Here is a 141,706-nt window from a genome sequence, read left to right on the forward strand (position 1 = left end):
TATTATCATTTCCATATTATTTTTATATCAACAAAATAAAGATCTCTCTTAACTCTGAAACTCTGCTGGCAGGAAGAAAAACATTTCAAGACTGCATATCAAAGGTCTTTGAGATCAAATAGTAACTTATCTATAGCCCACTGTGTTCGATATGCAGTCTGTGAGCAGGAAAATGCTTTCATTTTTCATTCTTCTGTAGACAGAATGTTGTCACCCAAATTAGCTTTGTTGGCTCCAAATTACTGTGCTTAGTCAGAATTAAGCCTCTTTTTTATATTTTCAGATTTTCCCCCTAAAATAATCAAACAGGTAATGGAGTATTCCTCTTTCAAATGTACAGTAACCGAGATTTTGATATTGCCATGAGGCTGAGCTATCAGAAGTCAAAGTGAAATTTTTCTTTTTCAATTGCATTTTTTAAGTTATTTATTTTGAAAAAAATACATGAAGCTTGACCCCAGCAAAATTTTTGCCCCACATTTAAACTGTAGATAAATCTTGGAAAATACACTGTAGCTAAATTTTGGAAGACAACACTTTTTAATCTGCTCTCACAATCAAGGGACCTACGTTAATGAAAATGGAGAGTGTTAGGACAGATTTTTCTAGCTTCTCTAGCAATCAGCTGATTTTCTTCTATATTTACATATTTTTTAGAAACAAAGTTCCAAGTGTTTTGCTCCAGAGTTATGTTTGTGATTACTCTGTCGCATATTATCTCACTTGTGACAGTCCATCAGAGCAATTAAAAAACTTCTACATGGTAAACTACAGTAATTCTTACGGCATTTATTGCTGTTTTCACTGATCCCAGTGAAAGCATTTTCCCGTTTGTTCCAGAGAGCAAAAGATCTCCTCTTCAGGAGTGTTTCTTGACTGATTGAGGGAATATCAGGTATCTTTCTTTGTCATTTGCAGCTGACGGTCACTGTGGCTGCATTTTCCACTCTGCTGGCAGTAGTTTCTGTGTAGGATCTAAAGGAATTTCTCCCTGCACACCCGTTTTTGGGAAGAGCCTTCCATCTTAAATAGCCTCCTCTCGACCTGTCCGCAGACCTCATCTCACATTCAAGGAGATCCTGGTCCCCTTCCCGGTCCCACCATGCTGCTCCCTAACTCTCCTGCTGCTGCCTTCCTTGCGGTTCGGCACTCCCCTGCAGAACGGCATTGCAAAACCTCCTCAGGGATGAAGACCTCCTCTATTTATAGAGCGCTGAGGCTAGATGAAAGTTTCCAGAGAGCTTTCTGGAAGGGCTCCCATCTAGCTGCTCTGAAGGCTTACAAAGGAAAATGAGCTCGCTACCTTGCTTCATAGCTTTGCCCTGCATATAGCATTCACCAAACCTTTGCAGTAAAATATATAGTGCACCAGGCAAGCATTTGGGGTTATACATTGGCATTTATGAACCTCTGAAGTTTTCTTCCTGACATGTCTCGTCCATATCTGGATTACAAATGCAGAATCGGAGGTGTGGGGCAGATTCTCTGACATGAACCCACATTCTCAATTGATTTTTATCCTGGGTCTGTCATTCAGTGCTATCTTAAGATAACAGAGAGGGAGAACTGTGTTTAGCTTCGCGCTGTAGTTTTTTCTGAAAAGATTCAGTCTCTAAGCCGATATTTTTAAATCAAAAATACGGTTCCATTAACAAATGCACTGCTGAGTGTTGCTCCACAAAGATATGATTCAGCATTTCTTTTCCTCATGTCACAAATGAAACATGGAATATTTCTTAAAATAGGGGAGAAATGGTCACCTTAGCTAAAATAAGGCAGGAGCCAGGCTGGGTATGCAGAGTAGGCATATCCACAAACACACGAGCCTTTGTGTGTATATGAGCTATTTGGCCTCTCACATTGATAAGTTGCTGTTTATTTAAAAAAAAAAAAGCAGCAAGCCCTTAACTACTTTTGCCCACAGCACATGGCTTTTATTGGAGGATATGTTTGCACATGGGAGGAGCGTTGCCTCCCACCCAACTTTCAACAACATTTGGTAAATAGGTGAGGATTGAGTCTTTATCTATTCTCTGCCTATACCCTCCAGTTCAGACTCTATCTATATCACACAGTGAGGAAACTGTAATCTGAGGAACCCTTTTAGGAATCTGTTTTATAATGAAAACTCCTGGACATGGTCCTAGCATTAGACACAGTCTGAGGTTAACCTCCCCCCAAAACCAACCAATCAACAACAAAAAAACCCCAACTGACAACAACGAAAAAAAGAGAGAATATTGCCAGGGAGAAAACGTAAGCCTAATGAAACAGTAAGGAAAAAAAAGTGAAATCCGTCTCCTGACAAGATAAGCATTATCATCTTCCACTGCACTGTGGGTGGATGAAGAATGTGTAAATTGCTTGCTGACCTGTTTTTTGCTTCTGCATAAAAATGAAAGGCCATTTCTTCTAGTACCAATAAATGCCACCTTATCTCTAGGTCACTAATTAGCTAGCTGGGTGAGCAAGGAACAGGTTCAGGGGTAGCAATTCTAACAGTGACAAACTGACGCAGCACGATAGCAAGACTCAGATACAACCCAGCCCTAATTACAGCTCTGTAGCATGTACTATCACTCCAAGAACAAACCAAAGATGTTAATAATTCATATTCAGCTGTGTGCTTGCACAAACTCCTCGTAAGTTTAATTTTCCAGGACCTAATATTTAGGTAGTGCTTTGTAAAAGCTCTCCAGCATACAATTCCGGCATTATGTTTTACTGGATCCATTAACAGCATTGTGCCATCTGAATGTCCATTGAAAGAAATAAAATGAATGGTGTCAATTTAGATCATGCAGGGGGAAGAAAACAATTCTTCATATTAATATAGGAATTTAAATTACTATATATCCACTACTAGCATTCCTGGTTTAGTAAATATCTGTCATTGGTATAAGTTGCTTGGGAAGAGCTTTAAAATATGCTGAAATACCTTACTCCGGTATTAGACTAAGAGTATTTGCACAAGGGTTGTTCTTCTTAGCATAGGAAACAAGAAGACACAGAACATCAGAATGAGTGTGCATCGATATCACAATTTTTAAGACCACATTTGTTCAGTTCTAAAATCTCAAGAAGTATTTTAATCAACAGACAGAACCTTTCAACTACTAAAACCTGAAAAGAAAAAAAAAATCAAACCCTTACAAAACGTGAGTCCCTGGCATGCTGTTCACAGCATCAATAGCCTACACCTCTCCCTGCATCCTCAGATAGCCGAACCAGCTGATGCTAGCCATTATCCTGTCTTGGTATAGAATATCCCGCATTTTGGATCTGCTGATTCTCTCAATTCAAAAGTTTCAAAAGGAAAAGCTTCTCTCTCAGTCTCAGAGAAAGTAGAAATGGGTCAAGTTATATAATATGAAGTAAATAAGGGTGAAGTTACATGACGTGACTGAGTCAGCTTACCGTTCTGACTTGGGTGGTCCTGCTTTTCTCTCCCTGACTCCTGGCCCTGCTGGTCCACACCCTCTCTTGCACCACATCAAACCACTCGGTAAGCCAATCCAACTCGTTAATCCAACAGAAAACTATTCTCTTGAACTGACTCACCAAAGGGCTTGACAAGCGTGGTGCTAAGGAGCATGCTGCTGGAGGGAGCAGAACCACCCCTTTTGGTGGGCAGCAACTCAACACCGTGACTTAAATGTACCACAGCCGAAGAAAGCGTTGCAGAAGGGCACAAGAAGAGCGCTGATGGCAAACAGAAGGGCACAGAGTAAAAGCCTGTGGGAAGGATTGAAATGCAAGAAAAGGCATCACCAAGCCCTGGGGATGGGGCAGACACTGAGGGGGGCAATGGCAGGAGAGCAACGGGACATTGCATCTTGACACGCATCAGCGGGCTGCACGGGAACACACCAGCGCTGTCCTGGCAGAAGGGGGAACGGGGAGTGCAGGAGAACACGGCGCTGAGCTGTACTGAGTCCATCTGGAACACGACAGCTCTTCAGGGTTCAGGCTCAGAATGCCTGTGTGCGTGTCTGCAGCCAGCCCTGGCAAAGGTGAGCTCTTCAGGACACATGTGCTATCTTGATAGTTTAACAAAACATGAGCTATAATATTGTATCCCCATTGTTCAAGAAAAGGGGGAGGACACCATTGTTCACTTGGCAAACAAACAAAAATGAAGCCTGTCCCCATTCTTCTCGAGAAATTGCTTTGTCAAAAAAAAAAATCAACCCCTTAAGTCTTATTGAGGAATAACACCTAGTCGGTCTTATCAGCTCAAAAATTCCCTATTATCTTTTCCTTCCTCTCTTAAATTACTGCGACAGGTTTCTTCTTTCATTGCAGCAAACGTTTTAAGCTTGCTGTTGTCTTAGAATCTCTCTTACTGGTACAACTACCTCAATAAGAAACAGAATTTAGAGATACCAGAAATTGTGCTAGCCAGCTGGAGAAAGGGAAAAGAAACTGCATCTTCACCCAAACATAAAATGTCCAGTCTTTTAACAAATACATCTTTATGGCATCAGGAACAGTTCGAGTTCCTCCCTTGAGTTCTGGGTAATAGTTACTAGGGAATCAGGAAAAAAAAAGCAGAGACTGTAACTCATTAAATAGCAGGATATATTGTAATGCATGAGCTGAGGCGCTCTCAAGCTTCCCAAACCAAGGGGCACAGAGCAAACTGTCCTTCTTGCCCACACCCCAGGGCATCCCTGTTCTCTTTTCCAAATACGAGGCCAGGCACTGGCAGAAGAGACAACTACGTGCCTGGCAGCTGAAAGACGAGGGAAGAGAAAATATGATGTGCAATAAATCAGGTACGTGCAAAATAATCATGGCAGGCCACATCATCCTAACACTGCTCGGCATTGTTTCCACCTTGATGATCTTTCAGCATGTCACGATGCTGAATCATGATGACACAGGGGCAGGAAGCACATATCAGATGCAAAGTGAAAAGGTCATGTTTTGCTTGTGGCCCTACGAAGCACTGGAGAGACTTTCTTTACGTTGGAGTCCCTTGTTCTCACGCTGGGAAGACTTGTCTCCACCAAAATAGAGAAAAGCTTCCGGAGCAGTCCAGATAAATTTGACCTACATACAGATAAAACAGGAATCTTTTCTTTTTTCTCCCCCCCCCCCAAACTTCTTATCGCTGTATCAGTGCATGGATTTCAAATAGTGTTTAAAAAATGTTCTTTAAAAGTAACTTTCTGTCCATAACTGGACTTTAAGCACCCTGAGGGCCTCCTGGCTTGCTTAAGTTGAGGCCAAAAATGTACATAATTGTCAATCTTTAGCAAGACAGGGAGTTTTTTTCTAACCAAAGCCAGAAATACTCCCTCTGGAGAAACCTCACAAACAATGTGGAACAAGCTTTTGAACTTTCCATGGTACAAAGTTTAAAATGAGGACAAAACTGGAATGAGTCAGTCTTGAGTATTTTCTAAGCTCAGCTGCATTTCCATAGCTTTACAGATACAGACATCTGGTAGCAGCATTTTCATTTAAAAAAAATAAAAAGGACATTGTCTTGTTCTTCACTAGTGTAATTAATCTTTCTTTAAATATGAAAAAAATTAATAAAGTAGTCAAATATTTTAAAACGTATAAATCTCTCTGGATCAACCCTAACCATATTTTTGGTGTAATAAAAATAGGCTATATTCCCAGAGAAGCAAATGCATATCATTTCAGACAGATTCAGGGACAGCAAAAACAATTTTAGTTGAAGAGCCCGGAGGAATCCCGCAATATTACACACAATATTAAACACAAGTTTACACAAAGTAATTGAGAATACTTCTCCTTATAATTTAGCCCAACCCTTATAATCTCAGATTATAATGCAAGGTTTTTCCTTTAAACATTACACCATTATGCTATTCAGTGATAAACAACCAAATTATTCTGTTACTTTAATTTCAGCAGAAACTTTTAGGGAAACTCTACAATGGCATCAACAAGCACTAAGCAGGATGGGAGGTGGTCCAGGGTTTATTTTCAGGGCTCTGAGCCCGACCCTCCGTTGTCCCAAGGGCTGTGTGCCACTTCATACTGTGACAGGAGAATATCAAACTCTTGGTCTACCAGAGAGCTGAAGCCTGGATCCTGAAAACTGCTGAGACCCCTTAGCTTGTGCTGGCCACGGAGTGACTTGATGGGACCCTGCAGTCAGTCGTGTGCTTCTCTGTAATGGTCCGGCGCTAGCACAGCCAGTCAATAACCCCACACCTTCCTGATCACCTCTAATGGGTGACCCTTTCCTCGCTTTGCAGAAACAGGGGGGCAGGGGAGGTATCGGGGAGATTAATAAACCACGCCAAGAGCATGCATTCGACAAAGGAGTACTTCCACAGCCTTGTGGATGTACTTTGTACAGTTTGTCCTGTTTAGAAAGGAAGTGAGTTTAACAGAGAATCCAACTCAGACAAACGGTACTCTAGTTTTATTTGGAAAAGCTGCAAACCTGTTACAGTTCACTTGCTAGTATGAAAAGCAAGCTTGAAAAATGCCACTGTTGAGATCAGTGAATAGTGGTTTAAGTGGAGTAAGAGCAGTCAGGCTGAATAACACAGTGGAGTGGTGTGGAGGGAAAGAGAGCAAATGCTACAGGCCCCCAAGTTCTGAATTTTAATCGTGACGCTATCATGGGCACACATGTGTCTGACTGGCACCTTGCACTACCAGCTCAGGAGCATGTGTAGCTTCCAAGTGGCCTTCTGGCAGCAGTGAAAAACTTAGCCTGGAGTTCCAGGGACTTTTTTCCTGTTCACAGCGAAACTATCTGAAGATGAGATTACTTTTTTATTTAAACTTTATTCCTAAGCTGATTTTGTTCTGTGAATTAAAATTCCCTAATCTTATTATTCTGTATTCCCCCCCCTCGCCCTGGGCTTCAAAGATTCCTTTTTGGTTGCTTATACAACCTTACTGCTGCAGTACTCAAAATATATAAAGCATGATATAAATGCAGCTATTATTACTACTTAATGAAAACAGAGAAGTTATTCATTGACCAACCCTTTTTTTTTTTTTTTTGCATTTCTAATAAACATATCCGATCCATATCTAAGTGGTGACAAAAAACTGTGACCTTGCATCCTCATCATGACTGGTATTAAAGACTTTTCATCTGCATTCTCTGCAAAGCAGTATGTCTCATCATTACCTAGTCACCAGTCAAGTTCTTTTCCAACATTCACTGACACAGACAAGAAATTAGCTATCTTTGAAATGCCACATTAAGGAGCAAGTGAAGAGTAACCAGCAGAAAAGAAAGAGGAGGAAGTCCCTTCCCCCTCAGTTTTGGCAACCATCATGTTGGTCATTTTGCTTTGTATACTGTATGCTGGCTTTTCATCGTGCTTTGTCCTTACGCTCTCTTTTAAGGAACAAGCTCTTTGGCAATGAATAGAGTCTTTATATGCTTGGAAAACATTTCTAGCATGTTGTAGACACTATTGTAATATAAATACTCATTGTCTTCCAGAGTTTCCTTACCACCACCACCACTCTTTCTGCAGCTTTGTCACTGGACAACAACCTTCATTAAACTGTTTTGTGCCTCTGGTGAAGTGCTGTAATCATAAAATATGGCAAATGCTTCACATACCCGAAGGTGGATTTTGTTGAACTTGGTATTTCTGTTGACCATGCTGGGGAAGAGTATGTCAAGACAACCTGAAGTAGCTCAGCACATTAGCAAATGTAAAGACCAAGACCAAGACCTTTAATTGCATCCCCAAAGACAGGTGGGAAAGAACAAAAGACTTCTGAAGCCAAATTAGCCCATTAATTAGTAACTATCATTAGGTTTTAGCCAGGCACCATATTTGTACCTTGGTCCTTTTCTTATTTGTTTCATAGTTGGACTATTGAGTTTAGGGTCTGTGACTTTCGTCTCCATTATGTTTGCTGAAGGAGTATGCAACAAATGCAAAAGGTTTTTAACTCTTCAGTTTCTTTCTGGCAGAACGTCATTGTTTGCATTTCTCAAGTTTTTGAAAATAACAGCCTTGACTCTCTTCTCATTTAGCTCGGTTTAACAATGCTGCAAGTCCAAGGAATTCAGCTGCGTTAATCTCAGTTTAAAGCAAGCCAGAGGAATGCCTAGCCTAATATTTCCGACATACCTCATATACCTGTAGTTAAAGAACAACTCTCATTAAACCTAGATTAAAAATCTGTCCACTTTATGTTCTGAATTTAAAACTTGTTTTTGACCCACTTCCTTCTGCCTCTACCGCTGTATTTTCCTCCCTTTAAGGGCAATGAACAAAGAAATTACTAATCTGCAACTCTATCTGTTTTTAGTTCCCAGCTTTTCCAGTTCATTCGGCTTATTTTTATTTTTTTTTAATTCAGCCTTGGAGCTCGCTGATCACGCTCACCTTGAAATCTCATCCTCTGGGCTTTCATGACCTTGTCCTCTCAGGATTCCTTCTGTCTTTCTAATAATTCACCCTGTTTTTCCTCCTCATTTTCTGTGTATGTACCACAAGCGTTCGTAGCCTTGGCACTCTGTTCTCCTTTTACATTCTTCACGTAGTACACGCAGTGCCCAACATTCCTCCAAGTCCTATTGCTATGTCAATTAATTTTGAATCCAGTGCCATATAGAGAGATGATAAGAACCAAACCATTTTAATTGCGTACATAAAGCCATCTGACTGTAATACAAGTATATTACAGTCTTAAGCTTCACAACAGCCTGCGAGGAGCAAAAGCATTACTATTCCTCTTCTGCAGTGGCGAAGAAAAACCGACTTGTCAAAATCAAATGGAAGTCTGCGGCAGCCTATGGGTTACCAACCAGAGGATCCATTTCACCCTTCTACCTCCAGATCTGTATATTGGCTCATGTATTTGACCCTTTGTGGACTTTAGAACAGATTCGCTTAACTTACAGGCTGTGCACACCAACTGCAGGCGCTGCCTCTCACCAGCCCAGCCCATGGAGCACACACTTGCTGCCTGTTCACCAAATGGTTCTCCAGGGGGGGTGGGCAGGAGAATCCCCCAGCCCAGGAAGAGTCCTTGCTCCGGCTTACCACGAGGCTCTGAGGCACTGACCACCATGTTGGGCTGTATCGCAGGAAATCGTAGAATACACTCCGCTTCCCTAACATCTACCACAAGCAAGCAAAGCCACGGTTAAGCCGGATCGATCGGAGCTTACGCATCACCTCAGAGGAGTCCCGGTCCTCATGTGGCTTCTGACAGGCGACGTGACTGCGCCGCGCCCTTCGTCCTTCCACCGGCGCGGCTCTGCCAAACCAACTTCCTTTTTCCTGTCAGGGGCTTTGCCATGTTGATCACAGCACTGGCCCCAGCTCCTGGCCTCTCCTCCTTTCAGAGGCCACATCACCTGCTCCTTCTTCCTGCTTTTTGCTTTTTTAACCGGTCTGACTCCGGCCTTTGTTACCGCCGGGTTAGGTGGGACAGAAGCCACAGGTTATTTAGGAGGGAGCCAGCGCACGTCCCCCTCTCCGGCGGGGATATTTTGGGGCCCTACGGGAGTGACAAGACCTGGCCCTGCGCTGTGGCCGGCTGCCGCCGCCACCCTCCCTGTCACTCATGGCGCCACAGCGCCCGGCTTCCATGTCAGCCCGGCTCCCCTCCTGCTCCTCGGTGCCCCCGCCACCCCCTCCGCCCGACCCCGAGGGGCAGCTCGCCACCGGCGACAGGGACAAGGGCACCAACGACCGCCCGGGGACGGCGGGGGCGTCCCACATCGGTGACACCCCCCCCCCCTCCAAGCCCGGTCTGCCCCCCGCCTCTGGGGCCGTGGCGGAGGCCGCGCTCCTCAGGGGGCCGCTGCCGCCCGCCCTCCCGCCGCCTCAGGGGCGCCCCGGCCGAGGACCGCCCGGCCACGGCCCGCAGCCTGTCCGTGCGCTCGACGCCGGGGCTAAGCTCCGCGGCAACGGCCGATCGGCCCCTCCGCGCGGTGCGGTGCGGTGCGGTGCGGTACGGTGCGCTGCGGGCCGGCCTTCCCCCGGCCCGGCCCCGCCCGGCCCCGCCCGGCCAGCGGCGCGGCGCGGCTCCGCCCGCCTTGACGCGCCGGCGGCGCTGGCGGGCTGGAAGTGGCGTACGTGCAAAGCGGGCCGCGAGTGTGGCGCCTCCTCCTCGCCCCGACACAGCGGCGGAGAGAGGCGGCGGCCGCCGCTCCGGCCCGCGCACTGGGCAGAGAGGCCGGGCGGGGAGCGGAAGGCAGCTCCCCCCCCCGCCACCAACCCACCCCCGCCCCGCCATCCCCCCCCCCGTCCTCCCCGCCGCCACCCCCCTCGGCCGCGCACGCCGCCGGCGGGGCGGCGATGAGGCGGCGCTAGCGGCGTTTAGCGGCGCTAAGGGAGGGCGGCGCGCGGGCCCCCCGCGGCAGCCCCGCGCCCGGCCGCCCCCGAAGGCAGGCCGCGAGCCGGCGGAGGGCGGCGGGGGCCGCGGCGGAGCCGGGCGGCCATGATGCAGTGAGCGCGCTCCCTCCCCGCGCGGCCGGGTGGGGGCCCGCGTTAGCGCCGCTCCCGCCCGCCTCCTTACATAACCCCTCGGCCGCGGAGCGGGGCTGCGGCGGCACCACCACCGGCGCCATGGCGAATGACAGCGGCGGCGGAGCCGGCCAGGGCGGCGGCGGAGCCGGCCAGGGCGGCGGCGGCGGCGAGAGTAGCGGCGGAGGCGGCAGCAGCAGCGAGCGGGACCGTCAGTACTGCGAGCTGTGCGGGAAGATGGAGAACCTGCTGCGGTGCGGGCGCTGCCGCAGCTCCTTCTACTGCAGCAAGGAGCACCAGCGCCAGGATTGGAAGAAGCACAAGCTCATCTGCCGCGGCGGAGGCACGGCGGCGGCGGTAGCGACGGCCGCAGCAGGGGGCGCTGCCGAGCCCCGCGGCGGGCACCCCCCGCCGCCGACCCGCGCCCACAGCGGCGGGGCCGCCGCGGCGGGAGGCGGCAGCCGGGCGGCCGGAGCCGGAGCGGCGGCGGGGAAGGGCGCAGCGCCGCCGCCGCCCCCGGAGGCCCCCGGCGAGGCCGCCCCGCTGACCAACAACCACGCAGGAGCGGCCGCCGGCGGCGGTGAGGCGGAGGCCGCGGCCGCGGCCCCGGCCCCGGCCCCGGCCCAGTCCCCGTCGCCCTCCGGGGAGGCGGTGCTGCTGTACCGGGACAAGTCGAACCTGTACCCGGGCGGCGTGCAGGCGGGGCCCGGCGGGGCCGCGCTGCGCCCCAACGGGCAGACGAAGTCGCTGGTGCCGCAGCGGCTGGCGCTGGAGTACATCGTGCCCTGCATGAACAAGCACGGCATCTGCGTGGTGGACGACTTCCTCGGCAAGGAGCTGGGCGGGCTGGTGGCCCAGGAGGTGCGGGCCCTCCACCACACCGGCCGCTTCACCGACGGGCAGCTCGTCAGCCAGAAGAGCGACTCCTCCAAGGACATCCGCGGCGACAAGATCACCTGGGTGGAGGGCAAGGAGCCGGGCTGCCAGACCATCCGGCTCCTCATGAACAGCATGGACGATCTCATCCGACACTGCAACGGCAAGCTGGGCAACTACAAAATCAACGGCAGGACGAAAGTGAGTGCGGGGACCGCTGACACCCCCCCCCTTTCCCCTTCCCTTCCTCCTGCAGCCGGGGGGGGCGGCGGAGCCGGCGCTTGCCCGGGCAGGGGCGTGTGTGCGCGCACGTGTGCGCCTGTCTGCGGGTGTGCGTGCGTGTGCGCACGTCCGTCCGTCCGTCTGGGTCGGTCGGTCTGTCTGTCACACGCACAGGCGCTCCCCGCTCCCTCCCCGCAGCCCCCGTCCCCGGGGCCGGGTCGGCCGCAGCCTCGGGGGCGGGTGTTGTCCGCGGTCAGCGCCCCCGAGGGGGGGGAATCGCTTTGGACCCAGAAGGTGTGAAAGGGTCGGTTTGTCTCTCTGCTTTTCCAGAGCAGGGGGGAGGAGGGGAAAAAAAAAAAAGCTTTTGTTGTTTCCCCCCCCCCCCCCCCCATCTCGTTTATATCCCTGCGTTTTCTTAAAAACTTGACTTGGAAGCTGACCCGCTAGGCGATGAATTATTAAAATGCAAGTTTTGCCGAGGTCTCCAGAAAAAACTGAAAGCAATATACTCATTGGCTTCGTGCTAGGCGCCGGCTGTAATGCCTGCTCGGCAGCCACGGCTGCGCGCACCTTACCCGGAACGGGGCTTCCCGAGGAGTGTGAAAAATTCTGTGCGTAACTTTTTTGCAGGCTCGCATGAATAGGTCGGGTTTTGGTAAGTCCTGGCTCAGAATGCGGTCTGCCAAGTGTTAGACTTAAAAATGCAGAGAGGAGACCCCGGGCAGCAGAGTCACAGCCATGAGGAGCAGGGTGGCTTTGGGAAGAGGTTGGGGGTTTTTTCATTGGTTTTTTTTTTTTTTTTTTACTCTCATCAAGTCTCTTTTCTGCAAATCCTTACTCTTTAGCTGTATTTCGAGACCAGAGAACCGAGTCAAAATCTCCCATTGTATTAGCCTAATTTGCAATTCCCTTCCAGTCCTTTAAATAAAATTCACGCCCTTGATAAAGGACTAGTAATGAATATTCATCAGTATCTTTTCAGTTAAAAAAAAAAAGAGGGGGGACAGCCCCTTCACAATGTGCTACCTCTATTAAAACATAAGGAAGCTAGTGAATTGGTAGGAACCATCCCGCCGCGGTGGTTGCACTGTCACAGACAGACTGTTGTTGCTGCAGCTGCAGAATCTCAGCTGGTAGGAAGCTGCGGGAGGGAGGAGGGGAGAAACTGTAAGGCAAAAAAAAAACAGCCTTGGATTTGTTTGGGGCACGGGAAACTCCCGTGATAAAGAGAAGTGAGTGGGAATTTTTTTTTTTTTTTTTTTGAAATGCGGTCTTTGTGTACCTTTAGTTGAACCAGTACTGTGCTAAAACTTTTTTAACAGGAACGTGGTCTAGATTCCTCCTAGATGCCTGTTAGCTTGGACTTTACTAACCCAACTCATCTTTCAGACACTCCTAAATCTCTTCAAGGCCCCCGTGCTTCAAACTTGCACTCTAAAAATATCAGTGGTTTTGCTGGGTTTCAGTTTTATGCAGCAAAGAGGAATACCGCTTCTGTGTTTATGTGCAGAGGTATGCTTCCATAAATAATACGTGCCAGGGCTTTAGAAAAGGACTTTCAGAATTGTAATCCTGAACCATGCATGCGATTCCTGGGCTACTGTACCTTATTTTTCTAAGTAGTCCATACTTTGGCTAGTTGTGAAAGAGAGGGGAAAATCTCTTCATGCTGCACGCTTCTGTGGAGCAACGGCAAAGCAAGGAAGATTGTTGGTTTTCAGTCACTGCTGAAATTCCTCTGTATTTAGGGGATCAGAACAGATGCAGGGGGCAGGTCGGTGAAGGTGCGGTGCTTTACTCCTTGGTGGTACAGAAGTGCATGACTTTCTGTCTTCTCACCTTCCCTTGCTTATCTCCCCACAAAAGTCAGTGCTTGTTGTGCTGCAGGAAAGCTCAGTTCCCTAAAGTTTCAGCAAGAGCAGAATGAAAGCTGTCAGTCGCTCTCACAGGTTCACCCAAGCTGAAGAAACAGAAGCCGTTGATGAGAAGAGATGGACAAGTCAGTGGAAGAGTGTGATCTGTCGAAACACGGGGTTTGTCAGCGTTTGGGAATGCTCGTTCGTAAAGTCAGCAGGGATGGGAGTGGTGTGACTTTCCCCTTCTCTCTTCTTTTGCGTCCGTGGAGATCTGTACCTTTCCTCTGCCCTTAATGCCGCAGTAAGTTGAGTCGGGGGGGGGGAGCAATCCGGCAGCGGAGACATCTGTACATCCCTTCGGGGCTCCTGGCTGTTTAGATGGCAAAAGGGAAGATGTAACATAAACAGAGATGCCTCTTGGTTATCTGAAGTAATTTGTTCTTCACTTCTTGCCCTTGCTGTTTCTGAATCGAGGTTTGATTGCGTTGCTGCCAGAGTCCCGGTATACTTTTTCTTCTTGGCAGTATAGAAGGGTGTGCAGTGGAGATACTTGAATAGCTGCAACAGGTTACTCTGGAACTCTTCTGTCAGTGCACTTTGCGTGGTGACAGCTGCTTAGTTCATTTAGTCAAACACAGTCTGCGTTCAAATCTTGATGGGTACGTTGCGTTTGCATTCACAGCAGACTTTTTAAAAGGAACAATGCACGTGTAGTATTTATTCTCACTGGTTTCATTTCAAGTAATAGGACCAAAATGCACGGAAGGGTAGCACACCTTGGCCGACTGAGCTCTTACGGAATAATTTTACTACTCATGTGTGCGTATGTTGCAATACTGTGGTTTGCGTAGTTGGTGTGTGGAGAACTTAGCGTACCATTTTACTGAAGGTGCTAAATAAACCAATTTGCAGTGTCACTGCTGAGATTTGTAATTCCCCGGCATCTGAACCAGCAAAAGAATGCCAGCCCTTGGGGATCCCCCTGCCCTCTCTAAAACACTATCAGTGCTAGCTGCACAAGGTGGTGGGTTGGCATGTATTAAATGATTGCAGTTTGGTACAGCACCTCATGCAACAGGGGATCTGCTAGCATTGGACTGTGCTCATAAATGTCAGGGATGTACCTATGCTGAGGAGATCTGGGGTGGTGAAGTCTAGGAGTTTGTGTTTCCTCAAAAAGCCATTTAGTGAGAAATCAGTTGTGCAGTGTTGTAGCTTTGAGGAGAAGATTATTTTTGTATTGACAGTTCTAAAGGTGTGTTGTCTTGTGGTTTTTTTAAGCCTAGCTTTAATATTTTTTTTATTAGACCTTCAAATGAAAAACAAGCAAAAAACCCAAACCACTTGCATCCAGTTACTGAAAATATTGTTGTTGGATTCACTGCAGTGTCGTCTTAGAAAACTGGCTTTGTTTTCGAATGTTGTGCAAGGGTTGGCATTATGTCACAGGAGTCACAGGAGCTTTTATTGAATCTTTAACCTTTACCAGATCTAGTTCAAGCTCTGTAAACAAGCATATCCTATTAGAGGGAATGAATCATAAATAAATCCGCTCCACAGTGTGCTGAAATACCTACCCTCTTTCTATTACTGAGTGTTCAAAAATGTTTTGTTAACTAAATATACCTATAAAATCTTAAGAGTTTTATTCTCTGTACTTTAACTAGCAGCTGGGTACTTCTAGAGAATTGAATGGATTATTGATCAAAGGTTTTATTGATGCTCTTGATCAAGGCTAATTGTTTTTGGTGTTGGGGAAAAAGAGCTGTAGGTAAATGGAAGACATGATGCCTGGATTATCACTTCAAGTTTAGCAAAGGCTTGACTTGCATGCCTGTTGGCATTGTTGTTGTTGAACTTGCCATCACTTCTACAAAGTGTCTAGAAAGCAGTACATGAAAAGGGGGAAAGAAATAGGTCTTGAGATGTATACCCTGCATCTCTTAGCCTGTAAAACTCTATCAGGGAGAAGGCTACGTTGTTTTAATGGAATCTGTTTTAAACTGATTTACATTCATCAGGGCCAGTCTCTTAAGGTAAAGGACATGAAATAAGGAAAAACGTTAGGTGTGAGAAACCTGAGATTTAACATTTGAGAGCCTCTGTTGGGGTTTTTCTCTAGATTAACTGGGCTACCTAGAACTGATCTACTTAAACCGATGTGGTTCTGCTTAGACCTGACCATCAGTAGATTACTCTCCAGCCTGAAAGTTATCCGTATGGCAGTAGGTGCAAACTAGGCAACTACCTCTCAGGTGTGTGGACAGTACAGCAGCAGGTATAAGAGAACGGCTAACTATTTACTCATCTCAGAAGTCCTGACTTACTGCATTCCTTGCTTTTGTTCTCTTAGTCTCTTTCTTTCCAGAGTCTGCTTCCTTCTTTTCTCTAGCAGATGGTGGCACATACTTGCATACGTGAGCTGTAGCGTCTTTCTCCTACTTCCTGTTATTTTCTAGGTTTTTCTTCTTCCATCTCTTCCCAAAATATTAATCCTCTTTTTTTTTTCTTTTCTCTTATCAGTTACCACACTTGTATGTGCACGTATTTCTGTTTCCTGCCTGTCCTGTCTTAGATAGCCAGTGGAGGTATAAACCTGCTCATCAAAGTCAGGGAATGAAATCCTTTTGAATCTCACCCAGGTGAGAAGGTTTTTTCCTCCTTGCCCACACAGAGGCTGAGAAGGGGTTAAGGGAGGGGGCAGCTTTATCATTTCTTTGCTAGGTTTCTCTTTCTGCTGTTGTGGTCTCTGCTGATTATCTAAAACTTCATATAAAGCTGAAGTTTGCATCCTTTACTGGTATTGCAGTAATATTGGGGCATCCCAGTTGTGGACTGGATTCCTAATAATCGCTGTGTGAACAGACATCTGATCTATTAGCTGTTCCTGCTTCTGCTCCCATCACACCCAGTGCTATCCGTCTCCTAAGCCTACCCATGGCCTTTTATTAGTAGGAGATTGAATAGATAGTTTGACAGTCCCTGGTTACATCCCTTTAGTTTTTGCTTCATTCCCACTCCTTGTAACCTGTCAGAAGACCTATAGTTCAAATTGCTGCATTTTAGTGCTCTCCTGTTTCTACCAGTAGGCCAGTGGTACCTGCCGCTTCTCAGCCGTCAGTGGCTTTAAAATTTGCTTTATTAGCTACACATTGTGCAAGCCTGCTTTTCTGCTTTTTCTTGAAATTGTTGAATAGCAGAATTGCTCATCTCTTACTCTCCCCGCCTCCAATCTCAAAATAAACTGACCTGATTGTAAGTACTTTAACTGCTGCTTATAACTCCCTGGATGCTCATCAGTTTTCAATATGATGCTGCGCACTAGAGCGTCCTGGAGTTTTCTGAAGACCTAGAGGGCTCTGGATTCGGACTAGTCTGACTGTGCCCTGTTAAATTAGCTTCTTTCAAAGTTAGTAATGCTCCTTTAGAAAATAATCCTCTAAGAGTGAGTGGATTTCTTATACCCTGCTGTTAGCTTTTCTGTAAGCTGGAAAGAAGAGGCTCTCTGCTCTGGCTGTTTATTTGTGTTGTAGCTTTCCTACAAACATGTTGGATTAATGTTACCAAGGAAAGAGAAATGTAATGAAGGAGCAGTAATCAGCTGATAGAGCTGAAGCTGTCAGCAGCTGTGTAGCACCGAGGGGGGGGGGGCAGAGGGAACATGGGAGGAGGATAGGTTAAATCTGAGTTTTGCAGATGCTGTTTAAAATAGCATACAGGAGACCTGAACAAGATTCCTGGATGTTCTTTCCGCTATATCTGATTCTGCAAAAATACAACCATGAGCGTGCGTGGCAATAAGAAGACGGGGAAAATCAGAGGTAGAGAATAAGGACTCAGCAAGCAAGCAGGTACTGGGAAGTGATGATGATGGTGAAACGCCAGTAGAAGGAAAGTGAGCACAGAAGCGGGTGCGGAGCTCTGCTGCAGCTCGGGTGAGTCCCGCTCTGATCACAGGACCCAAGAGCTGCGGCTGGGGATCCGGGCTGAGGAGCATCTGTAAAGTGGGGGGCTTCCCCTCAATTTGCTTGTGGCATGTCGAATTAGAGATTCTTCTTTATCATTCTGGGGATTTGTTTCACTATCATGCCTTGAATTTATTTCTTGGTAGAAAGCCTACTGATTTAATTGGTTTGTAATGGATGGGTTTGACTTTGTTACCGAGTTGTGGCAAAGTGTGGCGAGGTCTCTCTGTCTCCCAGTAATCACTTGAGATGCTTGATCTTGATACAGAATATGACTGATGCTCATCCTTACCGATTCTTTTCCTGACAGTGATGTGTTTGTCGGCAATGGTCTTTTCTTCTAGACGAGAGTGCTGGTTAGTGAAGGGTTGTATAGTGATTCATGGATACTCAGCAGCCCACAGTTCTTAAATCCCTGTTGGGCTAGAGCCCTGACATGCGATGAGTACAGTTTCGTTTGTTGTTGCTCATGTACAAGCATTTTGGGTCCCAAAATGAATAGATGATCAAAAGGCTCTCTCTTGTCTGTAATGCAAATGATCTTTTGATCAAGAAGCACAGCATCCAGAAAAGACGCTTGTTTATGGCCAGTGAAAATGAAAACGTGAACATTGCTGAGATTCCAGCAGGTTCTCCTACTAGAAGAAATTACAAAGATATACTAGTTTCTGAGGGGCAACTGTGTGGTGATTGTAATTTTGAAGTGTGGTATGAATATAGCGTGTCTGAGGGTGGGGAGCACCGCCTGTGACTGCTAGGAATTTCTCCATACCCCTGTGTCTTAGGCCGTAGTTCAGTGAACGCTTGTGGCTGGCGCTGCCGGAGAAGCAGTCCCTCTTCTTTGCCAGCACAAGTATTTACATGGCCATCCTGTGAACTGGTTTGGGGAACTGATCCATCTGAAAAATAAACTGGCAAAAGAAGTGCTCCTGGTTCAATGTTCGGATGTTTGTGCTGGCACAGGGGACTGGCAGATGGTGAGACTTTCTTTCAGCAGCAATGCAAATTTATGCCAGCTTAAAGTGTTTGCCAAACTACAGCCTTGGTTTAACACTTAGGGACTGATTATCCCAAAATTTGCCCATGAAAATTCGAACACGGTTTAAGAAATCTTTGCTAGCTGTGTATTTTTTTTTCTTTCTTTACCTTTCTTTTCTTTGTTCTTCCACGTTCAGTGTGAGACTCAATTCTTGCTATCAGAAGTGCATTCTTCTGTCCTCCAAGGATCTTCCTTGTGACAGTTTGATACAGAAGCTTTGCAGGTCTACCCACCATGTGATCCCATCTAACATGCACAGGGAAAAAAGTATTTTCTCCAAATGAAAACTGATTTTTTTTCCCTCATCTCTGCCCACCCCCCCAAGACATTCTTGGTTTCTCTGCTGCAAGACAGAGCTGGACTGACATCCTCTGCGATGAACACTGTGCTGCAGCTTGCTACTGTTTGCTGCTGGCTGCTGCTGGTAAGGAAGGTCCCTGCTTGGCCACATCCCCTTGTGCAAGGTCCAGCACTCATTCTGCTTCAGGGGCTCTGTCTGAAATGGGCAATTTCAGTACTATTTCACTTTTCTTGTCCTGTTTCCTTGCTGTTCCCTGGTGCATTAGGATAGCTCTATGAAATTCTGGGTTGGTTTGCAGCTTGCTTTTTCCCAGTCATTTTTGACTGAGAAACTGCAGTTAGTTTTTGAGTTCTTGCTGTTCTGGAGATTAGGAACCCATAGCCTTGTCGTTTGTGCACATGAATGATTTCAGCACACTGTGGGTAATTAATTTCATTTTTTTCCTGTCAGTGGTATCCGTGATTTTCTGACCATGTTACTGCTTTGATGTGCTATGCTGTCTCTCCTGCGCAGAATGGGCTTGATTCAATACTGCCCAAAAATCAAGCAGGATGCTTCTCATCATAGCTGTACAGCTCGAGAAGAAGAGCTGTCTTCCCTTGCCGGTGGCCTCTTGGACTGAAATTCCTTGGAAGTGATGTCCTGCCAAGTCATAGGACTGTCTGAACAGCAGTTCTCCTCAAATCTCTGTGTTAGTTGTATCAGTAACCTTGACTGGCTGTTTGAGAGATGTTTTCCCTTTTTCTAGATGATGCTTAATTTCTGAATAGGTTGTCAGCTATTTCCTGCAAATAAATCGGCAGCATATTATTCTCTATTGTGATACTTATCTGCGTAATTCAGTTGTGGTGTTTAGTCCGTCCTGGTTTATATCTGACAGCTTTTGGCTTGGAACAGGCTAGGTTGCTATGGGAATTTTGCAAAATGCTGTCTTTCTAGTTGCTACCATGTTGTCCTGTACTGACTGCTAGTATGTATGTAGCTGTAGGTATGTACACAGTATACTTGTAGCTAGTAAGCTATGTTTCACCTTGTCACTTAAATGAAGGCTTTCTGCTGCTGTAGAAAGCAAACTTGTTTTATAAAAGGGAAACCGGGTGCTCTGTATAGAGCAAAAGTTTCTAGATGGGCAAGAAGAAACTAAACTGGTTTTCTTTAGGCTCCTTGGAGAGCTCTTGTACAAAGACAGCACTTTTTTTCAGTTCAAAATTCAGTTTGGGACTGTTGTGAATGGGTTGGTTAGTTAATTCTTCAGTGGGACACTCGTGGGGCTCCCTGTCTCTTGTGCTGTGGTATTTTACTTTACAGTAAGGGAATGACTGTGAACAATCCAAGGACTGTGCAGGTGTTTCTTGGAAACAAACTTATTTGGAGTATATCAATACAAGATCTTTAATCATTGGCATATGTTTTACACTGCATTAAGGAAATAATATTTTGAAAGCAGTATTTTCAGTGAACAGAACAGTAAAGTTATTTGACTTTGCAGCTAATCGTCATTTATGATACCCTTTTTGTCTTCCACATTTGTGACTTACTACTTATACCCTTCAAAAGAAGGACTAACATGGGTCTTTGTGACTTTTTGAAAAAGTCATTTGATGCTTATTTAAATTTTTGTAAAGATTAAATTTTTGTAAGTTTCTGAAGATTGTTGGTTAAAAATAGCTGATCAAGCATATTTTCAGTGCAGGCTTGTGCTAGAATTAGCTGGTAAGTGGCAGTCGTAAGCTTCAGGTCGAAAGCGAATTCACTTGCTGTTCCAGGGCAGTGTCTGTCAAAAATAGAGAAATGCTTTTATGCACGTAACAGCTGCTTGCACTTGAAGACTTTCTTGTTCTTTGGTATTTAACTTAAAACTATTCAAGAGTATTTTCGTTAGCATATGTTATGAACAGGAATTGGGTAGAAATGTGTGTGCCTGCACGTCGGTATGGACATTGAGTGTGAAGGTAGGGCAGTTATGTATACATTGTGTGCATCGTGCTCTAACAAAGAAATGAAAGCCATACCTGCATGGTAATTGATGGCACCAAACAAAAAAGACTGTTTTATACCCGGGGATTAATTTTACACATTAATTTAGGGTCAGACCAGCTCAGAGCACATAGTTTGACCATGAAGGCATTCTGGACTGTACAAATGATGTACAACTTTGAGGAGATGCTGCTATGTGACCCCAGCGTGCTGCTGTGAGAGCAGAGCCTGAGACTGCCTCGCCTTGTTTCAGCAAAAACGAGCATTATGTTGAAAATGATAGAAAGGTGAACACAGTGAGGGAGTTCAGGAACCTGTTCTCCCTTTTGGTCCTAACAGGGTGGAGGAACTGTTGCATTGGTTGTCAGATGACTGTAAGAAGTTTTAAAATGAAACAAACTGGCTGAAGGCTTGAGGGGCTTATATGTATTTGCTTGGTTTGGTTTTGGTTTTTTTTTAATATGAAAATATTTTAAACCTATTTACAGGAGGAGCTTGTATTGTCAATTCACATCACTTTGTTCTGTTGATAGCCTGAAATGGCAGAGGCTGTAGGTTTCTCTGCTGGGCATACTTTTGCTGTGGCTTGCTGACCTTCTGGTGTGGCAGTCTGTTATCTTCCTGCTTGTGTAGTTCAGAAGGCTGCAGCTATATAGTTAGAACAGTCCTGAAGTTACTAGTCAGATTAAACTGAAAAGCTACAATAGGCTAGCTTGACTGTTGTGGTAATGTGGAATTTAAATTGCTATAGATGAAAACTTGGTCCGTACTATTTTTGAGGCAGAAATCCTCATATGTTTAAGTTCTCTCCACTGTGAAATAGTCCAGGGATGCCACGTGTGAAAGACTTCCAAACCAGTTTATAGTTGGTTAATAACCTATCTTTCTTGTTGCTGCTCTGTGTCCCAGTCAAGCGTCTGTTCAAGCAGCTAACGCTTGCCGTGGACACCAAGCCTCCTCAACAGCTTCTGCTGTACTCAAACAGCCCGTGGTCTGTGCTCGGCTGAAGGCATCGCGCCCTTCCAGCTCTAGTGGTTGCTGCATTGTTGTTCAGGCAGCTGGCACGCAGCCTTGCTGCTGTGAGAAAGGAAACTGCGGCCGGTTGATAAGGGCATCTTAAACTGACTCAGTTTCAGCTGGCATATTGTATGATGCCCAGTGAAATAGATGTTGGCTAATCGTACCTCTGTTGGGCTTAACCTTATTTGTGTCTCCTTTAGCCCCTATATGACACAGCATCAGCCAGTCAGTAGCTGTCTTCGTAATAGTGGATTTGCTTTTTCAGGTCATATGGGGAGAGGCTGAGAGAGCTGGGGCTGTTTATGCAGGAGAGGAGAAGGTGCAGGGGGACCGCACCAGTGTGTACAGATACCTGATGGGGGGAGTGAAGAAAGGGAGCCAGGCTCTTCTCAGCAGCGCCCAGAGACCAGGCAGTGGGTGTGCTGAAATGCAAGAAATTCCATTTAAACGTAAGGAATGTTTTTTTTCCACTGTGAGGGTGATCAAACAGAGAAGCAGGTTGTGGAATCTCCATCCTTGGACACATTTGAAACCCCACTGCTGGTCATCCAACCTGCTGTGGGTGACCCAGCTCTGAGCAGGGGGCTGGACCAGATGAACTCTGGAGGTGCCTGCCAACTTCAGCCCTCCTGTGGAAAAAAAAATACTGCAGTTTGGAGTGGAGGAGGTGCAAAACCAGCCAATTTTTGCAGTCTGTTAAAATAGCTTTTTTCCAGCAATGGCACAGTCAGTAGTAAGTCCTGCTTATTGCATCTCTGAGTGAAGTGACCAGAAGTCTGTCTTCCTACTAGTAGTCCTTTGCTTCTTAAAGGAACATGGTGGTTGGATATGTAAGTAATGTAACAGTTTCAAATATTCCTGGTTTGGATCCCTTTTGGTCATCCAGGTGGTCACTTGTACTACAGTCTGTGCTGCTGCCTCTTTGCTGTTTTCTCCCATGTTGCCTGTTTTAGAGTTCAGATGCACATATGTCCATTATGCAGTCCTGTCCTAGGGTAGCTTGCTGATGTAAAGCATGTGTACACTTCACAAGACTGATATAAGCAAAAGTTTAAGAAATTAAAATCAATTATTTATTTATAGGGGGGCTCATACTTTCTCTCCAAAACTATTTTGAAGTTATGTGTGATTTTGGGATCTCTTCTATAGTGAGAGGGCATAGTGCACCAGGGATAGCTACCCTTTCTTTGCTAGACAGGCAGAAAAGTGAAATGTGCTGTTTCAAAGCCATGAACTACCAAAAAGTGCTTGACTTTAATATTTCCCATATTTTTACTTTATGTAGCAAATTTGTAACAAACATCTGGACAAGATTATTTTCAGTACGTTTTCTTTTACTTAAGAAAAATGCCACCCACTTAACATTAAAAACAGTTTCAGAGAAGTGTGAGGAGGGAACCATTGAACAGGTAAGAGTCAGGCTCATTTATTTTGTCAGGCTGTTGTATAAATCAAACCCCTGCAGCTCTCAAGTTACAATCCTCACCCCCCATTTAACTTCCAGCCATTTTTCTTTCATCTGTATTCCCTGTACATACTTGCTGCTCCTGCCCGCTTCCCTCCTGCCTGTGCTCGCTCCCCCGGAGACCTCGGTCTGCAGTGGTGGGTTCCTTTGCTGTTGAGGGAGAGGAGAAGGGAGAAGGAGCAGGTCCCGAGAGAGGTGGGCTTCCCCTGGCAGGGGTGCAGAGGACTAGGCTTGCCTCTGTTGCTGCTCTCTGCCAGGTAGTCAGCAGTTGCAGGCACCCTGTCGATGGGCTATCCTCTGCAAGGACTGCGTTTGAAAGATAAGGGCTGGGTGCCTCTCGGGAGATGCCAGTTTGACCATCCGTGCCCTATATCTAGTCACAAACTGAAGCCAGATGGAGTTGAGCTCATCTGAAGTGACCTTCTGTATGAACTAGATGCTAGACCATCCCTAAATTGTAGGTTAAAGCTACGTGTTTTTGAAGAGTATCCAGTCTTACTGTAAAAAAAAAAAAAAGAAGTAAAAAATGCAGTGAAACAAAGTATAAACCAGCTATTGTTACTGTTCAAATGCTGATGACCCACTCTGCTCAAAACTAAGACCATTTTTGCACTCTGGCTAATGAGTTTTAGATTGTAGCAAGTTGCCTTCTCGTGGTTGCTAGATGGGAGTTCTTCCTTATTGGATGTCTCTGTTTCACACAAGTGTTTGTTATCTGTATTCATACCATTATGTACTTGTAAATAATCAATAAGTGGTACGTGTATGAAACTTCAAAATCTATATAGACTGATGCTCTTATATACCATCCATCTTCTGGCAATTCAGGAATGTTCTGAGCCAGAGGTTGCATCTGGACCACTGCTCATAATACACACAGATGAATGGACGTACTTGCCATTAATTTATGTAATCTTGTTTTAAAAGCCATTTGTACTTTTGGCCTCTGCAACATCCTGTAGCAACGAGTCCTGCAGTTTGGCTAGGTGGAAAAGGAACTTCCTTTTGTTTAAAACCTACTGCCTGGTGATTTCAGTGTCTCCTAGAGTCTGTATTGTAAAAACTCATTTCCCAGTAGTTTTACTTTTCATGGTTTCAAAAGTCAGGCATTTGCTTCCATACATTTTTCAGCTGACACTCTTTCCTTCCTAAACTGAAGAATAGTAGTCTTAGCATTTTTTCAGATGGGTACTGTTCCACGTTTCTGGTCATTCCTGCTGTCCTTCAGTGCAGCTTTTCTGGCTATGCTAATCCCTCCTTAAGGAAAGGCAACTGGAATTACAGTAGTTAACGTACAAGTACATCACGAATTTGTATGCTGGCATAGTGATGTATTCTGTGTCGTCTTTGCCTGTCTAGTGATTTATGACACTTCACTTGCCTCTGTTACTGTGCTGAGACGATGTTCTTAGGAGAATGGCCTGTATTTATTACAGTTTTTGTAAAGTCATGCTATCCAGTTTAGATGACATCGCTGTGTATGAGGGGGCTTTTTTTTTTCTTCCCCTCCGAGGGTATTCCTTTGCACTTACTGTTTCCTGAATTTCACCTGCCATTTTGTTGTCCGGGCACTTGGTATCGTTTTGCCCTTCTGTGCACCTTTCTGCAGTCAGGGCTAGGGTGGATTACGCAACTTATTTCAGTATTGCACGTAAACACTGTCACTCTGCTGCTCACCCCCTTTTCCCAGGTCATGTATGAAAAGTACAGGTCCTGTGAGGATCCTGCTGGTAACTCCTCATTTTTCACTGAAAGGGGGTTAGTTTACAGTAGTGAAATTCCTATTACAATTTACTATTTTATTGCTCTTTGCTTTGCCTGTTCCAGTACTTTGGAATGCATTGGAAGTAAGATCCGTGCTTAAAGCTTTCTAATTTTTGCATTAAAATTAATGCCTTGAGTAAATTTTTATTAAATCTCCGTTATAGCTTGGAGAAAATGACATGTAGTGACTCCCCAAGGCTTCCTAACAGCTGGCACAGACTCAGGAAAAACACAGGAGTTCCTAGACTGGAGTCCTGACTTTGTCATTTTCCTTAGTGAAAATAGAAAACAGGAGTGGTCTCTCTCATGAGCCAAAGGCTATGCCAATATTATGTTGTAAGCTATATAGGTAATAAGATAAACATATATTATTTTTACCTATTTAGTCCTATAAGTTTATAAAGAGCCTTGTAAACATGGAAAATAATATTCCTCTGCAGGACAGGAAACATAAAAGAAGATACTATCAACTAGCTTTATTTTCGGTTTAGTCTTCTCTTATAGCAACTTGAATGTTGCAGAGGTGTTGTTTCTGACTTTTTACTGTGCCTTTTACCCTTTCTACACTCACATCCTGCTACTTTGAAGGTACACACCCATTGAAAGACAAAGCTAGTAACAAGTGATCCTTCCTCACCGTTGAGGCTTCAGCTTCTACAGTTCAACTAGTAATAGCTCCATAGTAAAACCCCAGAGAAAAATTGCCTTTGAGTGAATGAAAATTCCAAAACAGTTTGGTTTTTTTTTTCTTTCTCCCCCCACTTTGGGTACAGCTTTCCAGAGGGAGTGATGGAATTCTTCAGGGTCTCAGTGGGGAGCAGAATTTGCCAGTGATGGGAAGATGGACTCCTTTTTGAGATTTTTCCCTTTGAAAAATCTCTTTTACTATTTTCATCATCTGTCCTTCATTTGGAAGGAAGGGTTATCTTGGCTTGGGAACCCTTAATTAAGGTTGCCTTTACAGAGGAAGTAAATTCTGGAGTAACTTTCAGTTGGCTTGCTGGTAGCTGCATAGCATCATTGCTTGTATTGATCCTGGGAATAAAATATATTACAGTCTTTTTACTGGCACTTCAGGGCACTGGTGTGTGCCAAGCTGGGGGACCAGTCCATACGCTTGAGGGCAGAGCTGCCATTCAGAGAGATGCGGACAGGCTGGAGGTAGTTAGCTTTTTGCAAGGCCACTACATGTGAACATTTTATCTGGGAGACAGATTATGTGAGCAGCCTTCTGCGTGCAGTGGGTGGATATGAGCATGATAGTACTCTGCTGTGCATGGAGCAGTGGCTTTTTTCTTGTTTTCAGTTGCAATTCTGTGGGCTCACAGTAACCTCCGATGTCCAAGATGTTTAGTAGTGTGGTTGATTAAGAGACTGGAGGACACAGAAAAGCAATTACAGCTGAGGCCTGACAGGGTATCTCAGTTAGTGCTTGCAGCTTGATGTCATGGGGTTAGCAGCAGGGCAGTCGCAATTAAAACCCGTGCCGTGGAACTTGCTCCCTTTGTTATCGCAGCACATGGTTGGCAAGCACCTCTGCTGTCCACGGGTCCTTACCCACTCCTCCTCTTCCTCTTCTTCCCTTCAGCTGTTCTCTGGCTTCAGAATCAGTTTTCCTCTTCTTTGGTTGCTCATCTCAGATGAGGTGAAGACTTAGAGAGGATACAGAGTGAGTTCTGGGATCTGTAGTATCTTTAGCATAAAGATACAGGGCCATCTACTACATGTAATAGGAGTTAGTAAATCAGTTGGCTGCCCACAAGTAATTTCCTGAAATGCTGTTTCCTATTCAGAACTACTATCCACTGTTAGTGTACAATAATAGATACGTGGTTTAGAACACCTGTTGTTTATTTTCAGTAATGATATAGGAATTTCGTTTTAAAATAGGGTCTGTGGCTGAAAAATACACTTCTGCCAACCCTAAAATCTGAAATGATTGCCTGCTGACTTGAAGGGGAAGTTGATGTCTTGTATAGAAATCTAATCTCATAGTATTTTGCAGAATTGACTGTTCCACTTGTTCCTGAGTTCTCATGGCACTCAGCATTATTTTCCCCCTTCCAGTAATGCAGACTTTTGTCAGTGCTGCTATTCTTTCTGGTGTCTGCTTCTCTTTCTTCATCTTCGTTTTGTTTCACTGTACTTTGTCCATCAGTAATTTCCACTGCTGCTGCTTAAGATGATGAGGAGTTCATATCCTTGAGTTGTTCCAGGGTGTTTACAGACTGAGGCAAACAGTTTTATTATGTTCTTGCATGTATTGTTTTTATTTATCTTTTGTTGTTGTTGGGGTTTTGGGGGTTGAGGTTGGTTTTTTTTTTTTGGTTACAACTTAAAGCTGGGAAGAGGCTTTTAAAAAAAAAAACGAAAAAACTTAAGCTCTGCAGATCTTGAGTGTAGGCTGCATAAATATGTCCTGTGGATCAGTTGTCATGGTCTGATGTGACACCTCTGTAGGCTACTATTGCTAATCCTGGCAGTCTCTCCCTAGCGAGTATGGTAGATTGTAAAGCCCTAACTGTCCTTTGGTTTACCAGAAAAGTTCCTGCTGGCTGGCTTTTTAGGGACATACAGAAAAACCTTTCTGCAGAAACATGAGAGAATGAGATGTGCATGTCCTGTCTTGAAATCCATCATTTCTGGGTGGGATGTGGAACAGTGTGCTTCCCTTTTTTATTAAACACGGTGTTTTTAAGAAGGTTTAAGAGTATGTAAGTACTGGCTGTACTGTTTGCATGCTGACTCAGCTGGTGTTAGGTTTTCTAACTTCCCGTGTGAGTATGTAGGGAGAGAAGTCCTGTTTCTGTACTCTTCTGAATGCCTTGAAAGAGGAAAAAAATCTCAGTCACAAGTTGTTTCAGAGAGGCTTTCTTCTTGTTCCTGTCAGGTTTTGTACGCTATGGCTTTTCTGCTTACATCATCACGTTGTGTGGAGTTTGGGTTCTGCCACCTTCTGATTTTTAGATTGGAAAATTCAGAGTTTGAGGTTAGCAGCCTACTTCACGATACTTGTTTGAATTACAGATAGTCATAGCAATGTTGATTGACAGGAGCCTTGACAGATAGCATCAACAGGTGTTTTAGTTGTTCACAGAAAGGGGCCCATCTGTGGAGAAGCCTACTTGCCTTTTAGGAAGGGTGAGTAATTTGATGAATATATAAAATATTGTTTTTGTCACTGAAATAGTGACAAGGACAAAAGTAGGTAATCTTTTTTGCCTGGATTGGTTGTTTTCATAGCATTTTCCCAATGCAAAGTATAAATGGACTTGGAATAAACCAGATGGGTTCCTTTTAATCAATTGGTAGTTGGTACTGCAGCATGTTTTATTCTTCTGAAGGTATGAGGGTGTTGAGTTTTTCCATCACAGTGGTCTGTCTGGCCATAAGTGGTTGTGATTGATGGGAAGAGTGGGAGAAAGCCTGTTGGAGCAGCACCAGAGAGCTCTGCTCTCTGCAGGAGGTCCTAACCTAAAGATGATCTTGTTTCTGCCATGAGCATAAATTTGCTGTAGAGTCAGCTGAATTGGTGTTTAAGAAGATGGTGGGGCTTTTGTGTCAGCCACGTGAGAACGGGCAGTTTCCTCGGGTGTTTCTTTCTCGTGGCCACATACTCCTAGAGCAAATACATCGCGTTCCTGAGCTGCCCTGTCGCAGCAGAATGCCTCCTTAACGTGAAATAACGTGGCTGGCTCTGCTGGGATGTACGTGGAAGCAGTGGGTTTTGGAATCGCTTTTCTGACTCACATGCCAACGTCAGCAGTCCTGCTCCTGGCGTTTATGGTCAGCTTTTAGCTCTGCCTGGCCACAGCTGTTCCCCAAGGCTTTCCCCAGGCACTGGTGGGAGCCTGACACAGCTGGAACACCAGTGGGTTTGTATAATGCCTGCTTACATTTGAACTGGATATGCTGGGTGATCTGGTTAAAACCCAAAAAACCCCAAATGTTGTTTATACCAGCTGGGAGAGAGGCCCTATTACAGTGTGATGGTGGGATTGTAAAGAAGGGCTTGGATGGAGACAGTTTATGTGTGAAAGCCCATAAAAAGCAGTATGGGCAGAGTCAGCATTTCTTGGATTTAAATTGTAGGTGACTTGAAAGCGTATTACAGGCTGTTCATTGCTATTTGGCTTTAAACCTTACTCAGACTTTTGTGCAGTATGAATATAAATTAAAGCAGCACTTTGTCTATTAGTGTTTCAGTGCGGAGTTATTTGGTTTTTTAATTTATAGATAATTCAAAGAATTGTCTGGACTCTTAATAGTAGGAGTGAATGCTATAGTGTATGGTGTCAAGTTTGGAATGCTGTAGGCATGCTGAATCATGTATGTCCCCACGCAAATATCATTAAAAACGATTTTAAAAATAATTTTCCTCCACGTACTGTTTATGGCAGTAAATCTTTCTGTGGTTAAAATCTAGAGGTGGTGGCTGAGACCTGGACTTGGACACTTCGGTAAATGTTCATGTAGATGCAGTAAACTTAAGATACTTACCGTACACAAGTACCTTCAAGTATCTGGCTAACCATGGTATTAAACATGCAATCCTATTACCATGCAGTTGCACAACATTCAGATTTACATAAAGATATCTTTCCTGCAAGCTAGATTTCAGTTATATGGTTATTTTGCTCCTTAAAGCAGAAACAAGATTACAGTTTTAAGTAAGAAGTGAAATAACTAAAGTTGGTCCTTTATGTGTGTGTATGTGTGTATATATATCCTAGTTTTTAGCAAAATTATCATGTACAGTTTCGTTTCTTCTATAGGGAAGAAGTTCTCAGTATGTATAGTCTTGGGAGGAGAATGGTAGTGATGATGAGTGATATTCTTTAAATGGCAAATCTCTCAGCCATTCACTTTCACAGATATTACAGTGAGGTTTTGTTTAAAAACAAAAACCAACCACCCCTTGCCTGCCCTTAATCCTTATGGTTTCTTCCTCCCCAGCCTCTGCTGGTATTAAGAAGTATAAAAAGTCTCCAGCTTTGAAGTTTGGGCTAGTGTGCATGCTTTATTTTTAAGGTAATGTAAGTTCAGCTTGTCCAGTAGATCTCTCACAACTAAACAAATTCACTGATTGTATGTAATAATCTTAAAATAGGTAACCACGCTTTTTCACGTGTCATCCATCAGTGTGCCTGCTGATGTCATGTGGTTGGCTCTGGAAATCTGGTGTGCGCAAACTCCTGACAGAATATATTTTAAGTGATGTAGCTGAATGAGACTTAACTTCTTACTATTTTAGTGCACTGCTGTAATTTGGTTTAGTGTTGTATTATTTTTAGTTCTTAAAGATGTTGCTTCTGTGTGCTCTTTCTGAATGGTTAATGATGAAACTAGAAGTTGACTAGTCTCATGTGAGAGCAGAACATTGTGCCCCATCTTGGGGGAAAAATGTTTCAAGGTGCTTATTTTCTAAATGGTATCATTCATTTCAAAGCATTTATGAGGTTAAATTAAAAACAGACTCTTAAAATTTGTGTTGATTGACTTACTTCTCTGTCAAATTTTTGTACAGTGCCAAAACACTGAGTCACCAGTCTGCTTCTCTTGGAGGGAATGGGGAGTTATCCATGGAGGCCAGCCAATTCTACAAACACATCTTACATTATTCAACAGTTGTTTGAACCTGAAGTGTATTGGTCAACTTATTTAATCATAATGTGGACAGATTTAGGCTGGCACAAATCAAAGTATGCTTTAAACCCTTCTCAGCTGCAAAGTCAAGTGTTGTGTTTGCTCGTAGGCTTTTAAGAGAAAACTTTCTGCCCCTGGTGATGGTGCTTTTCATCTACCTTCTTTGGGAAGCCTCGATTAGGTATATCTGTTTTGGGTTGGGCTTTTTTTCCCTTTGTTCTAGTTTGTTAACTTTTCTTCTAAGTTTGTAGTAGACTTTGGTATCAAAACTGTCAGAATGTGTCATTGTATTGGTTTTATGTGGCAAGGTTTTGGTAGCGGGGGGGTTACAGGGGTGGCTTCTGTAAGAAGCTGCTGGAAGCTTCCCCTGTGTTCGAGAGAGAGCGAGCCCATACCAGCCGGCTCTGAGACGGACCCGCCGCCGGCCAAGGCTGAGCCAATCAGTGATAGTGGTAACGTCTCTGTGATATACAAAGAAGGAAAAAAAGTTGGGAGAGTGGAAAACAGCCGCTGGAGAGAGGAGTGAGAACATGTAAGAGAAACAAGCCTGCAGACACCAAGGTCAGTGAAGAAGGAGGGGGAGGAGATGCTCCAGGCGCCGGAGCGGAGATTCCCCTGCAGCCCGTGGGGAAGACCCTGGTGAGGCAGGCTGTCCCCCTGCAGCCCAGGGAGGTCCATGGTGGAGCAGATCTCCACCTGCAGCCCGGGGAGGACCCCACGCTGGAGCGGGTGGGTTCCCGAAGGAGGCTGTGACCCCGTGGGAACCCTGCGCTGGAGCAGGTTCCTGGCAGGACCTGCGGATCTGTGGAGAGAGGAGCCCACGGAGCAGGTTTTCTGGTAGGACTTGTGACCCCGTGGAGGACCCACGCTGGAGCAGTGTGCTCCTAAAGGACTGCACACCGTGGAAAGGACCCATGCTGGAGCAGTTCGTGAAGAGCTGCAGCCCGTGGGAATGACCCACGTTGGAGACGTTCGTGGAGGACTGACCCCGTGGGTGGGACCCCACGCTGGAGCGGGGAAAGAGTGTGATGAGCCCTCACCCTGAGGAGGTGAAGCGGCAGAAAATAACGTGTGATGACCGCAAACCCCATCCCTGTCCCCCTTGTGCCGCTGGGGGGGCTTGGTGGAGAAATCCGGGAGTGAAGTTGTGCCCGGGAAGAAGGGAGGGGTGGTGGGAAGGTGTTCTGAGATTTCGTTTTATTTCTCATTACCTTACTCTGGCTGATTTGTAATAAATTGAGCTAATTTTCCCTAAGCTGAGTCTGTTTTGCCCGTGACGGTAATTAGTGAATGATCTCTCCTGTCCTTATCTCGACCCGCAAGCTTTTTGTTACATTTTTCTCTCCCCTGTCCAGCTGAGGATGGGGGAGTGATAGAATGGCTTTGGTGGGCACCTGGCATCTAGCCAGGGTCAACCCATCACAGTCATGTTGAACCTTAGGGGAGCTATTAGTGCTCTGAAGCACGAACATAGCTTGGATGTGCTCATATTAAATGTTGGGGTTTTTTTTTTAAGGGAATGCAGGTGGTTTAGGCTTGAAGTCATTGTTTATATTCAGAGATGCATTAGATAAACTTCACTTTTTTTTTAATACTGTGTTTAAACCAGTGCACAACTCTGTATACTTTTTTGTATTTGAACCCAGTTTTATTTTCCTAATTTATTTTCCTGATAAGCAGTTAGATTAAGTTAATGGAAGCTAGGCCTTTGTAAGATTGAAGGGCGGCTGCAAGGTTATTTGCATCCATTTCACTGATTCAGTTTTAAACCAGCACCTTTTGGTTGAAATGGCACAATTTTGAGAATACGCATGTCCTGCCTAACTCGGCTAGCAGGCTGGAAAATGCCAATGTGTTAACTATTAAGGAAGATAGAATCTTTATTTTTTCCCCTGAAGCTTTTAAGCTAACTCGGCGATCTCTTGTCTTTGCCTTTGGAGATTTGAGACTTGCAACTTTACAAGCTCAGGTACAGGAGAGCAGAGAGAACCTCGTTAATGTTTAAATGTTGTTATCTCAGTTTAGTAGCGGTGGGGGCTGCAGGACTTCAGCTGGGAGTTAGGAAGTGTATTTTTTAGGTCTTCCTGTTATGTCTGTCTGTAACACTGGTTTCAGTTGGTCATCGGTTCATCTTTTGGGATGCATTTCTCCGATTGCCCTGCTTTCCTCAGGGCTCAGTCCAAGCCTCCGTGCAGGGGACATGCCTTCTGTCCCCGCGCGAGAATCTTCACCATCTCCCCCAGGGTGGTGGCTCTTGATAGTTTCATGGGACCTTCTCTATCCTATGTAAGTTTTTTATTTATTAGATGTATTCATCAAAATGTCAGCACATCCCACATTCACAGTTATTTCCTGAATATCAGACTTAAGCAACTGCAGTTCTGAGGTTTTTTTCCTATGCCATTTAGGAGAACTGATGAATTATTCGAACTTGTATGCACATTTCTTCAGCGATTCAAGAGCTCGTGAACATTTCTTAGAGCCTACGCACATGCATGAATGAAAGGAATGCTATTTGGAAACCAACTTTGTGTGATCTTGCTGTTGAGCGCAATTAGAATTGAACGGTAGAGGGGGAGTACCAAACTTTATGTGGCTACAGCGTAAAATATCTAAGCTTGTTTGCTGAGGAGCACCCTGGTTACATTCAAGGTGTTTGGATCCAAACTCCATGTGGGTCTTCTGGCCCTGGAGTGCTGGGCTGAGCATGGCCACTGAACCAGCATGAAAGTTTCTGCCTTCTGATTTGCGTCAGTTTATTAGGATGTGTGAAGTGAATGTTGTAAGCCGGTGAACGTCATGTAAAACTGAAGAGCAAAGCAGTGACTTAATTTGAAGAGAAGTTGAAGAGCCTGCCACTGAACTGCTAGGTTGGCAAAGCTTTCTCTGAACTGCAGTCTGAGAAATCAACATCTGATTGGCAAGTTAGAAATAAGCAACGCTGTTGTGCCAAACTTTTGATGGTATGTTATGTTGCTTGATTTTGTATGCTTACGAAATGTGGTTCTATCAAAGCAGGTAGAAATCTTGTATTCGCCATTGCATTGAAAGACCTGGTAAGGAGTGAGGTAGGTCAGGTTACCATTAGTTTCTGAGCTCCCTAGAAGCTCATGGAAGATATAATCCGTGTACATAGCCGTGTGCTGATTCTATTTATAGTGTAAGCAGCTATGTCAACTCTCATTTTTTCCCCTCTCCCTCCCTATCTGAGTTCATTTTTCATCGCTGTTCCCAGTTCAACTTGCCTCCCCTTTCCGAGCTCAAGAGCTGGCAGCTTTGCCAAGCTTACTGTCCTGGTAAAACTTCTGCTGCACCTTCAGCAGCCAGAGGAGAGGGGTGACCCGTGCTTGTCGTTCTTGCCTTCGTTTTTCCTGGAAGAGCAGCTTACTCTCTGCTTGCCAGAAGATGACCCAAATAGAGGGTATTTGAAGTAGTTGGGGTTTTTTGGCTTGTTTGTTTTTTCTTAATCTGCAGCTAAGTGTTTTACCATATCTGCAGAGAAAAATGCAACAGAAAATAATAGTTCATACTCCTTTGCTAATAGACAAATTCAATATCTATAATGGTAACTTAGGAGAGAGGGCTTAAAGGTAAATGATTCCAAGTGTTGCAGTGTGTCAGTCTTCTTTATGTTAGCTTCTAACTCAAATTTCCAGATTCCCATTCTCTTCTGGGGACGTGTGAACTACTGCATTGTTTAATTTTTAAGCCCATAAATAGTAGTTTGCTTTATTCCTGCAGGTTCTCCAGTTGATGATGATTGCAAGGCATGGATTTTTAATGAGGGAACCTTTGCAGGGGCTGATAATTCTCTCCAGCTTTTCTAGTTTCATAGTGTTGACTCGTGTGACAACTTGGTTCTCCAGCCTTGCTTACTGGATAATGGAGGATATCAGCATAAAGTTTTACTCAGATGAAAGTTAGTATGGAAATACTTGGATTAGCTGTGTCCCAAAGAGTTCATTTTACCCCTTTCAGCTTCCTCTCTTTTGGGTAAAGGCTGACAGCAGTTTCTCCCTGTTTATACTTTCTTTCTGTTGCAAGTTTCTGTCTATGCTTGTGGAGAACTTGCAGGAGAAGAGTTACAAATCCAAGCCAAGTTGTACCGTGTTAGTATGTTCAAGTCAGTAACCTTGACACTGCTCACACAAGGTAGTACCGATACAGTCTTTTTTCCTTTCAATTTGATTGTTATGTTGTACACCTTGTGAAAAATCTTAAACTGACATGTGCTTCGGCTGAAATGTATTTCCTCAGGACTGTTTGTTTTTCCCTGTTGTTTGTTAGGGATGAACAAATTCTTGAACTAGAAATAAATCACAGATGGACCAAACAGGGACAGATCAGATTTTTTTTAAAAAATTATTTTATTTGGTTCTTCATTGCAGTGGTGTGTCGTTTGTGTTTTTGGGTTGTGGGGTTTTTTTTTCCTTCCTTCTTTGAATAATCTGTCAGATGACCCATGCCAAGGTTTCGCAGTGAAGTCTTTGTGAGAGCATCTAATAAATTTTGGTAGGAAGTCATTGATCTTGCATTTAGACATCTTGTTTTGCTCACTGAGATTTGTAGTTCCTTCAGCAAACAGCAAAAGTGACAACTCCTTGACTGATGCAGCTTTCTTTAATCCAAGCTGAACAATAAAGTTCTTTTACATTAATAGATTAATATGACAGAACATGTCCTCTCTCCGTTTTATGTTTGTGGTTTGGGTTTTGGGGTTTTTTCCCCTTAAGGAATTTTATGTTGTCATGTAACTGGTATTTTCCGCTCTTCCCTAAGAGTTTGCTTTTATTGCTTCCTTTTTTTAAGGAACAATACCTAAACTTGCAGGTATGTAGCTTTGAGAAGAATGGAGAGGATAGAGGAAAAAGCTTCAGTCTGTTTACCTGCAAGTCTTCCTTCTTTATATAGGGGTATGGCTGTCATACTTCCCTGTGAAAGGAGGTCAAGGCTACTCCCAAATGAAATCATGTTTTCAGCTGCACTGATGCCTCTTTACATAGTGAACAAAACCATATGCGCTAGGGATTATTCCCCCTGATGTTACCTTCGTGCGTTTAATTGTTAACGGGAGTAATGGCTGACACACTAAGGATGCCAATGCTTTGCAGAAAATCCATGGTTTCAATTAGTTCTTCTGTTAACAACTCAATGTTGCTCATTTGGGCTGATGGCCTAAAGTTAATTTTCCAGAGTTAAACATTCGCAAGTAGAACATCTGTATGCAAATGAGGGATTAGCAGCTTCTGAAGTGCCTGAGTACTTTGGTTTGATAGACACAAGTTGGGGCGGATTGAGGAGTGGCGAGGGTGCTTTCATGCTTTCTCCATTACTCATGAATTCCAGAGGGTATCTTAGGACAGCACTCGTGCTAGGCATGAGAGCTCAGACTAAAAGAGAATGCTGCTGGGTTAAAGAAGGTTAATATTAAAAGTGTTGGCAAAGGAATCCAGTGGGTGAACAAATCCAGGGTGTTATTTAAATATATTCTTTGCAGAAATTAAGATTACTGAGTGCTTAAAAATTGTAATGCCCAAGAAGCATGAAAGGGGAGACCTTGAGATGCAAGTAATGCCTTGAATTGAATTCATAGATTACTTTTATGGGAGAACTAATGAGACAGGTAGCTTTTTGTTTTGAAGAGCTAACAATTTTATTGTTCATAGTCCAAAATGTTAAGGAATCTTGGACGTTCTGGTCTCAAATGCCTGGCTCTCCTGACTGCCATTAACAGTGTTTAAAAAAAGAAAAGTCACAAACCCCAAATTTTCTCTCTGCTTAGCATACATGTATTTGCTTGCTTATTTTTTACAGTAAAATGTTAAAACAACAACAACAAAAGTATGTGACTTAGTTATTTACCTGGATCACTTTTTTGTCCTTTCCATGTGGGTAATCTTGCAGTACATGACAGTTTGACACGAACTCACTTCATATTGTTTCACAAAGCAATATATTTCCCATGTCCTGTAAATTGTGAAGTTTTATGACTTTCCTTATCATAGTTCAATTGGGGACAGGGAATTGTCACACTAACTGGCAAAAGCAATGTATATTATGACACACCGGTCGATTTGCGAGTTTGTTTGCTTTCCAATTTGCCGCTAAAGGCTGAGTCATTCTTACTGTTATAACAAATACATATTAGATAAGTTATCGCAGCAAAACTGTTTCTCGTCGCTTGCAGTTAGTGATAGCAGAAGTTTCAGACTCTAAAGTGAAAAACAAGGGCTTTTTTTAAACATTGGCAGTATTTTAGACTCAAGTGATTGTATGAAACACTTCTGACATTGAATATGGCTGCTCGGTGTGTGAAGTTGATGAAAATTGGTGTCTCCCCAGACTTTACAAAAAGTGCTGCTGGTCCTCTTTTTCTTCAGGAGCACTGATGTTAAGAGATTCCTTTCTTGATTTACCTTCAGCAAAGAGAACAAGTACCCATTTCAGTACCTTATGAAAGAAACTATAGGGTGCAAATTTATGCTTCTCTAACTGCAAAATTATCTTTTCCAGGAACAGATGGCAACCAAGTATGCCCTTGAAAAAAACCTGTATTGGCCAGAGAGACCTGGGAACTGTCCTAAACTTTTAACACTAAGTTTTTTAGCTCAGTATCAGATACTTACGTTATTTATGTGCCTGAAGACCTTTTCATATCTGAGTCTTAACTCCTCGTGATTTCAGTGACAATCGACATTGCTCTAGCTACTTGGTCTCAATGTTTTCTTCATTCGGAATGAGTTTCAGTAGCTGTTTCACACAGATGTTGAACAACAACTAGTGTCGGGGTTTAATTTACATGATACTTCTCAGCAAAACCCCTTAAATTAAAACTTTCCTGTTATTAGGAATGCTGTTACAGGATTGGACCTGGATCTGCTTTCACTGCTGCTCATGCTCCGTGAGAGCTTGGTAGGGTTTATGTGGTACCTGGGACTTTTTTCAAGAGGGTTGGCTTTCAGTGGAAACCAAATATCTTCCTCTTCCAGCCCGGCTTTGCTTTTGTTTTGTTCCTTTTTTCTCCATAAAAAAGGAAATTACAGAACCCTTATTACATTATTTGGTATCTTTAACTCACTGTTTTGATTTTTGTGGGTTTATCTTCCTGCAGCAAAACTGTTAAATAAAGACTTTGCCAAATATTAGGTCACATTACTTGATACATGCAGTATGGTCATATAACGTGAGACCCGTAATGATGACTACACTATGATTACAGTAAAGGGATTGAGAAGCTGAAGTGCCTAATCTCAGAGTTACAAGTATATTTGAGTTCTGTAGTTCTGAGTACTTTCATGCAGTGTAGTCACTTCCATCTCATGTGAATGAAGTTTGGCTTAATTTTTAGGTGTGTTACAACCATGGTGCTACTGCTTGGCAGGTACTATGTTCTGATTTCTGTTTAGAAGGAGCTACCAAAAAATTGCTTCTTCCCTAAGTAGGGGTATATGTGGAAATAAAGATTTTAAAATGTTTGCTGATATGGTGAAATCCATTCTGCTTACATGTGATATACAAATATTTAACTGATTGAACCGCAAGTACTTTAAACTATTTCTCAGCTGGCTCGAAGGACAATTTCTTGCAAGTAATGCAAACTGTGGAAAGCTTTATTTGTTAACATTTAAGGGGGGAGGGGAGTTAAAATTATCAGCAAAAAGCAAAAAATGCACTCAGTTGATTTGAAACACTTTGATGGGTTACATTTTCACAGTTAACTCTTTATTGGGAAAACTGTTTTTGATATTCTATGTAAGAGAGGTGAAAGAGTTTGCAATCCAGAGGTCTGACTTTAAATTCTAACTTAACCAGGCTAAATCTGGACAGGAATGGTTGCATTTAAAAGTTTTTAGGTGGGGTTTTTTTTTTTGACAGCAGCCATTCATTGAGGTTAGTAGCGTATTGGACTGTTGGTAGAAACTTACTTTTTTGCTTTTCTTTTAAATTCATGGTACAACTTTTTGCAGATAGGATATTGTCACTGCAGACACCCGAGTACTGTGGTGGCAGTGGATGACTTGGCCCGGAAAACTTTCTTCTGATCTCTTTCAAAAACCTGAAATGATTACTACTTCTGCAAACGCATGATGATACAGGGATGTGCTGTACAACAAACCGGCCATGTGAACCGATAGCTAATCAAGCTAATCAGGCTGTCCGTTAGCAAGGTGGCCAGTTTGTTTCATGCGCACATCTACGTGTCTGGAGACCCAGAAACCAAACCACCTTCAAGGGGTCTTTCAAGGCAGCTGCGCTGAGCGCAGCATGGGAAGTTAAATACGTGACTGTACTGGGAATCGTTTGATGTCAGAAGGTTATTGCAGATTACTGTTCAGTGTCTGTTTTCAGTTTCTCACTTCTTGACTAAAGAGGATGTTTTTGTTGTACGTGTAGGCTTCTTTCGACAAAGGTTCAAAGACCTCCTATGTACAAGACAGAATACAAGCCCAAGAATGCACTTGGAGTGATTGAGTAAGATGGGCTAATGGTCTTGTCTAAAAAGTGTCCTAAATATAAAGTTTGACGCTAGTTTTTGAGGAGGAATTCTTTGCATTGGAAACACAGAAGAGAAAAAAAAAGACAAAAAGATAGCTGTCTGTGAACTTGAGTCTGGAAAATGAGTATTCTTATCACAAGGAGAAGCACATGGTACTTAATTATACACAAGACATTTTTCCTCTCTTGTACTTCATTCAAGGGAGGGAAGTCTGAAGGATTAGTCACGACTTGGGAGCAGCCCCACCTTCCATACCTTAATTAACAGTGTTCCTCTCAATGTGTTTCATGCCTTTGTTGTAGACATCTCTGTTCAAAACCAGTTTTTAACTAGAAAGAAAACACAGATAAACAAATTCTTTTCCCATTATTTCTAACTTAATATTTCTGTTGCTTATGTATGAATTACTTAGGAATTAATACAGATAAAATGTAGACTTTTTCCTACACATAAGATAAAATTAATTATTGTGTTTGATTCTTTGACTCTAGGCTATGGTGGCTTGTTATCCAGGCAATGGAACGGGATACGTGCGCCATGTTGATAATCCAAATGGAGACGGAAGATGCGTTACATGTATATATTATCTTAATAAAGACTGGGATGCTAAGGTATGCAATAATTTATTTCTTATAACTTTTTTTTACATACGTCTGCTAATGCACCTTTGTTATAGGTCTTTGTTCGTGTCCTTTATTTCTGTGCCTTACTTGTGTTCTTACATTATGTTAACTGTAGGTATCCTTTGCCCCCCTGATTCTGCTGTTAGTGAGAGCAGGTAGAGATGAGGTGTTTATTTTCAAGGTTTTGAATGATGCCAGCAGGATCTCCTTGACAGTGAGACTGAAGGGACATTGCATGTTTTTCATGAATGTTTCTGAATTATACATATAAGTATCTGCTAGTATCCAAGTTTCATAAATATCTAATTATGCAACTTACTGTACATTACTTGTATGGTAACACCCCCACCCCCCCCATACACAAAGAGTAAATAAAGAACATTTGAAAGATAATGGCTTTTAGTTTATTTCTCCTTATATTCCTGTTGAGACTTGAGTTTACTGTTTGTGCAACTAGATTACTTAATTGAGCATGCTTGTAAAAAGAAAGATGCTGTAGCTTGGGAGCAGTTTCAAATAAGCCAAGTGTGATGGTTATTGCTACATCAGTATAGTTCAAAGCAGCACAAGTCTTTGTACCATTGTAGATACAGAGTGTAGAATAGACAAAGGTTTAGAACACAGTTCAAGTGGTCTAAGACTTTACTACGAGTGACTCGAAACTCTCCATAGATGTAGTGACTATGATAAAATAACTTTTTAATACAGACTTTCCTAGCAATTCAGTGGAATTAGGTAGATTTGAAGAGAGAATGTAGCTAACTGGCTGTATTGAAAGCATGAGAGAGTAATGCAGAGATAGCTTTGTTTATTCCTTGGTGGCTATGCAGTTAACTATGGAGAAGTTTATTCTCATTGTATATGGAAAAAAAAAGATAAAACTACTGATCCTTCTGTCGTACTTAGGAAGTAGCATGTGGAAGAACACGTAAGCAGTAAGTTTCTGTGAATTGGGTGCACCAGATATCAATAACACAGGTTGCAGCTGAGAGGGTTTTTTTGTGTGTTTTTTCCTTTCTTCTCCTTTCTTCTCCTGAGTGCTGTACATTTCTTATAAGAACAAACAATGAGACTGATAACGTACTTGCATAAAACTGGTAGATCGGAAAGCCGAGTCAGAAATGGATGCGCTTGAAACTTTCTCTTTCTGACTTGCTCTTTGAAATGTCAAATTTAATCCTTCACTTAGAAAATAAATTACTAGCCTTTTTTTGCCATGATAGCATCTTTGCATGTAAGTGCACTGGTTGGACTGAACATCTTAAAATGCAGCTTTGGGGCATTTTTAGTTGATTTACAATTTCTCTCCTGGAAGAAAATGAATACATACCAGAGTGTAGAAGTCAAGCAAATTGCATTTTCACAATAACTGAAAAATTTACTAGCTGGATATTTAATTTATGAACAAAGGTATTTCGTTTCCTGCAGAATCTATTTTAAATTACAAATTAATATATTATCAAGAACATTCATTAGCAAAGAAAGAAGCTCAAACTTTCTTTAGGAGAACAAATTCATCTAAATTGTCACTTCTTGTTCACTGATTTAGATCACAATTATAAAACAGTCATTTATATCCATTTACCTTGTTAGTACTTGCACTGTTATGACTTAACCATGAAGGCCTATAGTGGCTATCTGTAGTTAGATTTCATCCATACCATCAGTAGGAAAAGTTAATGTGACTTAAAAATGAGTAACCCCACCTAGTGACTTAAAAATAATTAACCCCACCTACTTGTGCTGTTTTCTAGGCATGCATAGGTAGGTCCAACTGTTTTTTGAAGCCTGGAAGAGATCTAAATTCACCAGGGGTAATAGAGATTCAAGCTTTAGTTTGAAGTTTCCTAGTCTTTCCCCATCTTAATTACAGAAAAGTAACATAAACTTGTGCTGCTGTTAAATGAAACAGTCTCTTTAATGGGAAAGGGTGAAACTTGCATGTGAAATACGGTGTTTCTCTCATCTGTATTGGCATATTTTTAGCCACCTGTGTAATATCAGTCAGTCTTGTCCATTTTTTGCGAGTAGGTAATGCAGCTAATAAACAACCAGTCTAAACCCACAGCTTTTTATTTAAACATGAATAGAGGTTTAATATTTGCAAGCATTCTGAAATTACTCAGTGAAAAATGTGCAAAACGTTTTGTTAGATGAAAGGTATCAACAGAAAAATCATAGATTCATAATTTCTGTAGCATCTGATAAAAGCTTTTATTTCAGTTCCAAGTGTCTGAAATATTTTCAAATGTGATATTCGGTACTTCTAAATGCAGTGAGGCATTGTTTGTAAGCACTGGTTTTACATATTTAATTTGCAGGTAAGTGGAGGCATCCTTCGGATATTTCCAGAAGGTAAAGCCCAATTCGCTGATATTGAACCCAAATTTGATAGACTGCTATTCTTCTGGTCTGATCGCCGCAACCCTCATGAAGTACAGCCAGCATTTGCTACAAGGTAGGACTAATGGACTCTGTGTATTGCATGATGCCTCTCACTCTTATCAAGAAATGAGCAAATCCTAATGAGAAATGAGTGACACTATGAATTATGACCTGATCCCAGGTCTTTTCATGTACAGTTCCAGTTGCACTATGATGAGAAGGGGTTTTTTTCTACTGATTGATTAGTCCTCTGCTGTGCTGCTGAGTTTGTATCAATGTCTGATCTCTTATTTTGGAGAAAACATCCTCTTGGATGGGTAGGAGGGAAGACTGGAAACACCAGAAGTTTCTGAGCATGTACTTGGCAGAACTGGGTAGGAGCTTGCAGAGCCATAAGCAGACACCACCTTGGCCAAGGGTTGTTGTCTTCATTATTTCTCCATAATGGCTTTATGGCTTCTCCCTTCCCTGTGTCCTTAGCACCTTACTATGTTACTGGAAGATTAAGTACTCAGTTTTATGTCCCATCTTGTTGCGAGAGAGTCATTAGAAAATAGTCATTTTCAAACTAAGCCACAACTTTCTAGTTTTGGGAATTGGGAGAGGGCTGTGGGGCAGAAACGACCATTGATACACAAATCTTTTCTTTCTTTGGAGTATTAGAGTTGCTGCTCCCAGTCTGAGTCACAGGGGGAGCTTGATATCTCCTTTGTCCTTCAGTGTAGGGCAGTGGATGATGCTAAAGGTACCTGCATTCAGTGCCCCCACATCTTGAGTGGCGTTTCCAGATAATGTTAATAGGTGAATCATTGGAGTCGCTGATCCAGGCTTCCTGTTGCCCATGTCCCAACACGTTTGGATGGCCAGAGCGCTGAACATTGGCTGGAGCTGCGAGATAACACCAGTACCTTTGCAAGAAGTAACTTGAATTGCCATCGGCGTGTCCTCTTGCAGCCTTTCAGGAGGCTGTATCGCTCTGCCCTCCCCCTTTGTGCTCTGACCAGAGTCAGAGGGTGAAATGCCATTTACTAAAGCTCCTTAAAGTCTTTTCTCAATAGCTGGCATTTCATATTTAAATCCTCTGTGGGCAGTGGAAAACCAGAGGAGCTGTGTAAGAAGAGGTAGTTAATTATCCCTTACAGCGAATGTCCAAAAAAAGAGGTTCTTGCAGTGTGACTCAGTGCTGGACTTGACCGAGTAAAGTAAAAGATGAGGTCACAGGGTAAGGTGATACGGACGGAGACTATATTACAGGTTCTGGGTGAGACCCGTAATAGCAACTCATCAGGAAAAAGAAGTGTAAACTTACAGCATCAGTGTCACCCTTTCAATGACTGTTCAAACGATACCTACTGATAGAAAAAAAACCAAAACCAAACTTCTTGCTTTGTGTTTTATGAAATCTTTCTTCTGTCAGACTGCTGAGGTATCATCTCATTTAGGCTGTGTTTTATCTCAAGTGCTTCACTGTTTTTTTTTTCTTCATAGTTCAGGAGTTCTTTTTCCATCCGTTTCCCTAGGTACGCAATAACAGTCTGGTATTTTGATGCAGATGAAAGAGCACGAGCTAAAGTAAAATATCTAACAGGTAATCTTGTTAATATCTTCTGTGTTCTTTTTTGCTGGAAGAATAGCTACGTAGCGCAGCCTCATCTCCTTGGCCCACCCTGTGCACAAAAAGGGGGAGAAAAACGGCGTAACTTGGAGTCAGGTTTTACAGGGAAAGGTGACCCAGTGGTTGAGCTGCTAGACAGTGACTTGGGAAATCCAGGTCAGTGCCTTGTCCTGCTCGTGCTTCCTCTGAGACCTGAGGCTGCGCAGTATTTTTATATGGGGGATACAGCTTCTCCCTCGTCTTGCCTCCCTAATAGCTGCGGAGGATAAATACACCCAAGACTGTGAGGCGCTGCAGAACTGAGAGCCCTGGAAATAGTTTTGATCGAATATAGCGATTCAGCAAGTGAATGCAACTTAACTTGACTAGAATCTGTATTGGAAAAACAAAAGCCTAAAATTAAAATCTGGAATCAAAGAATGGAGTTACTTCCTCTATTTCCAATTCCACATATCTAGCATCTGTTTTCCTTTTCTGGCTTCTCCCTCAAGAGGAAGTTGATCTAATTTTCCTGTTCAAATTAGCATTATAAGGAGAAATGGCCTAGGACTTCTGTCATGTTTGTAATTGCCATCACGATTTTGCGTTTGTTACAGTAGTTTGAAAAATAAACCAAAATCAGGCGTACTGCAAGGGCACGTGTGCACGCGGCCAGTTTCTCCGTGGTTTTGTCAAGAGCTCTGAAACCAGTGATGTCGAAGACATGTGCCAGTCACTTCCGAATGAGATTTCCATTCCTTGCTGTTAGGCGACTGGAGCAGGAAGCCCGTCTGTCTGTCCATAAGCTGGGCTTCGTGTCCAGATCGGAGCTGTTGGGGTTATTTCCACGCAGCTTCAGCTGCTGCTGTTTCAGAGAGAGTGCAGGGAAGCGGTTTGGGTGGGCTTGTGTCTGCAGGGGAGGTGTCCGTCCGTCCCCCCTGTCCCCCCTCTCTTTCCAGGATCCCCCTAAACTGCAGGCACTTAAGGAGGGAAGGCTGGGTTGGAGGGCATATTTAAATCTCAGTATTGGTTTGCCCTGTAATTGATTTATATGATCATATTGTTGTGATTTCCATTTTTGTTTGCAATTAAAATTGCATTCTTTGATCTGTATCTGCAGCAAGAATTGTGCAAGATACTTTTTATTTTCTACAGACAATAAAATAAAAAAGTAGATATAACATAAATTATATATGTATAATTTATATTATATTTATATATAAATATAATATACTATGTAAGTTATAGATATACAACTATTCATTTTTGGCTTAGCGTCAGTCTAACTAAAGCCATGCAGAATATGTGTGATTTTTTTCTTGAATATGGGATACTGTGTCTGTTAATGTTTGGACAGTCAAACTTTTATTCAGGGGTATCTGAAGTTATCTAGGTCAATTTTTAGAAAAAAGGACAGAAGAGGTGTGGATTGGTTGGTGGTTTGGTTTTGTTTATTTTTTAGCAGCAAGTCAAATGGAATGTTGCATTTTAAAAATCCCTCAGAGTTTCTTTACAAAGGTAAATACACAGAAACTCTGGATATTCTGATGTACTAGACAGTCTTCGAAGTACTCTCTTAAAACTAATCTAGAAATTGATGTAGCAATTCTGTAGACTGTACTTTGATAAATGTCAAAAATAATACCAATTTCCTTTTCATATTTCTGCAGGTGAAAAAGGTGTGAGGGTTGAACTTAATAAACCTTCTGACTCAGTTGGGAAAGACGTTTTATAAGCCTTTGATTTAGCAACTCCCCTTGCTATTCTCCCTGATAAATCTTGATGCTATCTATTAACTTTTGAATGTGAATAACAAGATAAAGGAAAATCAACAACAAACCAACATTTTAATAAAGAAGCAAACAGTGTTTCAATGTTGCATCAAATAGAAGGTTCTTTGACTGCTGAAGCATTGTACTATGTGATTGTGACTCCAGGCCTGTGACTGCTTATGTGAAGAAGATAAGCAATCAGTAAGAAACAGCATATGCATCTGGACATAAATAAGTGCCCTACATAGAATTTGTCCATCCTTATATTTTGCCAGACCTGTCATCCAGCTGAATCCAATTCATCTCTCCCTTTTTTTATATGGTAAAAGTTTGAATTTTGGGTAATTTTTGTATGACCAGGTACAGTTTATCAAAATTGAGTCTTAAAAAAAAAAAAAAAAGAAAAACTGAAAAAAAAAAAAAAAAAAGAAAAAAATTACAGTATTCTCCAAAATAACATGGATCTATTTTTGTAAAACTGTTCATACTGTTCTCCTCTGCCATGAAAGACCTAATTTAATGTAAGGGTTGCCAGTAACTGATAATCACTTTAATTTTCTTTACACCTTAAGTCAGAAAAGGAGCACTTTAATTACCAGCTAAAAACCTGATTGTTTTATATCATATCTCACACTAATCTTAACTTTTAAAGATTGCTGCTGTATTGTTTTTTTGACTATGTCCTCTTGAACCTTATTAACAGAAGCAAATCAGTATCTCGCTATTAGTAACATTCAGTTTGTGGTTTTATGTGTTGAATCCACAGAGGGGAAGTTTCTGTCTCTTCTTTGTTTTTTGGTTTGTTTTTTTTTTTTGTTTTGTTTTGGGGGGGGTGGTGTTTGTTTTGTTTTGTGGGGGTTTTTTTAAGTGACTGGCACTAAGTGAACTTGACACTATCGGTTGCTGTCATTGGTTTTGGGGACCTGGTAAATACCATCAAGTTGCAAGAATATACAAGGGCTTTCCTAGGCTATTAGAGGTACCCAGAACCTCCTTACGTACTTGACAGAAAATTTTGAGCTTTCTCCCTTTTCTAAAGAATACTTGCCACTGCCCTTTCCTTTGTATATAAGTTAATAGAATATCTAAAATTCACCTTTTTTTTTAATTTCCTTTTCAAATGTTGGTGTCCCATGCAGTCTGTAAGTTGACACCTTGATCTATTATATAGTATCAAGGAGACAGTCAGCACACTGAAGCTGAAGTGCATCACTGTAGGCTCCTTGTGCAATACATCTCTAGGTTTTTGCTGTGCTGAAGGATTTCAAAAGGCACTGCCCTTTGATCAGTACTGAGGAATATATTTAGTAAGAAAACATTTACTTTCTTTTACATTGTTTTCATTTTATCAAGGAGAGGGGACATCACAGAATAGAAGTGAGATGTGCAGAAACTTTGATACTCTTATTTTTAAGAAATGAATGTTTTGGACGCTGATATTTTTTTTTAATTATTATTTTTTCCCCTCCTCTTCTTTCTTTTTTTTTCCCTGAGCTTTAAAAGCTTGAGAAAACAAAAGCAAACCGATGAAAGACAGCATTCATATTTATAGGAGTTTGGGGGTTGATCAACTTATCCACTGCAGTTTTCTATCTGTCCTTATTTCCTTACTTAGCCAAAATAATGTGAGTGTACAGAAATATTTCTGTATATATTACAACTTGTGACAATTTTAGCATCTGTATAGTTTGTATTCAATTAGAGACCTTTTCTATGGAAAGCTCAGTAATTTTTTATTAAAAAGATTACTATTGTTCATGTAAAACATGAAAAAGCTAATTGTTTAGTAACAAACTGACAGAAGGGGGGAAAAAAATCAGTATTCGTATATCATTTAGGAGAACCAACAGAAATCCCAGGGGTTTTTTTACTTTGCTTTTCCTTCTTTTTCTTTTTTTTTTTTTCTTTTTTTTTTTTTTTTTTTTTAAGTAAGTTCTTGCCCTTTACAGTTCTCTTCCTCTTTCCTCTTTTCTTCCCAGAAAAACAGACAGGATACCTTTACTGTAAGTGCCTCTGCCAACCTGGCCAAGGAGTGCAAATCTTCATTACTGTCTGGTCTGCAGTGCATTTAGGCTACTAATGAAACAAGCAAAAAAAGCCACCTCTTCTACTTCATCTTCTTTAGTGCTACTTTATCAGAGGTTTGGTTGATTTTGTTTTAGAAATGTAAGCATAAGCCTTTAAACTCATTTCACTCCCTCTGTAATTCAAACTTCTGCAGTTACATGGCGTATCAAATTCTAATCACACTGTAGGTTTGTGCTTGCCAGACAGGTTTAAAAAGTGCTTAATTTTTCACTCCATGTAAGTCGTTACAATAGGGTCAACCAATCAGGTCAGCCATTTCTTCCGTGTCCTTTAGAAACTGTTCATTTCATGTCGGTTGAACATTCAGTCTTGAGCATCACCAAGCAGGTCCTTGTTTTAAAACTATTTTTTAAACTGTCTTATGATCTGTATGTGTCTAGTCCTGGTTAAAGATAAAGCTTCATAATGTTATTTTTATTCATGATGTTAGCTGGCTGTGAAATATGAGACCTTTATCTATAGCAGGCGAAGAAATTCAGGATTCATTTACAGGTTGCCTATAAAGTTGTGTAATTTGAAAAGCAGTGTTCATTATGAAAGAGCTCTCAAGTTGCTTGTAAAGCTAATCTAATTAAAAAAAGATGATGTATAAAGGTTCTTGAAAACTATGTGGTTATTTGTAATCTTTGTAACTTTTAAAACTACTCCGTAGCAACTAATTTATAAATGCCTCCTGATAAAGGGGACATGTGGATTTTTGGTGGGTTTGTGGGGGGTGTTTTGTTTTGGTTTGCTGTGGGTTTTTTATTTTTAAATCAGAGCTATTTCTGCTCTGGAGAAGGATCTGGGGTTTGGGAGGTTTTTTTTTTTTTTTAGACTGCCTGCAGTTACCTGGGTGTGGTGATCATTTTCCTGATTATTTTCTCCCTCAAAAACAGCACCAAGTTTAGGCTGGCTGGAGAGTGATGAAGGACATAGAGGCAGCTCTAGTTTATTCACCACTTTGTTGACAGGTACATGGGGTGCAAAATGAAAGTCCTCTTCAAACAGGATTTGTAAGGTTTAGTGGGAGCTCTTCAGCTGTACGTGGCTCCCACTGAATTATGAGCCCTTTGAAGACGGCGGAAGAAGGGGTAGAGTCTACAGATGCTGGCCCGTACTGAGATGCCACACCATTTCCCTAAGCTTTTTGATGAGCTTCATAATGATTGTAATCAAGGAAACATCTGGCTGGCTGCACTTCTGCTGTTTTTCTAACTCTTGTGAAGCCCCCCTGCGTGTGCTTGTCTCTTGTGATGGTTCAGGAAGAGTTACCTGGATCTCTGGATGAGTCTGCCAGCCTTAGTGCACCTTTCGTGGCGCTTGGGTACCTGTTGTGCCCAGTTCTGCTCTAAGGTGGTGGTTCTTGCCAGTGTGTTAGGCTGAAACCTAAGTGCAGCAGCACTGAGCGGATCCCGAAGTGCTTTCAGGCTTTTTCCATGCTTCAGTGCTGTATAACTTCTTACATGTTCTCTTGAAATAGCCTCTTCCCCATCTTTGTTTTACATTGAACAAGGAAGAATCCTTTCTAGCAACCATCCTGAGTAGACCTGAATTTTTTTATTTTGTTTTTAATTATTGTATTGTTGAGCACAATATGCAGGGGGATCATTTTGCATAGTGAAGTCAAACACTGCACCAGGGAAAGAGGGAGTCTCTCTTGGGGGTTTCTCAAAAGAAGGACACTTGCAAACCTGAGAGGAAGCAGCTGACAGCCTGTATCTTCCGTAAAACATCTGGCTGTGCTGACCACTTTAAGGTCAGGAGTGGGAAGATCACATCTCTAAGTCGTACTGATAAGTATAATCAGGCTGGAAAGTACCATTTTGTGCTTGCTGAATGCTTTGAAGAGAGGAGAGTGCTAAGTGACAATGGCAAGCTCAAAGTCTCCAAACCCCACAAGTCCAGCGTGTGCACCTTGCTGGCCGGTGTGCAGATACACAGCTGCATGCACATGCAGATATATAGTGGGAATGTAGTAGTACTGAGCAGCAAAGACTTTGAAGAAATTCATGGGACTTACTGGATTTGGATCTCATCTGCTTTCTTTGGGGTGGGGGGGTATGGATCTGCAGAAACTTGGGTCTCCCATCATCAGCTTTCATATAAAATACTCCCTTAGATTTTTTTTGCGGGTGTTAAGTAAAGTTTGAATGTAAATAATTACTTCAAATGCGTTGAAGTCTGTGTGTGCGTTACACTGCTGCAGGAGCTGTGTTCACCCTGGAGCATCTGCTGAATCCAAGTTGCCTGACCCTGTCTGGTGGGGGTGGGTGGCAGCTGACAGTAGCAGGTTCAAGGTCCTCTGTCCTACCAGACAAAACCAGTTCCAGAGAATTTGCTCTGTTGACTTTTGCTACCACCTACTCACTTCCATCAAGTGTTTCCCCATAGCTTTGAAGTTGAGTGAATATACAGCACATTTATCCCTTTCCTGAAATAATTAAAAAAAAAAAGCCTATGGCTCCCAAATGGATGAGCCACATACTAAGAGTTGGCTATTAAAGTGGAAGGGGCAGATGAGATGCAAATCACCAACCCACTGGGGATAGACTCAAGTCCTCAGCAGGACAGGGAGGAAGGAATGAGGTGAACAGGAATGGTAAAGTAGGATGGGAAGAGACTGATGTACAAGACCAAGATAAAACAATATGGAATATGGAACATGCCAAGTAAAAAATATGCTATAGCTGTTTGCTTTGGGGAGGAATGAAGTGGGAAGAGAAAGAATACACAATATGTTTGCCTCAGGAAAGACAGTTGTTGATGCATCCCATCCATTCTTTCTTTTCACAGATGTGTGTTGCAAAATAGCTTATTTTTATCTCTGCAGATGAGAGGTGTGTAACTTTTGGCTTGAACCAGGAGTTGGTTTCCTTGTCTGTCTGCCAGCTGTAAGTTGTTGGGCTTTGCGTATTTTTTTCTCCCTTCTTATTAAATGTGCAGCTCAGGATTGAACTTCTATTGGTAATAGTTTATGGGTTCTTCTGGAGAATTTACTATATCCACCTTGTATATAATACGGTGATAAATGCTGGAAAAGGTGACCAGCTCATTTAGCCTGTAAGCCCAGTACCAGCCTCTTCAGGTGGCTAAAAGTTTGCAGGACATGCCTCGCACCTGAGTGAGGGGGAATGTAAAACCCACAGATGAACTGACAACTTGCAGGTATCACACACAGGTGCCTCACTGCTTCAGGGCAGTGTCTAAACTGGAAAGCCATGATTTCTTTCAAATGCAGTTGGAGGTGGGAAGTAAAATGTCATCTCTGAATATTCACCATGTGGATCCAGCGCTGCTTGTGGGACTGTGTGTGTCTCAGTGTGGTTTGCTGGGGTGGAACCAGTTCTTCTGGGCTGATTTCAAGGGCTATTAGGGTTCAATTTTATTTTTGCTTTTAAATAAAAGATGAATCCACAATAACTAAAATGGAGAGATTTGACTCCTACTCACAAACAGAAAGTCTAGTACCTGAATATTGTATTGAGTTGTGAGCTGGTATTTCACTACCTAAAGAAAGCAAGTGTTAAACAAAAAGCCAAGCAAAAAAAAAAAAAAAAAAAATGACCAGAACTATCTTGAGGCAGGTCACTTGCGTTGTAAATGTATCTTGCTTACATTACTGTATGTAAGCAAGCTTTGTAAAGCTATTAATAAAGATTACATTATAACAGAGGACATGGTGGTAGCTCTAAGAAACACAAGGAGACTAGAATTTTGGAGCTTGATTAATTGCTGTTGCAATCTTGAGAAGTTTTTCCATACAGTGAAGACAGGAGTGAATGTGTCAAAAAGCCCCAGCGAACCACTAACCAGCAACAAACTGAACGGCTTCTCCCCTAAACCTGACAAGTGTGGTCTTGGCTGTGGGTGAGGGCAGTACCTTGGGTTGCTGGAACTGAAAGACATTTGAGAACTGGTTTTATTTGAGCACTTGGCAACATCCTTGGGCATCAAGGTGGAAATATTTTTCCAAGGAAAATGATTGTGGACAGCGCTAACATTTGGCAAAGGGAATCGAGGCCATAGGTATTAGCAGAATCTGTTTTCTGCGATTAGAGTCCAGTTGATGGTGTTCCCAATAGCAAAGAGCAAGGTTTGAGCTCTCAGATTGGGCATATTTATTTTCCCTTCACTTTCCCTTCCCCAGCCACAATGTAACACTAAGTAATGCGGTGCTGGGTGCATGTTCTGCATTTTAATGAACAAGCAAAAGCTGTAGTAAGCTAACTCTCTCCAGTCTTAAATTTTTGTTGTATGTAGAATGCTTTAAGGGGATGTAGGTAGCAATTTCTAAACTTCTTTGATTACTTTTCTTTTTCCCCACTTAGACTCTGAGAACATTTAGTCTCTAAGAAACCCCTTTAAAATAGCACAAGCAGGAAACAACTGTATATAGTTAAGAGTCGCTGCAACTTCATCACCATGCAGTGTCACGCAGTGCCATAACCTGGGAAGGCATGCATTTTATGGTAAAAATTAGGCTTATACAAGTCCAGGAGAACACAGAGGGGAGGTTTTGTGTGATCGTTGTCGTGTGTGGCTCAGGGAAGGTGCCCATGGCCACGGCTGTTACTGGGGATGGAGGGATGCGGGGATGCAGGGATGGAGGGATGCGGGGATGGAGGGATGCAGGGATGCAGGGATGCTTTGGGAACCGGCTCCCAGGGACAGCTGGAAGCAAGAGCGAGTGACTGGGTCCCCCTGGTGTCCTCACCGGGACAAGGCTGCTCCGTAAGAGCAGAAAAAGGCGTTTTTAGTGTCCTAGAGAAGACAAAGACAAGTCGCTCTATTTTAGGGGGAGGATGTTGTGCTGCACAAACAAAAGTTAAAATAACTTGTAGCGATCAAAGGATGTGTATTTTGGTCAGGAGGCTGTTTTTGTTGTTGATTACAATGGCGTAAGCTCTCGTCGAGGTACTCACGAGGCAGCTTTAACTACAACTAAAAACATCCACCGGTGCAGGGATGGAGTAGTAGGGGAAGTGGTTGGTTACACTTCCAGTGCTTATAGTAGGTTTGCAAATTTGCTCTAGTTTCCTCAGGCGAGAGTGCGCAGAGAACAACAGCTCTGCTTCTGACCTCCCCGGCACATTCCTTTGCCATTTCTGCTCCCGCACGCGCGTCGGAGCCTCTCCTGCCCCTTGCTAACCCGGCACTTTTGCATCCTTCCAGGCTGCCTTAGCTCCCCAAGTGTCCCACATGCTGCCAGCCGAGCTGCCGGCTTTTGTGCTACACCCCTTGTGCGGCTGTCGGATTAAATTAGAAAATACTTGGCTGGGGAAAATGTTTGCGTTTAATTTTTTACTCTGAGATGAAGGCTGGCAGCAGCCTGGTGCCTGCCTTTCCAAGGTGGTCAGGTGCTACCTAAACCCTTGGCTGAGAATTGCAAAAAATGCCTTGAGAGTGGCTACCAAGTCATGGGCAGCAGCGTAGCCTCTGGTCGCTGCTCCCACCTGCCCTGAGCTGGTGCTTGCTCCACAAAAGCTCAGTGTGGCAAGCTGCTGACCGTCTCGGGGATGCAAACTAATCGTGAATTGCTGAGGGTGCTTCTCTTTTGGCAGAGGTGGGGGGATTATACATGACGCAGCTGAACCCTGGCAGTTCATGCGCCGTACCCTTCAGCTGGCACTGAATTCAGTGTATCTAACCATGCCCGCATCACCCAGGAGCAGTTTCACACCAAGCTTGGGGAGGCTTTCTATTGAAGAAGGAAAGGGAGAGACACAAGGAGACTGGAAACTGGTGCAGGATTCACAAACAGGACGTGTACTTGTCAATCTCCTTAAAATTTGACACTTTGACACAAATCCACAGCCACATGTGAAAATAGGCTCAGGGCTGGCATCAACCCATCATATAACAACTCAAAGCCGAGTGAGGATGCTTGCCCAACAGCAGAGACCTCCAGTCCCTCTCCTCTTCCTAAAGAAGTTAAGGCAGCGTTTCCCTCCGTACCTGCTGCAGGGTGGGCATGGACTGACGCTGACCCTAGGCGGTGGCTCAGCGCCTGTGCTGCTGAGGGTGCAAAGCCGCAGAAGAGTCTTGGGGGAAGGTAACACTTCTGGAGCCTGTAAAGGGACTAAGAGAAAGGCTGCATTAAGGCAATTTTTCTGTTTTCCTCCAAACTGAGGTCTCCTTATTCCTTCAGGGGATGCTTGTGTCTGTAACGCCTTGCAAACAGCTCCAAAGCCATGGCATCACTTACCACTTGGGACATCTGTCTGCTTTGACAAAACTGCATTTAAAGACTCAAGTGTCAGCCTGAACATTAGCAGTAAGACCTCTTGGGTGGTGTCCTCTTTACCAAATTGCCTGGGAAATGTTGCCAGCTAGCTTGAATAGTCTTTTTAGGGTTTTGCAGTGCCTGAAATACCTCCCATCTCCTGTCATCTGATGCTTTTCCTGCCTTCTAAATCTCTTACAGGTACAGTCAGAGTTAATTACATCTGAGCTTTAATTCACGCCATCTGCAGGGCTGATAATCCTCCCCCCCCAACTCCCAGCGTGGCTCGGCAAGGAAGCAGCAATTAAAATCTGCCTTTCCAGGGCAGGCTGTGAGCCGTGGTGATCCAGCTTGGCAGGGCAGAGCTTTCTCACACCCGTCTTTGTCCCCTGACGAATGCCTGGCTCCTGCCTGAAGTCATCCAGTCTCTGATGCACGGTGGGCGAACTTCTCCCTCGTGGACATGATCTGGGTGGTGGCGGTGACAAGAGCTGCCCATGGCAAACCTTGCAGGGAGAGGAAGAAATGGTGCAGCTGGAAATAAACTGATGGTTAGGGATGATGTGAGCACTCCTGTGGCAGCCCAAAGGCAAGCAGGTGGATGCTAACTGCCTTCAGCTGTAATTTCCCTCTGTCCTGAAGTGCTCGTGGGGTTGTTAGGCAGAAACCCAGGACTGCGGAGGTGGGAAGGGGCTCCTGGAGAGGGTCTGGTCCAGCTCCCCTGCCCTTGAGCTGGCTGCCCAGGACCACGTCCCATTGGGGTTTGAGTATCTTCAAGGATGGAGACTCCACAACATCTCCAGGCAACCTGTTCCTGTGTTTGACCACCCTCACTGTAATAAAGCTATTTCTTGTGTTTAAATCACATTTCCTATATAGGCATTGCTAAATGCAAATCAAAGGAATAACCCAAATAATTCTTAGCAGCATATCCTGCAGAAGACAGCAGATTTAAGACCGAAGTCCCTTACTCGCAGCTTTCCATACCCCACCTGGTACAGGTGCCATCCTCTCTGAAGCCCCTCGGGTGTTTTATCCTGAGGACGACTCTTCCCTTCGGACATGTTTCCATTCTCCATCTTCCAGCCCAGATTTCGTACCGTAGCCTTCCACCGCCGCCTTATCTGGAGCAGCCCGTGCCAAGTTGTGTGGTCCTGCCACACACCAGGGAGTTTGTCTTGCTGTTGGTTGAAAACCAGCTGGGCACTGTAAATACCACAGCCCCTAAGACTCTTAGGAGTAATGCCTGTAAAAGAGCAAGTGTGTGCTGGGTTGCACCTGGAACAGGCCAAAACCATTGGATTTGGTAGGCTGTGCTCAAAATGAAGGGGCGTTAAAAAAATAAACCGCTGAGAAGCGCTGCCCTCGAGTTGACCAAAATGGCCAGGGCTTCCTCAAGCCACGTGTGGGTGCTGCGGGCAGGCTGCGTCCCACAGGGCACTGGCTCCAAGCAAGTGCATCCTCCGAGCAAGGGTTTTGTACAGCTTTTTTGCTTTGTGGCTCTCCCAAAACACAACCCACACCCTCCTGGTGAATCACACATGGGTGGCAGCACACCCACCGAGCGGATCCTTCTGGGAAGAATGTGGATTATTGCTGGGATGCTTCTGGGAAGGGACCAGGGTGGTCAGTGAGAAGGCAAAGGAGGGGACCAAAGCAGTGGAGAAAGAGCAGAGAAGCCCCATGGCTGTTCCTCCCATTAGTAAGTAAGTTGCTGGATGAAGCTACCAGAAGAATTAAAAACCCCAGCCGAACCATATTCCTCTAGCGAAGATACTGTACCAGGACTTCACTGAGCTCTAGTCCACATCTTACCCCAGACTTTCTATGTGACTAGTGACAGATCTCTGAAGAGAAGGTACTTGCAGTGAACACAGAAATTATGGTCTAGAGATTGATGTCATTTAAAGAAAAATAAAGTATTTACTGCTTCTAAATTAAGCAATGGGGGAGCCAAATATTTGTTGGTTTTTGCTCCTTCAAACATTCTTTCTTATGCAGTTTATGAAATGTCAGGTCTAAGACTTACTTCTTATTAGGACAAAAAAGCAGATGAAACGATGTGAATGAAAGGGGAATGGATGGGACAGAGACAGGGTGAGCTATTCAGGCCAAGCTCCTGCACCTTCTTAGTAACTTAATCTAGTCTTAAAGCAGCCTGGCCTGGCAGAAGCTAAAAGGGAACAGAGGGATTAAGGCCACGGCCATCTCCCTTTTTTAGCTTTCACACCTACAGTACACTACACTACACTACCCTTTCCTCAGCCTGTCACAGCCCTCCAGCTCCCCCGCTTAGCTGAAGCGTGGGAGTTAAGTTTTGTGGTTTATAAACCCCTCTGAGTTCCTACAACTCTGTCCTGCCTCTCTTGCAGAGCTGGGTTGATACCAAATGGTGCTGAACATTAGATTTTTCGCTGCAGTGGGTGCAAGTGGTGCGGTATATGTAGACCACAAAAGGATGCCTTTTGGGTTATTCACTGAGCCCTGAACTAGAAAAAGGAGCTACTGTCTCATCTTCCAAGTCCCTCTTGCAGCAAAGCTGAAAGAAACACTCACAGAAAACCCAGTTAGTTGTAAATTTACTTCTCGACTCCCAGCTAGTTGCAGACCCCCCCCCACACCTGCCCATTCCTCCTCCTTTAACTTCTTCATGGTCCAGTCAGGGTTTCTGCTAATCCATCTTCAGCCTGGAGCACAGGTGTAGGTGAAATACAAGCCTGCTAATGCTGTACTTTCTGTTCTTTCCCTGTAAAGGTTGGAGTGGAAGAAATAAGTATTCCTTAAGTGCAAGGAGTGCCGCCTAATGGCCTGTTGAAGAATCCCAAAGCTCCACACAGCCTAGCGTCTTGCACTTTTTTCCATATACACCCATATATGAAAACACGCACAGCGTTATTTTCACACACATACTGAAGTGCAAGTCTCTTTCACAGCCTGTCTACCCACAAACTATGCTTTAAGGGTAATATAAGGTAGAGTCTTTACGTTCATATGCAAACAGTTGTTTCTTTAAGCTCAAGACCTCAAAACAGCTGTAATAATCCACATGCAAGTAAGAACTTGGGTAGTGTAGTTTGGAGTGTAAAATTCACGAATGCTGCTGGAGAGCAGCTGTTTCACGGCCGGCATTACTGTGTCAGGCAGCAACAAGCACACGCTCATAGTGTAGGTCAGATGTAACCTCAGGAGGTCACCCAGTCCAACCTTTTAGTGGCCTTGCAATTTAAGGTGGCAAAACGCGACAGCTGATGCATGGACACCGTGTTCAAGGACGAGCGGATCCAGCAGTGATGAAGCAAACAGCTGTGGTGGCAGTTTCTTAACATTCCCAGCCAGAGCAGTCCGCATCATCCCTCACCACCACGAATTCCTCCAGCCACTTGAGAAGAGACGTCCACCTCGCTTTTTCTCAGACACTCACCGTTTGTTCTTTCCTGCTGTCACCCTTCAGTACAGTGTAACTTGCTTTACTTTAAGGATGTACAGGGAAGCTGCACGTATGGAAAATACAACAGAATCGAGGGGCTCCAGAACACGTGAGAAAGAAGAAAATCCCTACGAGCCATTTACTCTATTGCACATCCTGCTGCTGCAGCAAGAGAAGCTTGGAGTTTGAATAGCTACTTTGTATTTCAGGAATTATTCACTAGTTGTCCAGTTACAACTAAGCCCTCTCTAGCCTTTGATTTTTAAAATACTATTACCCAGTATCCTTTATTACTAACAGTGGAGCAGGGGCAGGTAGCACAGCCTGTTCCAAATGAACAACGTGTAGTTGTTCTCTTGAAAAACGTTCCTAGAAAGGAGGGTCAGGTAACCAATTCCTACACAGTTTGAGCAGCAGCACCTGCCCTGTCTGAGAAGTGTACTTCCACCTAGACGTAAATAGCCTGCTCATCAGCTTATGCACAGGCATTAGGATTGAACTTGCTGTAAGAAAACACTTCCCATGCGACCTAGATATCCCAAGTGAAAACAAATAGTGGTTGGACTACTGGAGAAGGTAAAGTATAGAGGAACGCAAATTATCACCTTTAAAACATGTTATAAAGCAGACTATTTCTATTGCATCTCTTCTTGCAAGATACTAATTCATTTTTATTAGTCCAGAGAAAAATTCTACCTCCTCCTCCTTCATCAGACCTCATCAAGTATTAGGAAAACTTCCTAGGTAACATTTCCATAAAGTAAAAAATACTTAAAAATATTTGATCTTCAAGATTTCTTTCCCGATAACCAGTTTCAAGGCAATGTAAGAGCAGCCTTTTATTGTAATAATGAAATAGCTAAATAACCCCCACTTAGGTAGTTTAACCTCAGGAAACGTTATCTGAATCATTCTGAGCAATTCCAGTAGATCACCACAGAATAAGATTGGTTTTGCCTTCAGTTTGCAGAAACATTTGTTGACAAATAGCACACACACGTTTGACCTCTCATACCTGAATTGTCTCAGAAATCAAGTACATTAACTCATTTCTCAGATTTCCAGTCATGCAACTTATTTTGCAGTTCAGTGAAGCATGTTCATTCAAGATTCATTACTAGTTTGTGTTGTTATAGACAGTATCTAAACTCACTCAGGACAAAGTCAACTGATGTAGAAGATGAAATTTCTCACCTTTGACCCAAATTTACCAGAATATTTGAAAAACATACTGGTAGTCGTTGTTGTTGTAGGAAGGATACTGTATTCAAAAACAAAATCTTACAGAAACAGCATTCACAGTAACATATCCAAAAAAACAAGGCCATGACTCGTTAACAATAGCCTGCAATAGATAGCAACTGCAAAGCCTATCCACTCAGCTCTTCGTCACCTTTCTCTCTGTCTAAGAAAGATCTTGCATCATAATACTTCATTGTAAAAGCATGCATGGGCAGAGGTGATGTTTTTCCACAGCCGGTCCAAAATTGCTCAATTGTTTTGAAAACAGATCTATTTCAGGACTTTTGTATATTTGAGACAGGACTTGCCTAAAGCTTACGTTCCCCCCTGCCCCAACAGGCTATACTACTCACTGAATTCTACAGGTCGATTCCCACATTTGTTTTCTACTTATTGTTCAAATGAACGCCATTGATGTAAAAGAAGACACTGGAAAAAAAAAATCCATTTAACAATATCCACAATCCTCCCTTCTTTACTCTTTATCAGTTGCAGTGGGAAAGACAAACCAGGAAACTGATGAGAACAATAGTAAGGGAAATCTCTCAAACAAATGCTTCATGGTGTGAGAGACCATTCATGATATGAATCTAGTCCTCATCTTAAAAATGTATGATAGTACAAATACTTCTGAGTAGTACTGTCCTTGTAAAAGTCAAGTTTCACTGGGAACACTGACAGATACTGCAGTTTTAAGAAGGAAGTATGGAAAATTAACATGTCAAATCAAGTTTTAGAATCAGTATTTGTAAAAGTTTCCACAGAGATGCAACAAAAGTGAAACCGTACTAGAAATATGATGGAGAAGGCAGAGGTTGATGCAGTCTATATTCACCAATACCTGTTTTTACAGGGAAATTTAAGAAGGAAAAATGTTAATACAGAAAGGATGTATTAAACCAAGACTGTTATTAGATATCCAGGTAACCACACTGGTGAGTAAAGCAAGACGGCCACAACTGCCATGTGAAACCCAGGCTTAATGAAAATTTAAAATGCAGTACCAATTTATTCAGAATATGCAAAACCAATCCAGTTCACATTAAACATCTGTAACATCAGTATTTAAAAAAAATACACCAATGTTTAAAAAGAGTTAAGGTATCATTTGCCAAATTCCATTGCACATCAGTTTATTTCCCAATTTCAAAAGGGAGCAGCAAGTAATTGATTATATAAAGGCAAACATATATGCATCCAAGGCTAATACAGCCATCTGAAGTTGTAGCAACTCTATGTGAAACAGCATAATTATTTTTTCTTTTTTTTTTTTTAACCAAAAATATTTATAATCAGTTTTACAAGTAAGGAATCAAGCTGTTAACTGTTTAACCAGTTAAAAACTTTCAGTGCAGCAAGAGAACTACTAACATTTCAGAAAATATATATTAAAACGGCCACATCTGCTCAGCATTCATAACTTTTCACAGCACAGTGGTTTTAGTACTCAACCAACTGTTGGCTCATTGGATACTAACCACCAAGCTGGCTGGCTTCCAGAAGCAGCAAAACAACAACTGTCAGCTAATATCAATTTAATGCCATTTTGACCTGTAAAGCACTGGAAGTTTAACTGAAAAATCATGAAGGCTTTTATGACATGGCCAAGAACAGTCTTTACCAGTATTGCTATCAATATTCCTCACAACTTTTATTTACTAGTGTCAAGATATGGGGGTCAGTTGCTCATGCACATAACACCTATATCCTAAAAAACTAGTGAACTTTCAACATAGAGTTTGCGCAAACCATGAGAAAAAGTGGGTGGAGAATCTAGCTGGGATCCTGGACCAAAAGACAGACGTAAGACTGAGGTTCATTAGCTTCCATTTGACCACTCCAACTTTTAACAGCATAGCTGATTGCTGATTTTTAAATCCTTTTTGAAAACAAGCTCCTCAAAGCCTTTTTTTTTTTTTTTTTTTTTTAAATTCAGCCCTTAAGTGTAGGGCCTTCTCATCTACCAAGTATCTTGTGCTTGATTTCCTAGCATCACCCTTCAGGATTTTCTCTTTTCCTGCTACAATGCACCCATTAAACCTAAATGGATGCTTTGCTATGTTTTTTATGCCTATGCCTCTCTCATCTTTGACAAAAGCCTGTATTTGAGATTCTCACTCTCATCTGTCTTTTCAAAGAGGCCACAGGTGAGAAGGACCACCTCAGAGTGTAATTGTGGCTTACGCAAAATATTTAGTGTTCTAAAAATACATGCTACTTAATTACATTGCAGTAAACACAAGAATTTTTATCTATTAGGTGGTTAACTTTAAGAATGGCCAAAAACACATTGAAAAAAACAACCAACCAACACAAAGGGATCTTAAGAACAAAGATGAATTAGCAGGACTAAAAATGTTTTTATTTTTAAAACTGCCTTGAAAATACACAGTTCGGCAAGTATCCACGTTCTCTTGTACTACCTAGATTCTGCAGCAAGAACGGTGGCACAAATATCCACCTACTAAAACTGGAGTATTCAATTCTTTGAAACAGAAGTAGCAGCTAGCTTTGTAGTCAGTGCTGATGTGCAACTCCACAAGACTTGTTGTTCAGCATGCTGACAGTAGTTTAAATTCCAGTTCAGAACAGGCACAAGGGAAGTAACCACAGCTAAGCAAACCCTGAGCAAAGTAGTTTTCGAGCAATGTTTTCAGCCCTGGTCCATCTTTTTGAGACGGCTTTCTGAAAGGTTTTATGCAAGACAAGAATCAAGGTGTTCATTTATTTTAGACTCCAAAACCTCTGTCTGGCAAACAGGACAACTGACTTTTTCATCCTGCCTTACAGCAGTGCTAGAACTTGCAGAGGACACTGTAGATTCAGCTTTGGTTTTCATAGGTGTATTTATACTCAAAGTGGTACTCTCTTTTTTAATGAAATAGTTTTCAAAGGCAGTTTTGTCTTCCATTTTTGGCCATTGCTGCAGTGTATTAGTAGATTCTGAGCTTTTTTTCTCAGATGCAACCTGAGCTGCTGTTGTCTGCTCAAAACAAATTTGTTTCAGTGGCCTGTTCTGAAGTGGTCTAACCCTCTTACCATTTGCAGAACCTTGGTTTGATTTTTCTTCCATAACACGAGCAATTTTAACAGGCGATCCACTAACATTCTTGTAAGCTTTTGTATCAGCAACAGAGAGTTTAGGAAACTCACGCTTTGAAGCCAAGTTGATTTTCTCACTGGCATCATCAGTATAAAGTGGAAAGAAGATGCCACTACGGGGTGATTTTTCAAATTTTATCTCATTTTTAGGGATTGGTATTGTCCTTACTGCTGAACGATGCTGTGAACCAGGTGTTTCACTGTTTCTAACACTGCTGCTGGAATTTGTGTTTTTTTCTGAGAGTCCACTCTCTCCTCCTCCAAGTTGATATCCCTTTCCACTAAAAGGGATCAGATTTTGCATATCACGCATTTGTGCCTTGCCTGCAAAATAAGAAGAGCAGAAAATAAGAAAAGTTAGTAACTTTTTCCATATATAAATCATGGGCTTAGTATTTTACACGCTTCACCTGAAAAATCTGCTGCTTGAAAATAGCGTAGCAAACTAAATCTTTTGCACACAATTAAGTTGAGAAGGAGCCTAGATATGCACAAATAAAATGCGCCCTGTTTTTTGCTACTTAACAGCAATATCTAAACAAACCTCATGTAGTGGTTGACCTGCATTTGTTCAAGGAACTGTCTGGACAAAAACAGTTTGGAAAAGAAAAAAAATATATTTTAAATACCTTTGTTAGTTGCCTCGGAACTTGGAAGTTTTGCTGGCTGAGTTTTCTCCTTGGACTTCTTAGAGAAGTTCTCTGGCTCCTTCACTTTTGTGAATGTACCTCCACATGTCTCTTGATGCTCAACCCACCAAAAGTCTCGTGCCGAAGGTGCTCTATTCATCGAACGTTTCACATATCCAAAGTAAGGTTTTCTATTTTGACAGGGGCCATTGCATCGCCACCAGTGCTGGCGGTACAAATCCACCTCATCATGAAAAGTATGATAGATCTAGGTTTAAAAAAAAAAAAAGGCAGTCATTCAGAAAGTTTCTAGTTTTATAGCACTACAGTATTTTAAATTTAATTTAATTTTAATTTAACTTAAATGCCTCTATGCAAACGCACGTAGCATGGGGAATAAACAAGGAGTTAAGAGACGCGCACACACTTGCAGGGCTATGATCTTACTGGCATCACGGAGACGTGGTGGGATGGCTCCTGTGACTGGGGTGTTGGAATGGAAGGATACAGGCTCTTTAGGAAGGACAGGCTGGGGAGACAAGGAGGGGGTGTTGCCCAAAGCTGGAGTGCATGGAGCTCTGCTTGGGGAGGGATGAAGAACTGACCAAGAGCTTATGGATCAGGACTAAAGGGAGGGCAGGGACAGGTGACATTATAGTGGGTGTCTGCTACAGGCCACCCGACCAGGATGACTGAGCAGATGAGGCCCTCTATAGACAGACAGGAGCAGCCTCATGTTCACAAGCCCTGGTCCTCATGGGGGACTTCAACCACCCCGATCTCTGTTGGAAGGACAACACAGCAGGGCATAAGCAATCCAGGAGGTTCCTGGAATGTGTTGATGACAACTTCCTTCTCCAAGTGACAAAGGAGCCAACGAGGAGAGGTGCTATGCTGGACCTTGTTCTCACCAACAAGGAGGGGCTGGCGGGGAATGTGAAGCTTAAGGGCAGCCTTGGCTGCAGTGACCATGAGATGGTGGAGTTCCAAGATCCTTAGGGCAGTGAGGAGGGTGCACAGCAAGCTCGCTAGCCTGGACTTCAGGAGAGCAAACTTCAGCCTCTTCAGGGATCTGCTTGGTAGAGTACCAAGGGATACAGCCCTGGAGGGAAGAGGGGCCCAGGAAAGCTGGTTAATATTCAAGGATCACCTCCTCCAAGCTCAGGAGCGATGAATCCCAACAGAGAGGAAGTCAGGCAAAAACGCCAGGAGGCCCACATGGATGAACAAGGAGCTCATGGACAAACTCAAACACAAAAAGGAAGCCTACAGAGGGTGGCAGCAAGGACAGGTAGCCTGGGAGGAATACAGAGAAACTGTCTGAGAAGCCAGAGGTCAGGTTAGGAAAGCTAAAGCCCTGATACAATTAAATCTGGCCAGGGACATCAAGGGCAACAAGAAAAGCTTCTATAAGTACATCGGTGATAAAAGGAAGACTAGGGAACATGTGGGCCCTCTCTGGAAGGAAACGAGAGACCTGGTTACCCAGGATATGGAGAAGGCTGAGGTACTCAATGACTTTTTTGCTTTAGTCTTCACTGACAAGTGCTCCAGCCACACCACCCAAAGTTGCAGAAGGCAAAGGCAGGGACTGGGAGAATGAAGAACTGCCCACTGTAGCAGAAGATCAGGCTCGAGACCATCTAAGGAACCTGAAGGTGCACAAGTCCATGGGACCTGATGAGATGCATCCATGGGTCCTGATCCAACTGGTGGATGAACTGGCTAAGCCAGTGTCCATCATATTTGAGAAGTCATGGCAGTCTGGGGAAGTTCCCACTGACTGGAAAAGGGGAAACATAACCCCCATTTTTAAAAAGGGAAAAAGAAAGACCTGGAGAACTACAGGCCAGTCATCTCAACTCTGTACTCAGCAAGATCAAGGAGCCTGGAAATTATGCTAGGGCACATGAAAAATAAAGAGGTGACTGGTGACAGCCAACACGGCTTCACTAAGGGTAAATCATGCCTGACAAATCTGGCGGCCTTCTACAACAGGGTTACAGCATTGCTGGATAAGGGAAAAGCAACAGACATCATCTACCTGGACTTGTGCAAAATGTGACATTCTTCCACACGACATCTTCATCTCTAAACTGAAGAGACATGGATTTGATGGATGGACCACTTGGCGGATAAGGAATTCGTCACACTCAAAAAGTTGCAGTCAACGGCTCAATATCCAAGTGGAGAGCAGTGACGAGTGGCATTCCTATGGGGTCGGTATTGGGAGTGGCACTGTTTAACATCTTTGTCAACAACACGGACAGTGGGATTGAGCACACCCTCAGCAAGTGTGCCGAGGACACCAAGCTGTGTGGTGCAGTTGACACGCTGGAGGGAAGGGATGTCATCCAGAGGGACCTTGACAGCCTTGAGAGGTGGGGCCGTGCCAACATCACGAAGTGCAACAAGGCCACGTGCAAGGTCCTGCACATGGGTCGGGGCAATCCGAAGCACAAATACAGGCTGGGCGATGAGTGGATTGAGAGCAGCCCTGCAGAGGAGGACTTGGGGGTATCAGTGGATGAAAAACTGAGTATGAGCCAGCAATGTGCGCTCGCAGCCCAGAAAGCCAATCGCATCCTGGGCTGCATCAAAAGAATTGTGACCAGCAGGTCGAGGGAGGGGATTCTGCCCCTCTGCTCTGCTCTGGTGAGACCCCACCTGCAGTACTGTGTTCAGCTCTGGGGCCCTCAGCATAAGAAAGACATGGACCTGCTCCAGCAGGTCCAGAGGAGGGCCACGAAGATGATCGGGGGCTGGAGCACCTCTCCTATGAGGACAGGCTGAGAGAGTTGGGCTTGTTCAGCCTGGAGAAGAGAAGGCTCTGGGGAGATCTTATAGCAGCCTTCCAGTACCTCAAGGGGACCTACAGGAAAGATGAGGACGGACTCTTTATCAGGGAGTGTAGTGACAGGACAAGGTAATGGTTTTAAACTAAAAGAGAGTAGATTTAGATTAGATATTAGGAAGAAATTCTTTACTGTGAGTGTGGTGGGACACTGGAACAGGTTGCCCAGAGAAGCTGTGGATGCCCCATCCCTGGAAGTGTTCAAGGCCAGGCTGGATGGGGCTTTGAGCAACCTGGTCTAGTGGAAGGTGTCCCCGCCCATGGCAGGGGGGTTGGAACTAGATGATCTTTAAGGTCCCTTCCAATCCAAACCATCCTGTGGTTCTATGGTACTACCATTTCATTCCTTCCATTACTGCTGTGATTTTTACATTACCAGTTAAAAGAGCTGAACCTGGGTAAAGTTTGATCAACATTTAGCTACCATTAAAACAAAGCTTTAAAAAAAAAAAAACAACAAACCAGGATGTGTAGGAATAGGTCCTGGCTGTCTTGTTTGAACTGGAATAAAATCACTTTGACAATCTATCTACAATTTCACCCTAAATGATGTACTGTTTAGAATGCATTGTAAACAATATCAGTATTGTATTCTCCCTCCAGCTATTACCTTAATTGATCTTATCAGACACATTATTTTTAAATATCATCAACCCATTAGTCTCTACTGATATAAGTCTTAACTAAAACAGACTGCTCTTCCCCAAGTGTTATTCTGAACATGGAGCTATTCTGTCCCTGGTATTAAGTTGTTTCAAGTTTAAAACAAAAGTTTAAAGAAAAATACTTACAGAGGGTATACTGGAAAATTATATGACTAACAGCTCACCACTTCTTCCTCAACCTGTTCCCACCATCATCCCCCAAAAAATAACTATGGAACTGGCATACGCTTGGATGCAAGTTTATATTGGTACCAACTATGGAGCGTCTAACAAGAACAAGTATACTACTTATACCACACCGGGCATACTAAAAAGCCAAATAAGGAAGAAACCTCTATTAAATTAGGTTAAGTGGATTATGCTTACTGTGACATTGGCTCCAGTCAAGCGATTAATACGACGCATGTGTTTGCAGAACTCTGGTCCATGAGATTCACGATCTTTGTCATTATTAGTAACAAAAAGCAGGGCATGGATCATTTCATGTAACAGCGTCTGAAACAATGGAAATCATTAGCTATTTGCTGAAAAACATTACATATAGTTTCAAAATTAAGCTGGAAGTATTTTACTCCTCTACATTTACCTTGGTACTGATCTTATTTTCATGCATTCACACATGTTCAATCTGGGTCATAAAAACACAATACTTACTCTACCTGTCAAATCCAATTACCTCTATTCCCATACCACCAAAACATGCTGGAGAATATTACTACAATATGTGACATTCCAAAAATGAGAAATAATTCTCAAACTTAAGTTGAATCTTTCAAGAGATGATCCCCTCTACAACCCAAAAAGAGACACTTGTAAGAAAGTTGAAACTCTACAGCATTTCTGTTCATTAAGCAAATTTGAATGTTGAGCCAACTCAAAGCAGCAGCCCTGACAGAGGCACAAGAAGCACCACAAAGTTATGTTTACAATCATATCCTATATCCTTATTTTCTGCTGTTGGCCTTTTGTAGATGAAACTACAGCTATTTTCTGATCGTGCTTTCAGTCCATGTTTGGTTTTAATATTAAAGGATAATTTAGGAGTAAAAAAGTTGGGGTTTTTTCTCTTTATAAAGTCAGTAACATAAACAAGTGACTTTAGACTCCTACTCAGAGTTGCCCATTTAGAAACATAAAACTGAAAAACTACCATGATATTGCAACAGAAACGTAACAATAAAGCCTGTATATAAGAATCCCACTATGAAATGTAAAATGTTTGTTTGGAGTCAGGGGAGGCACAATACATTTTATGTGGAGATTCATGAGCAATCTTCAAATACCTCAACGAGATCCTTCCTTGGTCTTAACTTTAGAAGTGGCTCACTTAGACGAATGGAACACATTCCCCCTTTTCCTTCGTATCTACATACTCCAGCACAGCTAAGAGACACAAAAAGAAAATATGAAAAGCTACTTGTTTCTGTAGTACATGAAGAAAATTGAGAATTGGAGTTAAAATGCTGTCCCTTTCCAATGCATGCTAGGTAACTCTGAACAAGAAAAGACACTTTTAGTAGTTGCTTGAAAAACTCCACATCATTAAGAAAAAAAAAAAAGCCCACAAGTTCCTTACAATAAGCTGTGACTGAAATAGCAAAAGTGAAACTGTAATTTATTAGATCTCTTGCAATCACTTAATACAAATCTAGCAATCCTGGAAAAAAAAAAAAGATTCAAAATCACAATGGACTGTTCCAAGCTAACCTGTTTAGGAGGCAGAGGACTGTTTTCATCAGAACTCCTGATGGAGTGAAATACATAAAACAGAGGCTGGAGATTCACAGCAGCCAAAACCAATTTAACTGCTGGTTGCTGCAATTTCACCCCTCACACTCCCCCAACTTTTGACTCTTACTGAACCTTCACTTCCACGTGCTAATTCAGCAGAAAACACTTTTTTTTTTTTAAACTGAGTTAGTCCTCTACCAGTTCAGCATCCAAATATTTTCAAGTGTCCAAAGAGTACTGCAACCAGCAGAGCACAAGAGGGGGCAGGACTCCAGCAGCCAGCAACTGCATCAGCTGATCAGCTGCAGAACTGCAGCCTCCACTTCAAAGCTTTTTTTTTGTTTTCATCTCAGATTGCCTATATATTCCCCTTCCTAGTCTATTCTAAGTCTTGTTAATTTGCTATTATCAAGTCATATTTGCCCTTCTGCCATGCTGTAAAACTATCATAAAAACTGAGAACAAGAAAAATGACAGCAATACAACCATGTTAAGTTTTGACACATGCAGTTTAAGACCAACTTATTTATTCCTCTTTAACATCTCTCCAGTTATGCCTGCACCAGAGGAAAAGCCACTTATGGCTGCTAAGGATGACAAATGAAGGACAAAACAGACAACAACAGTGACCAACCCACATCCTGGGGTACAAACTATGTTAGAAAAGCAGGACGTTCAAATATCTGGAAGAGAAGCTGTGTCACTCTCCCATGGTGCCTACAAAGCCCCAGTTAGGAGCAGCACATAGCGACATACAGCTTTTCCTCCCCGAAACCCGCAGCTATACGGTGAGAGGAGCTGCTGCCTCTGTGAGAGGAGCTGCTGCCTCTCTGACGGGCCGCAGCCTCCTCCCACAGCTCTGGCCCAGCACCAGCACGATGCTGGGGCCCTACAGAGGCACGGCAGCTTCTGAGGCCTAAGGCCGGTGAACGCCACCGAGCAGCACCGGGAAAGGCCTTACCGGGCCCCCACACCCCCGGCCCCCTCCCCACGCAGGGCTGCCCTGCGAGCCGAGCCCGAACACCCCCCCCTCGTCCCGTCCCCCGCCCCGGATGGCGTACAGGGTCATGCGTGGGCTCCACGACACCTCCACAGCCGCCAGCCGCCCCCAGAAGAGCGCCTGGTTGAAGTGCACGAAGAGGCCGTGCACGTCGGGGCTGGGGTCCAGCAGCTCCCAGGCCTCGTCCACCACCGACAGCGAGCGGAGGAGCGAGGGGTCCGCCGAGGCCTCAGGGCACGCCGCCGCCTTCTTCTTCTCCTCTTCCTCCTTATCCTCCGCTTCCCACAGCTCCTGCAGCTGCAGGGCCAGCACGAAGTCCTCCTCCTCCTCCTCCTCCTCCATCCCGCTCAGCTCGGCCCGCCGCCGCGACGCCACGGCGCATGCGCGCCGCGCTAAACCCGCCCCGAAGCGCCGCCGCCTCCTTCCTAGGACGCATGCGCCCAGCGCCCTCCAACGGCGCCCCGCCTTCGGCGCACGAAGCTCCTCCCCCGCCCCGCCCCACCCGCGCCCGGCGCTTCCCCCGCCTCGCTCCGGGCAGTTGCGTTGCGGCGGCGCGTCCGCGCATGCGCGCTCGGCGCGGCGATGCTGGCGCAGGGGGCGTACGTGCCGCTGTGCGCAGGCGCGGCGGCCGTCTCCCCGCTGGCGGCGGCCGTGGCTGTGGTGGCGGCGGCGGCGACCGGGCGGGAGGCGGCGGCGATGGCGTTGTCTCTGGGGGAAGGTGGCGGGAGCCGGCTGCGGCGGCAGCTGGAGTCGGGGGGTTTCGCGGCGGGGGAGTACGTGAAACAACTGTCGCAGCAGTCGGACGGAGACCGGGACCTGCAGGAGCACCGGCAGCGTATCCAGGCGCTGAGCGAGGAGACGGCCCAGAGCCTGAAGCGCAACGTTTACCAGAACTACCGGCAGTTCATCGAGACGGCGCGGGAGATCAGCTACCTGGAGAGCGAGATGTACCAGCTCAGCCACATCCTCACCGAGCAGAAGGGCATCATGGAGGCCGTCACCCAGGCCCTGCTCCTCCAGGCCGACCGCGACGACCCCGCCCTGGGCGCCCGCCGTGCCGCCGCCGACCCCTTCCTACCGCTGTCGGCCAAGGAGGCGGCGGCGGCCAGCGACGAGGGCCGGCAGCGCACGCTCACCACCCTCCTGGAGAAGGTGGAGGGTTGCCGCGACCTCCTGCCCGAGAGCCCCGGCAAGTACCTGGTCTACAACGGCGACCTGGTGGAGTACGACGCCGACCACATGGCGCAGATCCAGCGGGTGCACGCCTTCCTCATGAACGACTGCCTGCTGGTGGCCACCGCCCTGCCCAACCGCCGCGGCGCCTACCGCTACGACGCCCTCTACCCCCTCGACGGGCTGGCTGTGGTCAACGTCAAGGACAACCCCCCCATGAAGGACATGTTCAAGCTGCTCATGTTCCCCGAGAGCCGCATCTTCCAGGCCGAGAACGCCAAGATCAAGAAGGAGTGGCTGGAGGTGCTGGAGGAGACCAAGCGCAACCGGGCCCTCAGCGAGAAGCGACGCCTGGAGCAGGAGGCCCTCCCACGGCCTGCCCCGACGCCCCCCGAATCCACCAACCCCTTCGAGGAGGATGACGATGAGGAGGAGGAGGAGGAAGAGCCCTCTGCTGAGGAGGAGGTGGTCGACCTCTCACTTGAGTGGATCCAGGAGCTGCCTGAGGACCTGGACGTCTGCATCGCTCAGCGGGACTTCGAGGGGGCGGTGGACCTCTTGGATAAACTCAACGAGTACCTTGGGGACAAGCCTGTGAGCCAGCCTGTGAAGGAGCTGCGGGCCAAGGTGGATGAGCGGGTCCGGCAGCTTACAGACGTGCTGGTGTTTGAGCTGTCTCCAGACCGCTCGCTGCGGGGAGGGCCGCGGGCCACCCGCCGAGCCGTGTCCCAGCTCATTCGCTTGGGCCAGTCCACCAAGGCGTGTGAGCTCTTCCTGAAGAACCGGGCGGCCGCGGTGCAGACGGCCATCCGACAGCTGCGCATCGAGGGTGCCACGCTGCTCTACATCCACAAGCTCTGCCACGTCTTCTTCACCAGCCTTCTAGAGACGGCGAGAGAGTTTGAGACGGACTTCGCTGGCAACAACGGCTGCTACTCGGCCTTCGTTGTTTGGGCCCGCTCTTCCATGAGGATGTTTGTCGACGCCTTCAGTAAGCAAGTATTTGATAGTAAAGAGAGCTTGTCAACTGCAGCAGAGTGCGTCAAGGTAAGAGGGCCCAAAGAGGGTGGTGTGACATGATAGCCAAAACAAAGGCTGCAAAGCTTGTAAATCCTCTTTTCTAGCCCTAGTTTAGTTGTTGACTCTTGAGTGGGTCTCCAGAGAGGTTTCCTACATTGAAAGGTTAATATTTGTTTGGGCTTGGGGTTTTTTTTTCAGTTTAACAGAGGGAAACATGAAGATCATAGAACCACAGGATGGTTTGGGTTGGAAGGGACCTTGAATATCACCTAGTTCCAACCCCCCTGCCATGGGCGGGGACACCTTCCACTAGACCAGGTTGCTCAAAGCCCCATCCAGCCTGGCCTTGAACACTTCCAGGGATGGGGCATCCACAGCTTCTCTGGGCAACCTGTTCCAGTGTCTCACAGTGCAAGAATGAAAGATGAAAATATACAGCAAGAAAAACCCTGCCTTTATCAGAAATGCAAAATGTGTTTATTCTTAATTTGCCTTTAACCAGTAGGAGGTCCTAAAATTTACATAAGCTGTATCTGAACAATGAGTATTTGAAGACTTGTTGTTTGTTTTCCAAGCCTGTCCTGGACTACATTTCCATAATTTTTTGCAAGACTAAATTTCTGAGGTTATGGTTTCTTTGAGCTGGTAACAGGGAGAGAAAAAAAAAAAAGCAAAAAAAAGCATGTGGGCTATAATGTGATTGTCCAGAGTATTTTTGACAAGCAGGGTTTTTCTTTCAGTTATTAATTTCTCATTAATAAGGAATTTCTTAAAGCAGGAGAAACAAGTGAAGTATGACTAATGCTTCCCTGTTTTCTGAGAGTGATGAGTTTGGTCAATGTGTAATATGTAAAGGGAACCTGCACACTAGTAACACCCTTCACTTTTTGTTAATACCCAAGGTAGCTAAGGAGCACTGCAAGCAGCTTAGCGAGATTGGACTGGATCTCACCTTCATCATTCATGCCCTTCTGGTAAAGGATATCAAAGGTGCTTTACAGAGCTACAAGGATATCATCATCGAGGCCACCAAGCACCGCAATTCTGAGGAGATGTGGAGAAGGATGAACCTAATGACTCCAGAGGCTCTGGGGAAACTCAGGGAGGAGATGAGGAGCTGCGGGGTAGGCAATTTTGACCAATACACGGGTGATGACTGCTGGGTGAACCTTAGCTATACTGTAGTAGCTTTCACTAAGCAGACTATGGCCTTCTTGGAGGAAGCATTAAAGCTTTACTTTCCAGAGCTGCATATGGTTCTTTTGGAGAGTCTTGTGGAAATCATCCTGGTGGCTGTCCAGCATGTTGATTACAGTTTACGATGTGAACAGGACCCTGAGAAAAAAGCATTCATTAGGCAGAATGCATCCTTCCTGTATGAAACTGTCCTTCCTGTTGTGGAAAAAAGGTTTGAGGAAGGAGTTGGAAAGCCAGCCAAGCAGCTACAGGATCTGAGAAATGCTTCAAGATTGATGCGTGTAAATCCGGAAAGTACCACTTCGGTGGTGTGAAGTGACCTAACTGTTCTTATGAACAGAGTGTGAAAGCACTTACTGAAAATGTTGTACATTGAATATATGAACTAAATGTTTTTTCTGAGTCCCTGAAAAATGCAGAAGTCTAACTGCTGCATTCCAGAAGCTGAAGACTTTAGAATCAAAACCTGCAAGGATAGAACGCTTTTCTTGGTGGATGGGGGGTAGGGGAGCGAGAAGTAAGGTCACGGTCACGTGTCCTTGGACAGCATATCTTGTAAGAATGGCTTGTGTAGTGTTTGTGACTTGAAAAATACTGTAACAAACAATTTTTGGCCAAATGTTTGTGAAAGTCTTAAATATACGTACACCGTATGGCAGGAAAAGATCACTTCTCATCACGTCATGGTAGGAATTCTTTTTTTAAAGCAGTGTTCTGGTAGGAGGGGAAGTGCTGAAATGCTCCCAGGGTGTGGTATTCGGTAAGGCATGTCTACCATCCAGATGTGACTCAGCACTGCAGATAAACAACATGGATTTGCACAGTCTGATTTGTTTGGTAGCAATGCAGACTCTTAAGTTTCTCCAACATTCAAATTCTCTATTCATTTCAGAGGCAGATCTAAATTTAAAATGTGTTTTGTATAGTTTTTTCTGTTTGGGTGAAGCAGCTTCTTCTGTTTAATAAGCTGGCTGTCGGCTTAAATTACAGCTCTCTGAAAACAAACCTTCTGCTGTCGGAAACATTTATTCCCTTCAGAGGAGAAGTGAGAATAACTCTTCCCTTCCCCTTTGTGTTCCCCTTCCTTGTTTTCTCATGGACTTCATTGGGGTCAAGTCTATTTGATGAAGCGTGCACTCTTGCTTGAGGTGCTGTCATAAATGCATTACAGGCCATTACCTACTGGTAGAAACCATAGCGAAGAGGCATAAATGCTCTTGAGATGTGCAGGGCAGGGAGAGAGTCTGAAGGTACTGTTTAATTTGGAAGAAACAGAATGCTAGTTTTGCTGTACAGAAGCAGCACAGGATGAAGACACTGGGTGTGAGGCTTTTTGTAAATTATGTGATCTTCAAAATTCACACTCTGTCTCTCCTGCAAATATTGGTATCTTTTCCTGTAACACAGCAATAACCAAGAAGAACTATCTTTTTTTGCAGAAAGTACAAGGACTGTATTTGATTGGGAATGCTAATGTAGATGGGAGAAGTTTATGCAAATGCCTGTATGTTTGGATTGAATGGTGATGTCTATCTCGTTCAGTATGTGTCTCTGAAAATAAAATAAGCAGTCTTGTGTAAAGGCTGGCTTTAGAGCGCTGTCAGCATCACCTTCTAAGCTGTGTAAACTTCTCCCCCTTTAGTGCAGACTTCTTAGTTGTGAGAAAATCATGTTATGGCTAAGTCACCATGTATTAGACTCTGAATAAGTGTTCTTAACTGGAATAATTGAGTATCCTATTCCTCTTGCACTTTAAAATGAAAGCTTTTGCAATTTGTATCATGGTAATGAATGCCTTGTAACTGCCTGAACAAAGAAAAGATATCGCTAGTAAAACACTCTGCGTAACTGCTTATACTGGAGCTTCTTTGTTTCTCCCTATTTTCACAGTGCTAGTTCAATGCAGTTTTCACTTTAGTGGCTAGTTTCCGTTCTCTTGCTCTTTGGATGCCTTTTGAACTGTCAGATTTTGCAAAGCATCCTGCTGTCTCTGCTCACTTCCTTTCCAGTGTTTGGGTCTTTTGCTAGCAAATCATGGAAGAAAACCGTACAAAATGGTTTTAAAGGGTAACTCATTGCTCTTAGCTAAAACTGATTGAAAACCACTGAAATAGCTATAGTTTTATTTTAAGGGACAGGGAGAGTTAGAGCTTCTGTGAATATGTTACATCCAAGAGAGAGCCACACAGGTGTTATTTCACTAGTGAACTATTTTTGATACCAAAACCTAGTGAAGTATATCAAAGGAATATATTCTGTATCACCTGTTTAAAGTGGGCAAAGGTAGTAACCTGGCCTTACTTCATCTGAGAAATACTTTCAAGTGGATTATAAGTGAGAGCTGTCCGTGATAATGGGTATTTTGGAGGAGAGGGAGAAGGGAGGGCTTTTTTTCTCTCAAGACAGGTATATTTTATTGTTTTCTTTACAGCAGAAGAAAGCAGAATAAATACAGATGAGCCTTATGCAATTTTTTTCTTTTTTTTCTGTGCAAGAGCAGGGTAAACTGTAGGACTGTAGCTCGAGGGTCTGATTATTGTGATGCTTGAGGATTTTGTGTAAAAAGCTGAGTTGTAGTTTCCCAATTCCCAGCTCTGGCAGAAGATTGAATAGGGGGAGAGCCCTGTTCGTGCTTCTGTTGCAAGTTGGCATAGCTCATCTTCATCCTCGTCAGAGGATGAAATGTAGAATGTAATTCTGCCATGTGCTCTGCTATGCCTCTGTCGCTGCTGCCTTCATCAATCTATTTATGGCACATGGTGCCTACTGGTTTTGGCTCTGCCGTCATCCATGGAGCAGCAGGCTTACATGGATGTCGGTTTTAATGGATCGGGGAATCTGGCCTTTCGTTTGGGTGATCAAATATCACATTCGTGTGCCCGTCACAATTCAAACAGGTGTGGATTTGTATAAACTGCTGCAGGTAGCATTGATATTTTGTAACTTGTGAATCTATTCAAGTCATAATAAAAGACAAACAGTAACTTAAGGAAAATGATGTGCAATTAAATTAAACACGCTTTGGGTGTTAATTCAGTTAACAGAAAAAGTCAACATGTGCTGAGAGTCATGGTTTAATAAATTTCAGATTTGCAGACAGTAATTTGGAATGGCACTTTTCTTTTCCTGAGCTGTACACTTGTGGGGATAGCGTTGTTCAAGTTGGAATTTGCAGTAACTACTGAATAATATGATAGCAGTTTTGTTGATTTGGGGAAGAATTAGTCATATTTTTTTTTGTTTTGAGACAATTGCATATAAAATCTGGTTTCCTTTAGCTGCTATGACAAAATTGTGATGTGTAAATTGAAGATATTTTTTTTTAAATTCAGATGAATTTCTGTATTAGAATTTAATGCAATAACTTTTCTGAACAGTGAGGATCATGTATTAAAACTTTTGGACATACAACACTAGTGGTGTATTTCTGTTTTTATTACATCATCATTAGAAAGAGGATGTTGGTTCAAATTTCAAGTCCACTGATAAATTTCCAGTGAAGTCAAAAGAGCTTTAGGTCAATTGTTTGTGAGGGAGACATAAGAGGCAGCCAGGCAATGAAATCCAAGTGATGTCACTTCAGTTACCTTCTTACAAAGTCAGCGTGTGGCTTAATAAGGTGAAGTTGGAAGAAGATGTTTGTCAGCATTGTACCCGATTCAAATCGAGGAGAGGCTGTACTCTAGGCTAATAGGACTTTGGGTGAGTAGGTATGTGAGGTACTATCAACACCAGGGTAACCAGCGTAATGCTGTAGGGTTTGTTACCTTCCAGAGATGATTTTGTCACCGGACTCCATTCATACTTGAATGCTGAATGTGCAGTACAGTCCATCTCCTCACTAGGTGGAGTTCTGTCCATTGAAACCTCCGTACGCTGTGGGCAGGCACAGGCGTTAAAGCTGTGCTACCTAGCAGCGTGGCTGGGGATGTTTTTGTAGCACGTTGGGGAATGAAGATGCTGCGCCAAACGATTCAGATGTTAGGGCCAACTTTTTTTCTGTCCTTGGTAGTGCTTTTCTTCTGCATTTTCTAATTTTTGTACTGTTAATTTCTTAATTCTCTGTGTTTTCCTTTCCTGCTGTGTTTCTGTACCATCGGCAGGCATCCTGCAGAAGATCTCAGCTTTCTACTTTTTCTAAAGGTATGTACCAACATGTGCCTTTTGTTCTGCCCAAGAGACACTCTGCTAGACCGCAAGACCTTGCAGACATGGGGAAAGTCACTTGTCCCAGCTTCAGCTGTCTCGTGTAAGATGTTCAGCTTAAGGACTGCTCAAAGCCAAGCTGTGTGACCTCTTGTCGTTTTACTTCAATATTGGGCTGAAATTCCACTGAGAGCTTGTGCTCATAATGCAGCTTTGCACACCAGCACAATAATGCAGAAGATCCCCAACACCAGTCTTTGTAACTTAGACACTCTTTACATTCCCTTTGCTGCACAACTCTTATGTTTTAATTGGACTACCTTTTACTTAAAAATATTAGTAGTTCTGCAAACTCCCTGTGCATTTTCTCTGAAGAAAATCAAATCCAGAATGGGGCTTATCTGTCAGGGAGCTTTGTAAGCGTAGCCTGTAGACACATCTTTTTCCTCAGAGGTTCAAAAGCTGTGTGTATTGGGTTTGCGGGGCAAGGTTTTGGTAGCGGGGGGAGGGCTTACAGGGGTGGCTTCTGTGAGAAGCTGCTAGAAGTTTCCCCTGTGTCCGACAGAGCCAATGCCAGCCGGCTCTAAGACAGACCTGCTGCTGGTCAAGGCTGAGCCCATCAGTGATAGTGGTAGCGCCTCTATGATAACATATTTAAGAAGGAAAAAAAGTTGCAGGGCACACAGAAACGGCAGCCGGAGAGAGGAGTGAGAACGTGTAAGAGAAACAACCCTGCAGACCCCCAGGTCAGTGCAGAAGGAGGGGAGGAGATGCTCCAGGCGCCGGAGCGAAGATTCCCCTGCAGCCCGTGGGGAAGACCCTGGTGAGGCAGGCTGTCCCCCTGCAGCCCAGGGAGGTCCATGGTGGAGCAGATCTCCACCTGCAGCCCGGGGAGGACCCCACGCCGGAGCAGGTGGGTGCCCGAAGGAGGCTGTGACCCTGTGGGAACCCCGCGCTGGAGCAGGCTCCTGGCAGGACCTGCGGATCTGTGGAGAGAGGAGCCCACGGAGCAGGTTTTCTGGCAGGAATTGTGACCCCACAGGGGACCCACGCTGGAGCAGTGTGCTCCTGAAGGACTGCACATTGTGGAAAGGACCCACGCTGGAGCAGTTCATGAAGAACTGCAGCCCGTGGGAAGGACCCACGTTGGAGAAGTTTATGGAGGACTGTCTCCCATGGGAGGGACCCCACGCTGGAGCAGGGGAAGAGTGTGAGGAGTCCTGCCCCTGAGGAGGATGAAGCAGCAGAAACAACGTGTCATGAACTGACCGTAACCCCCATTCCCCATCCCCCTGCGCTGCTGGGGGGTAGGTAGAGGATCCAGGAGTAAAGTTGTGCCTGGGAAGAAGGGAGGGGCGGAGGGAAGGTGTTTTGAGATTTGGTTTTATTTCTTACTACCCTACTCTGATTGATTGGCAATAAATTAAGTTAATTTTCCCCAAGTTGAGTCTCTTTTGCCCATGACGGTAATTGGTGAGTGGTCTCGACCCGCAAGCCCTTTGTTATATTTTCTCTCCCCTGTCCAGCTGAGGGGGGGGGGGCAGTGATAGAACGGCTTTGGTGGGCACCTGGCGTCCAGCCAGGGTTAACCCACCACAGTGTGGTATGCATTCAATCCTTACAAACCCTGAAAGGTAGTGGAGAGAGAAACACTGCAAACAGTGGAAAGAATGTTTCCCAGTCTTATGCAGTATACTGTTTTTGTGAAAATAGATTTACGCCCTTTATAATTACAAAGGATGCTGACTAGAGCAATAGATCAGAATTTGATTGAGCCACCTCGGACACAGAGTAATTACCTCTTGAGTATTTAGGAAACTTTGCTAATACCACTTCAGTGGCCTCGATGTGCCCTGTAACACAGTTCTCAATTTCAGGGTTACAGGCTGAACTAGATTCTCTGCTGCAGGTGTGCTCTGTTTGACACAGCAGAGCAAAAGTCCTAGCAAGAGGCCTGCCATGCACTGACTGCTGAGCAGTATTCCCCTTCCCAGTGGTTTATGTGACTGATCAGGACAGCTTTAAGGCAATTTTCGATCACCCTTCTGCGACCCTGTGGTATTTATCCTCTCTTGCTCGCCATGCAGTAGCTGGATCACGGCCGCATTCCTTTCAATGGCCTGAGCATCCCACTTCTCATCCAAGCAGAAGATTATATGGGAGGATGGAGAGAATCTGCTCCCCAAATTACTTGAAGAGAGCTGTGATGGCACATGGTTACCAGCGGGGGTCCTACAAGAGCTCTGCATTGGTGAGCATCACCTCTGTGCAGGGAAAACAGGCGTCTTCTGTGCATGCAAGCAGATACGATTGCATTCGATTTGTTCTCATAGAGCAGTACAAGAGCTAAAAGCAGGTATGAAAGCTGAGATATTCATCTCTTCGTGTCATGGCAGGAGCTGAACTCTGAGGCATCAGCTTAGATCACCCAAAATATAATTTGGCCCTGCAGCTGTTGGGAATCTTGTTCAGATGTGCTAATGTGTTGGTATGTGATTATTGAATGTATTGCACTAGGGAGGTGAACCAGAGAGAAGAGCAGGTAGCATTAACTTCACTGCTGCTTGGGAAGTCCTTGGAGATGCTTGGATTAATAATGATTTCAAGTTATTTACAAAAAATAAATCATGCAGCTCTTCAGCTAATTGCACCAACACACGCAGTCCTTTTTCTGTCCTCCCTGAAAGCTGATCCAGTGAAACTGAAATCCTCATGAAGGTGAGAGAGAGTTAGCCAAATCCTTTGCGATACATGTGAATCTAAACACCTGCAAACTTGGGCAAAATTGAGATCGGAACTGCGGGCCGAGGGAAAACTTTGCCTCAAACACTTCCAGACTTCAAGTTCTCTGGGCTTTGAGTCATTCCTACTGTTTCTAAAATCCCAATTCCCAGACAACCGTCTGTGCCAGTCAGATTTATTAAGACTAGCATGGTTAGGTTTTTTATTACAGCTTTACAGCATTGCTGCAGTCTGGGGACTCCTGTTGTTATGTTCATTTTCAGTTCTCCAGACCCAGTTTTCAAAATAGGAAGGGGCCCAGCTCCCTGCCTGAGCTCCTGCAGGATGGAGTTGTCAGAAGAGTACTTGAAGCTCTGCAGAGAATCCTTCCTCAGGATTCAGTAAATTTTCCTCTCAAAATGTGGGTCTCTGATAAGCAGCTCCTGTTCTGCTTTTTTTTCCCCAGCACTAACATTGGCAGGATTGTTTGTTTTCCCACTCGGCAATGTAACTTCTCCAGCAGAGGTGCCAGATTGGCTTTGTGGAGGAAGGAGGCCAAACTGCATGTTAAATTACAGCCTGTGCATCTGTCTTAACATCATTCGGGCCATATACCTCCCTGCCTGCTGTCACTAATGACAACGTACGTGGGGAGGAGGGGGACTGGGAGGGTTGCAAGGAAAGATCTGTAATCTTTGTTCCTCCGACTTCCATCTGGCATGGTGCTTAAGCACACACTGAAGAGCATAATATGTCCCCCTGAATTTCAGAGGCTGACTCCTATACTCAGACCTCATTAGATGTTGAAGTCCTTTTCGTGCGTGGAGCACCAGTAAATTTCTGTTGAATCTTGCAAAAACAACTGGCAAAGAAGCGATAGGGGGGTGATACTAGAGCAACAGCAGCACATGAGCAAACACAGCGTGTGTTTCTGTAACACCTCAGCCCTAGTGCGACCAGCTGTGCTCCCAAACGAAGCTTCCCCTTCTTCAGTGGGAGCGGTAAGCTCCATCCATCGCCAGCGTTGCAGCTTCCCAGGACGCAGCAATAATACAGCTGGACAGGCTAAAATAAAGTTGCTTCATCCGACCGGGAGTGATACGTGGCACATGGCGCTAGGGTGGAGGAAATGCCCTGGGGAAAACGACGATGCTTAACGAAGGGTGCGCGGTGAGGGTGGATCAGCCGCTCTTCTGGGATGTGGCTCCACCTGAGTGGGACACCAGTGCCGGCTGGCACCGGGGAGGGTGCTCCCAGCCTCCCACCACACTCCATCCTCCCTCGTTTTACCCAAACTCAGCACCTCCCGCCATCAGCGCTTCCCTCCTGCCATCCACCCGGCCCCAAATAGGTCTCCTCCCTCCCGGTGGCATTAAACCCCATCTTGTTTGCTCGGCGAGGAGGCAGAAGGGGCCTGTGCCACCGCCTGGCATCTTCACACCAAATAGGCATCTTCACACCAAATAGGCATCTTCACACCAAATAGCCCCGCTCCTGGTGTGCCTGTAATCGGTCGCCAGTTTTTGTTTTCCCCTGAAGTTTACTATCATTTAAATAGCCTTCCAACCTGAGACATCCTGGGGGGGTTCTGGCTCTGCTGCCTCACACTCTGTGAAATTAATTCCCCTAAGATCGTGTCCTTGCAGGAAGATGGTACGGGTTCAACTAAACTGGTTTAGAAACTGTTTTAAACCCACGCGAGACCTTCTCTGGCCCATTAGTTTTGACTGGAGCACTTTCTACGTACTTGGCTTGGAGTATGATACGCTTAAACAGGAAAGTGTTTATTCCCAACCAAAATTACAGCACCGAACCCTGCTGTCTGGGGCAATGTTTTTGACTATTGTGGGCAAATTCCGTATTTAACTCAGCTTGTGTTTTTAGGCCTTGAAGATTCAAGGGCCAGACTGCAAATGCCTTTAATCAGGAAGCAATTAATTGCACAAATTTCCTCCTTGTAGTCAGCATAGTGCTCATCCAGGTAATACTCCCTGTGAGGCGGTGGCTCATGCCTGCCTGTGCACTACTTTTATTACTGTATATCTCTGCTAATTAGTTCCTGTCGGATGGCAGGCCAGGTTGCTACAGGGGGCTCAGATAAAAGGTACCATTGCTTAAGACAATCTAAAGATAGCTTTAAGAAGACAAACAAATGGTTTGTTTTCCTGCTGAGCTCTTCTTTTATTATTTCTGAAGAAAACTCGCAAGCAGGATTCATGCTTTTGACAGAAGTCAGGACCGGGTTTGCAAGGGTTGTTCCAGTACCTTGATGTCGAGCACGCTCGACTGGAGCTTTTTCCAGAGCCCCCTGGTGCCCACCCAAAACCAGTCCCAAGCAGGAATCACCTAGTTTGTCTCTTTTGCACCCACCTCCGTGCAAAGGATCAAGTCCTGGTTCTCCCCCAGAAACGACGCTCAGCTTCACTTTGAGAGAGGTGTACGTGTACCAGGGCAGGGGGAGCTGGGGGGATGTTTAGCCCTCCTCGACAGTCCCTGGGGCAGCGCATACACAATATCTCACAAAACAGGAGGGTAAGGCTTCAGCTGCCCCTCTGCCCCACATCCACGGCTGGGCCATTCCCCCCCGACTAGCGCTGACACCAACCTTGGCTGCTTTTCCAAACACAAGCCACACATCCTTCCTGTCCTACATGCTGCCTAGAAATGACAAACTCCTTCATTATGCTATTATTGTAATTTAGTAGCAGAAACCTTCCTCTCTGCACACACAACTCTTCATGTTTGACTATTATAATTGTATTTTCAAAGTTATAAATAACACATTAGTCTGGTTTATGTGTTCATGCAAGTCAAGCTATAAACTGGCAGATGAATGAAATTAACTGTCTCCAGAATTCACATTCCTGTCACTTATTCAATTATTTGATCAACATAATTGCTCAGAGCAAGAGCTAATTGGAAAATGACATGCATTTACCCTCTCTATAGAGGAGGAGAGGCTTATCGGGTATTTTACTGCAGGCACTTTCATTACTTCCAATATTCTGGAAGAAACAAGGTTTTTAAACGAGCCAGGCGCAAACACACAAAGCTTGTTTGCTAGCCAGATGCTTTCCCACCCTTAAAATAGTTGCAGTATTTTGCAGCGCGAGGGTTTCGACATGTCTATACTGCAGTGCATACAAGTACCTTGGCACACATGTATGGAAGCCACAAGCCAAGCTTGCCTCCAGGAGTCTACAGCGCTAAATGTGTCCTTGCTTCTGTGTATCCATACTCAAGCTGGTGCTGCAGCTCTACGTGTTTGGTTCTGCCTATGACCGGCTCCCATCCCTGGGAGCTGATATGGAGAATATCAGTCGGCTGAGGCAGAAGAGCCTCTCAGGAGTAGGAAGGGCAGAAAGTGACTTTTTTTCTTGTTGCTGTTGTAGAAAAGACTGTAATTCCCCACCTTGCCAGCTCAAACCCTGCATCAAGGTCACAGTTTGAAACACTGATACCTTTGGAATGATTTTTTTTGTCCCTCGCCTCACTCAGAGGTTCTGCTTAACTCACATCCACACATCTGTGCACATAGTTATTAAATGAAAAATCTAAGAAGCGGGTGCCAGAGCAGAGGAGTGGGGATGGAAAGAATCAGGAGGTAGGAGACTCAAATCCTAAACTGGTCCCTGTGTCCATTACTAGCTCTAGCATTGTTTGGGGTTGGAATATTTAATTTGTTTAAGTAAGAGACAAGCAAGCACTTTTCCAGGCTGTGTGAAGGGGAGGAAGCTCATCTATCAACGCCAACAGTTTGCAACCTATTGTCTGCAGGCCCTGAGGGGATCTGTGGGTTATCTGTAGGGGAAAGGGAGCTAAGAAAATCAACCCTGTTGTCAGTTGCCTTAAATTCATGACAGATGGTCTGCACCTCTGCTGGAAAATATTGGGGTTTGCAAATTAAAACTGGGTAAAACCCATTTCCCTCCTGCTGTCCGTGAGCAGTTCAAACATCAGTTTTTGGCTGCTTGAAAAGACTCCAGAAGTGGTTCACAGAGCGATGGGAGGGCTGAGAAACACGCTGTCCTGGATCTTGCCCCCTGAGCTCTAGCTGCGCTACTAACGCTGCACAAGTGGTACAGGACAGCTCTGGGAAACTCACTGTACTGCATGCAGTGTCCTAAAGGCTGGTACTGTCTGTATTTGATGAGAAGTAGTTAACCAGGTGAGTAATTATTTAGTTCATCCAAGAGCAGATTAAGAAATGAGTGCAGCGCAGCCTAGTTGTACTTATACCAGGACATTTCTGATGGGTTTTTTAGGGTAGAAAGCAAAAGTATACAGCAAGAGAATAAAAAAGTAGCCTCGCCATGGGTGGCCAGGGAGCTTGCAGGGGTGCGCGGGGGGAAGGAACTACCTGTAAGCCCAAGTTTGTTGTGCTGCTTAATGGGGACGCCCCGCAGTTTGGAACAAGAGGGGTGCTGAGGACGCCGGGTGCCGCTCCCGCTCGCAGTTCTGCCACGCACATGGCCACAGCAGGGCTGCAAACGAGGACGATGCCAAGGTTCGGTGTCCTGTGAGCGACTCCAGCTAGTGGACAAATAGCCCCTGAGCGCGACGCTGTGATCTCTAAGCTGTGACTAATGGTATAAATCAGTAACCTAATGGCACCACAGGACATCTCGCATGGAAAATGCGGGCTCCTTTGTTGCCAGCTCAAGGCACAAAGGAAAAAAGAGAAAAAAAAAAAACCAAACCAAACAAAAACCACCAAAACCCCCACGATACGTCAGGATCTCGCAAATCCAGGCTGCTGCTACGGCCAAAGCAGGGCACAGGGTGCAGGGCAGCGGCCGTAGGCAGGGGCAGAGAGAGGAGGCAGCCCTGGAGATGCTCCCCTGGGGGCCAGGCTGGCACCCCGCCGTCCCCAAACCCCCGCCACCCCGGCCCCGGTCCCGTCCCCCCCCCCCCCCCGCCCGCCGCCGGGCTCCGCGGCGGGACCGACAGCAGAGGGCGGCCGCCGCCGCCGCCGCGACCCGCCGCCAGCCCCGCCCCCAGCCCAGCCGCTCCGCGTCCCCACCGCCAGCCCCGCAGCCTCCCGGCCCCGCACGCCGCTCCGCAGTCCTGCCCCCGCAGCCTCCCACCCCGGTCGCAGCCCTCCGGCCCCGCGTTTCCGTGTGCCCCCATTGCCCCAGCTCGGTGTCCCCAGCCGGCCCACAGCCGAGCGCACCGGCAGACCCGCGGCCAGGCGGCCAGTTCTGTAGCCCCACGGCTTAGCATCCAGCCCCAAATCCCTGAATCCCAGCATCCCCACAGCCCACCAGCCAGCACAACATCCAAGCTGTGGAGCAGTCCCAAAGCTCTGCAGCTCTGCAACCCTGCAGCCTAGCAGCCAGCCCCACATCCCTGAATCCCAGCATCCCCACAGCCCAGCATCCCCGCAACCCACCAGCCAGCACAACATCCAAGCTGTGGAGCAGTCCCAAAGCTCTGCAGCTCTGCAACCCTGCAGCCTAGCAGCCAGCCCCACATCCCTGAATCCCAGCATCCCCACAGCCCAGCATCCCCGCAACCCACCAGCCAGCACAACATCCAAGCTGTGGAGCAGTCCCAAAGCTCTGCAAACCCGCAGCCTAGCATCCAGCCCCAAATCCCTGCATCCCAGCATCCCCACAGCCCACCAGCCAGCACAACATCCAAGCTGTGGAGCAGCCCCAAAGCTCTGCAGCTCTGCAACCCTGCAGCCTATATCCAGCCCCAAATCCCTGAATCCCTGCAGCCCCACAGCCCAGCATCCCTGCAGCCCCACAGCCTAGCATCCAGCCCCACATCCCAGCATCCCAGCATCCCCACAGCCCACCAGCCAGCACAACATCCAAGCTGTGGAGCAGACCCAAAGCTCTGCAAACCCGCAGCCTAGCATCCAGCCCCAAATCCCTGCATCCCAGCATCCCCACAGCCCAGCATCCAGCACAACATCCAAGCTGTGGAGCAGTCCCAAAGCTCCGCAGCTCTGCAACCCTGCAGCCTAGCAGCCAGCCCCACATCCCTGAATCCCAGCATCCCCACAGCCCACCATCCCTGCAGCCCAGCATCCCTGCAGCCCTACAGCCCAGCGTCCCCACAGCCCACCAGCCAGCACAACGTCCAAGCTGTAGAACAGTCCCAAAGCTCCGCAGCTCAGCATCCCTGCAGCCCCACACCCAGCAGCTCAGCAACCCAAGCGTCTCAGCATCCCAGCCCAGGGCATGCAGCAAGCCCGGCTGGCACAGTGCTGCTGCTCATGGCTCTGGGTTTTATTGTGGGTTCTGCCCTCAGGGGCAATGACAACTGTGACTGCAGTGGTGGTTGTAGTGATACTGGGGCTTTTTTGCCTGAGGCCCTGCTATAAACTGTACTGGCAGAGGTGCTATTTCATTCCTGGGAGGTGGAAAGCTTGCCACAGCCTGAGGAAGCAGCTTTACAAATGTGCAGGATGCAGCCAGAGCTCCTGGTGCCCTCCTGGTCCCGCTGCTGTGCAGGGCTGGAGGCAGGCATGCAACGTGGGTCAAGGCAGGCAGCAGCTGCCTCTGCAACTTCTTGGCTCCAGTGCTACAGCCTGATAGTTCACTGTAAGCTTTGTCCTCATCAGGATCAGTCCCTCCCTAATCACAGTCACAGATTTTTCTGCAGGGTTTTAGCATTAGAAATGAATACTGGAAACCTGGTGCTTTTCTTACACTGGGTACATTCAACCTGCTGACTGTGAATCGACGTGATTGCATTTCTGCAACTGGAAAATTCAATAAATATATGCAGAAGAAATGATTCTCCCCCAGTTTTTTGTCAATTCCTGTCCACTTTCTTGTCCTGCTCACCTCAGGCAGGCAACTTCTTGCAGGAGGCCGGTAGCGTGTTTGGTCTGATGGAGGATCCTCTCCTGCCTGACTTAGAGCAGAGCCTTGCTCTATACCTGAAGCGATGGCACAGGTGTGCTGCTCCTCTCTGAACATATTCCAAAGGCACATGTGGGCTGTCTTAGCTGGAATTTCATCCTATTTTTTTATTTAGGCACAAAATATCTGGTTACTATTTTCAGCAGAGAGAAGGTACTTGAAATGGAAGACGTCCCTCAAGTCACAAAATGGGATAGAAAATCAAGCCGTGGAAAATACTTGCAGGCAAACAATAAAAATGCAGTTTGAGTCAATGGGAATATTTCATTTCAGTACTTTCCAGCTGATTTTTTTGGATCACTTAAAAGTAAAGCTATTTAAATTGTAGAAGACATTTGACTAAAGAAAACGCTATTCTAAATGTCAACAATGGAAAAATGTGATGTTTTGATATTCATAATTTTTTTCCCTTATTCCTTCTATTTGAGAAATGTATTGGGCATGTTTTCTTTTGTAGCTCCCACAAGAAAAACAGTAGTTTTAAGGAGTGAGTATTTTTCAATTAGAAAATATTTTCCTGAAAAGTCCTATCTGGAAAAAAGCTGGAAATAGTTAGTGTGAAAAGTCTAACAGGAAGCTTTTAGTTCCAGATGTGTTGTTCTACTTCCCCTGGTACAACAGAGGTACTTACAATTAAAGTTCAAAGATGCAGCGCCGGTGGAGCTAACTACATATTTCCTGACGTTTGTGCCTGTCAGCGCAGGGGTGGTTAGACTGCTATTTACAAATCTGAGCTTAATTCATTCTCATACCAAAGGGAGCAATCAGAACCCCAGCGATTCTCAGAGAGAAATCAGAGTCAGTGTACCCAAGGCTTTCTCCCATCTGATTTCTGGCTGTGTTGTGTTCGGAAGAAAGATGCACATAGCAGATACAGCCCAATCCCAGCCCTCCTCCGGTGAGTCAGAGTCAGCTTCTTAGGTCTTACAGATCTTAAGTCAGGAGGGAAGGATGGTCTTGTGGTTTAGGATGAGGACTGTGAGTCAGAAGAGTTTATTCATGAAAAAAAAAAAAATTGCTCCTTTCATTTATTAGCAGATGTCTCTAACCAGCCTAAGCAAGTTGCCGCTAGAAAATTTCAGCTGTAGGCATTTTAAAGCTGGAGGGGGTAAAAAAAAAAGAAGTCCAATTGACATTTGATCATTTCTGCAGCAACGTACATTTATCCATAACCAGTTGTCCTGATAGGAAAAGGACAAGCACCGGGGTAAATACCAGAAATATCCCGATTTGGCTTTCAGGCTAGCTGAACTCCTGTTGATTAAGCTGGGAATGTTGATTAAAGACCTCAAGCTGTGACCCACAACAATTCAGTCAGGTTACTCCTGCCGCTTAGCCAGGCTTGAGCTAAATTGGAAAGCAGGATGGAGCCTCAGTGAGTTTATCAGCTCTGAGCAGTGTGTTTCTAGGCTGATAATCTGCAAGTACCTCCCTGCTCAGCCCCAGAGTATTACGGGGGATTCAATAGGTTGTCTGTGTGGTGGTGGGAGATATTAAAGTCCTTCAGAAAAAAAACTAAAAACCAACCCAGCTTTGGACCAATCCTCTGGAAATCAGTCATTCAGTCAATATAGTTAATGATCAGTTGGTGGGTTAATAGCCAAACATGAAGTCATGGGTGATTAAAGCTTAAAAAAAATATTAACTGCTCAACGACTGTATTTAGTCAAAGACAATATTTGGTTATTTTTGGATGGTTACTTTTCCGTCTAGGCTCCCTCAGAGCTTGTCAAGGCAATGGCACCATAGCAACAAAACCCTAAGCAGCCTGTCAGTTTGGTGCACAGGACCTGTTCTGCATAGCAGGCCTTTGATCTTTAAGTATATTTAGTGTTGCCATTTTTTTGTGAGTGTGGTGAAAAGGTGAAATAGGTCCCTCGTTTAAGTAGGACAATTTATTATTGTCATTTAGCTTTTGAAGGACAAGCCATGCAGAAGAGCTCCAGTCAGGGGAGAGAGGCCTTGAATGCAAGAACATTTACGCTTGGGTTAACAGGGAAGCAAGTTGCACGAGGGTTTGCAGAATCCAGTCCTTATTGCATTGGAAAAACATTGATATTTTCATTTGTTCATCTTCAATTCATGTTTCCTCAGTTTACTGACACAAGAAATTTTAATTATATGAACTACAAATGCTAATGCAGTAAAGGTAAAGATAGGGCTTCTCCCTTCTGCTTCGTGTCACAGCAAGAAGACTGTTGGGCAAACTTTGGCTGAATAACCTACGGTGCCACTAGCTGCTGTGAAAAGTAGAAGGAATTCGGACTGATCTTGAGGGCACCAGCTGGGTCTGTCAATCCACTGGGGAAGGAAAGCGGAATCACTGAGAACCAAAGGGAGACCATACAGGGATGGTATGATATGGGTAAAAGATATAATATAGGTAAGAACGACTGCTGCTTCCAAACACTAACCTGTAAGAGGCAAGTGTCATTTCTTGTTTCTGTCATCTTTCTCTGATAGAGAGCAGTCTGAAATCCAGGCCAGACAGCATTTAGCAGGATCTAGCTGTACATCTGACAGCTCTTGACTATGTCTTCTCGCAGGTTTTCGGGCAGCGGCCGGCAGCGTGAGCGTGGCAGGGCTCTGCTCAGCACCCAGCACCCATCTGTGCCTCACCCGCAGAGACGAGCAGTCCCCTGGCCGCAGACAGCGCCCGGCGCTGGGCAGCTGACCGCAATCACACGGGGAAAGGACCCAAAAGGGCTCCCACGAGGATGTCCAGTCCCGTGGTTTTCAGGCTGCGCTTCAGGGACACACCGGTGATCCACGGGACAAGAGGAGGTGGTTGGTGAAGTGGATGGAGAAAAAAGTGAATGGAGCAGGCGCTTCTACTTCCACACATGCAAACAAATATTACGGTGAGGGAGCAAGAGCACTGAAATGTATCCTAGGCTTTGTCTGGTTTCCTTTCTGTTGTCAGCGAAAATCACCACGGAGCCATTGCACTTGAGAGTCCTTGGATTGTTTTCCATAAGTATGGTTGGAAGAGCCTAGAAATAAAATCAGCTGTCCCTAACCATTCCTGACAGCCCTGGGTGTCTCACCTTGCTGGAGATGCCTCAGCTTCTGGAGGCAACTGCATTATGCAACTGTCCAGACCATAAAGGTTTGTCCTGCCATCTGTATTGAGCTTTCTGTGTTGCAATTTGAGCCCTTTACATCTTGCCTTATTTATCTCCATGTGCTCTAGAGAATATTCCCTTTCTCTTCGATGTGGCAAAGCTGAATTGTGTTCAGCTCCCTGTTGTTCCTATGGCCCTTTCGCAGGGGCAACCCGTCCTTCCTTCAGCTCGCTGCATGCCGATGAGCCAGCGATGACCAATTTACCCCAGAGCAGCCCGGGAATGGCACTCTCGGCACTCTCCACAGCTTTCCTTTTCTCTTGCCTTGGTTTTGTTCAGTGCGGTCTTCCCAACTTTAACCACCTGATGGATTTGCCTCTAGCTTTAAGTTCTTTTCAGGCTCTCATTCCTACCCCTGAGCTGTATTTCCCAGGAGCAGCCGAAGCACATTCCTATCTCCTCTGCAGCCACCTTGCTCCTTTGCTTCCCTTCAGGAGGGTTGCCCTTCACAAAAGGCAGCTCCCAAACCCACGGGGACTGCACCACACACACATATGCAACCAGCTCCACATGAACCAAGACCTAAGATAACCCAAAGCACGAGAAAAAAAAAAAAAAGAGCTTTGTGTATAGGCAGTACCTGGAGCCAAACAGAGATATTCTACCCCTCATATTTTTTTGTTAATTGTTGCTCTGGACATTTTTGCTTTATCAGATGGGGAATGACACTCGAGACCTAACTAATTTGTGCCTCTTGTCAATGGCTCTTTGTTTTCTATTAAGTTTTTTTTTCCTTATTTTTTCCCTGACCCTATAATCATTTCTTTGTTCCCTTCGGTAAGCTGGCCACTCGGAGCATTACCTCCCTGCAAGGCAGGCCTGTCTTAAACCTGGCTCTATTATTATTTGTAGCAGCAGCAGCAGCATCATCTGCTGAGATGTCAGCGATGCAGGGCTCCCTCTGCTAGGCACCCTGCAAAAAATCACGCTACCTGCCATCAACCAAACTCTGCTCCGCAGTGACCAGGACAGAAGAGATTAAACCCTGTACGAGAAAGCACCTTTTTCTTATAAAACCCGATGAAACACTTTGGACTTTTCCCTCATAGGCACTTTGTTGCCCTCATTAATGGCAAGCTCTCTGTCTACACCAGTGTAGGCTAGCAGCAAGGTACTAATAAACTAATAAACAAAGTGGAGGCAGGGCACAAGCCCAGGTGGTTGCCTGTACAGTTAAATGGTTGGCATTGTCCTTGCATGAGTTTGTCCCAGACCAAGCAAATATTCCCGCAGCCGATGCCCAGGCATGTTTCAGAAGCTGGGGTGGGCCAGGGAGGGTTCCTGGCAGGCGGTTTGGGCACAGCTCTCCTGCTCCGGGGGGACAAGAGCTCGTCCCTCTGGGGATGGCTGGGCACGCCAATGGGTCTCGAGGGTGGAAAACATTCCCTGGCCTGTCTTAGTAATTCGGTGTCTCGGCACTGCACAGCTTTTAATGGATTTACTCATCCCAGCAGCCCTGCGGGGTGGGGGAGCGCTGCTCAGCCGCTGGGTCTGGGGGGAAAACCAGACCCATGGGGACACTGAAAGGGCAACGTGGCTCCAGAGAAGCCTTCAGGTCCCACAGCCCGCTTGTTTCCTGATCTCCTGACCCAGCCCTGGGGCTTGAAGCCCCTTGGGCTGGTGAGGACAAGACAGCCAAGGAGGTGTGCTCCAGGTCTGGCGGGGATGCTGAGCTGCCCGGGACCACACGGGGTGAGACGGGGCCACCTCCTCTGAGCTCTGCGGCTGAGGCGAAACCCAGGCTGGGCGGCTTAAAGCATGTGCCGGGCAAGTCTGGTCCCGAGAACAGGGTCAGGCTTGCACTTAACTTGACCCTTTGGGACTTGCAGAAGCTTAGGCAGGGACCTGGCTCCTCCACCCCCTACGCTTTGCCTTACTGGGACGTATGAGGCCTCAGGGCTTCTCAGAGACCCCGTATCAAATCCATATGGATAGTTTGTGCAGAGGAAATTGGTGGGGTCAGGAAGAGCGGGGGGTGCTCAGCGCCTTACAGCCGCGTTGCCTGAAGTTCCTCTGCTGAGAAAAACAGAAAGCGGTTCAGCATCATGAATTTTCCATGTTCATTTTCCCCATGCCTGTGTTAACAGGGAAATGATCAGTCTTGGCTACTGGGTCATCTGTCTCCACTCTTGGATCATGTCCATCACCATGGTGTCAGGGACTGCGAATCCAGAAAATCTGTGTTCATTAATTAAGGCATTATGTGAAAATGCACTATTTTATCTACAATCCTATTTTAAGATTTTTTTTTTATAAGCAATATCATTATTTTGATACCTGAACAGTCACAACTGGACCTGTTGACAGAGCACCTTCAGGTTTCCAGGACCAGCTCCCAGGCACCAATTTAACATCCCTCAGAGCCCTGCGCACCTGGGGTGAGGATTTGCGGCAGGAGGAGGGAGGTGCGGGGAGTCGCAGCTCCCCGTGACGGGTGGCCCTGCCCCAAGCCACCCAGCTGCAGCGAGCCCACCCCTGGCCATAACCCAGCGATGAGCTTTGCTCTAGCCAGCGGCCAGCCCGAGGCTCCGTGGGGCAGGGACGGATCCGGGGGGAACATACGGATCCAGGCTGTGAGGCTTCAGCTGTATTTATCCCAGGCTTTTGTTCTTCCCGGCTCACCTCTCACTGACACCTGCACAGCTTCTGCATGGTGGGAATATTTGTGCCTTTCCCTGCTCCAGGGCGCTGACAGCAGAGGTGCAGCGAGGGGCCATTACCCACAAAGGGTGGGGCTGCAAAATTGGACCCCACCGAGGAGGTGAAACCTGCTCATGGCCTTTCCCTAATTATTATTCTCCTCACTGAGTATTCTCCTTGCTTGGTACTGCCTCTTGTAGGACACATTTTTTTCTTGCATTATCAACGCAGCTTAAAAGCAAACAGAAAACTCAGCAAAATGAAAACTATCACCACCACCAACAACAAAAAAATCCATGCAAGAAATATGGGTCTCATCCACTCTTCTGTTAATTAGCTTTAAAGAAAACAATAAAACCAGAAAGCAAAGCAAAAGCTGATGGAGGTAATTGGGCTGGGCTGCTGGGGAAGCAGGAGCTGTGGGAAATGGGGAGACAGCTGCGGAAAGCATCACCTTGCAGGCAGCCCGATTTCTGAGGTCTGCCTCTCCCCTGAGCCCCATTTCGTAGCAAATCAGAGTAGATGGGGTAATTATCGCAGCTGTGTTTTGGGCTGGTTTAAGAGGTTGTACTTTCCCAGCTGCCTTTGGAGCGCAATAGCAGTGGCAGGCAGCATTCCTGCCAGCACAGCCCAGCTAAATCCACCAAAACAAGCCACCAGCCAGCCTTCTGGAAGAACTTGCTGGGTGATTTTTGCCTGTTCGTTTTCAGTGACAAGTTTCCGAGGAAAACAGTAGCACTTTAAAACCCACATGTACAGCCAAAAAGGCTTGTGGACTTTTCCCCCCTCCTCTCTAGCAAATACTTTGCTGCCTCTTTTACAATGCCATTTCTACTGACGTAAAGCAAAGATAAGAAATGTTTGCCCGTACTGCCTCGATCAGTTTTCCATGTGTGGCTTCTGGCTGATCTGTCATTTGTCCCTGCTGAGGTCTCAATCCACTTCCAACTGAAAGCGCCTGGGTCCTTGCTTGGCTTATCATGCCGACACAGCTGGCAACCTATTAATCTCCTGCTCCCGATGCCTTTACTTCAGTGGGAAAGCTCTGGGTGCCTTTTAGTGGTTTGTATTTGTAGCTAACAGAGGCTGGTGCTCCAACTCCCTCAGTCACCTGTCCATGAAAACCTCTCTCCTTAACCGTTGGAGCGGGGGGATGTTCAGCATTTTTGTCCCTCTTGCTCTGGCACTCTCTTTCAAACGTACGGAGAACTGTAAAGCAGCAGAAGTAGGTCTGAAGCCAGGATCACATTATCTACCAGTAATGCTTTGCCCTTGTTCACATCTTTAATTTGAGGACTTCAGGACGTCCATGTATCTTCTCATACATTGATAAACTGAGGCTCAGTTTTCACTCTACAGAAGTTTCCCTGTAGAGCTATGTTTCTAGGCACATGAATTCTGCCTTCTCTCTCCCTCCCCAGCTAGCAGAGGACACTAGTCTGGCAAGATTATCCAGCAAAGGACTCCTTCGAATCTCATTCTGTTCAGAAAACTGTTTTAAACAAGGCTGGCTGGTGAAAGTAAATCATCCTGGAAGGGTTTGCCTTATAGACCCATGTTGGTAGTACTGTTCCAGCAACTTTTTCTTTCTAAATCCAGCTAAATCCTCAGGCAGAGGGAGGTTTGTGAGCAGGAAAGCTGGGACTAGAATGGCAATTTCCTGAGCCCGGCCTTGTACACTGGCCAGGCGACGCTCTGGCTGCTAACAAAATAGTTAGCTAGGGACTCACAGGTAGAGACAGGACGCTCGAAAAGGAAAAAATAACTTACATTGTGGCTGGCTTCTACATCTGGTTATGTATACCTATTACGGCTGAAAAGTACTGGCCTGAAACCCTGGAAATTAAAGGTTTTCATCCCTTCCCTAAAAAAGGAGAGGAACATAATGCCTGGCTAACTGCTCTCCAGTATCCCAAACCTGCTTACAGTTCCTCCCCCAAAGCAGATTTCTGGTGGGGCGAAGCACAGCATGCTGAGAAGTACCTGCTCCTCCCCAGCAGTGGCTGCCAGCACCGGGGAGCTGGGCTGGACTCGGCGCTGAGCTGGCTCAGCTAAGCTGGGGATCAGGGAGGCACCTGGGAGCCTCCACATACAAACACCTGAGCCAGAACAGTGCAGATTTGGACGGCGGGGTTTGCTCTGCACCAAGTGAATCATGTTCTTTGCTTTCCTGCCTTTGTATTACCATGCGGTGCAGAAAAAGTCGTGGCTTTTCCCCCTCTGCTAAGCTGCCCTGGAGTCATCTGTGGCTGCTGTCCTGCAATGCCTGTCCTCGAAGTCGGGCAGCTATCAGGGAAGCACAGCCTGCTCAGTTTCAATAAAACTGACACTTGGGCTGGCTTGTTCCAAGCCTTTTAATCCCCACCAAAAAGATCCTAGCAACTGCTTTCAGAAAAGATCTTTAAACGGGGAAAGGGAAAAGATTTTTCAGCAGCGGCCATGGGGTTCTTCCAAGTTTGATACCAAGAGGAAGCAGCCGGCTCCAAAAGCGATAACACTAGGGCCAATAGTTGTTTTTCAGACTTTAAGAGTAACCAACTAAAAATGCATGGGCCAAACTGTCCACAGAGGCAGGTCAGCGCAGATCCATTGGCTGAGACAAGCTTCACTGGGGAAGGTGGGTGCAGAAGTGAGCGCAGGAGCGTTCCTGCAGAGCAGACGGATCTCTCTGCCCCCCTCACCTCCCAGCATGGCTGACAGAAGATAAGTTCCTCGTTAGGAAGCTGCCTGCCCCCCCCCCCCCATGAAACGTGGGCTCACAGAAGGACATGTATGGCCTAGCGAGAGATGCCCCCAGGGACATCCCACGGTGGTGGAGTTCTCCAGGGAGTACTGATCTCTGTTCACCCTGGCTAGTGACCATTTCAGCCCAATTTAAGCATATTTTACAAGCACAGTAAGATATCGCTCAGCATTATGAGGCTGTTCAGTGTCCTGGTTCTCTATGCCTAGGGGAGACACGGACCATCCGCTCCTTTGCATTCCCTTTCCTCTTGCAATGTTTGCATTTGGGTTCAAGATGCGCAAAACCTGCCTCCTTCCACCCGCCTCATTGCTGACTGTCTCCCTCTGTGCTCGCTGCTCTGCCCCATCAGCCTGGGCTCTGGCTGCCTATTCCTGGTCCTCCAGCCAGGTCTGATCACATTAGCCTCTGTCACAACCCATTTGCAAACTGGGATCTTATTCTTAAATACAGTCCCGCATCCAAAATGCAAAGAGATATCCTTGCATTTTCTGTATCAGTATGTCTGGGGAGGAAACCCCAGGTCTGGCAGGCTGCTTTGGAACTTGGCTCACCTTTGAAGCAGCCCCGAGGCCTGAAAATCTGGCAAAGTGAGGGGTTCAGGCACGGCGTGCAGGTGGGGTGCACGGAGGGGGGGTGATGAACTTTGGTGCACATGCACTGCTTGGGTTCATCCGCATTCAGAGAGACTCTGGGTGTCTAACCAGGGTGAAAACAAAATAGATGCCTGGCATAACCCTGAAAGGAAAACCGATAAAGGTCTTTTAGCTTGTCTAGGAAAGAAAATATCTGCTGTACAGAAAATGCCTCTGAGATACAGACAACTTCAGGAACACAGAGTACGACACTGAAGATCAGGGTAGGAGCGTACACGGGAGATGGTGGGTTGGGCATGAAAACCATGGAGATCTACCTGTGGGGTCACGTGAAGATGCCCATAAATACAGGTCACCTCAGCTCAAGCATGGGTGAAGGGTGAAGAGAGTGCTCACAGCACTAGGACTTTGACAGCTGCTTTGAGAGTCCACCTGGGGAACTGGTGGGGTTGTGGCAGCTAAGAAAAACTAGCAAGGGGATTCACATATGGGCTGATGGGCAGTGTGGCAAAGAGCATCCGTGCTGCAGACACCATGCCTGTTTTGAGCGCTAGCTGCTCTGCCCTGGCTCCTCAGAGACGTGTGTCCAAACTGAGCTGTCGTTTCTCTGCTCAGCTCTCTCTTCTGCCACTCTCACCAGCCCCACCAATGTGCAGCACATTGCCCAAGCATGTTTTCTTCTCCTCCAGCTTAGTCTGTGGATTTACCTCCATCCCTCCAGATTGTCTCTGTAAACTGGGGCTCCTGGGGCAGAAACAGCATGGCAGGTTATAAATCCCAGTGAGCAGGAGGGCAATGAAATGCAGTATGCCACAGGGCAGGGACAGTTCCTTCATTCAGATGTATGGCAAAACTGATATCTTTGTTATTTTTCTTGCCGAGACATTTATCTGCCACCACCTCGATCTTACCCAGTGTGTTCCCAGCAGTGTCCAGGCGACCTGCTGGGACCACTGCTCCGTTCCTGCTCAGACCCAGCAGGCAGAGCCCTGGGAAGAGTGGCCGATGCAGAGCAGAGCTCCCACCTCTGGTGCATCCGGAGGGGTCTGGGGCAGCCCTAGGGCAGTGAGAGGCTTACAGGACAAGCAGGCAAATTGGTGACCTTCACACAAAATACAGGACATGCAGCACTTTTCAGCAGCTGTGACTGCAGATCAGCTGAAAAGGATTTTGAAAGTGAGATAAAGGGCTCACCTCCCACCGTGGTTCCCCTGCAGAGACACTGCAGATAGGAGGTTAGGGTTAATTTGTTTTCTGAATTAACCAGGAATTTGGGAGGCTTGAAGCAACTGTGCTTTGTTTTGGGGTTTTCTTTTCAGGTTTATCTCAACAATCCTTTTTGCCTGGGAGTTTTTGGTAGCCTCTTCTCAATCAGAACTTTGCTGGAGGGGTGGTGAGAGTTTATTGTGTTAATAATGTGTGCCGCTTACTGATCCCTTTCCCCAGGTAGTGAAAACTTCCCTGAGATCAATATCTCGGGCGATGAAAATGTTCTTTAAAAAAAGCCCTGGCATATATTTTTTTTATTTTTTTTTTAATTACAAATCAAATATATAATAAAAGCAGCAATATCTTGTACTTTTCTAGCCCTTTTCTCTCCTAGTTCTCAAAGAACGGCCTCAAAAGCACTACTCTGGAGTCAGAGCAGGTCAGAGCCATCCTTTATACAAGCTGCCTTTTCTTTCCCAGGTTGTTGCCCTTTCTTTGCTCCCTCATACTTCCCCTTTCTTTTCTCCCCACCTCCCCTGCCACCGGCCAGCTCAGCTGCGTCACTGTGATCCTGCTCTTTGGAAAATGAAGGGGTGCATCACAGATGGGTTTTTTCCAGACCTTGGAGTTGCTCTTCTCAACAAAGAACAGGATCTTGGTGACAGCCCTGCAGAGCAGGCTGTACTCTTCCCTTGCACAAGGAGCAGTGCATCACGTCACGCTCGGAGCGTGCCGCCTCACTCCCTCGCCTCTCTCCGTGTCAGGCTTTTCAAGTTTCTACAAGAAAGAAAAAAAGAAAGTTTTCATTCTACAAGGCCAGCATCCAGTTCATATTTTTTATATCACAGGGAAAATGATAAGCCAGGATATAACAATGACCTACTTCACGTCTTGATAAAATAATTTCCTCTCTCTGTCATTTTTCTCAAAGAATAATATTTGACTAACGCAAGCATGTAAGATAGAGCAAGAGCTTTTCTGTGAACTGGCTGATAATGTGCCAAATTCAGCCCTGAGACAGACAACTGCCACCCTGTTGACCTACGTGGAGTTAAGCCTGTTTATCCCCCAGCTCAGAGCTCTGAAAACAATTGGGTTCAAACCTGTAAGATGTGTGTGTGTGATAGGGTTGAGGCCAAAAGCTTCAGAGACAGTGGCTATCTGTTACAGCATCCCTCCATCAATGCACCCTCAGCCCACCGCCAGCACGCCTGCCCAGGAGCTGCTCCGACTTGCTGCTGTGGTGCAAACGGCCCCCCCCTCTGCAAAACAACCGGTTAGCTCATCCTTTTACACAAAAGGCTACTGTATTTGGTAGGGTACATTACACTATAGGGCAACCATGCAGCTCCGAATCCACTCACGCCCCCCTCCCCGAGCACAGAAACAATGCAGACCGTTATAGCTATCTCACTGGAGCCTACTTAGCTCAATGCATTGACTGTATTTGTCTACTGAAGGTGTTTAAAAATGTGCACGTGGCATTTTTTGCTCACAGCATTTGCATGAAGAGCTTTCTCACATCATCTTTCAACGCTGTTCAAACGGATTGTCACCCAGCGCCTATCGCCCACCCTCTCATCTCCCACCTACAGGAGTTTTCCTTGTGGTTGTGCATCTTTTCTCTTAACGAATTCTCATCACAGCATTGATATGGGCTATGGATTCACCATTTGTCACAGCAAATAAGAAGCGACATTGCTCAGGCATCCTTGTGCCCTCAGGTGGGTCATATTCCATCCTGGCATCAGAGATCACAGTACATCCGCTCATCTTCACTTGGCACACTGTCCAAAATGGACAGAAATTTATCTGCTGTCATGACACACTTACCAAGATGGCCAAAGCCGACCAGCGTAGAGTGTTTACTGTATTTACTGTCAGCATATTTACCGTATGCTGACTTCCCGCATCACATGCCATTCCACAGTACTAACAAGGTACATGATTTATGGGATGCTGCTGAGAGCAAAATATAGTTAAAATTTAATTATAGTACTCCTTTTACTTCTTTCCTTGCATAAATGTGGTATGAACCCAGTCTGGTCTATTGATTTTTCTCAAACTTCTTGTTCCCCGAGGTGGAAAGTTGCTCTGGATTTCTAGAGATGGAAAACTACTGACTGCTGGGCTCTGGCAGAGAAGGGTAACAAGCATCTGGGCATGGAGATGGAGACTCCTCTTGACAGCTCTGCTCCTCAGGCACAACGGGCCTTTCTATCAAAGCTCATGTGTGTGGGAGACAACTTTCTTGGATGCTGCTTGGAGCCTGAAGAATAAACTCTCAGAGGGAACTAGAGCCCTAAAAGGCATACCTTTTCCCGTTGTACGTGCCTTTTGTTAGCATTGCCTTGTGTCAAGATGCAGCTATGTATACACTCAGAACCATGCAGAATAAAAATGAGACACTGGGCTGCAAATGTGCCTCTGCCCCCTGCACAGAGCAGTAGGGAGCAAATGCATCAGACATAGCAGCATCTAATCTCCATGCTCCATGCAGTCCTTCAGAAATGACTGAAGATGTTATTCCTTGCCTTGCGTAGATCCTGACTACCTTCAAAGCTGCACTGAAGCAATTTGTTTCCAATTCAGAAGAAGGGACACAAGTCTCTCTGCTATTCACCCATTTTCCTCTTGGCTCAGTTGAAAGCAAAGAAGGACCTGTACCTATTTTTGGTACTGGGACTGGTACCTGATTTTGATCAGGGATGTGATTTGTCACCTGTATCACTCCTACCCCAAGGTATGTGATTCAATGTTGAAACAGCATCAGTGCTCGAGATATTACCACACTACAGGTAGCTTGGAGCCCCCTTGACCATTACAGCTGAGCAGCCATGCAAAGGCTTCTCACTCCTTTCAGGGAAACATCTGCTGGGCTGAAGCTGCCTAATACTGAATTAAACACCATGACTTTGCAGGCAGGTGGCTGGGGAGCACGTAGGCTTTAGGGCTCTGCTATGGAGGGAGCAATCCCAGGAACAAGTGTGGCAACAGGCTGCCGTGGTGGTAACCTTTCAAACAGCTGCAGCTGTTTGCAAAGCGAGCCTGCACCTACACACGTAATGTTTTTCCCTTTCCTGACAAGAATAAGCCATATTAGCATTATCCCAGCACAACTGCATCCATACTCTGGGGAGTTAGCTGCAACAGTATTGTTAAAGCAATCCAGCTTTTCGAGGTAGACTGCCTATAGTTACACTAAATTAAAATAGAATGCTTTTGTTCTAACCTAGGCATCCCTACAAGGGCTTGCACCAAAATAACCAAAGGTACGAATTAAGGCATTTCTGTTACTTTAGTACATGCCTGAGCGCAAGCACGCTCCCACTCCAATCCTTCTGGCTGTTGATCCTGGCAAAGCTCAGCTGCCTGCGTGATCTTCTCTTCTCAGGCTTCATCACAGTGGCGATCAATATATGAAAGCACCCAATGGGGAAACGTTTCTTGGTTGTACCTGGGTGCCCTGTGACGTCTGTCTCTGACACTAACTCCGGTACTTGACAGCACCATCTTTGTTCATTTAGGGGAAGGTAATTCTGTAGGACTGGGGAGTCCCACAGGAGGGTCGGTGGCCCCTATGGGTCTTGAGCACGAGGGTCACGCTGAGCCCCTGTGCTCCACTGGCTGCTGTGCTTGCTCCCTGCAGGGAGCGGGTGGGTGCTGCCGCCCCGGTGCAGGGCTCCAGGCAGCTGTTTCTTCCCTACCCCTCCAACTGCAGGCACAGGGCATGCAACCCGGGGTCTTCCCAGCTGCCTTCAGCCAGGGAGGACCTTGGCTCCGGCCCTGCTTTGGAGTGCCCAAAATGTTGTCTAAGTGCACAAGCACCACGACCCCACGGAGAGCCGCAGCGGCCATTCCCATGGGAGAGGCCAGGGCACACAGGAAAGCCAGATCAGCTGTACCGAGTGCTTATTCTCACAAGGCACGAACCTTGGCAGGGCCTTGGGTGGTCGGACCACAGAGCCCCAGGGTTTAGAGAAGCAGGAAGACGACAGCCCCGTAGGCCCGACATTTCCAGCTCCTCCAGCGAGCAAGGGACGGGCAGCGGGAGCACGCGCTGCGCTACGAAACCAGCTGCATCATGTGGGTTTCCATTTCAGTGAGGGAAACGGGGAAACAGCACTCCAGGTCGCACTGGGAACTCGATGATGCTGAAAATGGTAAACTGGAATCCCGGCCCTGCCATAGACGTATCAGCACTGATTTGGGTAAATCGTTTAAGATACCCGTACTTGCTGTCTGCGAAATGGGGACACTGACATCTGTATCCCAGATTCTCCAGGTGGCACCGTTCATGTTTGTACAGCGCTGTTAAGATCCCCAGAAGAAACGCGTTAATGATGTTCCCAATTTAGGGCAGGGCCAGACGTCACAGCAGCGTTTTGTTTTCTGTGCTCAACCGCAAAACTTTCCACGGCCAACTCACTGCTAAAAACTTAGTGTTCCACCCCCTTTCCCACGGCACACGGCCCAGTTTATCCCTCCCCAGGCCCGCAGGTGGGAGCTGCCCCCTGCTTCCACGGCGAACGCCCCGAGACCACCTGTCGCGACTATCGGCTTCACTATCCCGAGGCGGCCGAGGGGCGCAGCCCCCTCCCAGCGCCCCGCAGCCAGTGTGGGGCGGGGGGCGGCTCGCGTCGGAGCTCCGCCGCTGCCCACACCTGCACGGCGGAGCCTTTGGGCCCGCCGGCGAACCGCGCTCCCCCCGGGCCCCTGGGACGGACCAGCCGGGGAGACCCGGTTCCCTCAGGGCGGCGGCGAAGAGGGGCGAGAAGGGCGGAGCCCCCCCGCCGCGCCAGCCAATGGCGGCGGGCGGTTGGTCGCCGCGCCGTTGCGGGCGGGGCGAGCTGGCCAATGAGGGGCGCGCCCGCGCGGCGGCGGCGGTAACGGCGGCGCGCCCCCTGCCCGCTCTGCCCCGTCGGGGCGGGCGGCGCGGAGCACTGTGGCGCCCCCTGCTGGGCTGTGCCGTGCCGTGCCGTGCGGCGCCGGCTCCTCCCCGCGCGGCGCTATGTCACGCGGAGGCGCGGGGCCGGCGGTCGGGATTCGGTAGCGCGGGGCGAGGCGAGCGCAGCGCAGCCGGGATCCCGCCGCCGCCGCCGCCGCCTGCGCCCGGGAAGAACCAGCAGCGCCGGGGCTGGCTTCGCGGCGGTCGCGTCGCGCCTGCCGGCCCGCCGGGGCCCCGCACCGTCCGCCCGCCGCCGTTGCCGCCGCCGCCGCGCCCCGCCGCCCCCCGGCCGGCGGCCCCGGGCCGCGCATCGCCCCCCTCCCCCGGCCGGCGGGGCTCTGCGTCGCCGCGCGGATGCCGCCGCAGCAGGAGGGCGAGGCGGGCTACATCAGCAAGCCGGTACCGGGCGGCTGCGAGGTGCCGCCGGTGCCCCCGCGTAGGGTGCGCAGCGGGAGGGCGGCGGCGGCTCTCGGGGCGGCGTTGGGTGGCCGCTGCCGAACGGCGGGGACCGGGACCGGGGCCTCGGCGGGGACCGGAACCGGGACCGGAGCGGGGGCCGAGCCGCGGCGGAGCATCAAGTGCGTGTTGGTGGGGGACGGCGCCGTGGGGAAGACCAGCCTGGTGGTCAGCTACACCACCAACGGGTACCCCACCGAGTACATCCCCACCGCCTTCGACAACTTCTCCGGTAAGGGCCGGGGCGGGGGGGGGAACGACACCGGGGCGGCGGGAGGGGGGTGCTGCCGCCTGCGCCTCTCCCCGGGGCCGTGGCGGGGCTGCTCGGGGGGCGGAGGAGGGAGGGGGGGTGTGTGTCCAGCTTCGGTTTTTTCGTTATTCGTTTCTCCGGGGGCAGCACCGGAGGTTGTTAGAGTTCCCCCGCGGCCGGCAGCACCGGCTGATGGACGGTGTGCCGGAGCCAGGCGGGCGGCCGTGCGGGCAAAGCCGGGCTTTAACGGGGAATCCCCCGGTGTAAAACTTCCAGCTCTCGGCCCGGGTAGGAAGAGCCTAAAAGGAGAAAGCTTAACTACTTGCCTTGTGTCACCATGGCGAAGGGCTGGGGGGAGGTTCGGGGGTTTCTCCTTGGATCGGCGGGGGGGGGCTTTTTGTGTCCCGGGCGTGTTGGAGATGTGCAAGAGGGTGATAAACTAAACCCTTTGGAGCAGAAAAAGGAGCCGGACCGCTTGGCTGGCTCTCCCCGCTGCCCCCCGAGGGTTATTGCAGTCACCCTACCTCATCCCTTGCGGTGAAATGAGTCGGAAAGCCCTGCAGGGCTTGTGTGTGCCCAAGTGTTAGCGATAGACTCCCTTCCAGCTCTGTTAAGTTGTTAAATCTAACCTAATTGAAGACTGTAAGAGCTGAGGGATGGTAAATCTTTCTTCCTTCCTTCCTTTTTTTTTTTTCTTTAATGGAAAACGTGTAAAGTTGGACTCACCACACTTTTCCCCCCTCCCTCCTCCTTTCTCTCCAAAGCTGTCGTGTCTGTCGATGGCAAGCCGGTGAGACTTCAGCTCTGCGACACAGCTGGTCAGGTCAGTGAAGCCACTCATTTGATTTAAGTGACAGCGGGAGGGGAGAAGTTGTTGCGCAAAGTAGTCCTGCTAATGACTTCATGGATTTGAAAGGCTTCCCGGCGTTTGAACTTCTTATTAAACTGCTATCGTTTTCACTGTTGCTTAACCCACTGCTTTGCCCGGTGTCTGGTGAAGGGTGAGGGACGTACTGTGCCTTCGTATCGGGGCTGGGCACCGGCTGCTGCTCTGCTGGCTCAAGCTGCTGCTCTGCTTAGCTTGACTAGAAAGGCTGAACATATTGGGGATTCAAGGGCCACCTGGTTTTCTCGTTGAGCGGTTGTCACTGTCTTTATTTTTGCTAAGTAACTGCGGGCTTAAGAATTCTGGTGTTTGAGATGTACGCATGCAAAGCATCCCCAGCTGTACGTGTCCGGAGATAGAGAGTGTGGTTTTGAAGGGGCAGGAGCTTAAGGGAGAAAACAGTCCTATAGGGAGCTGTCTGTGGACATTTCGTATTTGCCATTCCCGCCCCCTAAAAAAGTGCTGCCGCCCCAAAGCCGAGGCTTGCTGTAATCCAAGTCCTGAAGAGTTGAGGGTGGCCGATGCCTCTCAGCTCCTAGTTTGCCTGATACATAAAAAGAGCCCATTTCTTACCACCTTATATTTTCTGCAAGTCCCTGGCTTGTACCACCCTGAGCGGCATGCAGCACTGCTTGCCAGAGGTTGAGTCTGAATAGCCAAAAGTAGTGAAAAGTATTTTGCTACCTAGCTGGCGTTTGAAGGCAGCGGGAGTTAGGTTCCTGTGCAGCTTTGTGGATCTGGGTCTACGCCTTGACCAAAACCACGCTGAAAAATCTCAGTGGCCTTAACATACAAACCTATTTAGATGAGTTGTAACTGGGCGCCCTACTTAGGAAAGGGCTTTGAAGGGCTGTGCAGTCCTAGACAGCAGTGTAGGACTCCCATGAGCCCTACAAACCAAAGCTAAAATCCTACAAGCCAGCCTTCTGCGGGTAAGGATACGAAGTAAAAGAGCAGAACCGTCCCCTGATTTCGTGTCCTGCTGAAGAGACGGGGTGGTACCGCAACAGCCTGGGCTGTGCGTCTTCATACGCAGAGCGTGGCAGGTGAAATTGCCATCGGGTGACAGCCTGGGGACAGGCAGTGCCTGCGGAAACGCAGCCGCAAGCTGCAGGAGGGACGGGCAGGCCCGGTCACCTCTTGCCTTCGCTGCTGTTTAATGATCAAGATGTTTGCTCTGGCTGTCCAAGAGTCACTGCCTTCAAAATGAAGGGGTTATCTAAACCAACAGAAGTCGTCCTGAATGAAAGATCCCTAGCTGGATACTTTGGTAAAACTGCTGCCGTGAGATGGCTGCTGAAATCTGCAGCTAAAAAAGCACTCCAGGCAGAGGGAAATTGTATTTCAGCATCACCAGCCCGAAGAGGTGTAGAGTCCCCGCAGGTCACGTACCTACCACTGCAACTGCCGGAGTGTACTTGGGCTATAAAGGGCACTATTTCATCTCGGTAGAAACCCTTAAGATCGGGGTTTGGCTTTCAAACCCATTGAATCGAGCCCTTTTGAGGTTTCTCACGTAGCGAGAAGAGGCAATTACATGGTAAGGTACCTTTCTGTAAACGGTCCTGTCGTTCAGAGCAGCATCTCTCAGTAAATGCGGGGTTTCTCTCGAGCCAAGCGGTGAGAGCCTGGTTTCCTCTGAGGCTTAATCTGAGAATCAAGAGAGCTAATGAAGCTTGCTTTCTTGACTCGTGTTTTATAAATCGCTGTCTCTCTCGGAGATACTGCTGGAAGAAATTCATTCGAGCAGAACAAGACTTCTGAGGCTTCCAGGGGGCTTTAAACTGCATATCCTGGGCCTCCAGAGGCTTTAAAGCAAAATTTCATGTCTTGAAAATTAACATGGAACTTGCAATTCAGCAGTAAACTGCTGGTACCAGAGAGATGTTTTCAGCTGTGTGTGTTCTTTGCACTTTCAATTCAGAGCTTTTGAGAACAGGGTCCGTTTTAATTAAAATGTCACTGCTGCTGAGGCAAATCCTACCTGTTCAGGCTGCTAGTGTTACCCTGCTTTTATCCTGCTGTCAGCATAAAAGCAGCCTGCCTGGAGTTAACCCTTACTTCTTGCTGCATTCTTCGCTGAGGATCAGCTCGCCTTTGTTACCAGAAGGTGTTTGGCTTTCTTGTGGCTAGCTCCTGAAGCTGAAAAAGGGCCTTGCTTTGCTGGAGTTTGCACTAAAAGAAAAGAAAAGGGGGGAAAAAAAAAAAAAAAGGTAGCACTGGGAGGCCTGTTTGCAGTTTGTTTGATGTGGCATGGGTGGGAGGGAAAGGTAAAGCTCTTACTCTATGCCATTGGCATGTTAAGCCTGCACATTGTGAGTCATTATTGCTGCCATCAGATTTAAATCCCTGGGCACAATGGCAGGGAAATTATTCCCATATCCTGTAGGATGTTGTTAAGTAGTCACCAGTTTCAAAGCCTATTCCAGGAAAGGTACGCTTGCTGTCGCTTGTCTTGCTCCGCTCTTGCCCGTCTCCGGAGGTCTGGCAGTAGGGGTGTCTGTTGGCAGAGCAGTTTTGAGGTACGTGGGTGCTCCTCATCGCAGCAGCTCACCGACTCACCCTCGTAAGAGCTGGACCTGTAAAAAGTACCTTCACCCTCCCATACTTTGATTTTTGGCTTCGTCGCTCGTGAGCCGTAACCTGCTTCCCGCAGCATTGCTCCTTTGCTGAAATAGGGCAGAGGGCCTGCGTACAAAGAGCGAAAGAGATATTTAAGCACTTGAAACAAGCTGCGGTGTTAGAAAATCTCAGCTACGTGGGGAAGCCACCACCTTTGTCCTGTGTGCCTGACGGTGGCAGAGTGCCCGACGGCTCACAGCCATGCTGGGGGAGACCTCAGGCTGGGTCCGGGCGACTTCTCCTCCTAACTTTGGGTGGTCTGGGTGCTGATATCAGGGTGCCTCTCAAGAGGGCAGCGGCAGGTGATCGTTAGTCCCTCCAAACATCAGCGGCAGGCTAGAGCCGGGAGCGTTTCGGGGCGTCCTCCGGGGCTGACGTGCTCTCGCTGTTGGGTGCTAACGCGATTTTGTTCCGTGCAGGATGAATTCGACAAGCTCAGGCCTCTGTGCTACACCAACACGGACATCTTCTTGCTGTGCTTCAGCGTGGTGAGTCCCTCGTCCTTCCAGAACGTGAGTGAGAAGTGGGTTCCCGAAATCCGATGCCACTGCCCCAAGGCGCCCATTATCCTGGTTGGGACGCAGTCGGACCTCCGGGAGGATGTCAAAGTTCTCATCGAGCTGGACAAGTGCAAAGAAAAGCCAGTCTCGGAGGAGGCCGCGAAGCTCTGTGCCGAGGAAATAAAAGCCGCGTCCTACATCGAGTGCTCTGCTTTGACTCAGAAAAACCTCAAGGAGGTCTTTGATGCGGCCATCGTGGCTGGTATTCAGTACTCGGATACCCAGCAGCAACCAAAGAAATCCAAGTGTAGGACTCCAGACAAGATGAAAAACCTCTCCAAATCCTGGTGGAAAAAATACTGCTGTTTTGTATAGGGGTTGCAAGGACCTGAGTGCTGCTCTGAGGAAATCGAATAGAGGCTATATTAGCTGAAATCTCATTCTGTGTCGTCCCGAGTGTATAGTGTAGATCTGTATGTATGTGTATATGTTGCTACTGGATATCTCGGTTGCCCTTTCGAGGGTGGCAGAAGGAGTCTTAGTTAAATAATGGCTATAAATCAGGTCTGGCATCCAGTTTCGTGACTAAAGCCTCTCATTAAGGAAGAAGAGCACCACGTGTCTGTGAGGGTAGAAGGATTTGTCCAAAGGATTCGACTGCTTGTGTTGTAAGGTGTATGCGACGGGGAGGAGCACACCACAGGCCTTTGCTGCCCGGGCTTCGCAGGAGGAACACGCGAGCCACGGTGGAAACGTAGAGCTCTGCATGTGGACGATCAAAGGGAAAAATAACACTGTGCCTCCTAACTGACATTTGTAGCTTTAAAACCCCCCTCCTGCTCTCTCCTCCGTGTCTTCCCAAGCCAACGCTCTTAGGGATCGCTTTAAAAAGTGTATGCGAGAGGTGTAATCTATACACAAGTGCCACGGTTGGAAAGGTCATGAATATACCTTCAGCATGCGGTGAGGGAACCTGATCCCTTACGGAGCTGGCATCTCGTTTGTCACCTCCTGACTTTGTGAAAGTCCTTTCTGTCCTCCTCCCCCTGCCCTTCCCAGGCAGCCAAGCGGAAGCGCGAGAACACGACCAAGCTTTAACTCGCTACCTCGAGCAGTGGCGATTTCCTCTGTATTTTTGCAGACATGACGACAGTTCATCTATTTCAGCTGAAAGGAATGTAAATGCTGTTGTGTTGGGGGTTTATTTTATTATCTTTTTTTTTTTTTAAAGAGATGTAACAAATATCCATGCAGCACCATGTAAACCACATCTGGTTTTAAGTCTACAGCCAAGAATTTCAGGATGCCCCTTCTTACCTTTTAAGGCTGCTAAACAAATAACAAATCAGGCAGATTAAGATCTATAACAAACCGGACTCTAGAAACTGAGGCTTCTGTGTCCTCTTCACCATGCTGTTTTCAACCAAGTTAATGTTTCCCTTCTAAAGGCAGCAGTCGCTTGTGGTTGAATCTTGTCCAAGCTAGTAGTCGTGAAATTGGCTGAGGCCACCCCAAAAATTTAACTGATAATTTTTTTTCCCAGATCAGTACAACAGATTAACTGAAATGTGCCTAAAATGTAGCTGTGTGGTCAACGTAGTGCAGAGTTGAGTGTGACCTATTCTCTGACTAAATCTGGTTCCTACTAAACTAAGCCTAATTCCAGCCCCGGCGAGTTTGAAAGGCCTGAGGGATAACATGACTCTCTGCAAGAATCAGTATTTTAACTTATTCTGCAGAGGACATTTCATTTGTGCTGTCTGTCTGTCTGCCTTTTTATGGCCCTACCTACTTTTTTTTTTCCCTAGATATTTCAAGATCAGATTATATTCTTTTTTTTTTTTTTTCCTTTGGCCATAGCCTTGAAGTGACCTTTTTTATAGTCTTAAACTGAACTGCAGTGACAGAAAGCCGGAACCTTTTTTTCATCAGAAATGAATCAATGCCTGATATAAAGAAGAACTGTGGAAGCCATTTGAGTTGATAAAGATGACCACAGTTTACCTCCTGGCCCATTAAAGAAAATGACACTATGTAAATGGATTCTGGGCTGTATTGGCATAGGGTCCACAGGCAGTATTTTTTCCTCCTCTACAGCAAAATGAGTGCAGAATGGGTAATGTTCCATTGCTGAAAACTTGAAAATGGGATGGAAATCTTTACCTAGGGCCTGATTCAATAAAAATGTGTTGGCTTCTGCACTGGAACAGCCTGGAAAAACAGTTTCCATAGCACAGAAGCTGGATGCATTTAACTTGGTTGCATCTGGTTGGTAATGGTTTAATGTTTACTGGTCATGAAGTTAGTATCTGAGCCTTTATATTTCTTACTCGAATGCTTTGACAGGATCTCAGATATGCAGTCATACCGTCATCTTGGAGAAAAACATAAAGCCAGATTTCTCTTGGGTGCTTTGCTCCTCTGAAAAACGGTCTCAGTCGATCAAAAATGAGGGTTTGGGGAGGAGACAGGCTTGAATCTGAGCAGCTTCCATTTGCAAAAATAACAAAATTTCTTCTGCAAGATCATACTGCTTTATATCATGCTGTACTGGAAGCAGTAGGTTATATTTTATAAGCAGCCTGTTTCATAGTCTGGAGTAGCATTACTTTTAAATGTAGCCAGCTGTGACTGTTTCTGAAAATGTGATGTATATACAACTTGTTATAGCCCTTTACTAGGTGTGTGTAAACTGAGGTCTAATAACTTTATGAATACTGCTCTACACGGGGCTACACAGGGTCTAGGTTTTAGAAATATTACTTTGAAAATCAGCAGTATTTTATGAGCGCAAGTGAGGGGGAGATGTCTCTATGTAGTCTATAATCTGATGTGCCTTATTAAAAAAAACACCTCTCTTCTGTTTTCTAAGTGTAGGCTATATTCCGAAAGAAATATTTCATGTGAGAATGATATAAATGAGGTATTTGGAAATAAATTCTGACCTGTGTACGCGTCTGCCTCTGCTGCCCGCTCGGGGAGGCTGGAGGGCAGTCTCTGGCCGTGCACCGCGCCGATACCCGGCGGGGAGGGGGTAGCTCCCGGTGCCCCAGCAAAAAGCCTCTTGTTAAAAAATACAGACTTTTTCCCGCGCTGCCCCGTCCCCAGGGAGCTGGGCTGGGTGGGAAGGGTGCGATGGTGGGCTTTCTGCCTCCCCGGCAGCACTGCAGCCTCTTGCTGGGGCCCTGCGAAGCGTGGGTGGGCTTGTTGTCCCTGGCTCCCAAAAATGGGGCGAGCAGCAGGAGGAGCACGGTCCGGCTGGGGCGACACCGAGACCGGTGCCGTGCGTGCCTCGGGGGTGCCAGAAAGCATTTTTGGAAAAGCAGAGCTCGTTGCCTCTTGGCACCAAGGGTCTTGTCACCCCCTCCCTGGGTCCTGTCCCTCATGCTAGGGCTGAGGCATGCGAGGATTGAGGTTGTTCGTGGCCATGGCACAGGGGCCTCTTCCACCCTTGGGTGCCGTGACGGCTGCCCTGGGACCCCTGGGCATCCCTGTGGAGCCAGTGGTCCTGCTATGAAACTGCTCCAGAGAATCATTTAGGTTGGAAAAGACCTTTAAGATCATCGAGTCCAACTGTCAACCCAACACCACCATGCCCACTAAACCATGTCCTGAAGTGCCTCGTCTACACGTTTTTTGAACACCTTCAGGGATGGTGACACCACCACTCCCCTGGGCAGCCTGTTCCAATGCCTGACAACCCTTTCAGTAAAGCAGTTTTTTCCTAATATCCAATCTAAACGTCCCCTGGCGCAACTTGAGGCCATTTCCTCTTGTCCTATCACTAGTTACTTGATAGAAGAGACCAGCACCCACCTCACTACAACCTTTTTTGGGAGGAGCTTTGCTCTGGACCAAGGTTTGTAAACTGTGACTGTTGCGTTTGGTTTTTCTGTGAGCAGAGTGGAGCAGGCACGCGGGGGTGGAATACCGGGATGCCCTCCCGTGTTGCCCGTCTCCCGAGTCGTAAGGCCAATGTCTTTTCAACCATCGAAACGCGTGCAACCCGCACAAAGTAGAGGAAAGGAGATTGATGTGCTGTTCTTTTTGCCCATGGTCGGTTCCCTCGCTTCTTTTCTGCTTTGTTAACGGGCATGCTGGGGGCTACTGGGAAGCTTGTTCACCTGGTCGTGCTTTCAGCACAGCCACCCTGCCCGAGTGCCCGACCCGCCAGCGAGCTCCTTTCTGGTGAGGACGTGGTGTTGAATCCCCGCTGCCGTTGCTGATGCCTTTGAAGAATCACTTCCACTGGGTTCGTGCGCTGGGCGGCGTGAAGTCGGGGTGTGCTCGCCGGAGACCGAGTCACCCCACCTTTGCACGCTGACTTTGCAGGAGAAGGGGCTGCGCTAGCTGAAAAGCCCAGAACCCGCCGTTGCCAAATCCTGCCGCAAAAAATCTTTCGGCTACTTGTGGGGCGTCGCTTTTCTGCTGAGGCAGGCTGCTGTCTTACGCATCCCGACATCTGGGCAGGGCTAAGGCAGTTCAGGTCGTCCTTTACGGCAGGGTAACTTTGTGCATGTGTGTGCTGCCGTGATCAAAAGGCTCCTTCAGCTGCCCCGCTTCAGATACAGGCTGGGCCGGCAGCTGAGCCTGATAAGAGCGTACCGAAGTGAGCTGGCTGTACATAAGGTTTTCCAGGAATGCTGAAATCGCTGACGCTTTGTCATGGATGGAAGTTCCCAAGAGAGGATTTTGTTTTCTTTCATATCAAAGTGCTCCAGGAAAAAAGTGATCTTTTTTTTTTTTCCTGTGGAAAAAAATTGTCACCTTTACCATTTTTCCCCAGGTATTTTGTGCATTGGACATACCTCTAGGGTATGATTGAGGGTTGCCTGGAGCTGAGACATTGTCAAATGTGGCAGTTTTGGGAGAGGGTGTCTCTAAGGAAACTTCACCCCACTTTTACTTTGCTTTTTTATTTTCCGCCTAGGCAGCAGTTACTGACCACAGGGAAGGAGAGACAGCTGCAGGGGGTGGCCTTTTTTATGACCACATGCAGCTGACGTAATATTGTCATACGTGTTATGCTTAAACACTGAACCTCACCAAAGCACGTGAGTGCCCTTACAATTGAGCAACCTTTCTGAGCTCTAGTAGATAATCGATGTGCTCAGAGGTCTGTCCAGAAGAGACCTCTGTCAACTTCTGCCTTGAGTGTTGCCCTGGCATGCAGCAAGGTGGGGAGCGGGGAAAAAAACAGCTGCTCGGGGTAGAGTGAGACGCTATAAACCTCAGAAGAACTGGCAAAGGAACTCCTGGGCAATGGGGATTGATAGAAACTACCTACTTTAGGCATAAGCAGATTAAAAGCCCAGTTACAGAAATGCATGGGGAAATGAACAGGAGGGCTGTTAGGTACAAAAATACAGCCTTTTCTTTAGGAAGTCTCAAAGCTGCGGATAGCTGGAAGCTGGGAGGAAATATCCCTGCACACTATAGGGAAAAATCACTCTGCGTTTGCTTGGTTCTTACACTCTCTCCGCAAGTACCTCTGCTGGCTAGGGACAGCATGTGGGATGAGGTGGACTTTTGGCATCAACCAGTACGGCCATCCTAACGTACTTAATGTTTTTGAAAGAGTGGGATGGGTTTCAGGCGAAGAGCAGAGCCCCAAGATCCAATAGGACCTTCTGAAGCTTTAGCTTCCCGCATTGCTGGCAGCCAGTGGGAAGATGTAATGGGATGAGGGTTGTTCATTGCCCATTTAGTGCAGTCCTCTATGGTATAACCTGGGGAACAAACAGTTGTGTAATTCAATGAATTTTACCATCTGAGGCAGAGTATTCTTCAGTGTGACCAACTTAATTCCCCACACTGTTTTAACAGGATGGATAAATCAGTGATGTGTATAAAAAAGGCGTAAAGCCCAACTCGGACCAGCATTTTTACTTCAGCCCCAATTTTTTTATTTCAGCCAGGGAAATGTGTCTAGAGGAGGAAGCCTGAGGAGCAGCCCTGCTGCTGTGCAGGGGACTGCACCGATCTCCTGAGGAGCACAGAGCAGGGAGACCTGCAGCAGACACCCATTCACATGCTGGTGGTGGGTGCAAGAGTGTCCCCACGTGTCTGTTGTTCTTTAGGTCTGTGCATTTAGGTTGGATCCCGATCTTATTATTTGGAGGCAAAAGAGGAATCATTTCACATGGTTAAGCAGAGTTGTAGGCCTGTAAAACTTTATGTAGCCTGAAAAAAACTCAAGCGGGGATCCCTGTTAAGCTTCTGGAGTTGCAGATGTGCTGGTAAGGACATTGCCTCTACATGGCTTTCTCCCCCGAACTTCACTGGGAGGGATGAATATTGCTCCGCTACTGCTGCTCAGAGTTTTGCTGCTTTTGGTGGTCCCCTGGGTCCAGCCCACCCACTTCAAGTCCTCTGTAAATTTTAACCTGCCATTTCTGTGCATAAGCATTAATTATCCAAAGCAGCCAGTTTTGGCGTCTGCCTCACAGACTCACATAGGAGTCCTTTGGTTATTGCTCATCAGAGGACAGCCTTAATCACTTGGCTTATACAATCCCAACCCAACACCTCTTGCAAATCGTTTTGCTCACCCTTTCTAAAAAGTGCGTTGTCATCACCGATCTCCCCATGTACCTATCTGATTTTTCTGACTCCTGGTCCACAATTTATTCAGTTAACTCCAAACATCTTTTTAAAATCCTTCTCTCTGGGATGGCAATTTTAGCAGCAGTGGCCTAATGGGGTTAATACGGATGGGATAAATATGACATGGGATAAAGCAGGCTCCTTGTCCAGACAGCTGGTACTTTTCCTGTGACGGTGGGATGTCCCTGGCCACGTGTGTGTGCTGGGAGCTCTCTGTGGCCACCTCACCTGTGTCCCTGATGCCGGCCCCTGTGGCGGTGCTACTTGTTACCAACAGCAGAAAACTGGTTCTGAGCGGAAATGTGACTTTTATGTTTCTCGTTTCCATTTTGAAATTGCTGATGGAGTGAGAGCTGCATGCACGGAGTCCTGTGTTTTGTCCTGGCAGGCACTTGCTCTTCCATGGTTCAGCGGGGGTAATAACACCATGAAACAGCTGCACCGCTTTCCTCCGCCTCACTACACCTCGTTGTCTTTTGGTGGAGGAACGCCGAACAGGATTTATCTGAGGGCAGTGCTCGAACAATAGCCCCCCCCCAGTCATCCTCTCTTTCCACGGCCACCTCTCCCCCCCTCTCTATAGGCAATTTTCTCATTTATTTTTAATTCAAAACGGCGCGTTGCCCGAAGCCTGGTGCTTAGCATTTTTCTGCTCCCTGTATCCCATTCTTCCATCTTTTGAGCTCTGTCGTGGCCTTTCCACATTTTAATTACAAGCTCAGCAGGCTTCAGGCTTCCCTGTTCCTCAGGGCTGAGCGAAACCACTCTGTTTTCTTTCCCCTCATTTTCGTGATCTGCCACAACCCACCTGGGTGAATCTGGGGAGAAGACGGGCAGCGTATCGCAAAGCAAAGACTGAAGATTGGGAGGTGATAGCAAGGGGGTAAAGTCTCTCCTGCTGCTCGTTGTTGGGGTGGTGATAAGGCAGCACATCGCGGGGCGAGGGTGCCTATATCTGCTGGGCTACAGGCAGAGCCCTGGCCATTTTCAAAGGGCTTTGAAGTACCCTCTGACAATCCTCTGGGAGATAAGAGATTGCAGGGAGAGGAAGGCGTTCCTGGAAACAGTTTCAGCAGCACGTATGTTTATCTAGGCTGGGTAACCCAGAAGGAGGCCAAAACCTGAGCTGCTGACACCCAAGAAGATACGCAGGGATTCAAGCAGAAAATGCGAAGTAATGTGAAACCTTGGGGTTTTAAAGTTTAAATCAATCATTTTTCTAGCATTTGACTCATGCCTGCAGTTGTACGAGGCAGACTTTAGCGGGTACATCCCTGCCTGGTCCTTTCAGTATCTGCACGGAGCTGTTATTGGTGAATTTGCCTTCTCCCTGGCCGATGCCATCTGCCCACGCAGCTGCCCAGGACAGCCAGCCCCAGCGGTCCCACACCCACTGCGTAAAGAAGTATTTGTTTTTCTTTGTTTTAAACTGAGTTCCCGTTTGTTCCATCACGTGCCCCATAGCTCCAGCATTGTAGGAGGTGGTGAAGAGCAGTTTACAGGTAAATAGGTATCCACGTGAGCAGGTAAATGACAGTGTGACTTGATCTACTGCCTTTTCTGTTTTGTAAACTACTGACACGTGGATCAAACTTTACAACTCGGAGAGTGAGTTAGAAAGCAGGCATGTTTATTTCGGCGCCGGGTGCAAGGGGATTTCTCCTCAAAGCTTGCACACTGTCTCAGCAAGCAGCCAGATATTTATTACACCAAAACATACATATTCATAGCGTTACACAATACAAAATATACATATGTATAAGTTGGGGCGGGGTTAGTTCAAAAGCTTGTGTCAGCAGTTCTAAAATGTTTATGTCGTCTTGCGCAGGCTCAGATCTGTCTCTGGTGGTCGTTTACTTCTTCCTCTTCTTCTGCCCTCTAAATGAACTTTAGTTATTTCCCTGTATCACTACCATCGTATTTGCTTTTTTTCCTCCCCAGCTGCACAATCCCAGCTTTTTTTAGTGTCTCCTCATAGGACAGTCGCTCCATCCCCTCAATCATTTCAGTTGCCATCCCTCTGGGTCTCCCTTAGCCCCACTGTCCCACTCCCAAGGGGTGGAGAGCAGACGGGCAAAGTCTATGTCCCATGTTCTGTTCTTCAGCACTCTTCCTGGTAATGCCCAGCATATTATTCGTGGTGTTTCAGTAAGCTTTGGTGTTGAACCTTGTCAAAAACTTTCTGGAAATCTAGCCATATCATGGCCCTGGGACCCCCATTACTCCCTCCCCCCCCCCCCCCCCAGCTTGCCTTCATCTTGTAGAACTGCAGCAGCTTTCCAGAAGGATTTCCCTTCAGAGAAGGCAGACTGGCACTTTCCCAACAGACTGTGTTGTGCATGTGGCCCATTATATTACTCGTTATTGTAGCATCTACCCTCCACGTGAACATATGGGAAATAGTCTTTGTTGTGAGAGCAGTACAGCACTGGGAAGGAGAAAGTGCCCAGGGGTTCCTCTGATCCAAATTCTTCTATGGATCTGTGATCTTACGAAGGATGAAAGTCAAGCGACTGCTTTCTGCATCATCACCTCCATCTGGAGGACACGGATAGTGAAAATTTCCTGTTGCACAGGAGTACTATAAGGCTCCAGTATGCTAGGCCAGGATTTTCAGGTGCAACACAAGTCTTTGTCCACTTTGGTGGGTAGCTCACCAGGTTTGCTGATCACCGACCCAGTGGAAAGCAAATCCCTTTATCATTATTCCAGGTCTGACTGCACAAATCCCCAGTTGCATTTTTCCCTTAGGAGGGCACAAATGCTTGAGGTGTCTGAGATGGGAGGCAGAGCAGCAGTGCAGAATAATATTCTCCTGCCAAAGTACTTTGGGAAAGGAGTCTCCATGTCCTTCTTTAAAGTAGAACTTAAAACTGATTTTGACTCACTGGACAAATATTTTGTGCTGAATGTGTCATTTGCCCAGTTAGAGTGGAAACTCAGAAAATTTTATCAAAATGACATTGAAAATGTTCCCATAATAAACTTCGTTGTGAAAGGCACTTGTGAGAATGTAATGTTTGTAGTGGGGTCACAGAGAGCAGATTTGGCCTAGTAATTTTAAAATATTCCTAATTTTGTGGCAGATTGTGATCCCAGGCTTTCAGCGATATACATCTGCTGTTGCTTGACATCAGGCAATGGGGACGCTTGATAAACTGTTACTCCAGGCTAGGAAAAAATGGAGTATTTGAATAATATTGGATAATATTATAACTGCTACCTTTCACAGGAAAATACAAAAGAAGGAAGCATGTTGGACTCTAACCTAATTTTTAAAGAGGTGAATCTCCCCCTTGTCGCATTGGGAGCTTACTGTCAGGATGCAAGGTGCAGCCTGTAGAGAAGATCAGGCATTTTACCCCTGAGAATCTAGAGAAGCAACTGTTACATTCAATGCTTTTGGGAGCAGCAACATTAAAATAATGATGAGAAACGGACAGGAGGGACTTGGCAAGCTTGATGACAGAAGGATGCCTTGATAAGCACCGCTATTTTTTGGGATCCGGTCCAGATTTTTGGAGTTCTTAATCTGAAGCGTCAGTTAAAGCAGTCACTAAACCCTTTTAAGTGCCCCAGATCGGTCCTAATTGGGACCAGGTTGCTCTGATGGGAGGCTGCGTTCAGCGGTAAGGCTTTCTGGCGTGAACCAGGGATGGCTGACCAGCAAGCAGCCCCAGATCCTCATTGATCTACCACAGTTCAAAGTGAATCGACATGTTGCAGCAACTTTCTCATGGGTTCTTTGCATCACTTTACAGCTGAGAGTCTTAACATTTATGAGACTTGAAATTTTGACCTAGGCTTTGGACACAGAAGACCATGGAGGAGAGAGGGATGTAGGGAGAGAAATGGCAGCAGGCAGGGTCAGGGCTGCAACCGAGCAGTGCCCTGGGGCTGGCGGGGCTCTTCGTGGTCCTGACAGTTGTCATTTCTGTAATAAACAGGATAAAAAGGTGTTTGGGGCTGAGGAGTGCTAGATCCTCGGTCCTGGTTTAACGCAAGCCCCCGTTTGCTTTGTAGTCCAGTCTATTGGCTCCAGAGGGGTGTTTCCACAGTGAGGACAGCAGTTGCTGTGCAGGTTCCCATTCATTTTCCCCTGACACTTTGTATTTCTCACCCAGGCACTTCTGTTTCTGATCAATTAGCAATCAAGGTGGCAAAAAGATAGCACAATCTGGTGTTTACAAAGAGCTTCGTCTCAGTGGGTGGAGCACAGTGGAGGTTCTCAGGACACGTGGCCCATAAAATGCCCGTGATGGAAGGGCTTGGGGTTGCTTTTTTTCTCCCCTTCTCCTTTTCTCAGCCTGGTAGGCAGCGTTACTCCCAAGAGCAGTGTTGCCCATTGATCATTTCCCCGGGTGCTGCAAGCAGGCTGGGACTTCTTCAAAGACTAGGGCATTGGCTCACCCGCAGCCAACACGCGTTGCCTTTCAAAAGTGAACCCTTGAGTGGGAAAATGTGTAATAAATGGAATAGCAGCATTGATGGTGCTCATTTGGAAAAGGAGATAATCTCCTTTGTTTGCACTACCACATGTTAACGGGTGAAGCATCTGCGACGTTTGCTCAATAAAGCTGGCGCTGGATTTGTCTCCATTGCCTGGAAAATCCCCTTTAATCTTGTGAAACGCTATCGCTGTAATAAGAAGTGTATCATGACTTGCATCACTTTGCTTATTCCCCTCTATTGTCTCGATCCGATGTGGTGCCAATTTGCAAATATTTAGCTAGATTAAAGCATTAGGTTTGTATGAGGGGGAGAAGCATCATGTAACAGGAAGAGAAAGAGAAGAAACAGAATTTATCATATAAATGTGATTCCAGACACCTTTTACTCAACACTTAAGTCTTTTGGTTTTACTTCTCCTCCAGTAAGCTTTGCACCCAGGCAATTCAAACCTTTCCCCTCCACCTTTTATAGCTGCTGATAAAAATTAGATGTTGTTTGGTCCTTTTGGGCTGCATGCTGCCACATTAGTTAAATAAAAAACTAATTTATCTGTGATCCATTTGGCTGTGCTTGAAGGTGGGAGAGCTCTGGCTGGGTAGCTTAGGAAGGCCTTGGCTTTGTGTGCTGTTCTAAGCAGGCAGATGGGGCTGCTTACACGACGAGCCAGAGAGTTTAGGTGAAACGAAGAGGGAGAGAGGTGGGATTTTCCCTTTGTGGTCTGGTTCTTTGGCCTGCAGACTCAGGTCCCAAATCTGCTCCCGGTTACACTGTGTAACTCTAAAGTAACTTGATTTACAACAGCCCACTCTGGATTTAACTCCACGTAATTGATGGCAGAGTCTGGTCCTTATTATTCATTCTGCACCTAGCCAGTTTAAAGGGTCAGGGAAAATATCTGAGGAACAGAACTGCCTTTGATCTTTGGTTTAATATCTCTGCTACATTTTACATACACAACGAGTTATCGTGGCCTTTTGCTAAGAATCGTTCAGCAAGGAGCAGCATAAGAGTGGTCCCTGGGATGGTGAGGAAGCTGCTGGGACATGTGAAGTTTAAAGTAGAAATGGGTGAAGGAACAAGACGCATTTCTCCCCGTTATTCTGACTAATAAGGCTATATGCAGGTAGAGGAAAATAGTTAGTGAATACACATCTTCTTTATTAGATATTTTCATTTGAAATTGTTGGTTTGCAGTGTCACAGAGAATGACACTGCGAACACCAACACTGTCGCTGTAATACATGGTGGGGTAGTTGCACCCAAGAATTCACATTTGCCAACACATACCCTACACCTGCGCTACCTAGTCGTTAGAATATTCGAAGTATAGTGGTAAAAAAAAGATAAGACATCTCAGTTCACTGTTTGCACATGCTGGCTTTTGTGACATCGGCGCTAATATTTAATTTCACCGCTGAATGTAACAGGAAGTGTCAAGAGGGTTTCGGAGAGGTGAGACGTATATCTGTAACATCTGTTCCAGGTACTCACCAGGGCCCAGTTACTCAGTTGTATTTGACGCTATCTGAGCATAACTTGCTTTTCTTCTTTGCTTTGCAAGTCACCTGTAGCAAAACAACGGGATGGAGACTTGAGAGGTGCTTTTCAACACCACTCATTACGAGAAGCAATGCAGCGTGGCTTCCCTGGCGCGTCAACAGCTCAGGTTTTCCTTTGGAGACCCATCCTCTCCAAATCAAGTTATCAGCCATGCAGAGCAACCAGTGGTTGGAAGGTCAGGATTAGCCCACAGAGACCGTTTAACCGGCTTCCAGACATGCCAGCAGGTCTCCAGGCCAGCCAGACTGTGGTGACTGCTGTGTGTTTTGGGGGATCAAAGACCTCTGCTAGAGCTGTCGGAGTTTGTTAAGTCAGGTGCAGACTGCGCAAATGAATTTCTAATGGTCCAGGGACCCAGCCCTTGACCAGCAAGGTGAGAGCGAACACGAGGGGGGAAGGAAGACGGTGCATAAGCACACAGGGTCTGCTATAGGGAGAGAAAGCCTTAGGTAGTGGAAAGGATTGGCTAGGACTTCAGAAATGTTTTACTTTTAAATCCCTACTCCTGCTTAGAGAAAAATAATTTCCATTCTATGCTGAGATATCTGTGGGGGACCTGTCTGCAAAATGGTAGTGTCTAGAAAAAAATATCACATGAGCATAGATTCTCAACAAATTCCTTGTATTGTGATACTTACTGATCAGAAAAGGAGTCTGTCTTTATAGGCTGTTCCAGACTTTTAGTTGAATACATGCAGGGAATGAAGAGCACTTCAGATCTATATTGACGTTTTTATCCAGCGGCATATAAAGCACTGCTGCCCCATAAAAATTCAGTATATCTGCTGTCTGTGTGCAAATTTCGTCTGCTTTTTGCATATTACTTCCATGACTTGTTGATGTTCAAGCTGACGCTGTGGAAAATTGGCTGTTTTCACTTCACACAGGGAATTAATTATACTTTTGCCATTCTGACTTGCAGAACTCATGCCAGATAATTTTCACAAAAGATTAGGGGACTGAGCAAACCTATGAAAAGCCAAACAGCATCATCCCCGCGCCCCCCGCCATATTGAGGGAGAGGCAATAAGAAGCCAATTAATGTCCCCAGGAAGGTTTATACACTTTGGCGTGCATCCAGGCGCAAACATGATAATGACTGGAAAGAAGACATTTGTCCGCAGCCTGTGCCAACTTTTTAGCTTGAAGTCCATTAATTATTCCGTGTGTCATGGGATGATAGGACGTCCCCGCGGACAGACCGGCGGGTCTGCGCTGGGCGAGCAGCAGCCGCCCTGCCAGGTGAGCGAGATGCCTGCAAGCCCTGCCCTGCAAATGTGTCCTGCAAAAATTTAGCTGTCAGCGGGATGTGCCCAGCCTAAATTGCCTGCAGCCCTGGGTTAGGGCTACACGAGGGGATGCGGATGAGTTCCCAAGCTCCTTGCTCCTGGTGTTGCCCCAGCTGCAGCCGGTCCCTGCAGCACTATGGGATCCAGGACCCCCGGGGCGTGCTGCAGCACCCAGCCTGCCCACGCAGCCCACGAGAAAAGATGACTGCATTGCCTCACCTGGAAATACCTGAAATACCTGTAGGCCACACGTGCTCCCTCACTACGGGCTTACCGAGCACCCCCAATGACCTTCCCTCCCTGCGCTCCAGTTTTTTTCGGTCTCTGCCTCCTCACTTTTGGGCTTTGCCTAACCTTGGCAGCGCAGGAGCTTGGCCCTGTAACTCCCCTCCCAGGGAAAGCACGTCCTCTCCTGGACCGTGCAAAAGTTTGGGTTTGGATTGAAACTTTGCCTTGCGGGGCCATTCCTATAGTTTTGGAGTGGATTTTCCTTTCCCAGAATCTGCTCTCCAGTACAGGCGTAGCGCAGATATTTCCTCTTGCAATTAGTCCTTGAGCTTTAGAAAAAATGCAGCTTTTTAAAGGGGAAGGATTTAAAAACCCTCGCTGAAGCGGAGCGTCCAAGCTGACCCACATTGTGGTTTTACTGTCTCAGCAGGGTCAAATCCTGCTTCCAACAGACCGTAACACAAGATTTGGTTTATACCTACGTGCCTAGAAAATGTAACCCAGGCCTTCCCCCCCACCAAACAAGACAAAGTGTTAAAAACCTCTCTTTCCTTCAGTGGGTGAAATGGTCTCTCTCCATCCTTGGGCAGCAGGCCCGTTCTCAGAGATGGGAGCTTAAATCAAAGATGAATCTGGGGTGTAACCTTGACGTGCTGTCCAGCAGAAAGACCAGTCGTATGAGCAACATGTGAATTTTCCCTTTCGGCGACAGGCAACCCCTGCCCACAGCAGCCCCTAACTCATCCCGCTGAGCCCACGAGTACGATTGGCGATAACACGGGCTTTGGTTTCCACAGGGAGAGGCATTTGGCAGGGAGGCAGGAGCCGGGGAAAGCCCTATGTCCCAGCAGTGTTGCAGAAGGAGCCCTGCCCTTGCCTGGGGTGCCCAGGCAGGCAGGAGCTTGCCACAGCTGGGTCCACACAGGGATGGGTCTTGCCATGGTGCAACCATCACAGGGTGGCTCAGAGCAGAGGGTGGCATGCAGGCAGGGAGGGCTCTGGGACACCCGGCCTCGTCCAGCTCCGAGCTGTGCAGCTGAAAAGAGCTGGTGCTCCCATGCACGCCCGACTGCTTGCTGGGGAACGACGCTGTGCATCTGGGGACAGCCCTTGGTACGAAGCAGCTGAACTTCATTCTCATACCTTGGTGGGAAAGCAATTGCTTGGCATGTTTGTGCAGCGCAAGGCACTCTGAAATGTATTTTGCAGGAGCTGTGTCCTACCATTGCAATGGCTGAGGCAGTGTGCGTGCCCTATACCCGGCACCTGGGATTCCCCGAGGGAAAGCTGATGGGTGCTGCTTTGTTAAGACTGCCTTGAGCCTTCCAGCTAGCAGCAGAAGACTCCTCCAGCCTGACCAAATCTTTGCAAGAAGGTAGTGCAGCACTTGGACTCTTGTGCTGAGGTTGCACTGTAAGGTTCAAGCCTGGGATAAAGTCTGTAGGAGCATCTCCTCCGAGTTTCTAAAACACGGAGAAAAACCTGCCTTTCTTTGAAAATGGCAAGTTTCATTCTGTAAGTTTTTTATTCCTCCTATCCTACAGGCACTTTTTTTTTTAACATGAAGAGCAATGTGGGTTTTATGTCAGCTCTAAGAAACCATCATTCACCCTTTAAAGAACTTTCATTTATCTTCCAAAGACCTCCCTTATAGCTGAACCTGGAGGGCTGAGCAGGATTCCTCTTCCAGAATTCCCCCAAAACATGCTTTCACATTTCTCACATGGATTTTGAACACCCTGCAAAGAAGGGTCACAATTTGCAATGAATGCATTACACAGGATGTCGTGCCCTGAGACTCTGCCCGCAATGCAGACCTGCCCTATAATCCCAAAGTTTCCGTTTTCCTTTGTTTAATCTCGATGTCTGGCTGCTTGGGGCACACCAGCCTCCTGGCTAGCAATGCCACTTGGCCGGACCATGAGCGTGGAGATTTTACAGTGCTTTTTTTTCTTTGCAGCTGAGTATCTGCATGATCGTCCAGTCCCTGCATCACCTGAATAGTGCTCACAGCCCTTGCAGAGCCAAGCACTCAAACAATAAGCAGATGTCCCCAGGCATTTTGGCCTTTATTTTACCGAGTAAGGAGAAAACAGAAAACGCTAAAGTCTCCCTGAGCATGCACAGGCAAACACACACAAGTCACAAGTGAGTGACCTGTCTCCCAGCCCTCGCAGGCAGAAGTGGCCGGCAGTGATTTAAAGCTGCTGTCTGCAGAAAACAAGGGGATGATGGCTCCATTGCTCTGCACACAGCAGGGAGCAAGGGAACAGATATGGGGCTCAAGCAGGCCTTGCTTTGTGTCAGCAATAACCGCAGGGTCACAGGAGGATTCTGTTATTAAAGAAAATAAATTTGGGTAAGTTGGGCAGTTATTCTCCAGTGGGCTGTTTGAGACTGATTGATTGGACCACAACTGGTACCAGGAACACGAGGGCTCTCTGACCGACTGCTGCTTTTACAGCCATATTTCTCCTTCTCTCTCCTCTCCACTTTGTTTTCTTTAATAGATGAGGAGACTAAAATGCAGGTGAACTCTGTGAACTGCAAACAATGGGAGCCTAAAGCTTCCTGAATCGAGACATTCGGGGACAGGCCAGTATGTACTTTGTGCTGGGGGGGGCTTTAGTTCCACTGGAGGAAAGTAAGTCACTTGTTTGGAGACTTAGAGCTTGCAGAGCATGAAAGAGAATAAAAGAATTGAATCTGAGAGAAAGAAGGAAAGCAGGAAAGCAAGAGGGAAAGAAGGAAAAAAGAAGGAAAGAAGGAAGAAAAGAAAGGAAGAAAGGAGGAAAGAAAGAGGGAAAGAAGGAAAAAAGAAGGAAAGAAGGAAGAAAAGAAAGGAAGAAAGGAGGAAAGAAAGAGGGAAAGAAGGAAAAAAGAAGGAAAGAAGGAAGGAAAGAAAGAAGGAAAGAAAGGAGGAAAGGAGGAAAGAAAGAGGGAAGGAAGGAAAGAAAGAAAGAAGAAGGAAAGAAGGAAGGAAAGAAAGAAAGAAGGAAAGGAGGAAAGAAAGAGGGAAAGAAGGAAGGAAAAAAGGAAAGAAAGAGAAGGAAAGAAGCAAAGGAGCCAAGGTGTTGCAGGGGGTCCTGAACACTGAGATACTGAGGGGACCGGCCCCCGGGGTCAGGACTGATGGCCTTCAGTGTCCAGGAGGTGTCTGTGAGCTCTGGCCATGAGCAGGGAAGGGAAATCACCCCCTCCCAGACTTTGCTCAGCAACTGCAGCGTGGCACAGCTTGGAAGGAGATAACAGCTGAGGAGCTGCGAAGGGGGAGGCATGTGAGGGCTGAGGAGAGAAATAGTATTTGAATGCACAAGAAAGAAAAAGCAGGGCAATAGGGAGAGGGTGTCTTCAGGCGCTGGTGTGCTGGAAGGGATCTGATGAAGAGGACAAAAGTGAGGAAGACCTATAGAAGAAGTCAGCACAAGTTTACTGGGCCTCTCGGTGTGAATACAAGGGCAAAAAACATGCTAGGGCCAAACTGGGTAACTGGGAAGTGGCGGGTTTCTGGACAGAGACCACCGGACTCAGTAGTGTATGTAAGTGGGGAGGTGGACAGTGCTGCCCATGCAAGAGACAGCTTGGAGAGCCTGGAGAGACCGAGATGCAGCAGCAGAGTTCTGCACCAGGAAAAAAAGGAGTAAAAGGAAACAAAGTACTTAGGAATTTGTGTCCTACCTGACAGAGAGAGCAAGAGGGATGCAAAACAACAGAGATCAAATGCAGGTGGGAGGGAAGTGGTTACAGGCACTTCTGTCTCACAGGATACCTCCTTCTGCCCCGTCTGAGCCTGGCCCAGGGCACAAAGGTGAACTTTCAACAGGATGGAGCCTGCATTAATAGCAGGAACTGTTTGGACTCCAGTTTCCAGGCAAACCACAGCAATCCAGCATGAAGAACAGCTCAGATGGCTTGGCACCTGCTAAGGACTGAGAACAGTGTCTCTATGTACAAAATGTCAAGGAGAAGGAAATATATTCTATCCATTGTTCCCCTGACTTAGAAAGGACATTTTTATGGGGCTGGAGATTGCCTGGAGTCTGTGGAAACTTGGGGAAAGGCACAACCATTTCCATCTCCTGCAGATGAAGGGGAATTTTGTCACTGGGAAGGGTCTGCCCTGCCTGGGCATGGGGCTGTGGAGGGCATTGACCCCTGCAGCACTGGTCCCTTAATGTCAGCAGGAACTACCCATAGCGTGGGATCTCTGAGTTGGTAAAAACCCATTTTACCATTGCAGCCTTCAAAACGTATTTCAGGGAAAACAGACATATGTTCACACTACCTTGGGTATTACCACAGGATAGGTCATTTTGGTGAGGCACAGGGAATATTTCTTCATGTAAGACAAAGGGCTGCTCTGCAGGCAACAGGGAGGCTGCCTGGGGTGTGTTTAGCAGATAACATTTACGGCTTTCTTTGGGCGCAGCGTGTGTGGTGAACATCCAGCGTCCAGCAGAAATCCACTAGTGAGGTGGAGGAGAAAAAGTCCCCAGTCACACAGTGGATATGGTAGACAGCTGTCACTGCAAAGTAACACCGTTTATGACTTGAGTGAAAGACAAAAATGGCAAGTAGGAGAACGATGATTCATTTTAGGCAAACAAGGCGGAAGAAATACTGGTAAAATCTAGTGGTGTGCACCACATAGGAAAGAGTTAACTCCTGTAAGACTCCTCTCTGAACAGAAGCTGGGAACACTGACATCCCCCTCCAGGGAAGATCAGCCATTGAGATTTTTTCCTGATGATGTAACACGTGTAACGTGACATCTTGCATACATTTCCTGGTTGGGGTAGTTATCTGCAGAACCGGAATGATACCCCCTGTGCATTGCTCTGGCGGTTGCCACGATGGGATGAAACTCAGTTGATTTATTTTCCCTTTAATAACATCAATTATTATTTCACTAATCATTACTTTGTTGTGTAGCACTGTGGGCCAAATTATTGGTTTTCAGCTGTACCAGCAGGAACCGTTTATTCTTAATGTATAGGATATAAATGGGGGGGGTGCAATGGAGGGAAATTATTCCAGCTGCCCCCAAAAAAAGCACTAGGCAACTGAATCCTCCAACACATGTCAAGGGCTGAGCTGCTTTTCCAGATTAAATTTACAGTTTATGGAGGAAAGCAATCTTTTTGTGATTGCTGTGGGCTATTTTAGGTATCTACCATAGGAGAAGATGAATTGTTTCCTGTAAATGCCTGTTTATCTCTGTTAACTGAGCCCAGGGTGTCTGGCTCACGTGTAGATGTCACTCACATGTAAAGACATTTCAGTCAAATCTACTGCAAAATCTGGGAAGAGTCCACAGGCAAATTTCCCAAGAGTGCCCAAGCCCCATTTTACAAAGAGCTAAGCAAATAGGTTCTTAGATTTCATGGAAACCACTGAAAACAGGGCTCCTAAGGCTCCTGCAATACTTTGCCTATGGTAACTAGAGGCTCATGGAAGTCTTCGTCTCCCTCTTCCCTTTGGGAAGTGGAATGTTGGTAGTTGAGCTCCAAGGGCAGCGCTGGGAACAGCACGAGCACTTTGAGAGCGGTGGCTGTAGCACAACCCCAGCCTGTCTGGCATCTGCTCCCGGAGGCAGAAAGGCCAGGATATTTAGGCAGCTAAGTGCTAAGTATTCCCCAAAGTTTCTGAAAGAGTGCCTAGTGGAAAAAAAAAAAAAAAATAAAGGCTAGCAGGGGTCCTGCGTGTAGGTCAGGGGAAGAAGATGGCCGGGTGTAACGGCTGGCTGGGGCTGCTTTTGGAGTAGGTGCGCAGGTCTGGCTGCTACGGAAAGGAGACAACTGAAGTGGAAAAAAATACAGCAGAGCACAGCCAGAGTGCTGCAGGGGATGGAGGAAACATAACTAGGCAGGAAGTTTAGTAATGCTGGATTTGTTCTCTCAGGGGAAGAGGAGGTAAGGAGATGGGGCCGTTCTAATGCACGGAGTGCTTTGCTCTTCTCTTGCACCTTCCAGCTAAGGGCATGCAGATGTTCACATCCTCATGTCACCATGGGTTGCTACTTGTTTTCACCTTTCACACAGGGAAGCAGCGAGAAGGACTGTTGTCTGACACAAAGCAAGGCAATGGCAATATTGGGAACAGGGCTATAGCTTCCAAGCCCTCATCCTCTACTCGCTTTGCAGGTAGAGACTGCAGAAGACTGAGGCTTTCAGACTACCTACATAGCATCACGCACAGCAAGATAGATAAAATTTAAGGAAGACATGAGGGTCAAAAAATTGAAAGAAACATTTTAAAACATTGCTTGTCCAGGGCAGCAGGAAGATTGCTGTGGTGATCCGCAATTCTGAGGACAAGTGGGCTGTGCACCAGGGTTTGCAGTCACAATGTGAAAGTGTCCTTTTGAACAGGAATGTCTGTTCGATTTCAATTAAGATATGGCAAAGGCCACCCACAGTACTGATCACACTAGAGAGAGTCATCATGAGCCTTGCAATGATCTGTTAACTCTGACTTTTTTTACTTCGTCAGTGAGAGCCATCTTATGGCACCTGAGTGTGCCTTAGTTTCCTTTCTAGGATGGAGAGGTCAATACTGCCTGCCGGTGGGAAAGTGAGAGGAGGAAAAACCAACATCTTTGATATAGTCACACCTTTCGTTTCTGATACTGAGGTAGAAAATGCTCAGAGTACAAAGCCTTGTGCTTGGTGCTGGGACAGAGATGGACAGAGCCCTTCAAGAAGTCAAGAAGGGCATCTCTGGGCTAGGATCATGGGATCACAGAAAAATTCTGGTCGGGAGGGACACCTCAGGGGTCTTTAGACCAACCCCTGCTCAAAGTTGGGCCAGCTTTGAGGTCAGGCCAGGTTGCTCAGGGCTTGATCCAGCTGGGACTTGAAAGCCTCCAGGGATGGAGCCAGCACAGCCTCTGCTTGTCTGGGTTGACTGGCGGGTGAACGTGGAGGCAGAGAGAGACCCGGCAGACGTGGCTCCATTTCAGAAAGGCATTAATAAGCTGTGAGGCTGAAGGATCTCCTGTAGCCAAACTTCCAGTCCCGGTAAAGCCCACTTGTCCCCAGTTCTACTGCAAGACCCGTGGTGCAGTGCGGTGCAGCCTTAGGGTGGCTGGCGCAGCACAGAGCAATGGCTGGAAGATATTCCCAGCAGATGTTGCAGGCTACCCTGACCTCACACTGTAACTATTAGACCTTGGGTTTATTAGCCTGCTATTAGAGCCTGGATGTATTAGATGCATTAGATCAAAAGTAAGGCGGGTATGTCTACAACACAAATCAGCGTGGTGACTGCGCTGCAGACATGCCCTTAGAAAGAAAGTAGGTAAATATTTAGAGAAGATATGCCCCTGGTTTCTGAGAGAAAATAAACAGTACGTTGTGGTGTATGATGAAAGCAATGAAATCAGATATTCTTTTTGGCTTCTTCCCTGCTTAGAGTTTTTTTTTCTCTTCCTAAGCAAAAGCCCAAAATATTAAGGATTTATTCTGTAGGAGACTGACATTCTCTGCTTAAAGCCCTGAAGGCTTAAAAAAGTTCAAAACCAGACATTTGTCAAGTGAAGCGTTACGATCAGTTGGAAACTCAGCTTAAACGCTGTCTGTGTTATCCCGTTAGCAAGGCTTCCCTAAATCCCATTTGCACATCAGAGCTGCACATTGCCTTACAGATTATTATGGTTACTTACAGTGGCCACTGACAACAGCCCTAGTTTAAGAGAGAGAGTCTTGTTCCTGTGAAAGGGATGGTTTTAGACAGGGTCTAGGGAAGGAAAAAGAAGACTGGGAGTAGCAGCACACTTTGGGTGCATCCTCTGCATCCTCGGCAGAGACTGGCACCTTCACTTGGGGCCAAAAGTAAGTCTTAAAACCATCGTCCGCAGAAGACTCCCCATGGTACCACCCTCCCACTGCCCACCCCAGCCAGCTCCTGCCTTCTCCACCGTGCTTGCTCGCCTTGCTGTGACCTAAAATCAGCACTAGGTACAGGTTTGAACCTATGAACTCTGTGTCCAAACAACCCCAGGCTTTTGAAGGGTTCAGCTCCAGGTAGACGGAAATCCGCCTTCACAGCTTGCTGCCTGCTCTCTATAAAGAGAAGGGATGAGGCCATCTTGCATGCTTCCAGCATGCCCCGGAGCAAGAAGGACAAGCAATCTCCAGGCACAGCTTGTGCCTGTAATAGTGCAGCGTGGTTTTGAACATCTGAGCATCTGGCAGCCGAGCACGTGCAACTCTACACGCGCCCAGGACCTCTCTCTTCCCATGGCTGGAAGCAGCTCTGTGGGGTGTGTGGGGAGGACCACCCTGTCCCTCTTAGTGACGATGAGGAGCACAGCAAAGACCCTGGCTCTCCGAGCAATGTGAGGCCAGGGGTACTTGTGGTTGCAGACAGCCTGCCAGGGTGGGGTTTAGAAAAGAGTAGAATAGAATCATTAAGTTTGGAAAAGACCTCTGAGATTATCAAGTCCAACTGCCAACCCAACACCACCATGCCCACTAAACTGTGTCCTGAAGTGCCTCGTCTACATGTTTTTTGAACACCTCCAGAGATGGTGACTCAACCACTTCCCTGGGCAGCCTGTTCCAATGCCTGACAACCCTTTCAGTAAAGAAATTTTTTCTAATATCCAATCTAAACCTCCCCTGCTGCAACTTGAGGCCATTTCCTCTTGTTCTATCACTAGTTACTTGACAGAAGAGACCAGCACCCACCTCACTACAACCTCCTTTCAGGTAGCTGTAGAGAGCGATAAGGTCTCCCCTCAGCCTCCTTTTCCCCAGACTAAACAGCCCCAGTTCCCTCAGCTGCTCCTCATCAGACTTGTGCTCCAGGCCCTTCACCAGCTTTGTTGCCCTTCCTCCCGTGATATTCAGATTGTCACCGTTCAGCTCCCTCCCCGGTTAGAGATGGAGTATGCCTCGGCAGACATTTGATAGCCTTCAGGGTTTTGAGGAGGGAAGGTAGAAGGGAGGAAAGGGTTTAAACTTGTCCTCGTGGCTCAGACAGCCTCTGCTCCATTTTGTCCTTGCACCCAAAAGGCACTGGCCTGGCCCCCTCGCACTGCCCACGGTCACGGCTGGCAAACCCAGTTTTCCCTTGTGTTGAACCCAGTGCTGCGTGCATGGACAGTACAAGCTCACCTTCTTCACAAAGTCAAAGCAATGACCTTTTCAAGGTGTTTCAAGGTCTTCACAGAACATCAAGTCAGCCAGGGCCAGATCCTGCGCTTTGCAATTTCCACGCAGTTGCTCTCAGTTACAGTTGTCTTTCTTGGATGTGAGTTGCCAGTAATATCTGCAGAAAATATGTGCGCCTCAGATCAGTCCTTGGTCAAGGTGGGAGCGGAGAATGGAGGCATCACGTTCTCCCTGGGCTATAATACCTCTATAGCCATGATGAGATTTAAATGAAGGCAGAGTTTCATCTAAGGGTTCAAATTCCTAGCCAAGCTGACCTGACCTACCATTTCTCCTGGAACGCTGGGCATATAAGTAATACCAGTTTAGGATCATTAGAGTCCCTTAGATCCTATTTGCATGATCTTAAGCTCTGAGCTTCCTACACTTCACATCTAGCTTTGTCTCTCCACTGGATAGATGCTTGGAGGAGAACCAGGGGACTGTCAAGAGGGACCGGGGCAGGAAACGGTTTCATGAGCCAAAGAGAAACTGGAGAAGGTTAAAAATTAGCTGTCTGTATTCTCTGCTGATACCAGTTGGCCTAACATAATGGAGCTGCATTAATTTACTCTAGGAAACCATCTGACACCACTCCTTGTGCAGGACTATGCTGACAGAGTAGTAACCTGTCTGGGAGAGACGGGGAGGATGTCTGTGTCCCGTTCGGCACGGACCTGTTGGTGCAGGCTGTTGCACACACATTTGTTACTGCACAAGCGACCAAGCAAGAGGTGGTGAGTTTTGCATATGTGAAAAATATTAAGTCTGGACGTAGGAAAGCCTTTGCAAGCGCTAAGTCACACCAAGTTTTCTTTAGTCTCCTCTGAATCTGGCCCAGCGTTACTAAATAACTTAATGCTCTGTAGAGTTACAGCGTTTGCTGAAAACAGTTTGTATGAAACCTGACCAGCTGAAAGAGTCTGAGAATACCTCCAGCTTGCAGAGATTAAACATTAACAGCAAGCAGCTGGGTCTCCCGTGGATAACACAGGCTTGCAGTCCTGTCACTGCTGGCGCGAGCAAGCTTCGTGAGGAGCGGGAAGAAAACACACCCTGGCATGTACAACCCAAAACGTGAGTCAGAGGAGCAACAGGTTTAAACTAGGACTACCTACCTTTGCCTCTGAGGCTGAAGTGGGAGGCACGTGTCCGCAGGACAAGCGGCTGGGTTAAACAGGGATGGAGCTGCCTCAGACGCAGCTGTTCGTGCTGCTTTACTTCGGTGCTCGCATTGCTTTCTGTCCAGCTCAGCATCGCAGCATCGTTAGGGGAAGCAGAGACTTTGGCAGAGAGGACATTTCACAGGGGCTCAGGTCCAACATCAGGCAGCAGAAAGCAAAATAAAAAAGAGGGGTCTCGCCGATGACACTTGCGACAGGAGCCGTGCGGCAGCCCTGTGCTGTGCTAGCTGCTCCGAGCAGATTCGGGCTGGTGCAGACACCTTCCCTTGGCTGGGCCAGCGCAGGATCTGGCCACCGCCAGCCTGGTACCTCCCAGGCTACCATTCGCAGCAGCTAACACTGCTTTGCCCTGCAGACCTCATTGCTGTGGCACGGGCGGGTGATGGCATTTGGCTCTACTGGCACAGGACCGGCAGCGGCCCTCCTGCCACCAGTCCTAGCAACAGTTCAGCAGAGAGCTCTGCTAACTCCACGGAAATCCCTCGGGAAAGAATTAGTGGGGAAAGGAGATGAAGACAGACAGAGGCGTAGGGACTGAGAACACGAGTGTCCTGAGTTAGATTTGCCATGTTGTGCATTATTCTGTGGTGAACGCCCACGGGCACCCACTTGCTGATGGGGCAAGTACCGAGCCTCCCATCTGCCTGTGCTATGATACAACCCGTGAACGTAGCCAGTTACCGCAGGTAGCTATGGCACAGTGCCCGTGGCTTTCACCTTGCCTTGGGTGTGCAACCGTACCTCTGGGCTTGCCTTTGAAGATCCCTTTGCAATCAATACATCAGGGATGGCACGGCACAAGCGCTGGGTGCAGGCTGGTGGCTGCAAACTGTGGGGCTTCACCCCTGCCTGGTTATGGGGAAGGGGGGCCTTGCCCCAAGCCTCAAAAAAGACACACACCCAGCCAGGGAGGAGAGCTGCACTTAGTCTAAATATCTTCTGATTATCCCATGTTCAGCACCACTCTTAGCTGAGGTGGAGCCTGTTGATCCAGTGAAGACTGGAAGACAGGCCAGTGACTGATTTTCTATGGTTCAGCCAAAGGAAAGAAACCCCTGGGTTTGGATTAGTAGATTGATTTAAGCTGAATTCTCCTCTCCAAGCAGGACCCGCTAGATACTTGCGTCACATCCTTATTCATTTAAAATACCTATGATTAGCCCGTGTATGTGCAGGAGTCACTTGGGGTAGCACCACTCAACTCCATGGAATCAAAACGAGCAAAGCTCAGGATACTCAAGCTCTGCATCAATCCCAGCCCCTGTGTCTACACAGGGACTTGCCGACTCTGTGTCCAAAAGGCACCTCTTTCAGAGCGGATTTTCAGAGCGTGGTGCCACAGCTGCACGGGTAGACAGGCAATTTCAACTGAAGTTAATAAGAGACACGGAGCTAAGAACCACCACCCCCACAACCCAGCATGGCTTTGAAAATGTGCCCCATAACTTTTTTTTTTTTTTTAATTTACTGGAGGTTTCATGGAATGGAAAACACATTTTTTATAGACCAATGTGTGTTTCATGGGTAACAGAGGTGGTGTGTTTCCAACCTAGGCTCAGCAGCAATTGGCATCAGAGCGTACAGGGGAAGACAGTGAAACAATACACAGGAAGTCTTTAAAATACAGTACAAGAGCACTTGGGCTGATGAAATAATAATTGGAAGCCGTATTCAGTAGAGTATTTAAGCATCTGCCTGATTCTGCCCAGAAACAGTTCCACTTGCTTCAGTAGGATTAATCACGAGACTACAAATGAATACTTTAAGACATCCTGCAGAATCATAGCTTGAGAAAACAAAGCACATTCATTTGATTTTTTTCACATGTACTTGTTTCAAGGCTCTTGCTTTGCTTGCTGGAGACTCTTGCAAGAGCTTGTTTTACTGGGAAACCTAGAGTACATTTCAAAATCCTGCACGAGGAGTCATGGAAAACAGATTTTAAATGCCCGTCCTCAGGCAGTCGCGCCAGGAGAGTTGGTGCCAGTAGGGGAAGAGCCCCAGTGTCATATGATTTATTTGTCTGGACAATGTGGCTTGGATTTCATGTATCTGCAATCCAATATTTCATGGAATAAATATCCAAACCGAGTTGTTTTAGATACCTGATACGTACTAGATGTTTGAATAATGAATAAATCTGAAGAAATCCCAGTATCCTCCAGGCTATTCCACCCACGGGGAAAAAGAATTGAAATGCTTCCCTACCCTGCGAGCCACTCACTCAATTGCAGTCATAATACTTCAGTTTTCCAAATGCATCTTCCATTTCAAAGCACTTTTCAAATGCTAATTAACTCTGACCACAGCCTTGCCAGAAAGGGAAATATTATCCCATGCGACACAGGTGAGGAAGACAAAGACGTAAAGAAGTTCCCTTCCTTGCCCCAAATCTCATAGGAATCGGTGGCGGACAGAGCTGGGGCTAAAACAGCTCTTCTTTTTTTTTTTTTTTTTTTTGGTTTTTTGGTTTCTGGTCTTGTGCTTTAGCTGTTTGTCTAATCTGTGTCTAGACATTGCTTCCTTGTCAGAGCAGGACCGCTGTGGGGGCTGCTTGCCTTTGAGCAAGGGTGAGGAGCGGGAGGTACGTACGTCCCTCCACAGCGCCCCGCTCACGCTGGGCTTCACCCATGGGTGAGGAAAGAAGGCGATGACTAAAAGGGCTTCAGCCTCCGCCTGAGACCAGGAGGATGGGTGGGAGGTGGAGCAGGGAGATGCTGCCCAGAGGGGCGCAGACCCACTTCTCTGCACCTCCAGCAAGTCGGCCAAGGTTCCCCAAAGCGTGTTGCCCGCCTCGGCCCTGGATGCCCTGGGTTGGCTCCTTCTCCCCCAGAACAAGTCAGGGGACACAACAGGGCACTCACTGCTTGGGTCTCCAAGCCCCTCTGGGAAGGGGGCTGCAGCCTGGATGGGCACAGCCGGTGGGGCTGCAGCAGGTCGGGCTGCCCGCCGAGGCTGGATGGTCTCCAAGCCTCCCCAAAGGGCACCCCTTGGAGAAAGGAGCATTGAGAGCCGGCCAGGCCACGGTAAAAGGGTGCAAAAACCTAACCCTCAGATGTAGAAGGGAAAGTCTTTAACCTCAGACTGGGTCCTTGGTGCTGGAAATGGTTCACAGCCCCCTTCTTTCCCGTCCCCCTCCCCGCAGCGCGGTCTCGCACACGAGGAAGGGAGAGGATGCATGTTGAGGCTATTCACCATCACAAGGTGAGAGCCAGCAGCTCGAGGGCTTGTCTGTGGTGAAAAGGGCTTGCTGGGCTATTTCAGTGAAAATACAGCCCCATCCTGGCAAATAAAATCCAGATTGTCCTGCTGGTATAGTCTAAACCCGTTCCTTGATGGGGATAAGCTGTATTAGCAGCAAGGCGTCATTGCCTGCATAGCTACATGAACACTAGGAAGAGTGTGGGCTAGGGATGTAATATGTTTTTCTCTTACTCCCATAACTGATGTAGCTATACTGACCTGCCTTTTAATTCCAGTGCTAGCACCGCCCCTGCTGCAGCGTACCTTATATTTTCCCATTTCTCTGCCCAGCAGGTTGTGAACCACTTCAGATGTGGTTAAAGCATCCCAGGGCTTTTTTTGCCGAGGTTATAATGAAAGGCATTTAGTCAGCAGGAGGTCTCGGTGACACTTAAATCCCCACAGATGAGCTCCCCCCGACCCCCAGCCCTGCGCTAGCCCTCAGCACAGTGTGAGCTCACCCAGGGGAAGGACTCCGGGAGGATGATCCCAGGAGGAACCGTCCCTGTTTCACGGATGAGCAAACCGAAACCCAGGAAGATTAAGGACTCCTATTCCCTCCAGCCACCACCGGCGTGGTGGTTACTCGACTGTGATTAAAAATGCAGGTGGACCGAGCTATCAGGGATTACGCAGTGGGAAGGAGCCCTCTCTCCATCACATTAAGGCAAGGGGAACTGTGCCAGGGGCTGGGTTGTTAGAGGTGGACACCTGCCTGCTTACAGCCCTTGGTCTCGGGACCCAAATACTCCCATAATTAAGCGTACAGCTCTGGGGGAATAAGGCACCAGGGTAAGACCATTAGGGAGGGGATCTGCACCGGGGTGGAGATGTGAGGTGGGCATATGGGAGCCTTGTCGGGATGGGGCCACCCATGCTGACAGTCTTGCCCCAGAGGGTAAGGTGAAACCAGCATAACTCACAGAGCAAGTTTGCATTTGGTGAGGGTGTGTGGGTGCCGCAACGGGACCTAGAAGCAGGGAAATTAGAGCGTGGAAATCAGTGCGTGCATCTGTTTTAATTCCCATTTGTGCGATAGGATGACACATTGAAAAAAAGAATGGTAGAGCATGTGCGTGATGGAAACATACTTTTTTATATTCCAGTAATTCATGCTTTACATAGCTAAATAAATGTTAGTGAGCTCATAGGAGAGGGTGAAGATGACAGCCTGCGCTCATCATAGACAGAGAAAGCAAATTCTCTGGATCCAGCCACAAAATGAGGATCTTCCTGACTTTTTTTTCCCTTGACATTTACACAAGGTTTGTTCTCACTAGAAAACTCCAGAACTATTTGGCAGGTGTGTCTTAAAATGTTTATGGCCGTACTCATGACTTCACATCTGTGAAACGCTGTCTGTGCAGGAGCCCGAGGGATAACTGCAGGCATCTTTCCTGGCCGTTCCTCTACAGTCCTCTCAGCAGATTTTGGCACCTCCAGTTTTTACATGAAAAAGCAGATGGGAGAGAGAGCACTTCTGAGAGGGCCTAACACCTTCTTAACCCAGAGACATTTAAAGCATAAATCTGCTAAGAGACCTCACGAGGTTCCAGGCTCCAAACTCTCCCAGGGTAGCGGACTCAGGTCTGGTGTCCCGTGCTGTGCAAATGCAGAAGCAGTCGGGAAGGAGGTCCAGAGGCAGTGGGACCACTCCAGCTATAGCAGAGTCACACCAGATGAAGCCAACGTGGAAATTTACTGGGCAGAGGGGGAGAGCCAAATCCTCCACGCCAGAGAAAGTACCAAGTCGCCTTGAACTGATAACGCATTCACCAGTACAGAAGTGGCCAGATGAGCCTCCGCGGCTGGCCTGAACAAATGTCAGGAAAAGCAATCATGGGATAGTGCCAGTTTTTGGAGCTGGATGCCTGCCTCTGCCGTCGGACAGCTTTGTTTCGGTACCGGCGGGAGCAGGGTGACCTGGTGAGAGGAAGGTGGTGTGCAAAGAAGGCATTGTGGCACAGCAAGGAGCTGCCGCCGAGCCATCGGGACAGGCTGTACCTGTGCTCCTGACTTGTTCCAGCTGGGCAGTGAAGGTGCTTCAGCTTAGACCTTGGCTAGAAGAAAGTTATTTGTTGAGGGAGGAAAAGCACCAGCAGCTGTTGGTTAAATGAAGCAGGGGCTGTGATTTGACCGCTGATTTGAATGCGCTTTCTTAAGAGCGCTATTCAAACCTGCCACGCCGCTCGCTTCTCCTTCCCTGTAAATAATTACAGTCACAGTGCCGTTGGTGTCAAATCGCTGTAGAGGCACTGGCTGAGCTTCTTTGTGAGCTGTTTGATAAATAGAAAAAAGATCTTTCCCAAGTGTTCTGAACGGCCAGCTGCAGAGCAGCCCGACTCCCTGACCCAACACCCGCCTCGGCTCAGCACCCTGGTCCTCTCCGAGAGCCCTGCCCCGACTGCAGGGCCAGGAAACCTGCTTTCCTTGACAAAGTCCCTGCTGACTGCTGTTTAACTCAAGTGCCTCTTCAAGTGGAGGAGATGGGGTGTTGCTTGGCCGGTGTCAATACGTTGCCCCTCGGGGCTGGCACCAGTTACTGATGTGCTCCCATGTGCCTCTGCCATACGGTGATGGGGATTGTGCCTCACCCTACTGATGTCAACTCGTAGACCAGATGCTTAAAAAAGTGTTAACCCTTAATTTGAAGGTGAGGTTGTTTTTTAAACGTCACATATCTCCACAGTCCACGACACAGTGCTTACCCTCTCTATCTTCAGGTTTCGGTCTTCCTCTGACTGAGTTGCAAGCAGCAGTATCCCAGCATGACTGCTGTTTCCTGTTCCATCACTGGCTGTAATTAATGGCTGCTAAAGCAAGATTAGGACTGCCTTTTATATACATTTCCCCACCCAGCACTCCCTCAAGCTCTACGTTACCCCACTGGAGCCGCGCTGATTTATTAGCGCTCAGGCAGACCTGTAGTCATAACAGTCTGGGGAATATTTTCTGTACAGGTTCAAGATTGACACAGGGGTTCAGACCTTACTCAGAGAAAGGATTACGGCATGGGTAAGTGGACCCCTGGTAGATATATCTAATGACACCAAAAAGCAGTGGCTGGGGATATGATGGAAGAGCCCAGGCCATAGCGTCACTGCTGCCAGAGCTGCAAGCCGCTCTCTGGGCATGCAGCACGTCATATCATGGCATGGGCATGGGCACTGCCACCACCCTTACAGGCTCACCCTTCCCTCCCTTGACTTCATTCATCATCCACCAAAGCCACAAGCCATTTTGCTGTCCCTTCAGGAGGCAGAAAATGGGGTGCATCATTTCACAGGGGCATTTTCTGCTCTGTAGAAGAGCACATTCATATGCCCCTGTGATCATTGGACACATTCATGCCATGAATAGTTCCAGTCAAGCCCAAAACATCCTCTGAGGAGCAAGGTACCATCCAGGAGGGGTGGCCCATGGTTTGCTGCCCTGGGTACTTACTGCTAACTTACTGCAAACTGTCCTCACAAAACCACCACCCTGTGCTGCGTTACATCATATCATGGTGTAATGCCTTTAAATCATTAATCTGTCTTACTTTCTGGACTATGGCCAGAAAACCTGATGAAGGCCAGGCTGAGTTCAGATCAAACCAGAGGACATTGTGGTTACGTTTATGGTTTTTCAGAGGATCTCTCACCTGCAGCCACAAATCTGCCTTTATTTGGCTTGAGCATGATCCAAAATTACCTCAGAGGTCAGCAGTGCATGTCTTGCGGATTAGTGAAAACTACTGACTAACCTGACGTAATGCATTATTATTATTCTGGGAAAAAAGGGTGGCTGTAGTCTGTTGTTTTGTAATAAAAGCCTAACATTGATTTTTCCCTTTTGCAAAAAAAAAAAAAAAAAGGGAAAGGGAAAAAAAAAAAAAGGCACAGGAGTGTTTTGCACCCTGCGTCTTGCTGAATGCTGTAGCTCTTGCTACAAAGAATTCATTGTAGGCAGCGCTCTAAATCCACTTTGCAGATGCGAATTCATGAAACTTCCTAAGGTGTAAATCAGAGGGTCTGAAGTCAGCCTCCGTAGGAGCCGTGTCGGGGAGAGGAACCATGACTCAGGCCAGTGGTGGCCGAGCCTCCGAGGGAGGACAGTGGCACTCCCCGGGATGCCCACTGGTGCAGCCGGGGATCTCGGCTCCTGCCCGCAGCCAGGCTGGCTCTGGCTGTTTACTCCGGCTGCTCCTGTCCAAAGTCCCTCCAACTCCGTGGTAAAAGCACCGCTGACTTTCCCCAGCTTGAGATTAAGTCACCTTTGCCCCAGTAGTGTATCTGTAAAATGGGAGTAATAATATTTCCCTGCTGCTCCCATGGCCGGGGAGGATCTGTCATTGTTCCCATGGGTGAGAAGAGTGCAGAAAAGGGAAAGGAGAATAAATATTTACCCCAAATCAGATACAGATAAATCCATCTGTGCGATCATCCCCTCCTCCAACAACGTTCCCTTCCTATGGGAGAGGGAAACTCCTGCCTCTATTTGGTTAAATCATTTACGTACATTAACGAACAATTAGGGAGGGAAGAGGGGGAACCAGCCCAGAAAGCCTTCCACAAAAGAGCTGCCCTTGGTTCGGCTTGTTTGATTTAGGATAGGAGGGGAGCAACCTGACTGTGATAGATGAGGACTCTGTCGCGACCCCGAGCGTCTGTAAAATCAAGTCTGGGTGGGAGATTTAAGACAAAGGGCCAGACACGGTGTTGATTTAAACTATTGTAGTTTCTCCGGAGTCACCGGAGCGATAAGAGTCATATTGGGAAGGTCTGGTCCCATGGGTGCCAAAAGAGAAGGGCAGGGTTGGAGCAGCCCCACACTCTTGGCAGGGTTCTGGCTCCATCAGAGGAGTTGTGGGTTTTGCTCTTGGTTATTTAATTCACGCCGCTCAGCCTTGTGACGGTCCCTGGGGCCCAGCTGCTATCGAGAGCTTTCAGCTTTTCACGTGCGATCTATTGGATATGACAAGGTACACATGGGTCATATGCGCCTCTCTAAGTAAGCCACATTTAAGTCCAGCATCACAGTAAGAACAGTAAAACCCCAAACCCATCTTATTCACCCCAGTGCAATCGACCCCACATCCTGGCTTTGTTTCTGGACTCTTTTCCGGCAGTGTTCCCTGCTGGAAGCTGGGCAAGAGGTCCCCCCGCTGATCCTCTGCACATCCTGGGGGTCTCTCCATGCAGGGAGAGCATTGAGAGCAGAGTACGGAGCGGGTGAGTTGGCATGCTCTCCTAGTACAGAATGGCCAGAAGAGGCTAAAGCCCAGAAGACATGTCCCTGTTTTATGATCATTTGGGCTGAGTAAACAGATCTCTGTGAGCTGGAGCTTTGGTTGCTAATTCTGACCAAAGTTCATCAAAGCTGGAGAGATGGGGGTGCGGAGCGTGGAATAAACTAGATTGGCTTTGTGCTGAAGCAGAGAAATACAGATCAAAGAAATGCAAATTCAAGGAGAATCCTTGTACCCTAGAAATCTTTGTTTAAAAACACCTTTTTTCCTCAAAAACCAAAGCATGAGAAAAGCAAATATAATACTGCTACGCCCAAGTCCTTTCTGCTCTGAGCAACACTGCCTAGCACTTTGCAGACTTCCCTATGCAGTTCTGCTAATTCCTACCTTTGCGGGATACAGCTGAACCATTATTTCAAACCACCTCCTCCGACCAGAGAAAACCAATAGGTTAGAAATAGGGCACTGAAGCAGGACCTCTGGGACACCCAGCTCACTCCCAGCATTGCTGGATCTGCCCCCTTCCCACATGTTGGGGTTAATTCACTTGCACTTTCTCTGTCACAGCAGCCCTGGGACAATCTGCCGTTTTCGGGGACAAGGGCTGTGAGGTCACCAGGGACACGGTGCCCTCTGCAAGCCAGGTGGGGATGGCTAGTGAGACTGCCAACGTGACCAAAGTCTGCTCGGCTGTGTAGAAGTCCTTTGACGTGGCAAATGGCCGTAACAGATCAGAATTGACTCAAATCCCATCGGGTGTTTGAAGTTAAATCGCCAGAGGTTCAAATATTAGCCTACTCCATCACCTGTCCATCAAACATTAACTCACTCCACCAAGAGCACACTTACCCAGTCCCTCAGCTCACTGCTTCCCGTACCAGTAATTTTTCTTGAGACGAATGCAAACCACTGCATCCTGGATGCTGCTACTCTTGCAGAAGGAGATAAGCTCAAGCCCAATTACGGGAGAACATTAAGTACCATTGATTCACGGCTGGGGATTTATATCTGGCTGGGAACTGAGGGTCAGGGTAAAGAAAAATAGTTTCAGTGCATCTGTGAGTTAATCTGTACATTAAATCTGCCTTCCTCTTTGGTAATGAAACCTGGATTGACAATGCCATGTATTTAAAAAAACATAAGTCATGTTCTTAAACGGTCACAAGACTAGCTTGAAAATCATACAGCGATGTGTCCTTTTAATGGGCTTCCTGGTCCTGGAAGTACTAGGAGTGTGTGATTTCCATCCTTATTTTGCAAGGTGAGTTAGATCGGTGCTGCTGTTCCTAGGAGTGGGGAGAGTCTGGGATAACCTGGTCCCTGGGGAAAGCAGGGCTCGGAGGAAAATGGGCTGTGACTTGTGATGAGAGCTGGCAGCGCTGCGCTGGCAATGCAATCTGTCCTGTCCTCTTTGCCTCCACACATTAGCTGAAATCTTCTGGGAGCCAGAAAGTCTCAAAGGAGCTTGGGCCATCCAGCCCCGCAGGGCTGCCCACCTCTGCTCGGCCAAGCAGGCATGGAAGCAGGAGGGGAGCAATAGGGCCAGTCATTGGGGCTTGCTGGAGGAGGTCTGCAGAGAAAAAACTCTGCTCTCTCTCAATCTTCAACTGGTGCCCAAAAGGTTATAAGGGAAGTAAGTTTTCCCTAATTCTTCTGAGACGCTTACGCAGCTTCTGTCCTGTTGCTTTTGAGAGGTGGTTAACAGTGAGGTTGCAGGAGGCAGCCTTGCGCTTGTTTGAACATTGGGTCTGTGCCCAGCAGTGAACAAGATTATTTCTGCGGGTATTATCAAGATCATGTATTATATTAAAAAACATTATTTTTAACCTCTATATATTCTGTACTCCAAACTCATTAATGATTAACTGAGAGGGTGTATTCCCGGCCCTACTTCTCAGCTGCCTTAGGAAGCTTGATCAAGCGCTTTGAAATTCTGGGATGAGAAATACTGCCAAAGTGCTGTGTGTTATAATTATTACATATTTAGGAGACAAGTGATGACCATACGGTAATCTGATGAATGAATGGGGATTTTACGTGCTATTCCCTCAATCATAAACATTCTCAATGAACAGAGATCGCGGTATGAGAACCGGCTTAATACCATAAACTTCGACATAAATGTGTAAAGCTGGGTTGACGGTCACACGTTCGTCGTCTCCCTGAAGGAATGCGCTTTGGACTAATTTCCCCGTGCCAGGATTTAGCACCCACAGCTTCCATTCTCTGCGAGATTAAACTCTGCCGCCAATGTTATCACACTATAATATTTGAAATGGTTTTACACAAGGACCGCACAAGGCAGCTCTCGCTGGGGCAGAGGAGGCAAAGTCGTCTGGCTGCCAACCAGGGGGAACAGGCTCCTTTCTCAGGCAAATTACTCGGCGATATTTTTAGCTGCAAATGTACTGTCTGATGCATTTAGTATTCGGTTTGCAGGGCCGCAGGACACATCACGGCAGCTCCTGCTAGGAGAAGTGACAGACGTGTGTAGGGTGCTTGCCAAGTGTGAGCTCCCCGCTCCGGTGGCTGGCCGGGAGCCGACGAGGAGCCCGGCATCACTGGGAACGCTGCTCTCAGCTCCAGGAGAGAAGAGCCGTGCCAGGCAGGCTGGCAGCACTCGTCCCCACGTAGGAGCTGGTTATGTGTGTGTTACAGGACAAATCGTTAGTTCCTCTGCTGGTAATAACATAATCATGGAAATGACATCAGCTGCTGTTAATTATAGAACAAACCTTTCCAACCCCAAACCAAATTCAGGAGTGGGTTGGGCTCCTTGCAGAGCTGAGCTGCCCCAGCTTTTCCTTGCAGGCACAGGTGACCACGCTGGGGTACAGCCCATCTCCCTCCCATGGGGCGTCCAGGCTAACGCTGTGACTTCAGCTACAGTGAGGGGAACACGGACAATTCACCCAGTGACGTGGTGACCAAGGGAGAGGGAAGGTGGCCTCTGGCCTTGGGAGGTACCAGGCTATCGCTTCAGGGAAAGATGCAAAACCACTTGCTCCATCCCTCTCGCCCCAGGCAGAAGCAAACCCTGCACTTCTGCATGCTCTGGTCTCAGAGCATGGGGATTTTTTTCCGCATGAGTAACAGCAGGTTTCCCTGAACCTGTTTTTCTGGAGGAGTATCTCCAAATGGATAATAACCCCTCCTCGTGCACGTGGTACCAGGCTGGAGCTGCGGTCAGGTGGGAGTTTGCAGGACCTCAGGCCCTCCTTCGATGGGACTGTGGTGAGAAGAGAACACCTTTTCTAAA

The 141,706-nt window shown here is 46.6% G+C and overlaps 4 protein-coding genes across 8 annotated transcripts; 3 read left to right on the forward strand and 1 right to left on the reverse strand.

Annotated features, from left to right (window-relative positions):
- The first annotated feature begins 10,003 nt into the window (after positions 1-10,003).
- On the forward strand, positions 10,004-48,143 carry EGLN1 (egl-9 family hypoxia inducible factor 1). Of its 5 annotated transcripts, none has more exons than XR_012652533.1 (6): positions 10,038-11,522; positions 39,565-39,684; positions 42,018-42,154; positions 43,602-43,669; positions 45,346-45,769; positions 47,427-48,143. XR_012652533.1 is itself a non-coding variant. In XM_075043286.1 (5 exons), exons 1-5 carry the CDS (start codon positions 10,548-10,550, stop codon positions 44,298-44,300), a joined length of 1,308 nt encoding a protein of 435 aa, XP_074899387.1. In that variant the 5' UTR covers positions 10,010-10,547; the 3' UTR covers positions 44,301-44,858. The 5 variants fall into 5 exon arrangements, 3 of the variants coding, with proteins under 3 accessions (XP_074899388.1, XP_074899387.1, XP_074899386.1); XR_012652534.1 differs by having other exon boundaries at positions 45,346-45,648; XM_075043286.1 differs by lacking the exons at positions 45,346-45,769; positions 47,427-48,143 and adding an exon at positions 44,293-44,858 and having other exon boundaries at positions 10,010-11,522.
- Positions 48,144-59,392: 11,249 nt separating this feature from the next.
- SPRTN (SprT-like N-terminal domain) lies at positions 59,393-68,772 on the reverse strand. Its single transcript, XM_075043290.1, has 5 exons — positions 68,452-68,772; positions 66,943-67,042; positions 66,026-66,154; positions 62,141-62,408; positions 59,393-61,835 (listed from the first exon to the last, which is right to left on the reverse strand). Exons 1-5 carry the CDS (start codon positions 68,730-68,732, stop codon positions 61,105-61,107), a joined length of 1,509 nt encoding a protein of 502 aa, XP_074899391.1. The 5' UTR covers positions 68,733-68,772; the 3' UTR covers positions 59,393-61,104.
- Positions 68,773-69,037: 265 nt separating this feature from the next.
- EXOC8 (exocyst complex component 8) lies at positions 69,038-75,433 on the forward strand. The gene is made up of 2 exons (XM_075043288.1): positions 69,038-70,610; positions 71,486-75,433. Exons 1-2 carry the CDS (start codon positions 69,087-69,089, stop codon positions 72,092-72,094), a joined length of 2,133 nt encoding a protein of 710 aa, XP_074899389.1. The 5' UTR covers positions 69,038-69,086; the 3' UTR covers positions 72,095-75,433.
- Positions 75,434-100,848: 25,415 nt separating this feature from the next.
- Positions 100,849-108,379, forward strand: RHOU (ras homolog family member U). The gene is made up of 3 exons (XM_075043289.1): positions 100,849-101,474; positions 102,257-102,315; positions 105,420-108,379. Exons 1-3 carry the CDS (start codon positions 101,141-101,143, stop codon positions 105,873-105,875), a joined length of 849 nt encoding a protein of 282 aa, XP_074899390.1. The 5' UTR covers positions 100,849-101,140; the 3' UTR covers positions 105,876-108,379.
- Positions 108,380-141,706: the final 33,327 nt, after the last annotated feature.

Source organism: Buteo buteo, chromosome 12 (genome assembly GCF_964188355.1).
Source record: "Buteo buteo chromosome 12, bButBut1.hap1.1, whole genome shotgun sequence".
NCBI classification, from domain to species: Eukaryota; Metazoa; Chordata; class Aves; order Accipitriformes; family Accipitridae; genus Buteo; species Buteo buteo.

Excerpts from the sequence above, each read along its gene's own strand:
- SPRTN (XM_075043290.1), bottom strand. The coding sequence starts at position 68,732 with ATGGAGGAGGAGGAGGAGGAGGAGGACTTCGTGCTGGCCCTGCAGCTG. Across the intron at positions 66,155-66,942 it reads CAAGGAAGGATCTCGTTGAG|ACGCTGTTACATGAAATGAT; the intron begins GTATTTGAAGAT and ends CCATTGTTTCAG. Across the intron at positions 61,836-62,140 it reads TTCCGAGGCAACTAACAAAG|GCAAGGCACAAATGCGTGAT; the intron begins GTATTTAAAATA and ends CTTATTTTGCAG.
- EXOC8 (XM_075043288.1), top strand. The coding sequence starts at position 69,087 with ATGGCGTTGTCTCTGGGGGAAGGTGGCGGGAGCCGGCTGCGGCGGCAG. Across the intron at positions 70,611-71,485 it reads CTGCAGCAGAGTGCGTCAAG|GTAGCTAAGGAGCACTGCAA; the intron begins GTAAGAGGGCCC and ends TTAATACCCAAG.
- EGLN1 (XM_075043285.1), top strand. The coding sequence starts at position 10,548 with ATGGCGAATGACAGCGGCGGCGGAGCCGGCCAGGGCGGCGGCGGAGCC. Across the intron at positions 11,523-39,564 it reads AAATCAACGGCAGGACGAAA|GCTATGGTGGCTTGTTATCC; the intron begins GTGAGTGCGGGG and ends CTTTGACTCTAG. Across the intron at positions 42,155-43,601 it reads CAGCCAGCATTTGCTACAAG|GTACGCAATAACAGTCTGGT; the intron begins GTAGGACTAATG and ends CCGTTTCCCTAG.
- RHOU (XM_075043289.1), top strand. The coding sequence starts at position 101,141 with ATGCCGCCGCAGCAGGAGGGCGAGGCGGGCTACATCAGCAAGCCGGTA. Across the intron at positions 101,475-102,256 it reads CGCCTTCGACAACTTCTCCG|CTGTCGTGTCTGTCGATGGC; the intron begins GTAAGGGCCGGG and ends TTCTCTCCAAAG. Across the intron at positions 102,316-105,419 it reads TCTGCGACACAGCTGGTCAG|GATGAATTCGACAAGCTCAG; the intron begins GTCAGTGAAGCC and ends TGTTCCGTGCAG.